This window comes from Bactrocera oleae, chromosome 4 (assembly GCF_042242935.1).
Source record: "Bactrocera oleae isolate idBacOlea1 chromosome 4, idBacOlea1, whole genome shotgun sequence".
Taxonomy (NCBI): domain Eukaryota; kingdom Metazoa; phylum Arthropoda; class Insecta; order Diptera; family Tephritidae; genus Bactrocera; species Bactrocera oleae.
In genome coordinates, this window is record NC_091538.1 from 38,062,173 (window position 1) to 38,177,525 (window position 115,353).

The 115,353-nt window shown below is 33.5% G+C and overlaps 3 protein-coding genes and 1 long non-coding RNA gene across 7 annotated transcripts; 3 read left to right on the forward strand and 1 right to left on the reverse strand.

The window, feature by feature from the left end:
* The first annotated feature begins 10,254 nt into the window (after positions 1–10,254).
* On the forward strand, positions 10,255–75,420 carry wun (wunen). Of its 2 annotated transcripts, none has more exons than XM_070109136.1 (6): positions 10,255–10,649; positions 39,950–40,101; positions 49,841–50,059; positions 69,147–69,326; positions 69,392–69,568; positions 69,846–70,116. In XM_070109136.1, the coding sequence occupies exons 1-6, from the start codon at positions 10,271–10,273 to the stop codon at positions 69,915–69,917; spliced, it is 1,179 nt and encodes a 392-aa protein (XP_069965237.1). In that variant the 5' UTR covers positions 10,255–10,270; the 3' UTR covers positions 69,918–70,116. The 2 variants fall into 2 exon arrangements, with proteins under 2 accessions (XP_069965237.1, XP_069965236.1); XM_070109135.1 differs by lacking the exon at positions 69,846–70,116 and adding an exon at positions 73,936–75,420 and having other exon boundaries at positions 10,256–10,649.
* On the reverse strand, positions 69,154–75,943 carry LOC138857202 (uncharacterized). The gene is made up of 2 exons (XR_011396235.1): positions 75,801–75,943; positions 69,154–69,594 (listed from the first exon to the last, which is right to left on the reverse strand). It is a non-coding gene; the product is annotated as an uncharacterized lncRNA (long non-coding RNA).
* Positions 75,944–76,291: 348 nt separating this feature from the next.
* LOC106621264 (peptidase hillarin) lies at positions 76,292–100,975 on the forward strand. 3 transcript variants are annotated; one of them, XM_014240031.3, is made up of 11 exons: positions 76,292–76,441; positions 86,834–87,479; positions 88,846–88,987; positions 89,312–89,505; positions 96,494–97,045; positions 97,120–97,562; positions 97,620–97,828; positions 97,900–98,174; positions 100,044–100,157; positions 100,346–100,509; positions 100,567–100,975. In XM_014240031.3, the coding sequence occupies exons 2-11, from the start codon at positions 87,291–87,293 to the stop codon at positions 100,715–100,717; spliced, it is 2,433 nt and encodes an 810-aa protein (XP_014095506.2). In that variant the 5' UTR covers positions 76,292–76,441; positions 86,834–87,290; the 3' UTR covers positions 100,718–100,975. The 3 variants fall into 3 exon arrangements, with proteins under 3 accessions (XP_014095506.2, XP_014095507.2, XP_069965235.1); XM_014240032.3 differs by having other exon boundaries at positions 76,361–76,481; XM_070109134.1 differs by lacking the exon at positions 76,292–76,441 and adding an exon at positions 80,904–80,921.
* A 1,425-nt stretch (positions 100,976–102,400) lies between these two features.
* On the forward strand, positions 102,401–106,717 carry LOC138856976 (hillarin-like). Its single transcript, XM_070108147.1, has 7 exons — positions 102,401–102,787; positions 102,862–103,304; positions 103,362–103,570; positions 103,642–103,916; positions 105,786–105,899; positions 106,088–106,251; positions 106,309–106,717. The coding sequence occupies exons 1-7, from the start codon at positions 102,440–102,442 to the stop codon at positions 106,457–106,459; spliced, it is 1,704 nt and encodes a 567-aa protein (XP_069964248.1). The 5' UTR covers positions 102,401–102,439; the 3' UTR covers positions 106,460–106,717.
* Positions 106,718–115,353: the final 8,636 nt, after the last annotated feature.

The window sequence follows — 115,353 nt, forward strand, 5'->3', positions numbered from 1 at the left end:
GGTATAGGAGATATGCACATTAAACCTATTAGGGGGCGGGACCACGCCCACTTAAAAAAAATGTTACCTGCAGCTGCCCCTCCCTAATGTGATCCTGTATACCAAATAAGAGTCTTGCATCTTGTTGCGGAGCTTAGTTATGGCAATTTATTTGTTTTTGATTAATGGCGTTTTGTGGGTGTGGCAGTGGTCTGATTACGTCCATCTGTAAAACCAACCGTCTTACGGTATCAGGAAATATGTGTACCAAGTTTCATAAAAATATCTCAATTTTTACTCAAATTACAGCTTGCACAGACGGACAGAAGGACGGACGGACAGACAGTCACCCGGATTTCAACTCGTCCCTTCATCCTGATCATTTATATATTATATATATAATATAATCCAATATCTAACTCGATTAGCTTTAGATGATACAAACAACCGTTAGGTGAACAAAACTATTATACTCTGTAGCAACAGGTTGCGAGAGTATAAAAAGTAAGGTAGCGCTAAGTTCGGATGCAACCGAACATTTTATACTCTCGCATAATCAACTGATACACTCGTTTGAGGTTTCTTTGTATATTTTATTAATTAGAGCAATCGTTCTTGTGTTTTGTTGTATACGCTTGTAATTTATTTTATATAGAATGAATTACAACTGTATTGAGGAGTATGAAAATAAATCGTTTTTGACAATGAATAACATTTTGTATTTATTTTATCGATATTATTATACATGTTTAGCTTAAAAATAATAAATATTAACAGCTTTAAAAATTATATTATTATATTAATTTGTATATAATATTTACAATATTAAACATAAGTTTTTATATAGATTCTTATACATATATCCAAATTATATTTCTTTTCTCCTTATACTATTTAATTTCTATCATATATTTGTATAATAATGTCTTATATAATAACAAATTATACATATAATTAAAATTTTCTTAATTAGATTATTTACACATTTCTTTTAAAATTGTCTTAAAAACTATTGTCAAAATGTCTATACCATTTCTTAATATATATTTGAAAAAAAAAATGAAGAACTATTGCAATAAGTCTCTAAACTTTAGTTGGAAATAGAGACACAAATACTCTCATGATAGCTGTGTACTATCTCAAAAGTAATTGCATTACATGGAAAGGATCCATGTTTGAAAATGCCCAATCAATTTGTGTACCGGCAGGTGTAGTTGAATATTCTACACCAAGCAGGCAACTAAAGTTTTTTTCTTGGAGCAGATTTCCTATTGAATTCCCTGTATACATTAAACAAATGTTGAAATCTCCAACAATTAGCGCATTTTGATTGCATAACTCAGAAGTAAGGACTTCCTGAAGTTCTACAATTAAATGTCTGACAGAGAAAACTGAATTTCTTTATAGAACCAGAATATTAATATTATAATAATATAAAAATTACATTTAAACAAAACCGCTTTTAAAACTTTGCGGCCTGAATACATTTTCTTTCCAACCTTTGGTTCTATAGAACTAGCAAAGCTATGCTTTGCATATATTATAAAGCCCCGTTTATTTCTGTTGCTTGTTTCCGTGCTATCTATCCTCAGCTCGTTAATTGGAGTAAATCCTGGTATATCCAAACTTTCGCAAGAATAACTCCAAGTTTCTACAAAACATAAAATATCTGAAGATAGCATCGAACAGTCGCTTTTTATATCATTAATGTGAGCGTGAAGACTCTGAACATTATGGAATAAAATTTGATGTCCTGATGTTCGGAAAATCATAAAATTTAAACTTGTTGTCAGAACTTTATTTGTGTTCAATTCCCTCAGTTCCCTAAATACAGGATCCGATTCAGAAAATTTGTTAGGAGGAATAAAATTTTCTATGATGAATAGACCTTCTGCAGAAGTAGCTCGACTACAAGCGACATATGTTGAAGCTCTATGCATTCTGGGTCGAGTAGGAACTACAACTTTATTATATGTGACACCCTGACTTTTATGAATAGTTATTCCAAGGCAGTCATAAGGCAAAGTTTAACTCTTTCCAAAATATTCTTATTCATCACTTATACCAATTCCTTAAACTGAGTCTTTTGGAGTTAAAAGGATAGCTTCAGTTGGGATTCGACTTAAGCTCAGTCATTGAGGGTCAGGGCATTGAAATTATTTGTCTCTTCATTGGACCAAATTAAATGTATGGCATCATTGGGATATTTCTCTAAATTAACTACTTGAGTTTCAATGAGTGGTATGTCCTAATTTGTCATAGTACGAGATGCCATAGGGCCATCTCCAACAGGTGAGATTTGCTTCAAATCACCAAAGACTATGATCGGTATATCACCGAAAATGCTGTCTGTTTTGAAAACTTGTTTTAATCTCGCATCAAAAGAGCTAAACATACTAGCACCTACCATAGATATTTCATCAATTATGCTTAATGTTAAATCGATAAGTCTGGAATACAATAAATTAACTGTGTCATTGCTAAGTGGCCCCAACTTTCTATCCAACTGAATGCCCGTAGGTGCGCAAAAAAGAACTTTTAAGGAACTTGGATTGGATCCAGGTGTACGTTAAGCGCTTGATATATTGCAGATATCAAACGACTCTTTAATACACCTGCACCGCCGCCAATGAACTCATAAAATGGGCTGTTTGTTTTTAGCTGGTGCATCAAATGTGTCAAATTGGTTCTTTGCTTAGTATTTAGACTTTGAACTAAAGAAAATAATTCCTCAACTGGAATTAAAGATTGTAGTTTAATAAGTCTACCATTGCAATCAGATTCAGTTCCATTATCTGTTGAATCCTTACCATGCAACTCCAGCAAATTTATATTTGGGTTTATTTCTGGATGTGCCAACACTCTGAACTCATTTTCCACAACAGGTAGTTCATTTTGAGCACCTTCCTCTAAGTCTATTTCATTATAAATACTTTCGAGAACATTTTCAAGTTCCGCTACCGTCTTTAAGAGGCATGACAACCTCGCTTTCTGGTAAATTATCGTCTTCCCCCTCTTCTTCTTCATGATCATTGTGCTCTTCTACTGGATTTAAAATATTTATACCTAGATGCAAAATCAGATAAACAAAGAGTTTCTAACTGATCGAATCTTTGAACATAGCGGTTTAAAATACCGGCTACGAATATTTCAGTCGAACCTGATGGAAGGTTCAGAAGTTCCGCTCTAGGTTTTACCATTCGAACACGTTCCTCAGGTCGAGAGGTATTTATAAATATTTATGCATTACTTGCTTCCGAAAGATAGACCCCAATGCAGCAATATACTGCTTCTTGTGCAGATATTTCTGTGCCTGATATAAATTTGTAATCAGCATTTACCTCTGCTATAGCTTCATTTAAAAGCCTACAAATTCCGCTGTTAGACTTGTTAATATAATTAGTTATATGTGAACAACAAGCATATGCATCCAGTATATATTGGATATCCATATATGCTCTATGGAGTTCCAAAATCAGAGGATTATAAGCGTTATAAAATATCCTGTAATTTTCTTTTTAGAAAAATTTTGGGGTTTGATAAACTTGATCTAATGTCCAACAAACAGTCATCAAAAGAATGTCAATCAGGGAATGTCTGAGGATCTTGGAGGTTGATCCTCGGAGCATTATTAAGCCAATACATGCCATGTACATGCGGGGAACCTCTCTGTTGAAACTCCACTCTACAGTAAAAATTAGTGACAAAATGCTCTCCAAAAATGCCGGCATTATCTTTAAAAAGCTTAAGAATTTAACCATCATCGTGTTGATTCAAGTTTTGAACAAAGTTTTCGTTTAATAGATTTTGGGCTGTAAGACGGTTGCGACCTGAAACCTTTCTAAGGCAAATGGATGTGATATTCTGAATTTATAGCAGTCCTAATTTTTGTAAACATAACGGCGAATTTTAGAACGTATTATCTTGCTATATGTTTCAGAGCATGTACGTTTCTGCTCAAATAATATTTTGTTCCAAATGACAACTCTTCTGAATTATTATCTTGAATTGTGTCAATTGGTCTTTGTCCTTCACCTGGCACTATACCTAAACGGTTATAGGCCAAGCTTTCTACAGGAATATTGTCCAAAAGAGTTTCTTGACCGCCTGGATTTAGCTCTGAAGGTAAAATACCCGTGGGAATATTATTACCTGAGGGATTATCATGAGAAGTTTGTTTCGAGTGAAAAGATTGAACCAATCGGGAATCCTTTGTAGATGCAACAAACGGAACTTTTTCTTGGTTATTAAATTCTGAAATCCAGTTCTCATTAATATGTATATTATGCTCACGATACAGAGGGGTATTAACTAAGAATTACAAAACTTCCATAATCTTTGCGGGGCGTATGGTATCGATCATGTAATCATGATTGTATTTCAAACGCCTTCTTAAGTGAATTTGTATCACATGAGCCTCTTCAAAGATCTTGGTAGAGATGTCACAATATTGTTAAATTAAAATTGGCATACTTGTATTAACAACAGTACCTTTGACCAAATCTAGCCATTATGAGACGTTCTTCAGTTGGGGTTAAATCTTTCAAACAATCCGGTATTTATGGAATGTCTAAACCGTTAGCCAAACATATTTTTGGAACGCTCTTTTTAACAACCATCTTCCGAAGGAAATTTTTGCATTAAATAAAAGGCGGATGCAGCATTCGGAGGACCTTGCGCAATAGTTTCGAAATTGAATTTGCGAACTTGGTGTGAAAATCATAATCCGCCGCAGCAAATACATATTTCAGTAGGGCCCTTCTTTATATTTTGGAACTAAATGTTTTTGAAATATTGACCGGGTTATCTCTACGAAGGCGAACTTAACTTTGACTAAGACGTATTTGATTCAAAATATCTTCCCTCATGCCCCACCTACTAAGCTGTCGACATTGTTATTTTCTATCACGCTTCTCTCTCCTTATTTCAGGATTTCTTCTTGCATTAGATCACGAATGCACTCTAAATTCCTCACCAGTCCACTCAGGATTTCTTGTGCGAAGTTCTCTATGATCCCTAGTGTTCCTACCTTGCTCATCATAACGTACCTCGGGATTTTCTCTACGAGATCTATGACATCGAGTATTTCTTATTTGCTCTTCAGAGCGAATTTGTGGATCTTGTCGCCTTGTTCTATGTTAAACAGTATTTACAACTTGCTCTACAGATCGAACCTCGGGATTTTCGCACCGAGATCTATGACCTCGAGTATTTCTTATTTGCTCTTCAGAGCGGATTTGGGGATTAAGACGTCTTGCCCTATGTTGAACAGTATTTACAACTTGCTCAACAGATCGAACCTCGGGGTCTTCGCGCCGAGATCTATGGTCTCGAGTATTTCTTATTTGGTATTCAGAGCGGATTTGGGGACTTATACGTCTTGCCCTATGTTGAACAGTATTTAAATTTTGTTCAAAATACTGTACCTCGAGATTTTCCCGCCTGGTTCTAAGTTGATTTGTATTGATAATTTATTCGGACGTACGTCTACATCGGAATCTAATCTACGATTAGCGTGACTTACAGTATCTTGTGACTGCTCACTATCTCTATATAAAGGGTTTGCACGAAGAACTCTCATACGTCTTCTATTCTGAAGACGACTTAGTAATACAGATTTTCTACTTAATCTGAAAAGCTGGATCCTTGGTGCTGCTCTCTTTCACTGTAATTGAATCCTTGCTATGACTCCTTTCCTGTTCGGTGTATATTTACTACTGGTGCAGATATGTATATGTGTTTGCTCGCCACTGTATATAATACGGTTTTGTTTGCCACTGTATATAACAATAGTTTAAACACTATATAACTAATACACTGAAATTAGTTTGAATACAGCACTTTGCTGGTCAAGAAATCTAGTGTAACTGAAACTACAAACACAGTGTACTGGTATTTATTATACTCTTGCAACATGTTGCTACAGAGTATAATAGTTTTATTATGGTATATTTTTGTACACACAGCTTACGTACTTTTGTATACCTATATATTACGTAGATATTCACTAACGTAGTAATACAGATTATTTAGTTATATTTATATTTTAGAAATTAGTAGTTTATTTCATTGTATTGAAATTAAGTGTTCGGAAAACCCCTCCGTAAATTGTTTTTATCTAACGCTTTTTTAAACAGGGATCTATGGTACCTATTTTGAAAGATCTGCTCATGAAGGCTAAATTAACAATAACTTACATATAATTAAGTATATGTAGAGCAGGTATGTAGATTTTCTTCTTTCTGTCTTAATATCTAAATCTTTCATAAGCTGCCAATGGCGCTGAGTAAATCCCGAAAAGTACTTAAATGTAATTTTCTTGAGTTTACAGTTCACATCATGACCTTCATATTAAAATGTGTCGCAAAACTGATAATAAGTCGCAGTTTATCTATTACCACATAAAAAGGATCTTTAGCCCTTCTGATACTACACTACTAATATTTATCTTACGCGATTTTTTCTAGAAAGATATAATATTTTTGCTATATACAAAGTCCAGCACTCTATGAAACTTTTTTACATTGTTGTCTGGTATATTTTGTTATAAGTTCAACATGATGGCTGAGAAAATATACTTATCCACTGATTATCACCAAATATTAGAAGAAATATTTGTATATAGAAGTATATATCTATCTCGATTAGTTTTAGGTGATGCAAACAACCGTTTGGTGAACAAAACTTACTCTGTTACAACATGTTGTGAAAGTAAAAAAATGTTGCGAAAGAATTCATATTCGATTATTATTTCTTCTGTTATTGATCATAGATTTACTATTTTAGGTAAATACTATTTTTTCTCCGAAATGTTAACTTTAACAAAAAGAAGCTATTTAGCTCAAACATGGTATATGTGGTATAAACTGAACCGAAGGGGTTAGATTTAACATGTGGGGTATATGAGGTTGCTGTTGTACGAAAGGAGCGGTAATCAGTATATTAGGGTTATAAGGTTTAAACAATTTCATTCATATGCAGCGATAAACCACATTATTTTTAAGAAAAACTGTCCATTTAATTTCATTAAATTATAAAATTTACGAAATAAATTATACCATAAGATTATATCATAAGTAGTACATGTATGCTGGGGAAATTCGTGGATCGATTTCACACATTTTCGGCATTAAACTGTTGTATATCTAATATTTTACGTGTTTATAAAGCCAAACAGAAGTTTGAATTTTTTACATAAAGTATGTTGGAGCTTGGGTCAATATATACCCGATAATGGGTACTAGGGCGGAACCAAGAATTTTATACTCTTTTAATTCGCAAGAATCAAAGGCCAGGAAATTCCTTCAGGTGTGGCAAAGTTGAGAAAGAATTAAACATCCATTATTAAATGAACTCGTGATTAAATTACAATCAAATTTGGTGTCTTCTTGACTTATATTAAAGGCCATAAACTTAGTCTTAGTTTTATTGCTATATCTTAGTTTGCGTCAGCGAAAATTATATTAAAAAAAAAAACAAAAAACATCTTGAAGTGAGATATACATAAGTATGAATGTGATATTAACTCGACCAAAGTGTCTAAATTTTATATTATAAGCTTGTGTGGAAAACGTCAACCAGAGATTCGGAATTCATTATATGAAGGTGTGAGGTTTAGATCAAGGTATATACTATTCTCATTCTAATTCAGCGTCAAACCACATAATTTTTAAGAAACTTAATTACATTAAAATGTCACATTTTAATAAACCGGAACGGTTTAAAGTCAAGAGGAAAGACGGAAATCATATATAGGTATATTGGGGATAGAGAAAGATATTAATTTTTACATTGCTCAGCTATACTCGAGCATAGAGAACATAATTTAGAAGCAATTTTATATATAAAAAAAATTTTAATACTCACTGACCGACATACGAGAAGTATTATAAGTAGTATATGGAAGTAGAGATAGCATTAACCCGATTTTATCAATTTTTGCCAATACTACATACTACTAACATGCCACAGACTAATAAAATGCTCCCACTGTTTCATTAAGGTACCTCACATACAATCAAAATCATATGGAGTAAAGTAAGACGAATGTTCGAAAATCCTGATATTAGTTACATGGGGCCAGGTAAAATTTTCATTCGATTTCATCCATTTTAGGCACAAAATTACCTTGTTATGAGTAAAACACACTTTCTCATTTTCATAACTCACATATTGGCCGATATATGCGGTATAAAGTCACCCGGAAGTTCAAAAATCTTTATATTAGGTATATGAGGGCTATAGGAAATATTGATTCGATTGAACCCATTTTTGACACAAACATACTATTATCGAGAGTTTTATTTATTTATTTTATTATATGAATTTCAATTAAATGTCTTACACATTAACCGATATTTTCGGTAAAACGGCAACTATAGGAACTGGGGTCAACAAATTCAGTACCTAGGGACTTGCAAAGTCACGCAAAGTTTTACTCCAATACAATCATTGTTGTTTGATTTGCATAGTGGAAAGTGAAAAAATCAGATGGAATTTAAAATGGTGATATATGGGCAATAGGTGTGATTGTAATCCGATTTCGCCCATTTTCGTACTATAATATAGAAATAGGAGAAGAATATTATGTACCGAATTTAGTTGAAATCGGTTAAGCAGATCCTAAGATATGGGTTTTCACCTAAATGTGAGCGGTGCCACGCCCATTGTCTAATTTCGAACGCGGCTCCTATAAAGTCAGCTCATACGATCCCTGTAGATAGAGGTGCTAAAAACATTTGTTCTCAGTGAATTTTGCACATTAAATCTATTAGGGGCGGAACCACGCCCACTTTTTAACAAAATTTTACCCGCAGATGCCCCTCCCTAATGCAATTCTGTGTGCCAAATACCAGCCTTGTATCTTATTGTGGAGTTAAGTTATGACAATTTATTTGTTTTTGATTAATGGCGTTTTGTGGGCGTGGCAGTGGTCCGATTACGCCCATCTGCAATACCAACCGTCTTACGGTATCAAGAAATATGTGTACCAAGTTTCATAAAGATATCTCAATTTTTACTCAAGTTACAGCTTGCACAGACGGACGGACGGACGGACAGAGAGTCACCCGGATTTCAACTCGTCTCTTCATCCTGATCATTTATATATATAGGTATAACCCTATATCTAACTCAATTAGTTTTAGGTGATACAAACAACCGTTAGGTGAACAAAACTAGTATACTCTGTAGCAACATGTTGCGAGAGTATAAAAATAAAATCTGACAAATTAATAATACCGACTTGACGACGCTTATATGGAAGGATTGCTTAAATATCGAATCTATTATATTGTAAAAGTGTCTAAATATTTACACAATATTGGAAATTATATCTTTATATTTTGATAAATGAATATTCATATACATATGTAGGTCAGACCGCCTTTTCAGCCACAAGAAAGGAAATTAAAATATATTGTACATAATTGTGCTTTCCTATAAAATATAAATAATAACTTCATTTTGAAGGTGTATTAACTTTTTTGTGGTACTCTGTTATTGGGGAGAAATTTCATTACAGGTTCTGATTATTTTAGGGATCTGCCTTATCACCTCACGTTGACATTATAATGTATTTATTTTATTATATATATTATTATTCATATAATCTGTAAATTGAGCGAAGTCTTATATAAAGTTTGGTCTCGCTGGAACTCAGTCTACCTCACTTGTATACCTAATAATTAAGACAGCATAATTACATTGAACATATTTAACTCTCTTTGCAGAATATGTATTGGAAAATCGCCTTTGTAATAAAATCGTTATATTCGTTTTAAGTTAAAAATACGGTTCGGTTCGCTAACGCCACATTATCGAGAGGTGATTTCTTAGAGTGTAGAAAGCTTTGATTACTAGAATCTCATCGAAACAAACTAAAAATCTACGTAGGTCCAAATTCGGAGTAAATCTTAGCGCGTAGTAAACCAACAGAATATGCAGTGGAATAAACAACAAGAGCAATCGTTGTCAAAACGAAATTGATAAACATTAAACATAATTATATGTATAAAGTGAAAAACGTGTTCGCTTTCGGATAGCTCATTAGTTTTTAATGTACTCAAGTTTTCCAAAAGACGCGTTCGTTATTGCTCTCGCTCTCTAAATTCGTTTAATGTTTGTATACGATTTGTGTATTGGATAAGAAAACGCAACGCAGACTAGCTCGGAGTGAGCTTTTTCATGGCATATTCTCTCATCGTTAATATAAGCAGAGAGTCAACATCGCGTCGGTAACGTTCAACGTCCATCTTTAGCTATTTTAAAGTACCACAAATCTGCCAACGAAATGAGTAACGAATCAGCTGCTATCGAGGTGACATCGCTGCATCGGCCAGAAAGAAAAAATAGTGCAGACGTGTCGTCGTCATCTTTGTTGTTGGTAAAATCGCGTGACGTGGAAAACCGCTATCGAAATCCGAATCACAATTGTAACGAAATTTGTGGTATAAATTGCAGCTGCAGCAACGGCTATCACAGCAAAACTACTGTTGCCCCATCAACTACAGTGGCAATCGCACATTTAAATAACAACAACGTTGAAGTACGCCTAGGCGCTGGGTGTACGGGGGAATCATCCAACGAGCACGCTTCGAAAACCATCAAAATGGATCACAACAAACGCGTTTTATATCGTGTGGCATTAGATGTGTTCATTCTACTCTGCGGTAAGTCTCCACGAAAGAGTATTTGACCGGCAATTGCTCTGTGATAAATCGGTTTAACCTTACGTAAATGCGGGTGAATCGAAACAATGTGCACAAAAGTAAATTTTATATTAACATGTCAACACACATATCTACAATAGCGTGCGCACACACACATAAATTGTAGGATGTGTTAATTTAGTGTGCGCTCATTGCAAAGTCGCAAAAACAACCTGTTAAAGCAAACAGTACAACAACATATACTTACATGCGTACATACTTATCGATATCAGTAACTCGAACAAATATGTTTATGACTCAATATGCGTCTAATTATAGGTGTGCGGTGATGTGTGGTCATTGCATATGTATGTGCATTGATTTGTTTGTGCATAAATTGGCCGGTTACTTTTAGTTGCATTGCGAAAACCGTGGTAATGGGTGGCACATTGGGAGTACCAAAGGCAGTGTGTACCGAAGTACCTAAATGCTAGACTGCATGAGGTATATGTATGTATGTGGTATATTAAATATAATGTATGGTCCATTCGTACATACTATATATACATATATATGTATATAAAGTTGAAATATTATTCCATCAGACTTTTGCTGACCGAATCAGCTGCCCTTTTTATACAAGTACAAGGTATGTACATACATACATTTTACCATACATATGTATATAGGTACATATGTACTTTGGATGGTCCAATGGGTTTTAAGGAGCTACCTCACTTTATTTAGACACAGCTTATGTATTAGCAATCACAATAATTTTAGTTAATCCGAAAATTTGTTTGTATGAAAATAAATGGAAATACTTGCAGACACTGTATAATCAGCGGTCATCTATATTTTGTTTTTTTTATGAAATCCAATAATTATTTACTTTGATGAAATGAATGTAATTGATTTTTTTACGTAAATATTCCTTTATCTACAGCTTCTAAATATAATAAATTGTAATCAATGTTTGAATATTGATTTAAAAGCAAAAACGTAAAGAACAATATCATACATATGTATGCACATACATATAAGTATAAAAGTCTATGCGAAATGAATAAATCAAAATACAAGTTGTATATACCAGTTATGTGGTGCGACTTGTTTCTTTATAACGCTATATTTTTTATTAAATATTTCATGTTTGAATCGTCTGTAAAAATTTGCAAATAATTTGTTTTTAACCACTTTTTGCGGCCAACAAAACATATTTTTACTACCAATTTTTAGGTTTTTTTTACTTTTATCTTGCACAAACAAATGAATTCTTTCACGTAATTTGTTGTAAACTTACCTTCTTTTGTCCCAAAGACACTATATATATATATTTTGTTTATTTAAAATATTTATTTGTTCCTATATTGACACAATATCGGAAAAAATCCCAATTTTCAATCAAAAGATTTTAAGTAAAATTTCAGAATATATTATACATGTATATTAAAATATTATACATGTATATTAAAATATTATACATGTATATTAAAATATTATACATGTATATTAAAATCTTTACTTTTTGATGTATACAAATTATATACATTACTATGGTATTGGAATATTTACAAAAAGATATGGATTTGTTAGATTAGAAGTGGGCGGTGCCACCTACTGTATAATTTTGAACGCGGTTCCTATAAAGTCATCTAATACCATCCCAGAGATAAAATTGAATGTCTCTGGCGTGCTTGGTGCTTGATTTATTGCGCTTTTAGTAGTTTTAAACAGTACCGTTATATGGGGAATGGGCGGAGTTGTCACCCGATGTTACACTGTCGATAGATGTGCTCAAAACATTTGTTTTCAGTGTTATTATAGCTTTAGCGGTTTAGCAGATATGCACATTAAACCTATTAGGGGCGGGACCACGCCTACTTTAAAAAAAATGTATACCAAATAACAGTCTTGTAAATTATTGTGGAGCTTAGGTTTGGCAATTTATTCGTTTTTGATTATTGGAATTTTGTGGGCGTGGCAGTGGCCCTATAACGCCCATCTGCAATACCAACCGCCTTACGGTACCAAGAAACATGTGTACCAAGTTTCATAAAGATATCTCTTAAGTTACTTAAGTTACAGCTTGCACGGACGGACGGACGGACGGACGGAAAGACAGTCACCCGGATTTCAACTCGTCTCTTCATCCTCATCATTTATTTATATATAACTCTATATCTAACTCGATTAGTTTTAGGTGATACAAACAACCGTTAGGTGAACAAAATTATATATATATTATATTCTGTAGCAACATGTTGTGAGATTATAATAAACAGAAACATAAAATCAAAAACTCAAGCGTTAAAGAAGTCTGTAATTTTCGATTGCTTGGTATTTTTATACACCACAATGAAATCTAAAACGAGTATACCATTTGACTTTGCGAGAGTATAAAATGTTCGGTTACATCCGAACTTAGCCCTTTCTTACTTGTTTTCTCTTAGTTTTTCTATTTCGTTCTCCAAACTGATTGTTGTCAATAATTAAGGAATTAACACTCTAGTCACTTTCATTATTTATAAGCGAAACTTATTCCAATATTTTATCAAAATTACCTCCAATGAATCATTGTTTAATATTTTACTGAAACCGCAAGCACGGAAGCAGTTTTGAATACACAATATGCTTATATTTTTGCACGCTTTATAAGCTATTTGTACAAGTATAGGTGTTAATATTGTGGAATTAAACTTTTTTTCATTAATGCTGTTAACCAAATTAATAACCATTTCCTTGCGGTATAATGATTTAAAGTCTTTTATGATACCCATGTTAAGGGGCTGCAGCTTGGATGTGGTGTTGGGTGACAAAAACTCAATTTTCACGTGGCTAAGAAGAGGGTAACTATTACGCACCGTACAATTGTATATGAATAACAATATCATTCGATTATTAGCTGCCATGGAATCATTTAGTATTTGAACCCATTCCTTAAATAAAGTTGTTGTCATCCACGCTTTCTTATTATGTCGATAATGAACTGCACTTTGCAGTATAAATGTGTTAAAAGTACCTTGGTTTTGCTGAGTTTTGTATTTGCAGTTCATACGTTCTCTGTTCGTTCGTCAAAACTGGTTTTCTGGCATTTTTCATTGTACGGACGGCTACCTTAGCATGTTGACGAGTCACAGTCCTTATATGTATGTAGCTAAAGTAGTCGGCTGACTAACAGTATGCACATACTTACACCAGAGAACGTATAATATGTTCTTTTCCGTTTTCTGATTGCACTACTTTTCCTATTTACAATTAGTTAACGTTCTTTAAATTGACAAACAATACTACATAATATGCTTGAGGTACTCCAGTTAGCAATGTTATCCTTTTTATTTTCAATTGCCCTGCCCTCAATGTTAATATATAAAAATATAATTAAATTTCTTCACTTCTATTATAATAATTTTTTCTGCGTTAACCTTCTACACCTTCTTTTCACAAATACAAAAGTTTCCATACAACAACTTAATTTTGATCGCTCAGTTTGTATGGCAGCTATATACTATAGTGATCCGATATTGTTTCCTTCCTGGGGAGAAAAGACCGTGTGAAAAATTTCAGAACGATATCTCAAAAACTGAAGGGCTAGTTCGCGTATATACAGACGGACGGACATGCCTAAATCGATTAATCTTGTCACGCTGATAATATATTTTTATACTCTCGCAACCTGTTGCTATAGAGTATAATAGTTTTGTTCACCTAACGGTGGTTTGTATCACCTAAAACTAATCGAGTTAGATATAGGGTTATATATATAAGTTAACACAGCAGTTCACACGGTCAGCCAATTCTCACCATCGGTCAATAACTTGAACCGAAACCGACCAATTGCTGACGCTGCATCAGCGATATTAAGTTGACGACTTCACACGCGCGTCCGATCAACTGCTGACGCGGTAACTTTAGGCAACGTGACCCGGCACGGACTTAGGTTTAATTTAGAGTTAAGAAATTAATTATATTTAGTCTGAAAATAACATCAAAATAATAAAGACCGCGGACGCGAGTCCGCTATTTTTAAAAAACAATTCAATAAATAAAAAACTTAACTGGTGCCCGAGCAGGGACCAGCTGAAGTTTGCGTCTAAGTGCGGTGTTAGAATCGTGTTGTGATAATATCTGAATCGCCCGTGGAACGACGGCCGAGAAATAAAGACACCAAGGCACCCGGACCAAACGAGCTGGTTCGTCAACCACGCGTTAGGATCCAGTAGGAAGAAAACGCACCCTCTATACGTGCGCAACGAGGGAACCTTAGTAGTAAAGAAGAACGGGAGGACACCCCATGCGCCAGGAGGCTAGTAATAAGTAAGCACCTAATATTAAGAAATTTTCTAAGCATTTAAATAAAACAAAGTAAGAGAAAAACTGGAAAAGAAAAAATATTTAAAGGAAAAATTTTAAGAATTTAAAAGGTATTCCGTTAAAATTTTCTAAGCATTTAAATAAGACAAACTGAGAAGAAAAAAATATGTAAAGAAAAATTTTTAAGAATTTAAAATGTATGTTTTGCGAATTACTATTAATTAAATTAAAATCTAAAACTTGTATATTTACTAACCCTAATTAATACATATAAATAATAATAGGCTCGTACAGCCAATAAAAAAAAATAATAATAAAAATCGAAGCTGCGATTCACCAGCTTCGGGGGAACCCTCCAGCTTATTAAAATAAAATTCTCTGCGATTCACCACCCAAGGGACCCTCCAGAGAATTATAAATTACAAATCAAAATAAAAAAAAGGCTCGTACAGGAAAAAACTTACAAGAATAAAAAAGAACCGCGACTCACTACCTAACGGGGGACTCTCCGGTTCTAAATAACTAGAGTCCAACTCTGCGACACCTAACCAAAATAAAATAAAATCATTGCAAATATCTAACAAAATATGCCAACCAATCCCAATAGACCTAGTGTGCTGAACGCACCTACTGCAGGCAATGAATCTAGAACAATTGACAAACATTATAAGTGGCGTAGTCACAAATATTTTAAGACAAGAGGGACCCTTAATCCGAATGCAAACTTTTCAAACACAACGGACGTCACCATAGACCACATTAACAAACAACATAAGCGAACTAGACAAAATCCCCGATGTGGTAAGATGCCTTCGCGAACTTTCCGGGAATTCAGGCGAATTCAATTCATGGAAGAAGAGCGTAGACCGAATACTAGAAATATACGAACCTCAAAGAGGATCGCCAAAATACTATGGTATTCTTAACGTTATAAGAAACAAAATGGTGGGCAACGCAGACATTGCTCTTGAATCATATAACACACCTTTGGAGTGGAAGGCTATTTCAAAATGTCTTACTCTCCATTACGCGGATAAAAGGGACATAGGTACCTTAGAGTACCAAATGACATCATTAGTTCAAGGTAGCTATACCATTCAGGAATTCTACCAAAGGGTATATTCCCACCTATCTCTTATTCTTAATAAACTTGGTTGCATGGAAGTCATTGCTGAATCCATGCATTTACTTACACGAACATATCGTGACAAAGCCCTTGACACTTTTATTCGAGGACTTAATGGTGACTTGCCAAGACTCCTTGGCATGAGGTTACCCGTAGACCTCCCTCAAACCCTTCACCTATGCCTTAAGTTGGAAAATCAGAAATTTCGTTCGCATTACGCTATCAATAATAATTCCCATATTAAGAAAGCCCAAGACATTAAGCCACCTCTTCCACCTAGGAAAGTAACCAACGAGTTCTATCCACAATTGGCTTATATTCCTAAACCATATTTACCTAAACAGAACTTCTTGCCGCAGCAACGGCCACAGCATTCTTTTAATCATCGCAATTCTCCAAATTTTCGGCCAACATATAAACCTCCTGCTAGGCCACAGCACCCACGACCTTTCGGACTCCCGCGTCCAGTTTTAGGAATAAAAGTTCTTCGTTACCATATATAGAATTTAGAACGAAGAACGGAAAATTTTTAAAAATACTTATAGATACAGGATCAAGCAAAAATTACATACAACCAGAGCTTGTAGCTAAACCCATTCCGAATGAAGAACCTTTTTTGCAAATTCCATAGCAGGAAAAATCCAAATTACTCATCATACCATACTTAATCTAGCCCACATAGATAATTCGAATTTGAAATTTTTCACTCTACCAGGACTGAAATCTTTTGATGGTATTATCGGAAACGATAGCCTCAAATACCTCAATGCTACTATAAACATTCGCGATGACATAATTAGGTTCGGCAATGGTAAAGAAATAAAAATCAAGCAGAAACTTTCTCCTACGCTAATAAATATTGACATTAGAACAGAACATATGACACGTTCTCAGAAATTTCATATTCATAAACTTACAAATAAATATTCTCAGTTATTTTCCGATCCAAATGAAAGACTGACTTACACTACCACGGTAGTAGGGGAAATCAGAACTTCTTTAAATACACCCCTTTACACTAGATATTACCCATATCCTATTGGCATGAGAGAGTTTGTTACTAAAGAAATCCAAACCTTACTCAAAGATGGGATAATAAGACCATCACGTTCTCCATACAACTCACCTGTGTGGGTTGTCCCAAAAAAACTAGACGCTTCCGGCGAAAAAAAATTTAGACTCGTAATTGATTATAGGAAATTAATTAATGTCACTATTTTCGACAAATACTCCATACCCGAAATAAATGAAATCATTGCGCAATTAGGGAATAATAAATACTTTGCCGTATTGGATCTAAAAAGCAAATTCCACCAAATTCCTTTAAAAGAACCGACATCGAGAAAACAGCATTTTCTGTCAATAATGGCAAATATGAGTTTACACGACTCCCATTTGGGCTGAAAAACGTGCCTTCAAAAGTTCAAAGGGCCTTATATGATATTCTAAGAACCTATATAGATGAAATTTGCTATGTCTACATCGATGACATAATATTATATATAGTTTTCGGTCAAAACGAAGAAAGCCATCTCCAAAATATTGAACAAATATTTCACACTCTCAAAGAAGCAAATATGAAAGTGCAACTTGACAAATGCGAATTCTTCCGAAATGAAGTCGAATTTCTAGGCTTCATCATTTCACCAAATGGTGTAAAAACTAACCCTTCAAAAGTTGAAGCTATACAAAAATTCCCATGTCCGAAAACTTTGAAAGACTTAAGATCTTTCCTTGGCCTTTCCGGCTATTATCGCCACTTCATAAGGGATTATGCTAAGTTAGCAAAACCCCTTACTTCGCTCTTAAAAGGGGAGGATGGACGCATTTTAAAAAATGCATCCAGTAAAAAGCAGATAATACTCAATAACGCAGCACTAGAAGCCTTCAACAAAATAAAATCCTCACTTGTTTCAAAAGAAGTAATACTGGCATATCCTGACTTTAATCAAGACTTCCACTTTACCACCGATGCATCTAATTATGCTCTCGGAGCAGTTTTAGAACAATCAGGCAAACCCATAGCATTCATAACTCGTTCCCTAAGTAAAACCGAAGTAAATTAAGCAGCAAATGAAAAAGAAATGCTGGCGATAATATGGGCACTTAATAGTTTCAGAAGTTATTTGTATGGTTCACCCAAAGTAATAATTTTCACAGATCACCAACCCTTAACCTATGCATTGAGTAATAAAAACTATAACGGAAAAATGAAAAGATGGAAATGCATCCTTGAAGAGTACAATTATGAAATGAAGTACATACCAGGAAAGACAAACGTGGTAGCCGACGCGCTATCGAGACCTCCACAGACTGACGTTAATACTCTAACGACTACTGACCATAGCGACGAAAGTTCCGCACATCGGCTTATCCCAGCCACAGAAGCACCAATAAATGCCTTCAAAAACCGGCTATTCATATTACTTGGTGTCGAAGACAACTATACGTTCGAAATACCATTTCCCAGTTTTCACAGACACACCATTACCAAACGAGACTATTCAACACAGGACATTACAGACATATTCAAACGACACCTTGACCCAGCATTAGTCAATGGACTATACACCACAGAAAGCTTAATGGGGAAAATTCAAGAAATATACCCACTTCACTTTGCAAATATTTTACACAATCTCTACTACAGGATATCGTGTCACACACAGAACAGGAAGAAATAATTATTAGGGAACATCAAAGAGCACATAGAAATAGTCGCGAAAATAAAACACAAATATTACAGAAATTTTACTTTCCAAGTATGCATTCTAAAATTGAAAAAATAGTTAGACAATGTTCCACATGTTGCGAACATAAATATGACAGACATCCTCCAAAACCACAGATACAAAACACTCCCATTCCGAAGTTTCCAGGAGAAAGTGTACATATCGACATTAACTCGACAGAAAAAAGGCTAATACTCACGCCCATTGATAAATTTTCCAAATACAAAAAGTCAAAATTATACAGTCTAAAGCAATAGAACATATTAAAAACCCAATACGAGAATTAATTATCGCTTTCGGTATACCAAAACAAGTTATAGTAGATAACGAAAAATCCCTTAATTCTGCCACAATATCAACCTTACTCAAAGACCAAATGTCTATCATGTTTATACCACACCACCCTACAGTAGCACCAGCAACGGACAAGTTGAAAGATTCCATAGCACACTTTCCGAAATAATGAGATGCTTAAAAGCGAACAACATAGGAATCACATTCGAAAAACTATTATTCAAATCGGTGCAAGAATACAATTCATCAATACACTTAACAACCAAAAATAAACCTTTAGCCACAAAATCCCTAATAAAAACTTGAACTATCTCTTTTCGGAAAAATGGATTCATTAAAATTTATAATTATTTCCACTGCAATTACATCTTTACAAGCAGATGTAAAAATTTTGGATTACAGTAAGGCTCAACTTGTTACAATAGACAACGGAAATGCAAAAATACATTACGGTACCCTAAGACAGATACACCTCATTGGCCTAGACCGTTACGAACATTTCTTAAGACAAACTTATGACGAAATAACGACTCAAATCCCTAAAGATAATTTCCTTTATCCTATCCTACAACACGAAACCACCCAAACATTCGAAATCCTTAACACCCTAAAACCCGTAGAAAACAGCAAAAGAAGAAGATCAATTGACATACTAGGAACGGCATGGAAATATACAGCCGGATCTCCTGATCACAATGATCTTAATATCATAAATGATAATTTGAATAATCTAAACCAAAATAATAATAATCAAATATTTATTAACAATTTATTTGAAAAACGCATAAATAATATAACAAATATTGTCAATAAAATGCTAAATACTATAAAAAAAAGACGAAGACATTATAACAGAAATCATGATAAATCTACAGAATAGAATCAGATTGATAAAAGAGGAATTAATTAATATAAAGTATGCCATTCAATGGGCAAAGAAGAATATAGTAAAGTCAATAATTTTAAGCAATGACGAAATTAAACTTTCCATAAAGAAGCTAAAAGAAGAAAAAATGTCTTTTAAAAATGCCGAAGAAGCATTAAAATTTTCAAAAATAAATGTATTAAGTAAAGAAATGACTATCTTGTACATAATAAAAATTCCATTAACATTATGCGAAACATTTAAAAGAATAATTATAAGACCGGTTAAAAAAGAAAATAATGTTATAATCAAAACCGATTATAAAGAAATTCTAAAAGGAAGAAATAAAATATACGGAATTAAAAATGATTGTGAAAATATTAATGAACTAGCAATTTGTAAAGAAACAAATTTAATAGATTTAAGTAATGATGAATGTATAAGTAGAATAGTAAAAAGTCTAAATTCAACATGTACATTTTCAAACGGGAATCAAGTGCCAACAGTAGAAGAAATCAAAACAGGAATAATACTACTAAATCAATTCAATGGAAAGATAGAAGCAATGGGACAACTAAAGAAGTAAATGGAACCCATGTTGTAATATTCTACAACACAACAATCAAAATTAACAATCAAATATTTGGCAATATTGAAGTAAAATCAATTGAAGCAATTCCCGCAATTTTGCAACCAGCCCCACGGGAAAAAGAACGAATCGAATTACTATCATTGGGAGCTCTAAAAGAGTTACACCTAACTAACATCAAACGAATAAATTTCCTCAAGAAATCTACGTTATCTATTGGCAGTCTGACATCGGTAGCTTTAATTACAACCATTATACTACTAACCTTGGTACGAAGAAGAAATATTAAAATAAACTATATCGAAAAAGAGACAAAAAACCCAAATATTAGTCAAGGAGTTTTCCCGCCGGTAGCAAATAACAATTTTCCAAATCATATAAAATTTACCGATTTACCTTTCTATTGATGATCGAGGATGATCATATTTAAGAGGGGAGGAGTTAACACAGCAGTTCACACGGTCAGCCAATTCTCACCATCGGTCAGTAACTTGAACCGAAACCGCGCGTCCGAGCAACTGCTGACGCGGTAACTTTAGGCAACGTGACCCGGCACGGACTTAGGTTTAATTTAGAGTTAAGAAATTAATTATATTTAGTCTTAAAATAACATCAAAATAATAAAGACCGCGGACGTGAGACGGTTGGTATTGCAGATGGGCGTAATAGGATCACTGCCACGCCCACAAAATGCCATTAATCAAAAACAAATAAATTGCCATAACTAAGCTCCGCAATAAGATACAAGACTGTTATTTGGTACACAGGGGCATCTGCAGTTAAAATTTTTTGTTTAAAGTGGACGTGGTATCGCCCCTAATAGGTTTAATGTGCATATCTCCTAAACCGCTAATGCTATAATAACAAAATTCACTGGAAGCAAATGGTTTTAGAACCTCTACCCACAGTGTGAAAATAGTTGAAATCGGGTGGCAACTCCGCCAACTCCCCATATAACGGTACTGTTAAAAACTACTAAAAGCGCGATAAATCAAGCACTAAACATGCCAGAGACATTAAATTATATTTCTGGGATGGTATGAGATGACTTTATAGGAACCGCGTTCAAAATTAGACAATGGGCGTGGCACCGCCCACTTTTTGGTGAAACCATATATCTTGAGATCTGCTTAAGCGATTTCAACCAAATTCGGTACATAACGTTCTTTTCATATTTCTATATTATAGTGCGAAAATGGGCGAAATTGGACTACAACCACGCCTATTTTCCATATAACACCATTTTCAATTCCATCTGATTCTTTCACTTTCCACTATGCATATCAAGCAACAATGACTGTATCGGGATAAAACTTTGCGTGAATATGCCACCTTGTGGCCAAAAATTGTCTAAATCGAACCAAAACTGTTTAAGCCCCTAAGTACTAAATATGTGGACCCCAGTGCCTATAGTTGACCTTCTAATAATTTGGTTTTTTACTAAATCAAATGAAGGAATGTTACCATAAACTCTCCATTTCCTTGCTGCCGGTAGTCATCAGGAATGCATTTAAAAAGATTCTAACTTTGGACTAAAGCAACCTACGATATCTATGGTTGTTACAAAACCTGCTTTTAAATATTATAAATACCGTATTTGTGCGCTGTGGATAAAATACCAGTGACTGAAGAGGAGCAAAACGCTTCAAAAATGTATATTTACTCAAAAAATATATTTATATTCGTAGCAGATCGTTGTATCGACTCTTCCCGCGGTTCCATAATTTAATTTTAATGTTTCCAAATTGTAGCTTGTCTCGTCCAGTTTTGAGAGCTCAACAAATTTTTGTACATAATAACTGATTAAAATATGGTATGTATGGAAAGTACCATAACTGCTTAAAGCTGCACGCACAAATAAGTGTACGTAAATAAATACGAATGCGAATGCTTCAATTTAGATGTATTTTAAGACTCTCTCAGATATGTTTCACTAAACTTGTGCTGCATGTATTCCAAGAATATTCGTATACTGAGTGTAACACACTGAGTGAATGATTTTTATATATAATAATTAGTCGATAGCCTACGAGCCCCATATTATACGTACTATGTACATACAAAACATCGTGATTAGGTCATCCAGTGTTGCAGTTTAATCCTAAAAACTTCATTTAAGAGAGATAAAAATAGTTTTAAGACAAAAGTAGTTTTCGTAAATAATAAGTTGTATTAAAATCAGACCTTATAGTGAAAACTGCAAACTACGCTATTAGTTGTAAGTGTAAGTCTATTAAATTTGTAGTTATGCGACAACTTCTTTAGAGAAATCGGTGTGTCTAATGCCTAATCCTCAATAATTATCAAATATCGGATTCATGAGATAAAGTAATATTCGATGTCATTAAAGTACTCGTATGTTCAATTTTGTACTCTGCTTGTATTTCAAAATTTCTCTTTCAACAATAAATGAAGAATCTACAGCTGATTATGGCGAAATGCTTGTATGCCAAAATCGATATCGAGCGCAACATAGAACGAAATTTTGCGTCACAAATAACATGGAGGTCGAAACCCCAACATTGAATTAATCATCGATCGTGAATACGTCGCTTTATATAATATTATAATTATACCCTGAAGGAAACTTCGGAGAAGCTATAAAACAAGTACAACAAGTAAGGAAGGGCTAAGTTCGGATGTAACCGAACATTTTATACTCTCGTAAAGTCAAATGGTATACTCGTTTGAGATTTCTTTGTGGATTGGCTGATATTTTCGGTAGAAGGTCAACTATAGGCACTGGGGTCCACATATTTAGTACTTAGGGGCTTAAACAGTTTTGGTTCGATTTAGACAATTTTTGGCCACAAGGTGGCATACTTTAATCGCATTATTCACGCAAAGTTTTATCCCGATACAGTCATTGTTGCTTGATATGCATAGTGGAAAGTGAAAGAATCAGATGGAATTGAAAATGGTGTTATATGGAAAATAGGCGTGGTTGTAGTCCAATTTCGCCCATTTTCGCACTATAACATAGAAATATGAGAAGAATTTTACGTACCGATTATTTGGTTAAAATCGGTTAAGCAGATCTCAAGATATGGGTTTTCACCTAAAAGTGGGCTGTGCCACGCCCACTGTATAATTTTGAACGCGGTTCCTATAAAGTCATCTCATACCATCCCAGAGATAAAATTTAATGTCTCTGGCGTATTTAGTGCTTGATTTATCGCGCTTTTAGTAGTTTTTAACAGTACCGTTATATGGGGAGTGGGCGGAGTTGTCACGCGATTTCAACTATTTTCACACCGTCAATAGAAGTGCTAAAAACATTTGCTTCTAGTGAATTTTGTTATTATAACATTAGCGGTTTAGGAGATATGCACATTAAACCTATTAGAGGCGGTACCACGCCTACTTTTAAAAAAGAATTTTAACTGCAGATGCCACTCCCTAATGTGATCCTGTGCAGCAAATAACAGTCTTATATCTTATTGCGGAGCTTAGTTATGGTAATTTATTTGTTTTTGATTAATGGCGTTTTGTGGGCGTGGCAGTAATCCGATTACGCCCATCTGCAATACCAACCGTCTCACGGTACCCAGAAACATGTCTACCAAGTTTCATAAAGATATCTCAATTTTTACTCAAGTTACAGCTTGCACGGACGGACAGACAGTCACCCGGATTTCTTCATCCTTATCATTTATATATATATAACCCTATATCTAACTCCATTAGTTTTAGGTGATACAAACAACCGTTAGGTGAACAAAACTATTATACTCTGTAGCAACAGGTTGCGAGAGTATAAAAACGCTATTTAGTAGTATTATATAGTTTCAGTGGACAAAACTTAAGTACTATGTTTATATAATAGTTATCTATCTGATTAGAAAATATCAAATATACCCGTATCTGGTATATCAGCATGAAAGATAAGGATTATATTAGCGGATTATTCAACGATCGTTTTAGGTTAGCTCGGTGCAATAGCCGGCAGAAATTTGCTGGGACCTTGATAATTGTGTTGGCGAAATTACACGATTGACTAGCCCGTCCGAATAAATAGTCGTTAATTCAGCACAATAATTTTCGGTGGTATTATAAGACTCTCTAACTTGTAGGTACTCGTTCAACATTGTTTTCCTTAAAAGTGAAGGGAGTGGATATCGTTGACACCTTCAAAATTCAAAAATATCGCCAGAGATATGATAACAGTTGTAAACTATATTATGATGGTAGAGTATTTGTTACAGCTACTCTAATAGAAAATATTACCTTACTATAATTAATTCTGATGTCATTACTTCATTAATTTTATTTTTGTTTCCACTTTATTTCGATTTTATTTATTCAGAGTATACTAGAAATGGCATAAAAAGTATGTGCGCGACTTTATATTTAACCGTTTAACGTCACGTGGCTAAATTTGCCGGACAACTTGATGTATACAAATATAATACATATACATGTACAAGGCGCGGCTTCTAGTGGCACCATCTGTCTGAAATTTTTATCCCTCAATTGTATATTTTTCAATGTTGTCGTATAAAATTTATATAACAGCTGACTTGTATAACAGCTGAGATATCGCGCTACATGTGACATTTCTTTTGTAGTGTTAGTAGTTTTTAGTGTAGTAAGTTTAGTAAGTTTTGTTTTAAACTTGGTAAAACTTTTACCAAAACTCATCAAATGATGAAACAAGTTTATGGCGATGATTGTCTATCCCGTAGCCGTATTCACGAGTGGTTTAAATGTTTTCAAGAGGGACGGAAGGACTTGGAAGACGACGAACGTTCGGGCCGGCCAAAAGATGTTTTGAACGAAAAAACACGGAAATTGTGCGTGAATTCATTAAAAAAGAGCCGAAATCATCGCTCAAATATATGGAATCGGAATTATCAATATCCGCAGCGTCGATTTATCGTATTTTGACAGAAAATTTGGGCCTCAGAAAGGTTTGTGCTCGATTTGTCCCGCACACTTTGAAAAAACGCGAAAAATACCTCAGAATTCAACATTCAATTTGACCAAAAATCGCATTCATATCATCAACCATTCACCCTATTCGCCTGATATGGCACCCTGCGATTTTTATTTCATTCATATATATGTGCATGTATCGGTAGGTATTAAAAGCGTTGCGTACTATTTCTGCCTTTAAGATATAACTTAATCCAGCGATAAAACCACTTCACAAGCACACGCACAAAGTTCTCGTGTACACCGAGTTAGTGTTTTATTAATATCGCGTGTTACTTTAACGTGGCGCACCATTCACATGCAAACTTTCTTGCTTCTATAAAAATTGAGCAAAATTATTGACTAGAAGACTTTTATCAAGGAGCCACAGTTCAAGTAAGCCTCCCTCACCATCTTTTGCCATAATGCGGAAGCCCAAATTTGTTCTAGTTGGAAAAGCCGCATTCTGTTGCTTTAATATATTAATACTTAATTAATACTACTCCTTTAGTTACTGAGATATTAATCTGAAATTTTGTACCCGTCCTTTTCTCACCAAGAAGCTGCTCATTTGTCGTAAACCACCGATATCGGACAACTGTAGCATATACCTGCCATTCAATTTGAACGATCAAAATCAAGTTCTTGTAAATAATCTTTTATATTTGTGAAGGGTATTGTAGCTTCGGTGCAACCAAAGTTAAAATTTGTCCTTGTTTTCACTTCAATAACAATAGCAATAAACATATGTATATGCGTATAAATATATTAAATTGATTTGAAATTTTTTTTTTGAATACAAAATTTTTGTAAGAAAATTATTTATAGCGGATATGTTTAACCCGACTTACATTTGGCCATAACAAAAAATATACATCTTAGTGCCGTTCCGTTTGTATGCGAGAAACCGTATTGCATTTTTTTTAGAAAAGAATTGAAAACCTGAATGTAAACATGGCACGCTAAATCTTCATTAGAGCCGTAATTATAAACTCAATGAAAATTTATGTTCTTTGAGATTGTGCAGTTTTGTTAACTATTTAATGAGTATATTCATTACAAGTATGTGATCCTCACATACATATATTGAAATTTGTTACCCAAATCTTCAAATTAGGACTCTTAATTCGAATATCCGGTTTGCAACCGTTCGTATGAATACTAACCGAATACCATTCGAATAGTTGCTCTGCAGTGAGTATTTGAATAAATGAAATTAGTTTGAAATCCAAGCAGCCTTTAATTTGTGCACAAAATTTAAATATTGAATGTTTTACTTTTCTCAATAAAATTAAGAATATTAATGAATGCTTACTATTCGAATAGTCGACAACGAACGGTTAACCGGATAGTCGAAATGAGCGGTATTCGAATAATGCAAACCGGATATTATTATTCTAATAATACCCTATTCGGTTAATCCGGTTAGTCGATTAGTTGAATACCAACCCCTCTACTTCAAATATAATTAGAGATTTATAAATTTCATCACGAATTTGAAAATTAAATAATTGTGTTGAAGTGAAATATATTCTCAATGGGGATATTAAAGAGCAAAACTAGTCTTTGTAGCACTCCAATTAATTTTTTCTTCAATAAGATTAGCTTTGATAGTAAATCTATAGTTCTGAACCCATTAATTTTTAATGTTGCCAGTACCGCTGTTCAGCTGCATATATTATATGTGAAGGTTTCCGTCACAAAAAAGTCATCCCAATACTTTTCAGGGGCTCCATGTACATATACAATACATATATTTTTTTTCTTGTTTTAATAAATTCCTCGTAGATCTTACTGATGGCCTTCAAGGTTCAATAATTTATAGTTAATACAAGTATATACTTGTAAGCATCACTGAGATGAAAATAAACTAGTTGCAAATTGCCTTCAACTGACCAGCGGTTTATTTCTTTTCTTTTACATGGCGGAATTTCTCCGAGATATACATACATAAGTTGGTAGAATTCAAAGTTTTACAGTCTCATACCGCTCAAGAATGATAGGCAACAATATTGTTGGGCGCTCCGTCATAAATGAGAACGAGGGATATTTTTATTATATTCAATTGAATTAATCGGATCTAGTCATATTTGGAACAGTAGTGTGTTGTATACCCTACAAGAACAGTGACAGTCATCTGACCGGTAATATGATATCCATAGCTGAAAAAATTTTGTCAGCGCGCAGAACAAAGTAAACAAGTGCATTGTGAGTTTGCATCTCTCTATAATACATGGGTATTTGGAATTGATTCACTATATATCTACGCTGCTCACTCTCATGCCTTTTTCTGAGTCATTGCTGACCATAAAACAAAAATTTTTTCAGCTGTGACTGTCATATGACCAGTCAGATGACTGTCACTTGTAGGGCATGTAAGCAATATAAATCGAAGATGTCTCTGTTTAATAATAACAGAGACGGTCAGTTGATAAGTAAACTGTCCGTCAGTACCATCGTAAAGGGGGAGTAGAGAAAGAATCAGCTGATGGATGTAAACAATGCTATAGCTGAGAGGCGTCCATGGAGAAACGTCAAGTCCACCTAGGGGTTGAGTTTCTATTGATAGCCAAGATGGCCGACTTTTAACCGGAAAATGGTTGCATCTTGCTATTTTCTTTTAATTTATGAAAAAGTTGTCCAAAAATATTGATTATATGTAAAACTTTAATATGTTTTCAAAATAAAATAAGTTTATTTTAATATATGTTCTTAAAAAAGTGGCTATTATTGGCAAATTTCAGAATAAATATTCACCACAGAAAAATGTAAGGTGCAATTAAGCAACTATGTCAAATAACGAAATGCAGAAAATGCTTATTCAACGAAACTGCAAATTTGCAACACAAACTTCGTAAAATAGTGAATATTTAATGCTAATTGCTCTTGATAAAACTGCTCACACAATAATTTAAAATATGCAGGTGTGTATTAGGGAATAGAATAATAAATAATAACTAAAATTATTTTTTTTCCAGAGGAAACCTGTAGTAAATAATAAAGATATTTTAACCCGCCCACAATGTGCATGATATTTATATCGTTTTGGAAGGATATAATTTCATTAATAGACGTCCTGATTCTTTAGATTGCGTACTTAAATTCGATTGAGTGATTTAAATTTAGAAACTGATTTATGTATGACAATGATTTGGAAAGTGAAACAAACATTACGTTTTAAATGATACAAAATTGTTTATACATATGTAAATTATCATACTCCTACGATCAAATTGCTTTTATCAGAGTAAATGTTTTAGTGTGCATCTAATTGTTTCCAAAGCTAATATGTGGCCAGTATTATAGTGCTCAACACCAACAAAAGTTAGAATCATGGGCAATTTCTTCATTTGCAACGCCTCTTTTTGCATTCATTGAAACAATTTAAAAATCTTAATATAAATACTTTGTTTAAATAAAAACATGATTTTTTCTGTGACAAATAATATGTTTTATTTCGTTGGATTTTAGTACATTTCCTTATATCTATAATGCATTTTCCACACAACCATGAGGTATGCAAATGGCGCGTTACCGATTTTTTTGGGTGTTCGGTTCCCCAGGAGGCCTATTTTCCCCCATATACCTTAAAACTAAATAACAAAATTATTAATAATAAAAAAACAAAAACATTCAAAAAGTTCATTTTACAATAATTATATAAATACATTTTATATGCATGCATTGCCAACAGTGGAGATCTAACAAAAACCCTGAGAAAATTCAAAATGATGCATGGTGGGGTGGGGTAGGACCTATCAATAAAAAGTGCGAAATGTGCCTAATAACAAGAATATAGGTATGTGCATTCCTATCTTAATAATTAATTGAGCACTTCAAAATGTGAAAATTTCTATCACGTTGTAGTCAGGACAACAAATGAAGATTTTTTTTCAGATAGACACCCGGACAAAGGACTTCAGACAAATTTTACATGTGTGCAACACATAAAAATTTCACATGCTTGAAAGCAGGTGTGCTTGTCTGTTTATTAAAAATTATAATAGAAAAATGCGTTCTTATTCTATTAAAAAGGGATATAAGAACGTCTGGCTGAGAATTCTCACAGCAATAAAACGGCTCTATGTGTTGCATTTTTTCAAATAAAAATTTGGAAAACCCTCGCAAATGACAGCAAGAATTAAAATTGCTGCAAAATATTTCCTCTAATTTTTCGAGGAAGTTTATAAAGTCTGAAGGGGGTTTCACCAGACTGCAGTCGTTTCATTTAAATTAATTTCCGCAATTTCAATATTTCGAAGTGCTTCTAAGAGCGGCAAACCTTTCAAAGTTCATTAATCAAAGCGTCATTGCAAACGCTTTGAAGGGCGCTAGTACTTAAAGATTCCCATTCTTCCCTAGGCAAAGGTTAGCAGTTGCCCTTAGTCACATAATTAACGGTCCTAAGGCCCCAGGACTTTCGGAAAAGACATGAGAACATGTACGGAGTAGTTCTTATGTTATTTCCGCCCCCCTACGAATCTGTCCGAAATAATGCTCAAGTTTGTCTTGACAAAGATTTCTTGTCCTAATATATTCGAATCCTTTGGTGGACAAGATCTTCCAAAAATGTCGTAAACGCTTAATATTTAGAAGCCATCCCTTAATAAAAGAAAATGTATTCGTGATATCACGACCTATGCTATCAGTAATTTTTAAAGATGTAAAAAAATTCTCGGCTTCTAGGAGAAAGGTAATTTTTTCCGTACTACCGAAAAAAGGTTCATTATATTTTCGTAGGGCTCCAAGCCTACTACTATTAAATATATTAAAAATTTTATCAAAAAAAAAGAACAAATTCGGCGGTATTAAGGAAAGTTGATGACTTAGATATATTCAAATTCCCGGCTATATAATGCGAACATTGCACTAGCAACCGTGTTGCTGAAAACCTGTGTAGCTAAATGCACACTCATTTTCTCAAAAGTTGTAGGCCTTAGATGAGCTGAAGTTATCTTAGGCGCACACCTAATACTTTGTTGAGCGTCTTGCTCATTGAAGTGAATTATATCACTCCATTTTGCAAGACGACCATTAAAACTTACTAAATTCTTGGTATTTTGCAAACAATTTCGAGCACTTTTTATAAGATGAGGATAATCGTAAAAAAAATACGATTTCCTCTCCATTAACTATGAAAAATGGCACTCCTACAACCCGGGCAAAATGCACAAAATTTGACCCTTGGTCACATACAAAATGGCAGGGGTGAAGACCTATCCCCTGAAGTTGGGACACAAATTCAAAAACATATTGTTTCAAAACATCTCCTTTGCAAGATTTATGCACAAAAAAATATGCTAACGGTTGAGACCAAGGCTCCCCACCTATGCCTTGAACCATTAGTGTTAAAACACTTGAAGCAATTCTAGAGGTACGATTTTCATCCGCCTAAAAAGTAAAAATAAATAACAAATATGTTATTACATAAAGAATTATTTAAATAAATAGAAAAATTAATATGGTAATTGTTTACATAAAAATTTAAGATATTAAAAGTAAAAAATTATTTGTAAAAGAAAAAAAAAATAAAATAAATCACCGCTCAAATACCAAGCGATTCCAACTGTTCGAAAAAAATTAAATACCGCAAACACATTATTATCGTATCCAGCATTTTTCCACCTATATTTATAAATAAAAAAAATATACATACGGGTACTGATTGTACAAGTAAAACCACAGAGGAGGCAATTAAGAGACGATGCCACTGTATGTCGGTACATTTCTGGAGAAAAGTTACGAAAACACATATACACAATTACAATATATTAATTAATATTTGGCCATTACTGCAATTTTATATTATATTTATCGCTCATAGTGTGTATTTTAAATTTATTTTTTTCAAATTTAAATTTTTATTATTAAGCGCACACCTAGTGTGCAATTTTGAAATTTGATCAAAACCAAAAATTTCATATAATATATATAAATATATGTATGTTATATTTGGCATCCTGGCACCTGGGCATTTCCCGCACTCCCGGAAATTTATTAAGACGTAACGAGCCTTTGCAGCTTCTGATGCACTTGCGTGGCATATTGCTTCTGTAAAAAAGTTCCCATTAGTATTTTCTTTTAATTTGAATTATAGAAAATAATATTATACTAACCTGTTGATCCGAAATAACTTGTTTGTTTCTATGAAAAAAAAAACATAAAATAATTATATTAAAAACATTTAAAAAAAGACAATTTGCCCTTCAAAAAAACTTGTCCGTCCGTTTGACTAAAAGTTGTTAATAAATTCAAGCTAATTTTAAATTACTTTTTCTTTAAAAGAAATATATCTACCGTATTTTATACCCTTATACCATGTTTTATACTATAAAGATATTGCAATTTCAACAAATAATTTATTTTAGGAGTCTATATATTTAAAAACTAAACTTAGAACTATATAACAATATGATAATTTATTTATGTAAAGAGTTGTAGGTAAAATATTGTACATATTATAATCGCTACATGCTGAAATACAGAGACAGCTACCTGATTTGCCTACCGTATTTTATACTATTAAGATATTGCAACTTCAAAAAATAATTTATTTTAGAAGTCTATATATTTAAAAACTAAACTAAGAACTATATAATAATATGGTAAATTTGTATGTCAAAAGTTGTAATAAACTATTGTACATATATCCACCGTTAATTGCTGATATATAAAACGTAAATAAAATAAGTGATTAAATATATATACTTAAATTAGAGAAAACATCGGCACAGTAACTATTTCTTAATATAAGTACAATGATAAATATTGCTTTATTGTTTAAATGAATTATTATCACTTGTATGACAATGATAAGTTTTGCTTTTTTGATTATATAAATTCTTATTACTTATAATATCAAATTCTGTTACAATAGTTATTTCTTCCCGTCCACTCATAGTTAAATTGAATTTTCAGTTTGTCCATTAATAAGTTATTTAAAATGCTTAAAAATATGCCGCATATTTACCTATATCAACATGGTATAATATCATATATTGTTATCATTAAACATCAATTAATAACCAAAATTTTAACCCCGCTTTAACCCCTCGTCACCCTAACTCACCATGGCCACCATGTTGGTTTTGCTGTGAACGTACGCCTCAGAGGTGGCGAAACTACTGTGAATGGGACTTTCGCTACTCCCTCATACCATGGTCAGTACTGACATATCAAATGTGAATGTATTGGTGAACCCATCAGCAGTTTCTTGTAGGGTAGTTCACTATGTGCACTTTCACACAGGGATTCAAAAGAGTCTGAGTTTTTTCAAATTTTCTTTTGGTGTCACTCTGGGCAATCACACGGTCAAAAAGAGTCCAGCAACTCGAGTCTAGTTTTTCTGCATTCCTTTTCACAAAATTTTCGTAAATATTTGTGCGTTTCGACTGCGCAACACTGCGTGCTGCGTATTTCATTTGTATGTTGAGATGATGGTCACACCTGCTTGCAATGAATTACCATGAATATGGTAGAACAATATGCATAATACAAGTACCGCTAAATGGTTTCAAAGAAATACTAAAGACGGGAATTCCCTACTCCACAAGAATGTATTGAATATCCGCTACTAATATTTTCAAGGCCAAATTTATAATAGGAATTTCCTAATCTTTAAGTATTCAAAACTCATAATTTCTTTACTCCGTAATAAAAATTCATAATTTCTCTACTCCATAATCTAAATCTTAATTTTCTCCTTATTTACAATTTTTGAAAATATTTCTATTATTCTATGCATACATTTTTGCATATTACATACAAAAAATAGATAACAGAATTCAAATTTGCGATCGAATTCATTTGAAACCGAGCGCTCTTGCAACCATTCAAAGGATTTGAAAGTGAAAAGGAATGCTGAAAAGGGTAGCAGCGACAGAGAACGTATATCATAGAGAAGGTTCACAGTGCGGCCATTAGCAAAATATTTCATGCTTCGCAGGGGAACTGAATAAGATGAGCGTGTTTCACCACATTTGGAAGGGGTACTGAAAACGATGAGCGTGTTTCACCAAATGTCCACAATTAACATCAGAGGACTGAAAAATAGCAGAATTGAGCATTTTCAATGTTAATTGAGAAAAATAATGCTAATTTCAATGTTAAGAAATTTACGCTTACAGATTCGTATATTTACAATGCGCAAACGACTTTGGATATTATTTGAAGATATTCTTCCTATACAGGGTGGCTAACGAATCGTGCTACAAAATTAAACCGTAATAAGTTTCTTGTTAGTCAATGCATTACATTCAATTCTGTTATTGTATAGAAAATTTTATTTTATTTAAACAATTAATTATTCTTCCATACTCAACCACGCATATGCGACACCAAATTCGGGATTGCCTCAATTATATATTTAATGGACTGCTTCAGTTCAGTCAGATTTCTGGGTTTGATTTTGTACACCTCTTGCTTGACATAACCCCATAAGAAAAGACCAAGCGGTCGCAAATATTCGTATACATTATATATGTATAATTATGTTTGCATGTAAACAAATATGAAAGTACCCATTATAATTGTTAATTTGTCTATATGCAACGTATGTATGTAAATATGTACACTCATTGTTTCATGCGAAATCTCCGTTGCCACGGACAACCAATGGCCGAAGCTCACGTTTTTGTTTTCTTGTCAAAGAGTCACTGTGTCGAAGGATTGACGCGACGACAAAGCGTCACAACATTGTGTTGTTGGTAGAAAATCCGAGCTGTGCCGAAAAAATATTAACGAACGGCCGCCGATTGTCACCGCTTCCCTTGCCGCTCTAACAGCTTTGCCCACAAATCATCGTAAATATATATGTTTATATATGAGCATGCATACATATTGACGCAGATTTTTGTGAGACACGGAAAAATATTTTAAAATTGTAAATTTAAATTGTAAAATATTTTAAATCGACAAAAGCTTTGTTGCCAGTTTTGTCAATTTTTTCTGTGTTTTGTGGGCTTGCGTGGTTGCAACTTTTTCCTTCCAGAGGGAATATCAGAAATTTGTTCAATTTATGATTTTTAGCTTTTGCCATCGTCGCGAAAAGAAGCTTGTAGGCAAACGCATGCTTGGGGAGATGAGAGGGTGTCTGTTTTTATAAATGAAGCGAGGGTGCTTGTTGAAAGTACGCCTGCGTTCATGAATGAAAATGTTGTTGTTGTGTGATTTACTATAAATTTGGGCTTCGCCTATTTGGCTGACATATTGACTTGTGACCATTGTTGTTTTTGTAGAACAATTTTTGTAGTTTTTGCGGGTGACATATTTACATGTGTACGGATATTCATATGTATGTATGTTTGTTTGTGTATGCATTATTTGTTGTATATTATATTGATAAGTGATAAAATTATGATTTGAATTTCTGAATCCGTACATTAAAATGTGCATGTGCAGATATACATACATATGACTATATAAGATTAATTTGATAAAAGATGTATGTATATGTTGTAATAAATTTAATCACTATTAGTAACAATTACAATACAAAATATTTATTAAGAATGTATATTATGTAATAACTAAATAAAATCATCAAATTCCCAAATTGACTATATACATATAATATTTTTAAAATTACATAATTTAATTAGAATGTTACCAGTTTTGCATGTTTTCATAAAAATTCGCAAAATGATATTCATATCAATAAATATGATTGCATATAAGCGTATAAAAATATAAACCAAAAGAGTAACATGCGGCTGTAAAATCAACGCAAGTCCTGAGCATAATTTTTATTCAATGCTCAGCTCTGTTCACTCGCCACTGTTAAAATTTCTCCTTCCGAGCCGACTGTGGTGAAACACGCTCATCGCATTTTGTTAGGTTTTGACAATTCACACGCTGGTCCGTAGTTGGACCTTCTCTATATTTTACGTTCTCTGGCAGCGAGCTGTTACGAACAAGAACACAAAGCGTGCCACCCGAACACGAGTGGCACGGTCCCTTCGTCTTTCCTCGTCGTCCCCTCGCCCACAATAAACTGGTTTGAGACTCAAAAGAGTCCCTGTGTAAAAGTGCACTATGAGGTTTTGTTTGTTTCGAACTCCTTTGCGGTTCGCAACGAGAATTCTACCAAATAAACAAAAAGGCGAGGGTTGATGATGATTATAAATGGATGAATTGGACGACATGACCTGTGGATGCTCGCACACAAGGTTATATTATACCAATCATTTTGTACCTTGCTGAAAAATGTTTTGGTTTGCTGCGAGTGAGTTTCCACAGAACATCGTAGAATGACTGGTTCTATTTTGAATCGAACCTATTTTTATGTCAGTTTACTGGATATACATAGGCCTGTACAAGTGCAAATTATTAAAATACAAATGTATACATACATATATGCATATATGTATACAAGATATGTTGCCAATTAAATACATACAAGTATATTTACATACATACACTATGTACATATGACATAAATAAATAATTGTGGCTTTGCTCATAAAATATTCACTACTCGGAATAATCACCCAACTACAGAGCACATTTATGTAGTCAATATGTGCCATTAGTATTATTAGGGGAGAAAATAATATACATGCATATGTACATATGTATGTATAATTTACTTGATTTCAATGCTTTAATGTGTATATTTCCTGTAATTTTGTAGTGAGGCGACACGGTTAAAATGCGTTACCATACATACATACCTACATATTGTACATATGTTCATATAATATGAATTGTAAATATAAAGGACGCACAGCGTAAATCTCTGTAAATATTCACTAAGCCTCACTGTGCGACGTTGCGCCAGCCTTGCGTAAGATATGTATGTTATGAGCCCTCGTGTCACGCAACACACTAAAACGATTGCAATGCGTTCTACTTACTTACAAACATACTTACATATGCCTGCACAATATACAAACTGTTTATTTACTAGCGCGTTTATCTTTTGCGACTTCAATGGTAAATTATGCTGCTGGGGTCGGGCTCTTCGAATCGGTTACGTCGAGAAGGGTGCATAAAGTGGGAACAGTTGTGCCGTAATTTAGTAGATATTGTTATATGTATGTACTTATATAAAGACAACAGCACTTTATTGCATGAGAATTATTTCATATAATATAATATAATATAACATTAAAACACTACCATATTTGTTTCTACTGGACTAGACTTTCAAGTGCCTATACTCTCAGTTATTGTTTTCTATTCACAAAACAATAATTTATTATAGTTAATCTACATCGGTGAAGAGGGTCCACATTCACACACGTGAAACTACTAGATAATCTTACATTTTATTTTTTATGTACTTATGTTTGTAGGTATGTAAGTAAGTACTTTTATTTGAAAGAGTTACAAGGGAACGATGGGAACAAGGTTTTACATAAGTATGTACAATACTATGTACCTACGAATACATACCAACACCACAAGTATTTTTGGTTGTATGCACATCTAAAGCTCCGATGTGGTAATAAAACATAAAAAAGTTAACAAAAGCGGTACTTTTAAAATAGAAAATATTTGCTGCTGTCTTAGAATTGTTTGTCCAACCGCGTTAGTACAAAAAAATTACTACCGAAAATGTTAATAAAATATCAAATATTTGGAGACAAAACAAAAGCTCTATCAACACAAGTAAGAAAGTAAGTCCATATATAACCGAATTATTCATTATTCGGCGAACTTATATAATATTATAGTTTTATTATTTACATATAAGTATACTGAACAAAAAGAGCTGAACTTAATATATTGGCTATATTAGGAAAATGTCAATCAGAGAACCGGAAACCAAATCGAGAACGTGTAACTGCACTATTTGTACAAAGTTTTATTCCGATAACTTCATTATTCTTTGATTTATACGAGTATACTGATATTTCGATAATATCATTGGTGTTTGATTTATATAAATATGGTATATACTGTGGAGTGAAAGCATCATATGGAATTGAAAATTACAAAATAAGAAAAGTAGGGTGGGTGTAATTCGATTTCGCTCACACTTGGTCGGATAGATCTTGAGATATTGGATTTCATCTAAAAGTGGTGGGTGCCACGCCCATTGTCGAATTTGTACACCATTTCCTATTAAGACATCCCGCTTAATTTTGGTTGTGAAATTAAATGCTTTTAACATATATATTTAGTGTGTTATCGCACGTTTAGGACCTTCAAACATAACAGTTATATGGATAGTGGGTTTTTTTCTCACTGTCTGAGGAAATGCTGGATAGACTTGTCCTCTACAAGTTTCATTAATACAGTTTTGTGGTTTGTGAGATATGTCCTTTAAACCTTTTAGGAGGTTTCAAACCATATATGGCTCTTTCTGCTGCAGTTCCCTGTTACAAATTACAGTTTTGTATCTTAAGTTATCGCTGGCACGTACGGACGGACGGTCAGTCAGAATTCAACTCTTCTCGCCTTCTTTATTAATTATACTTGTACATACCTATATACATACATGTACATATCTATTGTATCTCAATTAGTTTTAGGTGTTATGTGAGCAAAACTATTATACTCTGTTTCAATATATTGCAAGAGTAGAATAAAAATATCAATTAAAGATGTTTAAAGTTGAGACCTCAACGGCTTAGAATTTGAATTAATTGGGTAAATTTTTTATATCAATAGTCAGTTAAAAGGTTTTTTTTTTTAACAGAAATGTGAACAAGTTATTCTAAACTTAATTAACATTTAACAAAATACGCTATATAACAGTTTTTTACTGGAAGTAAAGGTTTAAACGGAACTTTACGGAAAAGTATCGACCCATTCCCCGAAGCTTTTTTTTTATTTTTAGGAAAATTCAGATTTTGTTTCAATATTTTATTAAAATTACGTCAATCCTTCCTGCATTTCAGCATAAAGTTTGGTGACTTTATCACGCATAATATTAAAAGTTTTTTTTTATTGTTTTTACGAAATATTTTAATACCATTTTAAGTGTTGAAGTTAAGCTTACTAATTGTCCACCAAAATTTGTCTAAAAAACTAAAATTTTTCGTTGAGCGTTGGCAGCTCTATGTCGCATAATTTAACTTCAGTTCGGAGGCAGATTTGTTTATGATAATACAAAATTTAAAGATGTTTCCAACATTTGTTTGGTTCCACTTTGATGCCAATCCGGATTGTTTCTACTTCGGAGGTATTGTTGTCATACAGATACATATACATATGTATGTATTCGAATATACCAACAAGTAAGTTAAGTTTCTGTATACATATGTGATGCTTTCCAAACCAGTGGCATTGTATTTCACCTGAAAGAAACAGACACACAAGTGTACAAATATTTTATCCTGTCATGAATACGTATGCAGACAATAAACGGCCTTAACCGAAATAGAGATCACTTTGTACATAGCTTATTTTTATGGTCTACGTGTATACAAATGTAATGTATACATACCATATGTATATTGTAATAAAATAGCTTGTCACAGCAAAAAGAAGTAGCTCGACTTAATAACTCTAATTCTTGCTCAGCTTTGTATAAGCCTATATTTTATATATAGATTTATACAATGCTCATTATCTATGAAGAATGTACGAGTATAATCCCTTATAGTCGATGGTAGATCTTATGGTAGATTCCATGGATAAATTGCGTTCTTATAATCCTCCATACAGCTTACCATATGAACATACGCTCATACATACACCTCTGCACAAAGGAGGCACTTTACGGATAGGCTTCTATGAACGCTGTCGATTATGTGCGCATTTGGTGATTATATACGCATTTGGTTGTCGCGACTTTTGTTATGATATACATTACCTTTGTAACTTTGGCGAATTTGTCGATCCCTTCTGGTTGCCTCAATTATAAGCTGTCATTTATTACACTTAAAATGGGTATTAACGACTCATGAAAACTGTTATGTTATATATTTACGTTTTCTTGAATGCAATCGAACTCAAATTAGAAAATAGAATAAATCAAAAGAGGTCAGATTTAAATGAATAAACCAATAAATGGAGCTTCTCTCAAGTGCCGCCTTCGATAGAAAGATAGAAGATAGAAAATAGAGAAAATTAGAGCAACTTGTAACATCACATCAATGAAAGTCGCAAAGGAACGAAGTTTTCATAAAGGGAAACAACTTAAATGGCTGCTACTTTTGCTAAATTTTGTAGTCAAAGCATAGAGAAGATACAGTGGAAATTTTGTATGGCTCGGTAAATAAATAGTTTAAATCAAGGATTTCAATTTCTTAAAGTTAATCTGTACAAAAACTTTCCGGGAATAAATATGTAGTATGTAATAAGTAGGTAGACATAGTAAAACCAGAGAACGTAAAGCAATTTGTGTAAGTATGTTCTTTAGTAAAACTTTCATTAAATTTGCAGATATCAAGAGCACTGCTACTTTAATCAATCCAATATCTTTAAAATCATAATCTTGAAGATTTTATTATTAGATTTCAAAGATTTGTATATATGTACTTTGTGTTTTTAAATCATAATCACTGTTATAACGGCCGGCTTGTATTTTTATTTCAGTGGGCTTCCCGATCTTATGCTTTTACTTGTGGGGCACTGCATATCAGCGTGGATTTTTTTGTGACGACGAATCGCTGAAACACCCTTTCAAACCCTCAACAATTCGGAATTGGATGCTATATTTTATAGGACTAGTCCTACCGATTGGATTGGTAAGTGAAGGGGATCACAAAGTTTAGTTCGGTAAAACTGAGAATGTTATATCTACGAAAGAAAACTACTACGAAAGGGTGCTTATGTATGAGATTGAAAAAACATTTAGAGCTTAAGCAATTCATCGGAACCGACGTAGTTTCGAGTTGAGTTGAGTTTACATAGAGCTACATATATTGGCAGCCATTCTCAACTAAAAACAGAGTATTTGGATTTATTACGCAACTTTGTTGGTTGCTGAATAGTCAAATAAAGTGCCGAAACTATTTTTGAGGGTAATTAAAATTGTCTTGTTCTACTTTTTTATCGCATTTAAAGCATGAGTTCTGGGAAGCAGATGTTCTGGCACATTTGTTTGTACATTCAGTTAAGTGCCACATTGTTGAGGCGACTACATCCAGTATTTTCAATTTTAATTCGCTCTTACCATTAGTTGACACATATCGCCAAGTGACACCAGCTGTCGATCTGTTACAATTCAAAATTCATTCAAGCAGCATCACAAAAAATCAATCGCCCATTTTACACATTTTCAAAAGTACTATGCACTTGCATATCATTTTTATATACCATAGACATGCAATTTACAAACAGTTTTGTGTTAAAAGTTCTGAGAAGCACATGATGCCATACATAATTCTAGAAATTTTTGATTTTAGTGCTTCATTTAAAACAATTAGGGAAGCGCTAAGTTCAGGTGTAACCAATCTAAAGTCGAAGTCGAGACGCTCTCTGAATTTTATTAAGATGCTCATATACTGGTCGTTTTATGCGGTATAAATTCAACTGGAAATTTGAAAATCTTTATATTAGGTATATGATGGTTAGGGAAAATTATTCCGATTTATTTTTGACAAAAGGGCATATTATTACCAGAAAAAAAGTTTTCTGAATTTCAATAACACATCTCATATATTGATTTACAGATAAAAATTCAGCTGTAGACACTAGGATTCATATATAATATGTATTTGGTATCTGAGGGTTGAAAAGTTATTGTGCGATTTCGACAATTTTTGAACGTGAGATTGCAAGCCATAAAAGCACTATTTGTACAAAGTTTTATTTCGATGACTTCATTTTTGTACTTTAAAGTGAAAGAATCATATGGAATTAAGCTGTGATATGTGTTGTTTACATATTTGATTGAAATTGGTAGTGTAGGTTCTGTGATATAGAGTTTCGCCTAAAGGTGGGCGGCGCCCATTGTCCAATTTTGATAGCGGCTCCTGTATCATGAATGATCTGAAATTGAATGCTTCAGAAGCATTTATTTATATGATTTTTGTAATTTTCAACATAACCGTTATATAGAGAATATGCGGGGGTTATCATACAATTTCATTCATACCCACACAGTATGAGGATGTGCCAATTTAACTCGTTCTCAGCAGGATTGGTCGATTTAGTTTTAGTGGTTCGTGAGGTATATAATTTAAATCTATTTAAGAGCGGTCCAGCCACTTTTTAAAAATTGTCAGCTCTTGTATCAAATCATATGTTTTATCTTAATTTGAAGCTTAATAGTAGCTCTTCATAAGTTTTCAATTAACGGTACTTTGTGGGCGTGGTAAAGATCCTATTCCCGCCATCTGTAATGCCAATCTTCTTATGGTGCCATAGTCTATCAATATATCATAATTTTTACTCAAGTTATAGTTTGCACACGACAGACGGATAGACAGTCACCCAAAATGCAACTAGTCTCGTCATCCTGAATATTTGCACTTAGTCTTGGCATAAACTATATTTCAAAGCTTACAATGCATATAGCGAAGATAAATTCGCAGAAAAAAGTATCGTTATTATACTCTTGCAAAATCTTGCTACAGAGTAAAATAATTTATTCACCTAACGATTGTTTGTATCACCCAAAACTTATCGAGTTAAATATAGGGTTATGTATATATAAATGATCAGGATGAAGAGACGAGTTGAAATCCGGATGACTGTGCTAGCTAGGAGAGTAACCACGCCTATTTCTCATATAATAATATCCAACGATTACCCTCCTCCCGGCCAAACGACACGAGGGGCGCAATCCGCATACGTGCGAATTTAGCCGAGTCAGAAAAGGTAAGAGAGTTTTTTAAGTGTTGAGATCTAAAACTGCTCAGCTACAGAAACAAAAATTTCAACAGCTAAGATTTATATTGTAGTTACAATATAATAAATTGTTACATTTTCATTTATTAAGAGGAAACAATAAAGTCTTTTTAATTTTGAAAAGTGAGTCAGATAAGTCAAATGTGCTGGATTTTGAATTAAAATCATGACATCATGACATGACGACCGAATGGCTCGTTTAGTTCAAAATTTGATCTACAGGATTTTAACAGTAAAGGTCTAAACTGCCTCGAAAAGCGAATCGGGATATTAAATTTAATTTCAGACAGGAGAAAAGAACTGGAAACTGTTCCATTCAAGATTTTCACTAAGAATATTATGCCAAGCATTTCCCTACGACTAGAAAGTGTAGGTAGATTAATAAGTTTTAAACGACTAGTGTATGGAGGTAGACTTACCCTAGCATCCCATCGGAAATGCGCTAAGGCAAAAAGTAAAAATTGTTTTTGAACCGACTCTAACTTGTCAGAATGGATTTGGTAGCTAGGGTTCCATACAACAGAGCCATATTCCAATATAGGTCTAACCAAAGTTATATAATTGTTATTGTCTCTAAATTCTTTAGACCAACGTTTAACAAAACTGAGGACAGCTTTTGCTTTCAAGACCATGGTATCAATATGAAGACTGAAATTAAGCTTAGGGTCCATATTAACTCCCAAATCAACATAGTTTAAAACTTGCTCTAGAATATGGTGTTTTATTACATAAGAAGAGTGGTGCACAGATCTACGGGAAAAGCACATCATTTTACATTTATTGAGATTCAATGGCAAATCATTTCTATCCAAATTGTTTAAGTCTGTTTGCAACAGACACCTTTCCTCAGTTGAAGTGTATGATTTAAAAAGCTTGACGTCGTCAGCGTGTATATAATATCATTCACTTGAAATGATAGATTTGTATTTCATTGTGGATGGAAATTTGGAAATCCTGCGTTTGGAGTTGACGAAATCATAAAACGATTTTGGATTACTTACAATATTCTTTTTTACTTTATTTAATTAATTATTATAACATTTTTTGTTTAGGTCAAAATATTGTCGACGCAATAGAGAATATTTAGAATAGTCGACAAGTGAACCAGTTTTTTTAAAATGTTTAAAGACTCGAGTTTTTCTGTATATATATAACTCTGTATTTATATAACTCTTTCGAAAACCACGGACTTATACTTTTGCTTTTATTAACAATTACTATTGGAAAATACTTTTCAAATAATTTCATAATAATGTTGTTAAAATAAGAGACACTCAATTCAATGTCACCATTATAAGTAGGCCATGTTATTGTAGAAAGTTCTGTATTTAACTTTTTAAAATTAGCTTTTGCAAAGTTAAACCGAGTACAGAAGCACGAAGTTTGATGATTATTATCCCGTACATTGCCTGAGATTTCGACAGATATTTCCAAAGCAGTATGATATGAGTCCTCTGGTAGAACAGGAGGATTACTCTGAATAACGGAACACTTTGAAGAGGTATCAACGTATACTAAATCTAAGCATTTACCAAATTTATTCGGAATCAAATTAATTTGGTTCAGACCCAACTCGGACATTTTTTCGAAAAACTCATTAAAACATGACCGATTGCAAATCGGCACGATATAGTCATCGAAAGGTTTCCACGAAGCACACGGTAAATTGAAATCCCCTAATACAATTATTGAATCTGCATTATTTGCCATCGAGGTAGCACGATTTATTAAAGAAGCATGCTGCATGTATACAGACAAGTCCGAATGGGGTGGTATATAAGATAGGGTTAAATAAATAAAGCAACTATTAACGTAGACTCTAATACATTTAAATTCAAATGAGTCGGTCCCTGAAACAATAATATTTTCAGATGGGATAGAGGAATGCACGGCAAATAGAACACCTTCACCGATTCTGTTCAGTCGATCACATCTAAAAATTTGAAATTCGCTGTTTAAAATCTCATTATCAAAAATGTGAGGTTTTAACCAAGTTTCTGTAAATCCAATTATATGGAAATTAAAGTTGGAACTATTCAAATACAAGTCGGTTAATTTTGTATTAAGACCTCTAACATTTTGATAATAAATGCTTAGCGAATTTCTACCAATCAGTTTTTTATATCGGTGGTTGCTTTTGGTAATTTAGCAATGTTTTCCTCAGTTTGACTTCTAAGTTTAGGTTTAAATTCGCGTACAAAAGCCCCAGGTGACCAGAATGAACTATCTAAGATCTTTTTGAATGTTTCAAGAGTTACGTCTATTTTAAACGATGGTATACTTCTATCATAACTGAAGTTAAATTTACGGATATTGATATCATCAATTTTTAAACGTGACGACTTAATGTCCTCCACCGAGGTATCTTTGGCAAGTCTAGAAATAAATATAGACTTTTTAGGTGGAATAATTACCAAATTTTTAATAGATGTTACTAAGTTATTAGGGGGAGCCTCTGGAATTGTGAGACACTTACTTCTATTAGATAGAGCTTTTGAGGAATTGAGCTCTTTGGAAGTTGATGGCTTATCACCTTGAGGGCATAGAGAAGAGAGATGTATTAGGTCATTGGGCGGAGACGTTTTTTTCTGTACAGAAGAACTAAGTGTTACTTCATCGGAAGAACGTTTACGCTTAGGAGCAGGTTTGGAGGATTCATGAGAATCATTCGGGCACTTAAAAGATTTGAACAATTTTTCGTAGTGCCTAAATTTTTCAGTGAGGATTACAAGATCTCGACCGATTTCGTTAAGCCATTGCGTGTCTCCCTATAAACTTTAAATAGATTGATTTCAATAGATCTACAATTTAAACAGGACCAACACAATCCCTTACAGTCGAGAATATAATCTAAGATTCTACCTGTCAGTCCAGCACATTTAATATGGGCAAGCCCATTACAAAGTCAGCATGAAACATAGCGATCTGACTCGCCTTTAATGTTACAATTGGGGAAGTTACAAGACATAATAAACAACAAGAATGAAGATCAAATAAAAGAGTAAGTAAAAAAAAATTTAATAGATGTAATATAAATTAGTGTGTTAATAAAATATTAATAATAATAAATTCAATTAAGAACAAACGCAAAAATAATAGCAATTTTTTTTTATCAAAGTTCAAAACCAAGACAGTTTGAAAAAGCAATATAGCGAGCAGTTTTAGATGCACTGGAACAAATAAAAAGCTACACGCAACACAGCTGTGAATAAAGTAGTAAATGAGATAAATAAAGAGAGAAAATAGAATAAAATAAAACAAAATGAAACAAAAAGCTGACTCGCCCCCAAAAATTCGAAGATTTCAACTGTTTAATAATGCACAAAACTTAAGAACATTTAATACTTAGATTGCAACTCAGAGTTAAATCACTAAATATTGAATTAAATCACTAAAAAATCAATTAAAGTTTAAGAATTTTTGCAAAATTAAACACAATAGTTCACAGCAAACAAAATTACAGCTTTACAGCTTGAAGTGTTGCCTCCTTGATATATATAATATTTTATTTTAAATTTCATCTGATTCTTTCACTTTCCAGTATGCGAGTCAAGCACCAATAAATGTATCGGGGTAAAACTTTGCGTGAATAATGCGTTTAAAGTATGACATTTGTGATCAAATTGTCTAAATCGAACCGAAACTGTTCAAGTTCCTAGATATTGAATATGTGGACCACAGTGCCTATAGTTGACTTTTTACCGAAAATATCGGTCAATGTATAAGATATATAATTTAAATGCATATAATAAAATAAATAAATGAAATTCTCGATAACAGTATGTCTTTGTGTCAAAAATAGGTTGAATCGCATCAATACTTCCTTTAATATAAAATTTTGTTAACACCTGAAGTAATTTCCCTGGCTTTGATCCTTGAAAGTTGCGAGAGTATAAATTGTTCGGTTACATCCGAACTTAGAACGTCCTTACTGGTTTAATATAAAGTTTTGTCAGCACCTAAATGAATTTCCCGGGCTTTGATTCTTGTTTAAAATGTTTGATTACACCCGAACTTAGCCCATCCTTACTTGTTATACTCTCGCAACCTGTTGCTACAGAGTATAATAGTTTTGTTCACCTAACGGTTGTTTGTATCATCTAAAACTAATCGAGTTAGATATAGGGTTATATATATATAAATGATCAGGATGAAGAGACGAGTTGAAATCCGGGTGACTGTCTGTCCGTCCGTCCGTCCGTCCGTCCGTGCAAGCTCTAACTTGAGTAAAAATTGAGATATCTTTATGAAACTTGGTAGACATGTTTCTTGGTACCGTGAGACGGTTGGTATTGCAGATGGGCGTAATCGGACCACTGCCACGCCCACAAAACGCCATTAATCAAAAACAAATAACTTGCCATAACTAAGCTCCGCAATAAGATACAAGACTGTTATTTGGTACACAGGATCACATTAGGGAGGGGCATCTGCAGTTAAAACTTTTTTTTTTTTAAGTGGGCGTGGTCCCGCCTCTAATAGGTTTAATGTGCATATCTCCTAAACCGCTAATGCTATAATAACAAAATTCACTAGAAGCAAATGTTTTTAGCACTTCTATTGACGGTGTGAAAATAGTTGAAATCGGGTGACAACTCCGCCCACTCCCCATATAACGGTACTGTTAAAAACTACTAAAAGCGCGATAAATCAAGCACTAAACACGCCAGAGACATTAAATTTTATCTCTAAGATGGTATAAATTGGCTTTATAGGAACCGCGTTCAAAATTAGACAGTGGGCACAGCCCACTTTTAGGTGAAAATCCATATCTTGAGATCTGCTCAACCGATTTCAACCAAATTCGGTGCATAACGTTCTTTTCATGTTTCTATGTCATAGTGCGAAAATGGGCGAAATCGGACTACAACCACGCTTACTTCCCATGTAACACCATTTTTAATTCCATCTGATTCTTTCACTTTCCACTATGCATATCAAGCAACAATGATTATATCGGGGTAAAACTTTGCGTGAATAATGCAATTAAAGTATGCCACCTTGCGGCCAAAAATTGTCTAAATCGAACCAAAACTGTTCAAACCCCTAAGTACTAAATATGTGGACCCCAGTGCCTATAGTTGACCTTCTACCGAAAATATCTGTCAATCCAAAAAGAAATCTCAAACGAGTATACCATTTGACTTTGCGAGAGTATAAAATGTTCGGTTACATCCGAACTTAGCCCTTCCTTACTTGTTTTTTATTGCAATTTGTATGCAGTGTGGAAAAAATACAAGTGAAATTTATGAGCTTCTCTAAAAATTTACTATTTAATAACCCAACGATTACCCTCCTCCCGCCCAACCGACGCGAGGGGCGCAATCCGCATACGTGCGGAATTAGCCGAGTTAGAAAAGGCAAGAGAGTTTTTTAAGTGTTGAGATCTAAAACTGCTCAGCTACAGAAACAAAAATTTCAAAAGCTAAGATCTAAAGTTACAATATAATAAATTGTTACATTTTCATTTGTTAAGAGAAAACAATAAAGTCTTTTTAATTTTGAAAAGTGAGTCAGATAAGTCAAATGTGCTGGATTTTGAATTAAAATCATGACATCATGACATGACGACCGAATGGCTCGTTTAGTTCAAAATTTGATCTACAGGATTTTAACAGTAAAGGTCTAAACTGCCTCGAAAAGCGAACCGGGATATTAAATTTAATTTCAGACAGGAGAAAAGAACTGCAAACAGTTCCATTCAAAAGTTTCACTAAGAATGTTTTGCCAAGCATTTCTCTACGACTAGAAAGTGTAGGTAGATTAATAAGTTTTAAACGACTAGTGTATGGAGGTAGACTTACCCTAGCATCCCATCGGAAATGCGCTAAGGTGAAAAGTAAAAATTGTTTTTGAACCGACTCTAACTTGTCAAAATGGATTTGGTAGCTAGGGTTCCATACCACAGAGTCATATTCCAATATAGGTCTAACCAAAGTTGTATAAAGTGTTTAAGTAATATACGGATCTCTAAATTCTTTAGACCAACGTTTAACAAAACTGAGGACAGCTTTTGCTTTCAAGACCATGGTATCAATATGAAGACTGAAATTAAGCTTAGGGTCCATATTAACTCCCAAATCAACATAGTTTAAAACTTGCTCTAGAATATGGTGTTTTATTAGATAAGAAGAGGGGTGCACAGATCTACGGGAATAGCACATCGTCTTACATTTATTGAGATTCAATGGCAAATCATTTCTATCACACCATGCAACCAAATTGTTTAAGTCTGTTTGCAACAGACACCTTTCCTCAGTTGAAGTGTATGATTTAAAAAGCTTTACATCGTCAGCGTGTAATAAAAATTTACTTTATCGAAAGCTTTGCTAAAGTCTGTGTATATAACATCCGTATGCTTATGTTCCCTAAAATCCAATGATACATGGTTTACAAATTCAAGCAGGTTTGTTAGAGTCGATTTCCCTTTACGAAATCCATGCTGAGATGAGGATATTATCGGAGAAATCGAAAAGGTTATATGGTCAGTGATGATAGCTTCAAAAAGTTTAGGTATAACTGATAGTTTTGCGATACCTCTATAGTTTTCAATGTTGGATCTAAATCCACTTTTATGCAAAGGGATTATAAATGACTGTTTCCATATTGAAGGAAATATACCCTGTTTAAGAGAGGAATTAAATATCCTTGTCAAAGGCAAATAAATATATTTGGCACTATTTTTTAGGAAGCATGAGGGTATCATGTCTGGGCCATAACTAAAAGATGGTTTTAACTTATTTAAATTAAAAAGTACGTCTTCTTCAGAAATAATTGGAGCGTTAATTAAATTATTCGAACACAGCACTTGCTGATAAGAAAAAGTTTTGGAAGAATTATTACAGTAGTTTGACTTGAAAAATTCTGCAAACATATTGGATATAATATCATTGTCACTTGAAATGATAGATTTGTATTTCATTGCGGACGGAAATTTGGAAATCCTGCGTTTGGAGTTGACGAAATCATAAAACGATTTTGGATTATTTACAATATTTTTTTTTTACTTTATTTAAGTAATTATTATAACATTTTTTGTTTAGGTCAAAATATTGTCGACGCAATAAAGAATATTTAGAATAGTCGACAAGTGAACCGGTTTTTTTAAAATGTTTAAAGGCTCGAGTTTTTCTGTTTTTCAATTTATATAACTCTTTCGAAAACCACGGACTTATACTTTTGCTTTTATTAACAATTACTATTGGAACATACTTTTCAAATAATTTTATAATAATGTTATTAAAATGAGAGACACTCAATTCAATGTCACCATTATAATTAGGCCATGTTATTGTAGAAAGTTCTGTATTTAATTTTTTTAAATTAGCTTTTGTAAAGTTAAACCGAGTACAGAAGCACGAAGTTTGATGATTATTATCCCGTACAATGCCTGAGATTTCGACAGATATTTCCAAAGCAGGATGATATGAGTCCTCTGGTATGGTACTATGTCCAAAATGTTTGTTTGTTGCCCTCCAAATCTATAGTAATTAAGACTAAGTTGTTGGCATAGTAGATCTTGCAATACAGTTAGATTTACCTTCGGAAAGACTTTACATTATTTGCATTCCTAATATTTATTATGATTTTCAGAAATTCATTTTATAAGAAACTTTCCTATTATTTTTTCAGATCCTTATAGTTGAAATTGTGAAGGTGAACAATGCCAAGCCTTCAAACGAGGATATCATTACACGACGTCAGTATATCTTCATGGACTACGAAATTCCTGTTTGGATGGTGCATTGCTATAAAAGTATTGGAGTTTTCGGATTCGGAGCAGCAGTTTGTCAGCTAATGACAGACATTGCTAAATACTCTATAGGACGACTGAGACCACACTTTTTCGCCGTAAGTAGAAGCTCCCTTTTCGTCGTGTGTAAGTGTAGCGTTTTAATGAAAATGGGAAAACTGTGAGCAATTTTAGGGGCAATCAAAACTGTCATCCTCAAATCATACGACAGTGGTAAAATATGGGCCAATTAACATGCATACTTATCTATAAGAATGTACATGTATACGAGAATAAGTCTATATGGGTTTCCATTTGTACCCATAAAACATGTGCAAATACGAACAAATGAACATACGAATGATGGTTTGGTTTTATATGTAGAAATGTACTCATTTGACTTTATGTTTCCAATGTTGAAAGGGGAGTTTAAATGTGCATGTGGCCTTTAAAATACTCATCATAATCATTACCATAATTCATATAAAGATTGAGTGTAGATTTTTTACTCTTGCAACATGTTTTTACTTGCAATATAATAGTTTTGTTCACGTAACGGTTGTATATATCACCTTAAAATAATCGAGTTAGATATAGGGTTATATATATGTGTATATATAAATGATTAGGATGATGAGAAGAGTTGAAAAACGAGTGACTGTCTGTCCGTCTTTGCAAGCGGTAAGATATCTTAATGAAGCTTGGTCCACGTGTTCCTTGATAAAAAAGTAGGGACGAGTGCGTAATTAATCGAAAACCTATAAAATTCTATAACTAAGCAATGAATTAAGATATAAAACTGTAATTTGGTTCAGGGAATTGCAGTAACAAGGCCCCAGTGGTGCGTGACCCCGCCCTCTAATAATCTCCTAAGCCACTAAAGCTACAATAACTAAATTCGCTTACGACAATTCCTGTAAGAACTCCTACCAACAGTGTGAAAATGGATAAAATCGGATTATAATCCGGCCCTGTCCCCATATAACGGTTTTGTTAAAAACTACTAAAAACGCGATAAATCAATAAATAAATGCTCCAGAGACATTAAATTTTACTCCAAGGATGACATAAGAGGGCTTTATAGGAGCCAGGATTAAAATTGGACGATGGGTGTGGCACCACCCATATTTAGGAGAAATCACATATCTCCGGATCTCCTCGACCAAATTCGGTGCAAAATATTATCCTGATGATCCTATATTACACTATGCAATCAGACAACAACCACTCCTACTTGCCATATAGCACAACTTTAAATTCCATTAATTCTTTCATTTTCCAGTACACAAATCAAGCACCAATGAATATAGTTCGATAAAATTTTGCATAAATAGTGCCTTTGAGGTATGCCATCTCGAGCCTACAAATTGACAAAATCGTACCATAACTGTTCAAGCCTTCACTTACCGAAGTGCGTATTGCTGACTTTTCAGTCAAACTGTGTATATTATTGAAATTCGAGGAAAATATTTTCTTTGATAATAGTATACCCTTTTGTCAAAAAAAGGTTGAATAGGATCAATACTTCTCTTAGCCCCCATATATCTAATATAAAGGTATTTAGCCGGCTTTATAGTCGTAGTATAAAATATACCTAATAGTTGCTTGTAACCCTTTAGATATTGCCAATGAAAGGACCGACCAATAAATGGTGTCAAATAGTCATAACTAACTAAATTATAAAAGAAAAGTTTAATAGTGATGCTTTAGAAATTTAAATGAGGCTTCTCAGCAAACTTTGCGAAAACAATCCATATCACTATCTTATGTTACGGTGCTATGGGCAATGAAATGGAATAATTGGTAATAACCACGTCCACTTCGCACAAATAACTTACATGTGTCCATACATATATACTATACAAAAGTTTTAACGATTTTATATTATTGAATAAAAGCACACATTTTTTTACTTCCTTATACAATAAACTTCGGTTGAACCGAAGCTGTAATACCCTTCACAAATACAAAATAGTCCTTACACGAACATGATTTTTATCGGTCAGTTTATATGGCAGCTATTGCTTTAGACATTAACCCATCCCAAATTTCCCTTTCCATACAAGTAATTTTTTCCGATAATTCAGTTTGTATGACAGCGATATCTCAAAACTAAGGGATTAGTTCGCGTATATACAGACGGACATGGCTCCTCATGTTGATCATTTATATATGTATGTATAAATTCTTTACATTGAGTACCTTAAATAACAAACAACGGTGATTTGTCAGTACTCGGTTTATAGAAGAACATGAAGATTATGTCTTCTGATTATGATGATATGCCTATTTCATCATTAATTCAAGATTAAAATATCTTGGCAATAAGGAATGGAGTTATTTCCAAATGTAAATAACGATAAATTATATGCTTAGAGCATTTCAAATATATATACATATATTTTTTAACATTTGCGACTTCAAATCTCAGTCAGATTTGAACAAAATATCAGACAGGATTCTGATGAGGTTAATGATCGTATACCCAAAAATTAAACATAAAGGCGCAGAAAAATTTCGATTTCATACAACTTATTGTATTGACTGAATTCAGGAAGAAGCCATATAATGTAATCTTAGTCTTCCAACAAAACAAATAACGTTTAATAAATATTTTAAATTCTTATAGAAACTTATATTACTGATATAAAAACTTTTTAATCTTATTTTTTTTAAGCACAATACTTCCTTTAAGGTCACAGGCATAAGCACTTTGAATTGTTTCTTTTTCGTTTTTTTTATTTTTTAACAAATAATTCAATAAACAATGTAACTACAATTTTCGAATTCTTTACACATTTTTATTAAAAACAAGTAAGAAAGGGCTAAGTTCGGATGTAACCAAACATTTTATACTCTCGCAAAGTCAAATGATATACTCGTCTGAGATTTCTTTATAAATTTTAATAGTTAGAAATAGGAACTGTAGCCTCAGTTATTTAGACAATTTTTGGTCACAAGGTGGCATACTTTAAACGCATTATTCACGCAAAGTTTTATCCCGATACAATCATTGTTGCTTGATTAACATAGTGGAAGGTGAAAAAATCAGATGGAATTTAAAATGGTGTTATATGCCTACTTTCGCACTATAACATAATAATTTGGTTGAAATCGGCTAAGCAGATCCCAAGGGTTTTCACCTAAAAGTGGGCGGTGCCACGCCTATTGTATAATTTTGAAGTCGGTTCCTATAAAGTCATCTCATAAGCAGATCCCAAGGGTTTTCACCTAAAAGTGGGCGGTGCCACGCCTATTGTATAATTTTGAAGTCGGTTCCTATAAAGTCATCTCATAACATCCCAGAGATAATATTTAATGTCTCTGGCGTGTTTAGTGCTTGATTTATCGCGCTTTTAGTAGTCATGTCTACCAAGTTTCATAAATATATCTAAATTTTTACTCAAGTTACAGCTTGTACAGGCAGACGGACGGACGGATTTCAACTCGTCTCTTCATCGTGATCATTTACATGTATATAACCCTATATCTGACTCGATTAGTTTTAGGTGATACAAACAACCGTTAGGTGAACAAAACTATTATACACTGTAGCAACATGTTGCGAGAGTATAATAATCACGAAAATACATACGTACAACTACTACTATAATAATACATATATATATATAATATTTATGATGGGTTCACCAATGCCGATGGGTTCACCAATCCACTCACATTTATTATGTCAGTACTGACAGTCAAATGACTGTCAATGTTTATACGTTGAAAGGAAACAGCATACATTTCCATAAAAGTTTCGAGAAATTGTGAAATACTATATAAGTATTGTGTGTGTATGTTATTTCGTGCGATAAACCAAAAGTGTTGCGTGCTCCTGTGCAATAACTCTTTTGTGTGTAAAAAAATAAAAATATACCGAGGGAGTTTTCAAATATAATATACGTAAGTTATTATTAAGTTTAAAATAAAATTTATCCTTCTTTAAAATTGATCTAAATACGACGCTATGAAAACGCAGACCAACGGTAATCATATTATTTCAAAAGAGCATAAGTCAATTTTCAATAGCAAAGCACTGCAAAACGCGACAACATTACCGACTGACATTGTTGATTCAAACAAATTTTGTCAACTCCGCGACGATGCGATAAATTCGCCGTCAATAGTATGCGAGCTCGTATGCATGTACTTATGTTTGTCGTCAAATTGTCATTTGTTTTTTTTCAACGATTTGTCAGAACTCAATTTTTTGCTCCGCCTCAGGGATATAGAACTTCCAACTGAGGATTTATATTATATTATTATATCGCTTAATTTGTAAAGAGAAATACTGATATCTTAGGGCTTATTTATATAATACTATAATATTTACGTAAAAAAAATATAAATGCACATATAGGCAATTCACAAGCTTCGCCTTATGTCTAATGTCGTATTTCAATAGTCTTAAAAAATACGACACTTGTGAGCACCCCTTAATTGTTGTGTCATATTGTGTACTATTTCTTCACTTCACCAGCTGGTCGTGAAAAATTAAGAATACTAAAGTGCCACGAGAAAGTGACAAAAATAAAATAAGAAATTGATGAAATTTATTTATTTTAGACACTTAAAAGTCAGCGATAAAAAAGTAAACAGATACAGCTAATAGGACAGTAAAAAAAATTTGAACAATAAAATTCATTTGAGTAATAAAAAAATATCTGAAATAATTATGTGGCAGTGCACCCCTCGACCCCTCCTCGATCGCTGGAATCGTTTAACTTGCTTCGTTCTAGTTGTCCTCGCAAAAAGAAAAAAATTAATAGTTCAAACAGTCACCAACACAAAGCCGTGAACGAATCAGCTGATACGACCTATCATATGAGAACGCAATGTAAATGAACACTCACCTTCATTGACATCATCTTCATTGTCTTCTTTAGACAAAACTCCATCTGACACATCACGGTCGGCATAGAAGTCAATTGTGCTTTCACGTCAATTCAATTGCACTGTACCGCGACCAGTTGCTACAATATAATTGCTTCCAGTTAAAACAATTTTCTCAGTATGCCGTTCGAATTTTATGAAACTCGATTTATCACACAAATGTGCTGTTGCACCACTATCCAAGCACCAAACGTGTTTTGCAAAAGCACCGTTACAACATCCAAACACAGAGTACGATTTTTTTCGACCTTTGTTGTCATTGACGCTCGCGTTTTTTTCATTAACTTTTGCTCGACAAATCTTGGAACTGACGGTCCACACGACCAGCAACTTATGTTTTTTCTTTGTTCATCCCTGTCCTTTACGCTCTCTCGATTTTCGCCTCGCGAAGAGAACATTTTTTGCTCTCCGTGTTTTTCACTTTGTTCATTACGCCTTCCGCTCTCTTCGAGCAATTTAATTTTCAACGCACTAGCTGACGTTTTGCAATTCTTCACATTATTTATCTGTAAAGACTTAATGCATAGCATAATGCTGGCTAATGCTTTTTCGTCTTTTGCACCAAACGCAGCTTTTACATCTACAGTGTCATCTTCGTTCTTTACGACACGACCACAAATCATGCCCCATAGCTCTGCATGTATGAGCACGATTTTCATTTGAACGATCCAAGCGCTGTGATTGTGGTCATCCATGCCCAAGAAAAGTCAGAATGAACACAATCACCTTCTCCAAGAAGATTTCTATCCTTTGCTTATTAGATATTGTTCATGCAACGCACAAAAATGTGTTGAAGAATTTATCTATTATTTACTTATTTTATTGTAAATTCTCGGACTTCAACCAATATAATTTGAAGAATTATTTTAAATTACAAAAATTATGATTTTTTGGTAATATGCAAATGTAAATCAGCATGCGCATAATTCATGTAAAAACATTACTTGTGTCTATATATAGCTTTTTCCCCGTTTCGATCGTTGCATGGTGTATTTCTAAAGTTTCGGAGTTGTATTTTTTGATGTTCCCTCTTGTGAAAATCTCAAATTAGCTTAACATTTGCGCCTTCTCCATGTATTAACATTCTCTGGTTTGGAGTTTCGACTTACCAGACTAATTATATAGCTCATTATATAGATTAAGTGAAATTTTTTATTTTATAAAAAATTGTTGGTAAGTCTAGATAAAGCATAAACCATCGATAGTCAAAATAAACTATCGAAAATAAAACTATCGATAGTCCCATCGATTGTTTTGCAGCTCTAGTGTTGCCACTAATATGTGAAATGTAAAATTATTTAAAGTCTAACAAGTCTTTTGTTATTTTACCAACAAAAGTATAAAATAGCACTGTTATATTATTTGTAATAACAATTAATCATTTAAAACAAATAAATCGATATATTTACTTTTTTTTTGGACAAAAGATTTCACAAAACATTTAAATTTCATTTATGTAAAGGTTTTAGTACGTCAAAAACGAAATTGTGTACATCAACTGTTTAATATGTTGCTGCCATCTTCAAGACGATACTTGCCAACCAGAAAATTCTACTATTAAATATATTTGTGTTATTTTATTCTTGAAAAGCTTAAAATATTCATTCAGTCATTTTTTTTATTATCAATTGATAAGAATTTGTATCAAAGATGTTATGAATTGGATTTGAAAATGTCTGATGCCGTTTCTACGTGTATCAAAATCAATTTTTCGACATTTTTAAATTAATATTAGGGGTGTGAATAGGTGTAGTAAAAAGAAATCCATAATTTTCCAATAGATGGCGTCATTTATCTGTATTTCGCGTTGTATAAGTCCGATCGGGTTAAAAAGATGACATTTCAAACTAAAAAAAGCTATTCTGACAGTTTTGAGATTGGTTAATTCAGTTTTTTTTTCGATAAGGACGAGAATAAAAAAAAAAAAAGCCAGGCGGCTGAAAATGTAAATAAAATCATGGACATTGTAGAGTCCGACCGTCATGTAAGCACTGTTTCGATTGCTAAAGAGCTAAAGATTGCCCAAAAACCGTTTGGAACCATTTGAATAAGGCTGGATACGGAAAGAAGTTCGAAGTATGGGTGCCACACGAGTTAACGTAAAAAAACATCATGGATCGAATTTCCATCTGCGAATCGCTCCTGAATCGCAACAAAATCGACGCATTTCTGAAGCGCTGGGTGACTGCCGATGAAAAGTGGCCAAAACGGTCGTGGTCGAGAGGCGGTGAGCTGGCGGAAATGGTGGCCAAGCCAGGATTGACGGCCAGGAAGGTTTTATTGAGTGTTTGGTGGGATTGACAGGGAATTATCTACTATGAGCTGCTCCCATACGGCAAAACTCCTAACTTGGAACTGTACTGTCAACAATTGGACCGTCTGAAGGAAGCAATCGTCCCGAGGTGGCCAGCTGTAGCCAAAAGGAAAGGAATTGTAATCCATCAGGACAATGCCAGGCCACACACATCGATAGTGACTCGCCAGAAGCTCCGCGAGCTTGGTTGGGAGGTTCTTATGCATCCACCTTATAGACCGGACCTAGCACCAAGTAATTACCATCTGTTCCTGTCCATGGCAAACAATTTGGCTGGTAAAGAATTCGCTTCAAGAGAGGCTTGTGAAAATCGACTGTCTCAATTTTTTCCAATAGAATCGAAGGCTTCTATGAGAAAGGCATAATGAAATTACCGTTAAAATGAACACAAGTAATCGAACTAACATTCCTTGAGATTTTCCAAAAATGGGGATTTAAAAATGCTTTGGATTATCTTTTGTGACGCGGAGGTTAGTCAAAACTTAAGAGTTTGTTCAATCATGTTAAATGCATGATGTATTTATTGAATTTTTTGGCATTTACAAAAATAAGTGCGAATTCTTAATGAATATTTTAGTAAGTTAGGTATATCAAATAACTCGAATTCGACGGTCTAGAGTATTTGGTAGGATACATTTGTAAACGATTAAAAATTGAAGTGGTCGAATTTGAGAAAAATCTGAAGTATAAATGAGTTAACATTTAAGCGAGGGCAGGTTAATGAAACCAACTGAGAAAATAATGGAGGTGATGTCTCAATGAAGAAAAATATTTAAAACTATAAATGTGCAAACCATTTTAATATTAAAAAATCAAACCCAAAAACATTGAACTGACGAAACTATACTTTTGTTTTTTAGATCTCGAATATATTTTCTAATTGGATAGAGATATATCAGATAATTGTTTAAACAAAAAAACCCCAAAAAAAAAAGGATAACATAAATAATAAAATTTTCAAATTCGTCACACTTAAGAATGACGATGACGACAATTTTGGTCACAAGGTGGCTACTTTAAACGCATTATTCACTCGAAAGTTTTACCCCGATACAATCATTGTTCCTTGATTAGCATAGTTGAAAGTGAAAGAATCAGATGGAATTTAAAATGGTGTTACTTGTATATAGAAAGTAGGCGTGGTTGTAATCCGATATCGCCCATTTTCGCACTATCACATAGAAATATGAGAAAAATGTTATGTACCGAATTTGGATGAAATCGGTTAAGCAGGTCCTAAGTTATGGGGTTTCACCTAAAAGTGGGCGGTGCCACGCCTATTGTATAATTTTGAAGTTGGTTTCTACAAAGTCATCTCATATCATTATAGAGATAATATTTAATGTCTCTGGCGTGTTTAGTGCTTGATTTATCGCGCTTTTAGTAGTTTTTAACAGTACCGTTATATGAGGAGTGGGCGGAGTTGCCACCCGATTTCAGCCATTTTTACACTACCGATAGAAGTGTTAAAACCATTTGTTCTCACTGAATTTTGTTATTATAGCTAAAGCGCTTTAGGATATGGTAGATATGCACATTAAACTTTATAGGGTGCGGGACAACGCCCACTTCTAAAAAAATTGTTCACTGCAGATGCCCCTCCCTAATGTGATCCTGTATACCAAATAACTTGTCTTGTATCTTATTGTGGAGCTTAAATATGGCAATTTATTTTTTTTGTGGGCGTGGCAGTGGTCCGATTACGCACGTCTTACGGTACCAAGAAACATGTGTACCAAGTTTTATAATGATATCTTAATTTTTACTCAAGTTACAGCTTGCAGAGACGGACCTGATCATATATACATATATACCATATATCTAACTTCATTAGTTTTAGGTGGTACAAACAACCTATTTATAAATAATTGTATTCGACTGTGATGTTGAGTTAATTTAAGAACATTTTAAATATATACAATTTATTTTTTATTTACATCAAAATATCTAGACAGGCAGCCCAACGTTGTAAGAGAACAATCAGATGACTCGTTTTTACGCGAAAATATCAATTTTCACGGATATCCTCTTGTTACGAACGGTAGAAGCGGTGGTGAGTGTTCATTTACATTCCGCTCCCATAAGGATCATCATCCGCTGTTAACCGAAACTTGGTTAAACAATGGTGATAATGTTAGCATGTCAAACTTTTTTGTGTGGTCAAATATAAACGACTGACCATTCGAGCAGGAGTTGTTGCGAACTATTATAATGAATGTGTTTAACTGAATACAATTACTCTTAAATCTTACCGCGGGTGAGGGATTGAAAAGATGTGTAGTTGAGTGAGAAATCTTTCATTCTAATGTAATATCAAATTTGCTTGTCCTTACATACTATTTACAAATCTTATTTATCTAATTAAATGTGTATATGTGTGTATGTTTTTATTAGGTGTTTTTAGGTATAAAACTCAATACATGTGTGTGTGTGTGTTTTATGCTATCTTTATGTTTTAGTATAATATATATTCGTATGATAGTTGAGATTATGGTACATATTTTTACTAATATTTAAACTTATAAATATAACTTATGCTGCGGGGCCGATTGGCATCAACGTACATTTTCATATTTGAACATACTCCCGGGCGACAAAAGTGAGTACTGGAAAGGTGCCCGCAGCATGTAGTCGTGTCCTGTTCGTCACATAAGTTACGTCGTAGCTGGTGGCTGTACATTTCTGTATAACAATTCACGATGACCATGAGCTGTTGTATTAGTAATAATTTACTCTTAACTATTTCTTCATATTCGTCGCAGAGGTATTCTTTTGGTTTTCTCTCTCACTACACGGACGGCGGTGTACCCTTACTTTTACGCTTCTTTATTCGTGACTTAGTATTCTCTTCTTCACTGCTTCATGGATGACAGAACGTCAAAACCTACTGAACTCAGCCAACTGTCAGTCAGTTGCCGTGTTGAAGATCACTTACCAAAATTGGAAAACAATGAAAATTAAAGAAAACGCCGAATTGAAATGTATGTGATGAAATCTTTTGTGAGGCCATGCTTCGTAGTTTTAATTTTCAATTGAAAATTATAAAAAACATTTAATAATTGAGAGCTAATACATTTATTCTTTTAATTTAGTACTGAAAGTTCAAAACTCAATTTTTTTAATATATAACAAATCACAAAAAATGGCTTGAATAGTTTCTGCATATGTTTAACGGATACATGTTTAATAATATTTAATCTTAATAAATGTTGGGTATTTTAATTTAAATGCCCAAAAATTATAACCCCAATTTTGAGGCGCTGGAATAGGTTGGACGTCCCTTTATACCTGAAGGATACGAAACTCTTTGCAGAGAACGCAAAATATAGAGAAGGTCCAACTACGGACCAGCGTGTGAATTGTCAAAACCTAACAAAATGCGATGAGCGTGTTTCACCACAGTCGGCTCGGAAGGAGAAATTTTAACAGTGGCGAGTGAACAGAGCTGAGCATTGAATAAAAATTATGCTCAGGACCTGCGTTGATTTTACAGCCGCATGTTACTCTTTTGGTTTATATTTTTATACGCTTATATGCAATCATATTTATTGATATGAATATCATTTTGCGAAATTTTATGAAAACATGCAAAACTGGTAACATTCTAATTAAATTATGTAATTTTAAAAATATTATATGTATATAGTCAATTTGGGAATTTGATGATTTTATTTAGTTATTACATAATATACATTCTTAATAAATATTTTGTATTATAATTGTTACTAATAGTGATTAAATTTATTACAACATATACATACATCTTTTATCAAATTAATCTTATATAGTCATATGTATGTATATCTGCACATGCACATTTTAATGTACGGATTCAGAAATTCAAATCATAATTTTATCACTTATCAATATAATATACAACAAATAATGCATACACAAACAAACATACATACATATGAATATCCGTACACATGTAAATATGTCACCCGCAAAAACTACAAAAATTGTTCTACAAAAACAACAATGGTCACAAGTCAATATGTCAGCCAAATAGGCGAAGCCCAAATTTATAGTAAATCACACAACAACAACATTTTCATTCATGAACGCAGGCGTACTTTCAACAAGCACCCTCGCTTCATTTATAAAAACAGACACCCTCTCATCTCCCCAAGCATGCGTTTGCCTACAAGCTTCTTTTCGCGACGATGGCAAAAGCTAAAAATCATAAATTGAACAAATTTCTGATATTCCCTCTGGAAGGAAAAAGTTGCAACCACGCAAGCCCACAAAACACAGAAAAAATTGACAAAACTGGCAACAAAGCTTTTGTCGATTTAAAATATTTTACAATTTAAATTTACAATTTTAAAATATTTTTCCGTGTCTCACAAAAATCTGCGTCAATATGTATGCATGCTCATATATAAACATATATATTTACGATGATTTGTGGGCAAAGCTGTTAGAGCGGCAAGGGAAGCGGTGACAATCGGCGGCCGTTCGTTAATATTTTTTCGGCACAGCTCGGATTTTCTACCAACAACACAATGTTGTGACGCTTTGTCGTCGCGTCAGTCCTTCGACACAGTGACTCTTTGACAAGAAAACAAAAAACGTGAGCTTCGGCCATTGGTTGTCCGTGGCAACGGAGATTTCGCATGAAACAATGAGTGTACATATTTACATACATACGTTGCATATAGACAAATTAACAATTATAATGGGTACTTTCATATTTGTTTACATGCAAACATAATTATACATATATAATGTATACGAATATTTGCGACCGCTTGGTCTTTTCTTATGGGGTTATGTCAAGCAAGAGGTGTACAAAATCAAACCCAGAAATCTGACTGAACTGAAGCAGTCCATTAAATATATAATTGAGGCAATCCCGAATTTCGTGTCGCATATGCGTGGTTGAGTATGGAAGAATAATTAATTTTTTAAATAAAATAAAATTTTCTATACAATAACAGAATTGAATGTAATGCATTGACTAAAAAGAAACTTATTACGGTTTAATTTTGTAGCACGATTCGTTAGCCACCCTGTATAGGAAGAATATCTTCAAATAATATCCAAAGTCGTTTGCGCATTGTAAATATACGAATCTGTAAGCGTACATTTCTTAACATTGAAATTAGCATTATTTTTCTCAATTAACATTGAAAATGCTCAATTCTGCTATTTTTCAGTCCCCTGATGTTAATTGTGGACATTTGGTGAAACACGCTCATCGTTTTCAGTACCCCTTCCAAATGTGGTGAAACACGCTCATCTTTTTCAGTTCCCCTGCGAAGCATGAAATATTTTGCTAATGGCCGCACTGTGAACCTTCTCTATGATATACGTTCTCTGTTATAGAGAAGGTTCGCAGTGTGGCCATTATTAAAATATTTAACTTTTCGCAGAGGAACTGAAATCGATCAGCGTGTTTCACCACTTTTGTTTATGTTTATGTATGAGCATGGATACCAGAGATAAAGAGATGCCCAACATAGATAACTCCTCTCTTTGCCTTCTGAGAGAGCTCATGAACTTTCAGTGCTGCCAGGAAAAACCACGAGTTCATGAGCTACTGAACAGATGACAACCAAAACAATGAACTACCACTAAGAATCCCGCAGAAATAAATTGCGAAATCAGTGGGTAATTTGTGAGATCAGATTTTTTGTTGACTTTTACGTATATTTGCAATCTTTATTTAAAGAGTTTTAATATAGTTTTGTTTTTAAGAAAGAGCGGGTATTTTCTCGCAGAGTATTGTTTTGCTTAGCAGTACCAATTGAATAAATTATCAAAAGATATTTGTTAATTGAGTATATAAAAAAGAAATAAGGATCATGTTTAGGTTATTTAAAACTTGTGTGTTTTAAAATATTAAAATATTTTGTTAAATTTAGTTTTAAAAGTAAATTTTGAAAATCTTGTGATTAAAATATACACGTACATATATTTAGACGTCATATAGGATATCTAGCTTGTTAAACTAATTTTAACTATGTATATTTTTCTGGAAAATGGAAAACGAAAAATACCCAAGAAATACATTAAAAAATCTCAAAACTTATTTCTTTCTTTAGTGGTACCACTGTCAAATGTTATAAAAAATGTGTACTTTTACAGCGCTCTCTCGAATCAAAGAGTTTCGGATCATTTTATCCATGATGGCCAACTCGCCTTTCACTCGCAATTGCTAAACGTCAAAACCTAATGAACTCAAGCAACTGTCAAAGTTCAGGAGGTCTGACGTTTAGCAATTGAAAAAAGCGGGACGGCCAGACTGAAATCCTACAGAAAAATATGTAAACAGAGAAATTTGTTGCCGCTGTTAAAGATCCCTAACAAAAATTGAAAAACAATGAAAATGAAAGAAAACGTGAAATTGAAATATATGTGATGAAATCTTTTGTGATACCATGCTTAGTAGTATTGATTTTCAACTAAAAATTATAAAAAACATTTATTAATTGAGAGCTAATACATTTATTCTTTTGATTAAATATTGAACGTTCAAAAATCAAAGGTTTTAATATATTACAAAATCACAAAAAAGGGTTTAAATAGTTTCTGCATATGTTTAACGGATACATGTATAATAATATTTAATTTTAATAAATGTTGGGTATTTTAATTTAAATGCACAAAAATTATTATTTTGACTGATCTGGCTACAATGCGAAATGTTATAAAAAACGTTAATTTTGAGGCGCTCTCACACTGGAAAGAGTTGGGCATCCCATTATCCTTGATGGATACATATCGACGGAGATTTTTGCTAGCCATGGAAAAATATTTTAGAATTGTAAAATATTATAAGTCGTCAAAAGCTGTGTTGCCACTTTTGTCACTTTTTAAGCTATTGCATAGCTTCTATCGCGGGCTTTGAGCGCGGGGACTGAATCAAGAAATTCCGTAACGGAAATAAACCTAACACGATCAGAAAGTATGCGCAAAATGGTTGCATACTTGTAGGCGTATTTTCGCATATATCAAGCGGAACAAATCAATTGAAGAGCAGGGTGATTCAAGAATAATATACAATTACAATTTTTTTAATGGCTAATATAAATATGGAATTAAAAAATAATTTAATTATTTTGAAATTGTAATGTATGTGTTGAAATCTTTTGTGATGTGATTTATTAATTGGAGCTTATACATTTATTCTTTTGATTAAGTATTGAAAGTTCGAAAATAAATTGTTTTAATATATTAAAAAATCACAAAAAAGGGTTTAAATAGTTTCTGCATATGTTTAACGGAAACATGTATAATAATATTTAATCTTAATAAATGTTGGGTATTTTAATTTAAATAATATAATATATATAATGCATAAGAAATAAATAAATAATTATAATTGCATAAGTTGATAAAAAATGCTATGCAATAGCTTTACCGCGGCAGTCCCCAAGTGCCACACGTATCTTTTTTCTGTGTTTTGTGGGCTTGCGGTGTTGTCACTTTTCCTTTCTAGAGGGAGCATCAGGAAATTGTTCAATTTATGATTTTTAACTTTTGCCATCGTCGCGAAAAAACGCTTGTAGGCACACACATGCTCGGGGAGATTTTATGGTGTCTGCCATGGATAATATGATCCGAAACACTTTGAATCGAGATAGCGCTGTAAAAGTCCACATTTTTTATAACATTTGACAGTGGTGCCACTGTGGAAAGAAATAAGTTAGGGAATTTTTATTACATATTTTGGGAATTTGTAATTTCGACACCACCGCTGAGGTATACAAAAGGCGAGTTACCGAAGTTAGTTTTGGGTGCTCGGTTCCCCCGTAGGCCTAAATCACCCATATAGGTACAAAATAAAATCACAATAATTTCCAAAATTCACAAATAATATAAAAATATACAAAATTCATCATATAAGAAAAAACTTAAAACTTTTTGTAGAACAATGTTTGTAGTTTTTGCTTATGACATAGTTACATGTGTACGCATATACATATGAATGTAGGTTTGTGTATGCATTATTTGTGTTGCAATATTATACGCACATATGAATGTACGTATAGAATATATTACTGATAAGTAATAATATCTTGACTTGAATTTGAAGTCTACTTTCATACATACATATGTATGTACCTGATAGATGTGAATGTAAGATTCAAATGATGAAAGGCGTGACTTACATATTTTACTATTTTAATATATTAAGATTTTTAGGATATTATGATAGTACGTTATATACTTGTACTAATGTATATAGAGGGGTGGCACACTTATTAGCACACCCTCCCATGTGCATTAAATAAAATTAAAAGAAAATTGAAGAAAAAATAAAAATACCGAGAAGGTAATCAGTAATATTTATTAAATAATGTTGATTGGAAACAAATTAGTAATTAAAAAACACATAATAGAACCATAAAAAAATCGTATTATTATTAAGCAGTTCGGTCAAGAGATCAACACATCTAAAAACAAGTAAAAAAATTTATAAAATTTTTAAAGTAATTTGAAAAAAAGAAACGTATGAGTTTATATTTACTCAATATTTAGTTGGGGATCCATTTTGGGAAATTTCGGATGTACATCTTCCTGGCATAGATAACACCAAATCCATAAATAGTGCACTGTCTTCGGTTTCAGTGCCATGAGTCGCCTTTTTATTATTGCTCACAGATTTTCTGGACTCTGCGCAGTCCAATTCAGCAATGGAACTGCCTGGTTTTGAAGCCACTGAATCACAGACCTTGACTTATGGCAGGGCGCATTGTCCTGTTGGACTTTATTCCGCAAATGGTACGAGATAATTTTCAAGCAACTTCTGGTATGCTACAGAATCTAGCGAGCGCGTTATCTGAACAATAGGATCAACACGATGCTTCGTAAAGCCACCCCACACCATAACACTTCCCCCACCGAACCAGTTTTACTTCGCGCCTAATTCTTTCTTTGGGGGCATCGCACATAACTTCTTCCATCAGACCCGTGTTAGTTGAATTTAGATTTGTCGCTCCAAACTACAGAATTCCAGAAGGAAAGAGGAGAATCCTTATGCGGTCTGACAAATTTCAATTTCGATTATTGTGTGTAACTTTTAGATTTTCTAAACTTTGGCATCCCCGAAGTTTGATTTCCAAAAGCCGCTGTCTAACAGTCCTGCTGGCAATGTTTACGCCATATTCATCCTGCGTTGTAGCTCGTATTTGCGAGGAAGTTGAAAAACCTGCCTGCCGAACAATGAGTGAATCTTCTCTTTTTATGGTCTTTTTGCGTTTAGATCTCTTTTTATTTACAAATGTTTTATTTTACGATAATATCTGAAAGCATTTTCAATCTTCTTCTGCGAACTTCTAATGCAACGAGTAATTTCACTTTTTTTTTTCCTCCTGCAACATATTCCATCTTAAGCGCCTATCCTCTTCACTGGAGCTCTTGGAACATCCCATTTTTAATATTTCACACTGATGTCTATTAAAAAATTTATTTACAACTAATCTTAGACAAAAATTACAACATTAAACGCAAACGACGCAAAATTACGAAAAAGTTTTCTGATGGCACGGTGTGCTAATTAAAATGCCAGTCTGAGTCAAAAGCCTTTATGAAATAAAGGTATACTTCTTTGATAGCGACCCCAAAGTTTTCAGTACTGCGTGATTTATAGCGGCAAAATAACAACTTATTAATATACAAAAAAAGAATTTCCTAAAATACCGTTGTCTGCAGTTTTTAAGCAGTACTATTGGAATATGTAAGGGTGTGCTAATTGGTGTGCCACCGGTGTATTGTAGACATATCTACTTATATGAAAGCATATTATATTATCTAACATAAGCAATTTTAATTAAAATGTAATCAATTATGCATTATATTCTAGATATTCAAAAAATTTCATTTCATATAAATAAATATGATTGCATATAAATATGATTGCGTATAAAAATATAAACCAATAGGCTAACAGCTCAAACAGTCCCCGCAATTCCTCCCTTCCGTACGTCAGCTGATACGACCTATCTTATGAAAGCGCAATGTAAACGAACACTCACCACCGCTTCTACCGTCCGCTCCAAAAGACCGTACTGTAGGATATCCGCGAAAATTTGATTCCGTAGAAATGAGTGAGCTGAGAGTTAGAGAGCAATCTCTTGCAATGCAGGGTTGTCAACCTCGATATTTTGTAGTAATTAAAAAATAAACTTGATGACAACTATATTTGAAATATTCTTAAAATAACTCAAAATCACAATCGAATACATTTATTAATAAATAGATAGAGACTATTATATTTAGATATATTTGGACTTGAGCTTCGAGCTTTTACATTATGAAATATTATAACAAAATAACTAAATGTGTGAAAAATCGTGTATACAAATAGAACAATGGCAATATTGGGGAAATGAAAACAAAAGAGAACAACTGATTTCTGCGTTGCAACTACGGGCATAACTTTTGACAGATTTGGTTTAATACGGGCGGTAAGTACGGAAGAGAGGAATGTCGGTGACTGTTTGGGCTATAACATGCGGCTGCAATATCAATGCAAACTTCTGATGAATGCGATACATTAAACATTGACACTCCACATTTTCATATTAGCGCAATAAATTCCACTGCACATACAGTAAGCTTGATATCAGCTTGAGTAAATGTAAAAAATCAAATTGTAAAATATTGCCATCACAGCGATCTACATATACAAGGTTGTTGTAGCATCTGACAGCTGTCGGAATCAGAATTGAAACCGATAAAAAAATGTAGTAGGTGTCATGAATTCAGATATTATTGGTTTAACGTTCGAAACAGAAATTGTATCGGTTTTGGGTGTCATGGAAATCAATTTTTTCGGTTTTATTATTAAAAACAAAGCAAGAGGATAGTCGCTGACAGATTTGAAATGTAAGTTAAGAAAATAGTAATTATATAATTGTTACGATTTAATTTATCATTATTTCTATAGGTAAAAACATAAAAATAAAACAAAAAATGCCAGAGGATTTACAAAACGTAATTTAACACCCAAAATCGTCTTTATTCCGTCGATAATGTGATATAAATCTGTAAAATAAGAATGTATACAAACATACAAGTAAATGCAAACTAAATATCCCATGCGATTTCCTTGGTGCATCAAGTGGATTACTGTGATCTCTTAATTTCTTCCTTTTAATTTTTTCGTTGCTTTTTTTCTATAAAATAAAAGCTAAAATAGCGCAACTCATTATAAACTTTAGTAGATTTATTCAATATTTTAAATTTATCAAACGCTTCCACATTTATTCATTTGCAAGTTTTGTCCCAATAGTAAACAGCTGATTCGAATTTTGGTTTTGCGTATGTTCGAAAAGACGAAAATATAATCAGATTCTGTGAATTGAAAATCTGATAACTACGCAATTGGATTTTACAACAACCCTGATATACACATGTACATATCTCCTAACCAAAGAAAACTTGTATCATGTATTTCAAACAGAGTTATGTATCCGCTCATGGCGGTGCTGCTCACCTTGGCATGATGATCACATACCATTGATTCTCGGTGGGGACTTTAATGTAAATTACTTTACTTTCTTCGTGAAAAAATTTGGTATACTTGAATATGAGTAAGAACCGCAAAATTGCCATGACTAAATGAGGAACAACGATTGATGCTCTATTACGTAAAATCTACACTATTTTGAATCAGATTTCCTACTTCAGTTACCATAAAGCCATAGTATCCGCTATATCTATACGTGCTCCGAAGGAAGATAATGTACAAATTGAAGAAATAAATTAAATATTAAATTTGTATCATTTTATTATTTCGATTATCCCTCTCTCTTTTTCTCTTTATTTTACCCTCACTCTCAATGAATCGGTAAAGAAGTATTCACTTCTATCACGTGTACTGTGCTGCACTCATTGTTTTTTTTTATAAAACTAGTTTATTAAATGACATTTCAATTAAATTTTCATTATTATTTACATTTTGTTGTCATATGTTGATTTTAATTAGGATTAAAATAAAAAATGTAATTTCTCTAAACATTATACATTATGTAAAATAGGTCTGCCAGCCTATCATATCCGACGGCACCACTTGCGACGATGCTATTAATGTGGGAAGGTATATTGAGGATTTCACCTGTAGAGGTGATGATTCTTCAAAGCGCATGCTGAAAGAAGTACGTCTCTCTTTCCCCAGTGGGCATTCAAGCTTTACATTCTACACAATGGTTTATACCGCGGTAATTACAAAATTTTATTACATTTTATCATATCTGAGAAATGAATAAAAAATGTCTTTTTACAGTTATACTTACAATCGCGCATGAATTGGCATGGATCGAAGCTGTTGCGACACTTTCTGCAATTCCTTTTTATTATGATCGCGTGGTATACGGCCTTGAGTAGGGTATCCGATTACAAACACCATTGGTCTGATGTGCTGACTGGTTCCACAATAGGGGCCGTCACTGCCGTCATTGTGGTAAGTTTTTCTTAGTCTCATTTCTCCTTAAAAAAACAACGAATTGTGAAACAAATATGTAAAATATGTATACTTCTTAAAATTTGCACTTCTTTTATTTCTAAAGAGGAAAATGTTCAATGCATTAATTTCAGTTTGCACAAGTTTATCTTAATATCATTTACTAGATATTTATATGTGTTTAGAAAATGTAAATTTATGTGCTTAAACATTTGTTTGTATGTACTTATAAAAACCCAGCATATTCATTGACGCCATATCTCCTTAACTCTTCTAGCGTTACTTTGCTCCGAAGGATTGGTTCAATTGGAATACATTGACGCCCATTAAGTACTTAAAAAAAAACTGATAAAAACTGTGTATAGATACATACATAAAATATACGAAAATATGTATATTCGCAAACATACTGTAACCAACATTTATACATTTTGTCAACATGATATGGGATAATTGTGACGAGTAAACGAAAAGCTAAAACTTTTAAGTCGAAGCTGAAAAGTTGAGACATAAAATAAAATACACGAGAACTATAAAGTTCAATTAAATTTCGAGTCGTTTTATTTTACTTGCCTCCACTGTATTTCCTACGAGTCATTTCTTATTGAAATCCGAAATTTTAAATTGTCTAGCTTAACAATAATTTGAAACTGAGTTCCACCCTTTATTAACAATAGGATAAAAAATTGATAATATTTAATAATTTTTATATTGTGTTTTGCTTTTAATTCAAACAAAGTCTATCACTTACTTCTTTAACTAAAACATTTAAAAAATATCTTAATATAAAAAAATTTAGTATCGGTGTGTATGTTTCGAATGAACTCAAAAACGAGTCAACTGATTTTCATTAATGTTGGCATACAAGGTACAATTCAAAAGTTCCAGGACTTTTTAAACAACGCGGCTTCTAGTGGCTTCAGTGTTGTCATATAAAATTTATATAACAGATGACTTGTATAACAGCTGAGATATCGCGCTACATGTGACATTATATTTGTAGTGTCGGTCGGAAAATAAGCATCGAACAAAAAGCCAACATTAAGTTTTGTTTTAAACTTGATAAAACTCTTACAAAAACTCATCAAATGATGAAACAAGTTTATGGCGATGATTGTCTATCCCGTATTCGCGAGTGGTTTAAACGTTTTCAAAGTGGTCGTAAGGACATAAATGAGAAAATGAGAGCCATCCTCAACGCTATACCGACAAATGACCTAAAAAAGTCATTCGATAACCTTCTTGAACGTGCAAAACGTTGTATTCAGGCGGAAGGAGACTATTTTGAAGGCGACCAATAAATTTTTCAAAAAAACAAATAATATTCGTTTTTTAATAAAAGTCCTGAAACTTTTGAATTGCACCTTGTATATATGTAATTTGGTCCAACTTAAAGGATAGGATAGTTATTATTTAAATTAATGGTCTCAATAATTAAAAATAAACTGATCACCAACGTTGATTGTTGTTATATATGTATAAAAGAGAATGTTTGTACGTATGTTCCTTATAAACTCCGAAACCAACTTAAATGATAGGATAGTTATTATTTAAATTAATGGTCTCAATAATTAATAATAAACTTATCACCAACGTTGATTGTTGTTATATATATAAACTTATAAACTCCGAAACGGCTGGACCGATTTCAATGACATTTTTAGGGAGAGCTTCAGGTTGGACAGCGAGTGATCCTGTAAGGTTTGGTGGCGATCGGAAATTAAAAAAGCTTTATTTTTTAATGTCAATGACATTTTCTTTTACAGCTGATATGTTATTGTTTTTATTACACAATTCTGTTGATATGTGCGTCGTGTATATTTATGTTATTTAATTGCACATATTGGAGTATAATAAAGTATAATGAATGATATGGAAGTATAAACAATATGACCATTTAATTTATCTCAAATTATCGCGAAGAGTGAGCAATTACTAACAGATGAACAAAATACTATTCAAAATCGGATTAGGCTAATTGCCAGATAATTGCAGCACTTTGTGGCTGGCTGTGTAATCGGGCTATCTTGACAGCAAAAAATTCCGAGATTAATTTCTATAATAATATTTTTACTATATTAAACAGCTTACTCAAAAATAATTTAATTATACCTTAGCCACGGCAAGGCGTGGCCTGGGTCTTCCATATACATATAAAGTTTTACATAATAAGTACTAGTCCATGATTCAATTAGATTTTTATGTATACTTTTAGTTAGGATTTAAGAAAAACAATTTACCTCTTTTAGTACAATACAAAATTCTAATGGATAGAGATGGATCGATATCAAATAAATATTGAAATAGCATGCATGACTGGTTTTTCTTTTATTTGTAATGCTGGCATTCTCTTGACCTTTGCGGTGAAGCTGGTTGCGTTTATAAACTGTTTTCTGCTTAAAGTACAGTAGAGTAATACGCTGGCCTGCACACCGCCAACAATTCAAGTGTTTAATGTAAGCCAATTCAATTATTTACCTAATCTCCTGAGTTCAATTTTATTCAACAACAGAAGTCGACGATCATAGTTGACCTAAAGATGATCGTAAATAGTGCATTAACGTAACAGCACACCATTTTTATACTCTTCCAGCATGTTGCGAAAGAGTATAATAGTTTTGTTGTTTGTATCACCTAAAACTAATCGAGATAGATATAGGGTTATATATAAATGATCAGGATGACGTGACGAGTTGAATTCCGAGTGAATGTCTGAATGTCCGTTCGTGCAACCGATAGTTTGATTTGATATTTTGATGAAACTTGGTACACATGTACCTCGGCGTTGCAGATGGCTGAATTGGACCATTGCCACGACCACAAAACTCTATTAATCGAAAACCTATAAAGGGCTCCAAAATAAGATACAGGCTGTTATTAAGTACAATGAATTGTATTGAAGAGGGGCATATAGATCTCTAATAAATTTAATGTACATATTTCCTAACCCTTTCAAAGTACCATATAATAACAAAATTCGCTCAGGGTAAATCTGTTTTGCATCCCTACTGTGAAAATGAGTGAATTCGCCCACTACCCATATAACGGTTTAGTTAAAAACTACTAAATTTATCGCACATATAAATAAATCTGTTAGAGGCATAAAATTTTACACCAGTGATGGTAATAGAGGCGTTTATAGGAGCCGGGGTCAAAATGAGGTTATGGGCGTGGCACTGCTGCCAACATTTAGGTGAAATCACGTATCTCGGGACCTACTAAACCGATTTCAACCAAAATGAGTATGTAATGTTATCCTGGCATTACTTCATTACAGTGTGAAAATAGGTGAAATCACACAAAAACCACGTCTACTTCTCTTATGACACAATTTTAAATTTAATCTGACTCTTTAACTTTTCAGTAATCAGTAAATCAAGAACCAATCAATGTATTCGGATAAAACTTTGAGGTGTGTCAACTTAAGACCAAAACTATTCAAGCCCCCATATACCGAATATGTGTACCCAGTTCCTATTGTGAATTTTTATCGAAAATATCGGTAAATCTGTGAGATATATTACAGAATTTCGGAGAGAATTCTTTTCGAATAATAGTATGCCATATACCTAATAGAAATATTTTGGAACTTCTGGCTGACTTTATATCGCAGTTATCGGTAAGTTGAGATATCTCAATAAAATTGAGAAAGCGTGTTTTTCTAATTACGGTTCATCTTTGTTCCTAAAATGGATAAAATCGGGTAAAAATTTACCCAGACCCATATAAGTAATATCAGGTTTTTTAAACATCTAGTTGATTTTACTCTTTATATATTGTTAATGGTATGTGTGGTACCTTAAAGAAGCTCTGAAGGCATCTTTTTCTGTTATTAATATATAGTAATGCCGAAAATAGATAAAATCAATATACTCTATATAGTTATTTCCGACTTCCCACCTGTCTTAAACCGTTTAGGTTGGTCAAAATGTGTGATATATTAGGTAAAATAAGTGGACAAAATTTAGCCGCTTCGATTGAGTTAAAATTAGATATGTCTTATTTGAGAATGATTTTACTATGATTTTCGCTGACGGGAATGAAATATATTATTAAAACTACTTTAGTCTATGACCTATAAAATATGTAAGTTAAAAAGATATAAATCCATCCACGATTTCGTCGAACAATCAATACATAAATTATTTTGCAATAAGTGCAAGGTATTTTCCCGGCTTTGATCCTGGCAAGTAGCAAGAGTATAAAATGTTCGGTTCCACCCGAACTTAGCCCTTCCTTAATTGTCAATTTTGATTTTAATATATAAGTTACTAGTCAACAGTTGCATCAACAGTTTCCAAAATAAAAAGAAATGTAACAAACCCAATTTCATGTATAATTAATTTTAATTTTTCTCTTCTTTGCAGGCGAAATACGTGTCTGATTTGTTTCAGCGAAGATCCTCTCAACAATATCTGCTACCTCATACTTGTACATCGCAGGACGCACAACCACAGACGGTAGCTAATAACGGGCTTTAATTTTGAATAAAACAGTATTTCGCCTTTTACCCACAAACGTGTTTTAAACAATATTATTAAATTATGTGTGTATGTGATGCAAGTGATGTAAGCGCCAAGTCTTAGTACTATTTATGTTATCTAATACGTTATAATAAGGAACAGCAATAAATTTAAGTGTACCATATACATATGTGAACATAAGTATGCTAAATACATATGTAATAATGTGAAGTAGTACATTTAAGAACTTGCGATTATAAGTAGGAGATACAAAATAAAATACATATATATTATGTAACGATGCTTCAATAATGTATATGTACTATACCTACATATGAACAACTACTAAAATTACCAATAATGCTGCACGAATCCCGAATTCTCGAAGAACTCTGGGTTTTTCTCGAGTGAAGAATTAGTTAATGTGTGTCTTAAAATAATTTTACAATAGCGATCAGGTGTTGAAGTACAAAAGTAACTTTGTTAGAATTTCGAAATTTTATTTAACAATTAGAAATAAAAAAATATAAGTATTAATATAGTACTAAAAATTTGAATGTTATTCTTTAAAATATTATGAACATTAAGTAGAATGTTTTAGTGTGGGGCTCCACTCAGATCCGAACTATTTTTAGATATGTGCTGAGGAAGGCTGTACTACGAAGCAGTAAAATTACAACTAGGAAAAAACTGGTGTCAGCAAAGGTTGCCGTAATTTCAAAATAGGAGGCACATCCGTTCTTCGCACATGTTTGTCTCGTTTTGTAAAATAAAATACGAATTTTTCCTTATCTAAAAAAATATCTCATAAATTCACAACAAACATCAACAAGCAATTGTCATTTCAAGTTTTACATACTTGTTGCTTGGAATTTTCAATTCAACTGGACCCAGATATAAACTATATAAAATAATAAATAAAATGTTTCCTTCTCCTTTTTTGATAGAAAAATAATAAAAAAAACAAGAAATACACGTTAACGTCTCCTGCAGCGAATCTATAACGGCATATATACAGACGGGCAGACATACGCATATATACAGACATCCTTCTGGGTGTTGTGTTTCTATAAGCTATATTTTAAGAGGCTAAGCAGCATTCTTTCTAGCATTTGTACCGGGCTTAACCAAAGTTGAGGAAGAGACCTTGTTTTAAGTTAATTATTCCACACTTGTTTTTCAAATGACGTCATTTGAAAAGCTTTGTTGTTTGTTTTTGTCTTCTTTACAAAAAGCATTGGTGCTAACTTCATCACGAAACCCCTAGTACTAGTAGTAGTTTTGACTCCTCACTGTGGTATCTATACGATTCAATGACTTTTTACTCTAAATACGTGACAAAATATATACATATATGGTATAATAAAATTATTTTTTATTAAAATTGAACATACTCTTTAGATAAATATGTACATGCGAGGGTGAGGGACCGGTAAGTACTCTGCCTACAAAAGAAAAACGAAAATTTTGGATGAGTGGTGATTTATTTCTCAATAGTCTCCTTTTATTGTAGATCTACACACTTAACGTAGCGATGCCACAACTTTTATGACCTGTCTGAAGAATAAGTTTTTTGGAGCTCTGAAAAGTAAGTAGGTCGACGAAAACTTTCTCATACAAGTAGATAGATATATGTATGTATGTATGCACATGTATATCTAAGGTATGGAAGAAGCCAAATTCAGAATTTAAAAAAATGTACACAACAAATCCGATGCTAGAGCCAAAGGACAAGGAATTATTATTATTATTATCGTCTTATTACGTACTTAAATTCACAAAATTGTTGAAATATTTTCTTCAAAACAAATAACGACGTCAACGAACGAAGCGACGATAACAATGACAACAACTTGGAAACGGCAATTAAAACGGCAATGGAAATAGGGCCGAATATTGATATGACTTTTTCATGGATGTCACTGTAGTCTTACATATTCATAAGAGCAGAGAATATTAATGAATAGAGAAGGCACAAATGTTAAATGCAATCTTTTTGAGTACTTATTTGTTATTCCAGATGAAGGAACATCGAAAAATATAACTTCGAAAACTCATTAACATTCTCTGCTCTGACACAGCAATATGGCCAGTAAATTCCTATGGGCACATACTCACGCATACAAACATGCAAATGGATATATACATACATACATGTTGAAAAAACTGTTGGGAGAGCGGATGATCTCACCAAATTCATTCGGCGATGGCAATGCCATTATTGACCATGGCTCAAACGCTGCGCCGCCTCATCAAATCAAACCGTAGTTTCGATTGACCAAATTGAGAGTTGGAGCAGGTTTCGTGTTTGCTTTGAGCACGGAAAAGATAGTTTCATTTGGGAAGTGGCGGTGTAAACGTCGCGAAGCGGACTGATCCGAATTCGAAAAAAAAACAAACGAAATTTGTGGTGTGTACATTGCTGTTATTATTGCAAATATTTCTACAAAGTAATTATTTCAATAACCGTTTGAGCAATCAATTTATTTACGGTGTGTTTATATTACTCTATTTGGTCGTTCGGTGACTGTGCCCACGAGTGGTAAATGTGCAAAGACTCTCCAACCCATTGATAATCTCCACATTAACACAACTGAGAGTTCATGCACGAATACATGGACGAAATGCACTTGTGCAGCAAAGAGAGAAAGAAAACAAATGTCGTAGATAATAATTAACGAAACTAGGCAAAAAATCATAAGCCGAAATGAACAGAAAACTCGACAAATCAGTACAACACAATATGCAACACAAACAAACCCTTACATGTACTTATGTACATAAGAAAGTACACCCGCCAGTAATAAATTACGTCGGCCCAATTACTGACTAGTACAAAATGAATGGTATCAGACTTTAAGTCCTGGCTTGATCACGGTTTCTAGGATTTGTATGTTCTGGGTTAAAATAGGTATCTTCGGGTAGGCTCTCCATAGTTGCCGCAGACTGTTGCTTTTGAGATATTTGCATTTAAAGTTTATTATGATTTTACACTTATATTTATTTATAATGATTTTACACTTATATTTTTAACTTTTATTTTTACTAACACTTCACTTATTCGTTTCTACACATTTATTTTATATTAAATAATGCAAAAATAACTTTAATTCAATATTTAACTTTTGTTAAATTCTTTTTATTCTCACAATAGCAAAAGGGTTGCATTCTAACAAATAACATACCAGTGTTACCTTATCTACATATTTTGCAAAAGAAATAAAGAAAACAGATAACACTCCAATGTGTTTGCGGCCTTTGGCTGCTATTCAAAAATAATAACCCTAGTCGTTCCAACGCCGGGATTTATCAAGAGAAATGAGATTCTGAAACATTTTACGTTACTCATCACACGATTATGAATTTTGTATTGACGGTATAATCTTTCTTTTTTATTTATTTTTATTCGTTTGCAAAATATGAAAATATTTTCTTTCCTTTTCTATTGAATGAATAAATGGATAACAAAACAAAAAGTTAAATATTGAATCAAAGTTACTCTTGTATTATCTAATATAAAATAAATGTGTAGAAACGAATTAGTGAAGTGTTAATGGATATAAAAGTAAAAAATATTTGTGTAAAATTCATTAATAATTAAAAAAATTAAAAGGAAAGAAACACTTTAAATAGTTTAATTTTTAAACTTTAAATGCAAATATCTCAAAAACCATAAGTCAACGCCAACTATATATATATACATATTTTCATAATTTGTAGAACTTCCTCTATTCGTACATACCCATTTTAATCCCGAATTCAGGGGATGCTACTCTAAATCCCAGCCATATTCGGAGACTCAAGGAATATTCTTGTGTATAAACATCTACCGCATATTCACTTTAACTAGTTGTCATGAGTACAAGTCTGGGACAGTACAATCTGCTTGGTGCATAAAAATAGAAGAAAATACTCATACAAACCGTACATAGATGTTGCACTGGTTTTATATTATTGTCATATTATTCATATATATTCTCGCTTATTATTTGTGAAGAAACTCAAATTTCAACAAAAAAAACGGAAAAATTATACAACTGATAAGCCGCATAGAGTTGCAATTATAATTGAGGAACTTGCTTCACAAAAGCTGTCCTATATAATGCTATTTACCTGTCAAGAGATCTACATTTGCGGAAGGGTAATGGTGAATAAAATGAAGACAGAAAAACAAAAAAATTTACAATTCATGAAAATTTGTACGCTAACATATGAAAACATTAATTTATATTTATGCTGTACACAAGAACACAGATGTTGGACTCAAGACCCAAGTTAATACCGGACCTGTCCAAATTAAAGATATCGCTTAACGCGTTTTGATAAAACAAAATTTTCTGAGGAATGCTGCTGAGTGTTGATTTTTCGAAACAGTTATTCTTTTAGTACTATTTATTGCTCAAGTCCATTTCAAATACATCTTTGAAAAATCTGTCACAATCCTGAAGTAAATTCAAATAGTTACAAACTACTTCAAAAATAGTATGACTCGGAAGCCCATTTTAAATAGCTGACTGTCTCTTTCCCATATAAACAACGAGTATTTTTATCTGTGTTAAAGTCGTGACAGACAATCAGTCTCACACCAATGTTTAAGTCGATTAACGAGCGAAACTAGCGAACTCCAAATAAAGGAAATCGTTCTTTAGTTGTTACAGACCTTTTTTCTGTTTAGTTAGATTTTAAACTGGAATTTATAGTTATAAAGTAGTGAATTTCCTCCCTAATTATCGGATTTGAATGGGAAAAAACCTCGTAACCAATATTGGAAATGCATTTCGAAAATAATCCTCATTTTCCAGATCACATATTGCTATTGGCAATTTTTTAACTTTACCTACATCCATATGTATATGTATATGCTCATATGAGTTTAGAAATGTGTGAATATCCAACAATTTCGAATTTTCGAACATAACATATACGAGTACTAGACCCAAAGCAAAAGCAAACATTTTCCCAAAACCGGGGCATGCCATTAATTTATAATTACAACCAAACTCTGCAGAGGTTATTGTAATTTCTCTTGATTAGCGGAGTCATCACATCATCTTACTGCTGCCTGTTTTTAGAGGCATGAAAGCGCATACATACAAAACGCACACTTAAAAATTCAAGTCGTTTTTCAACACATTTACGTAGCAAAAGTGGAAAGCGTAGCATATTCACAACTCCGTGTACACATACCCATATCTTTCCATATGTACATATTTATATGTATGGTATATGCGCATGCGTTTGCTATTGTTCTGTGAAGTGAGTACGAGTGTGCGCAAGACGATTTAGTTTGCGAATAAATATCGTACACCCAAGCGTACACACACACACGTACAAATGTGTTAAAATAATATGTTATAAAATAAATAAACTTGAGATAAAACAAGTAAGGAAGGGCTCAGTTCGGTTGTAACCGAACATTTTATACTCTCGTAAAGTCAAAAGATATACTCGTTTGAGATTTCTTTATATATTTTGCTTGATTTGTTTAGTGGAAAGTGAAAGAATCAGATGGAATTTAAAATGGTGTTATATGAGAAATAGCGTGGTTGTAATCCGATTTCGCCCATTTTCGCACTATTACATTAAAATTTGTTATGTACCGAATTTGGTTGAAATCGGTTAAGCAGATCCCAAGATATGGGGTTTCGCCTAAAAGTGGGCGGTGCCACGCCCACTGTCTAATTTTGAACGCGGTTTCTATAAAGTCATTTCATACCATCCTTGAGATAATATTTAATGTCTGACGTATTTAATGCTTGATTTATCGCGCATTTTGTAGTTTTTAGCAGTACCGTTATATGGGGAGTGGGCGGGGTTGTCACCCATTTTCACATTATCGATAGAGGTGCTAAAAACATTTGTTTTTAGTGTTATTATAGCTTTAGCGGCTTAGGAGATATGCACATTAAACCTATTAGTGGGCAGGACCACTCCCAATTAAAAAAAAAAATTATTTTATTTTGGAGATCAGTCTATTTATCTATTTGTTTTTGATTAATGGCGTTTTGTGGGCGTGGCAGTGGTCCGATTGCACCCATCTGCAATACGAACCGTTTTACGGTACTAAGAAACATGTGTACCAAGAAACATGTATCTCAATTTTTACTCAAGTTACAGCTTGCACAGACATACGGACGGACGGACATACAGTCACCAGGATTTCAACTCGTCTCTTCATCCTGGTCATTTATATATACATAATCCTATATCTAACTAGATTAGTTTTAGGTGATACAAAGAACCGTTAGGTGAACAAAACTATTATACTCTGTAGCAAAATGTTACGAGAGTAAAATAAACGCGAAAATACATACGTACACTGAGATTTTAAAGTTGCTCCTCCTGTGTCAATTATCAATGCCTTGCCACTGTCTACTGTGCTTACATAAAGTCAGCCATACATACATAGGTACATACATATGTATGTTCACAAGCGAAAAGAAAATTTAAGAAAACTGAACGGTTAAGGTTGAATTCAGGATTGTCGCGGCTGTTGCTCCCACAGCTGAGGCAAGAGGTAATGCCTTGTGCGGTTGGGATGCCACTTCTCAGAGCTTCAAGAACACAGTATTCTCATAACCGTATTGACTCCAGAATTCATTCACTTCCATATGCACGTAGACATGACTGTGTACGTGCACTGTTACAGATAAATGAGCACACAAAAGTGAAAGATCGCCCGGAATGTTGTTGCACTTGTTGCTGTTATTATATTATTATTATAGCTATTTCGGATTGCCTCGGTTGATTTTGCAGTGGTTGTTGCACCTGGAGTTGTTGATATGATTATTATTAAAAATAAATGTGAAATTCGTCATTGTCTTTAACATCGGCTTGCTCTATACGGGTTTTCACAAATCAGTCAGTCTCATAGATAATTTTAAATGAAAGTAAGTAAATGACCAATAGCTAACAGTTTGATGTAATATTTGTGAGAAGTTTTTGGAATTTGTGTGAGTGATACTCCTAAAAATTTTAAGTCATGTTGGACAAACTCTTTAAGCAATATCAATGAAAAGTTATAATGCCCTTCACAAATACAAAGGCTTCTTACAAGAACTTGATTCCGATCGTTCAATTTGAGCTATATGATATCTGATATGATTGTTGCCTTAAACAATAACCCGTGCCTAATTTCGTGAAGATAACTCGTCAAAGGAAAAAGTTTTCCATGCAAGCACTTTACTCCGATCGTTCAGTTAATATGGCAGCTATATGCTTTAGTTTTCTGATCTATCCAATTTCTTCAGAGATTGGCTTATTGCCCTAAATAATAATAGATGCCAAATTTCGTGAAGATACCTGGTCAAATGAAAGAGTTTTTCATACAAGCACTTGATTCCGATCGTTCAGTTTGTATGGCAGGTATATGCTTAGTGGTCTGATATCGGCTGTTCCGACAAATGTGCAGCGTCTTAGTGAGAAAAGGACAGATGCAAAATTTCAGATCGATAGCTTAAAAACTGAGTGACTAGTTTGTATATATACAGACAGACGGACGGACAGAGAGACGGACATGGCTAAATCAACTAAGCTCATTTTGCTGATCATTTATGTATATATTTTATAGGGTCTCCGACGTTTTCTTCTATTTGGTACAAACTTCATGGCAAACTTAATATACCCTGTTCAGGATATAAATATCAAAATAAAAATATATATATAAAACAACACGAAACAAAAAAGTAAGCAAAATATGCTATGTTATTTGATATGAAAAATAGAAGCAATCGGTCCAAAACTGCGCCCAATAACAAAAGTAAGTTTTAGGGGCATAAAGGATACCTAATTGAGTTCTGAAAAGATCTAAGTTGGTTTTGTTTACTTAAATAAGACGAATCTTCAAAATTCCATATAATTATTTCATATATATTTGGGAGTTTCGCTCTTTAATAGCATTATATTTCCTAAAGATGCCATAATTTATTATTTATGGCCCCAGGTGACTTTAATGTAAACACATTTTACTTTTATTTTTGCTAATAAACATATTTATATACATAAGTATATTAGGGTGAAGCGGAAAAAAACTTTGTACTGGTCATTATTGGAGTTTTAAAAAAAGTCTTAAAATATGATAAAAATAAATTTTGAGTCAAAAACAGTCACATTCGGTAATTTTTATATAAATGTAAAGAGTTTAAACCAATAATAATTTTTTCTTGCCCAAAAAAACTATTTACTCGAAATTTACTTTTAAACTGAGTGCGCCGCCTCTAGATGTTAAATTTTCTTTTTTTATAATCTACAGATTTTACCCCACAGCTAAGCAAAAAAAAAAAATTTCGCTCCACCCAAATGTATGTAAATAAATACGTAAGCATGTTCAAATTGAAAAGCAAAGCATAAATTGTTTTTGCCAATATCGATAACTTTCGTTTGGCGCTTTCATTAAGCTTCTCTTTGGCACCGATAATAGCACACTGAGTCGAGACGCCGTCAAACTTTAAACGCGCATTCTTTCATTTATTTCTCGTTTGAAACACATTCACTTCATAAATATGTATTGTCATTTTCAACTTGTCAGATTTCAAAATTTGCATACGGATTTTTGTCGAAATTCAGGTGAGCAATCTCGATCCAAAGACGAATGGATTACTAATACATACTCGTACATGCATAATATATCCGTTATCATACTTGCAAGTAGTTATAAAATATGTGATTGGAGACTGTATTTAAAGGCAACGAACGTAAGGGCAATGTGCATCTATCGATCAATTGGATAATCCAACTGTTGTTTTAGTTTATATGGAGATCTTAACCTATAACATACCTTAAAATACTTCACTTCTATACAAGTGCTGAGGATCTTCATAACCGATTTTTATATTCATACATTTCACAAACTTGTATTAAGAGTCAGTATTAGTACTGACTACCATAAATACAAAATTTGAAGACAATAAATTTGTCTATTTGGCAAGCACTACTTATATTATTTTGTAAAAAAGTCTTTCTTGGATATGTCTTTTTTCTTTAAACTATGCTATTTACTTATATGTACTAAATTTTTGTGCTTTAAAAACTGACAAAACTGCCCACTATTGTTTAGTAAACATTTTCAGTTGCGAATATTGAAAGTTGTATAACTTACTAAAAGAAATTGGGAAGTGGATGATAGAAGAACATTGAAAACTAAGCTGTCTTACACACATATAAATAAGAATGATAGACCAATAGGCCATGAAAACCAAATATTCAATTTTTTTTGGAATTCGAAAGAAGCTGGAAGATTCGTTAGCATCGCATTCTTTCTACGAAACATTTTTAACTAACTTGAAACCTGTTTTTATTGCTAAATACAACCGCCCCAGTAGCGAAACCGGCACTAGTAGTCACTATAACAAAATTAGGAGTAACAACAACAGCAGCAGCATTAGCAATAACAATAACAACAGCAAAAACACAGCTGTAGTGCGAGCATTTGGGCTTCATATTGTAGCATAAATGATTCTGTGATGTCATATTGCGAGACAAAGCAGTGCGGTAATGACCTCCGAATATGTGCCCATTCATTCACACATGAGAAGCATGACTTACTCGCCAATCAAACAAACTATGTACATTCCTACGTATCCACGTCGGTGGCTATGTAGGTCTGCAAACGTTGCTGTTTGGTTGGATACTTTCGTATACCGCGCGACTCCATATTTACAATAATAATAATCGCCTCTTGCTTGCTATGAATGTTTCCTAGACGACAAATACGAGAATCTGGGCTCATACAAACCCATTCGTTGTTCTGCAAAAACTGTGAGAATGTGTGTGAAGGAATCCCTCTTTGTCTTGCCCTCATTTGAAATGGTTACCTATCACTTTTCAATTTGGAACTTTTTACGGGTTATCTTTCTGCAGCTTAAAAAACGTTCAATTTTAACTCTTCACCAACTTCAGTTGTAAAATGTAGCGAATACTCTGCAAGTTTGCTTCTTAAGTCTTTTGTTTATTCCGTATATTTCAATACCTCACCACGGCTTTTTGATGAACAAAAAAAAACTGACAAAGAACTTAATATTTTTCTGGATTCTCTAAAAATATAACCGGAAAAAGTATTTCAAGTGTATATCAGTATCAAGTTGGTAGGTTGGTTATCTGAAACTTTGGATACTATAAAGAAGGACATTTGAACGAAGTTTATTATATCAGTAATTGTTAGAAGAATTCAAGAATATTAAACTCCATTAAATTGTCGGTAGTGTTATGGACTTAACTATATTAAAAACATAACCAGTATAGTATCAGTATGGAGAAAATACAGCAGATTTACAATTTACTTTATAGAATCTTATGCCTTGTATGTAAACATTTTAAATTAGCGGTGCCTTTTCGACCTTAAAAAGTTAAGGTTTAAATCTGTAGCAATTGTTTCAGTCATTCAAAGAATGTTAACCACCAAAGTTTACCGAAACAGACAATTATGATAGATCTGAAAACTGAAAAACTAGACAACGTTTTTTGTTTTTGATTTATCGATAGGAAAATATTTCCATGACTGCTATCTGTAATATACCGATCTAAAAAAAACCTAATAGTAAACTATTTTGTGGGATACAAAACGAACTTTGACGGATAAATAAGTCTATTGGAAATTATCTATTTTAACAATCTCAATCTTCCATCTCTTAATAATGTGTTAATATTAATACAATAAGTACATATAACAGCTGTCAGGTTAGCTTTGAAGGCTTGAGACTGCTTGCTCAGAAATTAAAAAACCTGTTTTATGCAGAATTTTGCTCATATTGAAAATGTTTTTATAGGTTTAAAATTACAATTTGAATCTGAAATGCATATAGTTTTGTGCTTTTTTTTCAATTTGCCTTTAGAATATATTATATATATTTTACTTAATGAGGTTTAGCCAACTAACTACAAAACTAATTTAGGAATAGAAATATTTATTGTTATTGTATTTTAGCATAATATGACTTTCAGTGCAATTTACGTCATCCAGGTGATATCTAATAAGACTAGTACCTACAAAAGCTCATACAAGAGCTTTTTACTCACACTCAAGTAACAGTTTTTATTTAATGAAGAAAATATATGTGCGATTTTATGTGGCCTTCAGAATCACTACTTTAAGGAACCGCTTTTTCAGGACTGTTGTCACCAATATATTCATATTTGAAAACTTATATGAAAAGAAGATGATGCCTAGAGGCCGTTAGCCAATCGATATTGCTTTTTATAGACAGATGAAAAAATATATAATTAAAATTTATATATTTATATGCCAGTGTGAACGTGTATACTCAAATTTCAATTTAACTATTTGACATACCACGCATTTGAGTAATATATGGTAAGAATGGTCAAAGACATGGATATATAATATCATTATGCAAAATACATATGTAATATTTACTTCGAACAAGCTTGACATCGACATTTATAGCCATAAAAGGGCTGAAGAGACGTGAATAGAAATATATATTGTAAAAGTGATTATTTGTTTACTTTAGTTTTAGCCTTCTCAAAACTAACCTCGTGGACATATGAAAATTCTTTCTTATCCAAAATAACTTAGAGTATTCGCATTGAATATATATAATTTTAATTCACTTTGAGAAATGAGTATATTTGATTGTAATTTTTCTATTTCGAACCAATTCGAATTTAAAAATTTGGAAACTACATTTCGATAGAGAATATAAACCATATTGATTGGGAGCAGCAGCTGGTATTTACCCCTATGATATCATCTCCATATAACAAGCAGGATAATGTGATCTTCTGGGTAGGCAATAAGAAGTTTCCAGAAGATCCAATTCATAAAAATTTGCTATCGGATTGATATCAATGAAGCAGCATTTTCTTTTTTATTTAAAACGGGCGTGTTTTTCGGTAATTTATTCCTTCAAATTTTCCAAAAACACCATAAATAGTCACCGTTGACGGTTACTTCCTTTCAATATAGTTGAAGACTATTTCATGCACATTCACAAATACTACAAATACAACTTTACCTGCTGACTGTTGCGTCTTGTCACGCTTTGGATTTGGTTCCTTGCGTGCAGACCATTGCTCTCGATTCGACTCCGAAGCGTAACTATCGAAAGAAACGAACTTTTGAACTTAAAAATGGTCGATCTCAGAGCTGATGTATTACTCTTGTTGAAAGTGCAATCCTTACTTCAATGAACTCGCTAGGGCGCCACATCACTATTATACAAAATTTCAAAATCAGAAAATTATCATTGCATTCGACATTGATTCTATGGAAAGGTGTAATATCTTTGAACAAATTAAATAGAAATTGTTAAATATTGTTTTCAAAACAGTAACAGAACAAGTCAATGTCTTTATTAGCTAATGTGATATCAAAATTGGATGACTACGTTTACCCATCGTTATTTTTCATCATTCATTCCAATAGTAATCGGTTATAAAAAACAGAATTAAACTAAATTGGGTTTTAAAGCTTAGAAAATTATGAGATATTCTGACATTAAAAAGAAAAATCCGGTTGACATCCGGCTGTGACAAATACGCCCCTTGAAGATATTTGAACCTACGCAAAATAGTAGAAATACCAAAAAAAGCTGTACTAGCAAAAATAATAAAACAGCACTCGCCAAGTTAACGCCATCGGGCATATTACAATTCCTAGGCGAATACTCCTCAGATAAGCCTTTTGAGCATTTAAGACAAAAGTCAAATTCGGCCCAAATAACACACAATCTCACAATTTACATACATACTAATGAATTAGTAAATATTTCATTTGAAGATACATTAAAACAGTTAAATACAAACTAAGCAACTACTTAACATTTACTACTTTGAATCTTGGCAGTTGTGGCACATCACGTTTCATGAATAAACAGCGTTGTAAAACAAATCCCGCCCAACCACACCAACTGAACTGATACGGCGTGTACATCTTTACACAAGGGAAAAGCGTGAAGTGGAATGCAAGTCCCCAGCATAGCAGTCAAATGCATTCAATGAATCCGTCATATTACACGCTGGCGCTAGCTAAGTCAATCAAACAAAGAAAAACACTGATGACACCTATGACACTGACTAAGAGCAGCTGAAGTGTGAGGGCAGCATTTCAACGAAATTCTAGTGAGAAGAAACCAACGCCAAAATCTCCAACCAGTGGAAGTCGCAATCACAGTCGAATACTTTTATTACAAATACATAACATTGCCACAGACGTATCGATTTGAGGTCGATGTCCTTTATTTATGAATGTGTGTATGTACGTATGAAACTGTCTTCTATTACCACACAAACTCGCCAGAAAAATGTACCGCGCAAACTTCTATGAATCCACATGCCTGCGGTGCAACGAAATCGTCTATCAAGTGGATCGAGTGGGACCTCTCAAAGACTTCACATTCTTCCATTCTGGCTGTTTTAAGTGTGTCCATTGTGGCACAAAGTTAACACTTAAAACTTATTTCAACAATCAGCACAAGCAGGACGACAAGGAGGTGAGTATGAAGGTAGACGGATCAGTCAGGGGGAAGAGCTAAATTTCCATTTTCAGTCTTTAGAATATTAAAAAAATGCCAATTGCTCCACAGGAGATGTTCGAAATTCTAAGCAAGTTTTTGAAATCGAAGTGCGTTTTGTAAGTAAAACCCACTTTTGGCGCTCGTTAACAAAATATTTACTGTTTTACGAAATTGCTGAGCCGAAGAACTGCTTTGACTAAATGCCATAGCAGAAAAATGTTGTTGAAAGCAAACTAAAATTAGTATCCGGCATCTGTCTTTGCCTGCATATATTGTTGCTACGTGTGTTAGTTTTCCATGTTAGCCTACGATGGACTGCGATTTTGCGAGTGCTTATGCCTCCTCACAGACAGGTACTCTCAAATCATATACATAGCTACGCATATGCATGTATGAGTGCATGCATTTATCTGCTCACCTAGATATTATGCACGCTTCCACACACACACTCATTGCTCTACAGATATGGCACATAACGTTCGCCGTGGCCAGCTACCTTGTAGGGAAAACCTGAACAAGCAAAATGAATTTCTGGTTTGCATTAGCTATACACATACGTATGTACTTATGTAGGTAAAAAACTTTTAACATAGGTTTACTTTTTCTACTGGTGAGAACTGCTCACTTGCGAACTAGCTCAAATCTGGCGATATACTTTGCTATATGCAACTGTTATGTGTGTTAGATTACGACAATACGGAATAAAGAGCTTATTTTCATCAAAACTTAAGTTGTTGAACTATTAGAATTGGCCGTTAGCAAACCATAGGTTAGATTAGCAAAAGTCACTACTTGTCAGACTTTAAAACTCCCATAGTTAGAACCTAACTCAACTCTGCTTAGGCGTTTTATTTCTGTACCCGCTAGTTCAATGATACCTGAAGGAGTGAGATTCAAGGCAAATTTTACCTCCTCTACTTCCATACAACTTTTATTACTGACATCTAAAATATTGTTATTCTCTCCTTCTCCACGGCGATTGTACGTTACTCCGTGCGAAAAAGAATTAATTTCCTGATGTATGTTACCAAGTTTGCAGTTTCTAGCAACGTTTCATAATTTTTTAAAAAATAACATAAGATAAAGTTTTAGTGACGAAAAACGACGAAAATCAACTTTGCATGCTTCTGTTGGCTTTTAAGGGACAATGTGCTAACTACTTGCTGGAAGGAGCATAACTTATAAATTAAAGAACTCTCAGACATAGTGCTATAATGCATGTCGTCAAAACTCAAACTCAAGGTCGTTACATATTTTATAAGCAATCCGAATAAATATTGTATTATTGTCTCAGTTGAGAAGGAGTAATGTGAATAATGTGAACTGTAATTACTTCATTTAGGTTTACTGTAGTTCACATGTACCAAAGAGTGGTCCTGGTCATTTAGATCAAACGTCGGTGGGCATAAGGCAGGCTTTGAATGCGCCCCGCACCAACAAATACGTCAATGACCAAATCCGCGGAACACGCGCCGAAGTTGACGGTAAGTATTGAATACCACATGCCAATAATTACTACTCATTTCTTAGAAATATGATAATGCATCAATCTAAGAAACCGTTGCCACTAAACAGCCCACGCCACCATTCATTACTCTCAATGCAGGCGAATAATTAAACATTATATTTACAGAGTGCATGCACATTAATACCTCTGCGCACTCTTAATTAGATATATAACCACACATGCTTATGAAGATAAGTATTTAAGATTAAGTACACCCTGCAAATTTGAAATGTTGAATTTGTGCTAGTGTTGTAGAAATTAAATAAAATTTTCCAATTCATTTTCCTTTGCATGTATTCAGGTGGACTGAGTTCACGTCAATCGACGCCAAATGGTTACGGCAGCCGTGATGTCAGTTCCCCGTCACAAAATGATTCCGATTATAAATACGGCCGATTCGACGCCAGCGCATTGCACATTGCTCATGCGCTTAAGCAAACGGAAATACAGAAAGCCTACAACAAGATGAGAGAAAAACCGATAGATTTCTATCTAGTGAGTAAAGCCAACGCCAATTATTTATTAGCAATAAATTAAAACCCGTTAAAAATTAACGCTACATAAGTAAGTAAGTGCTTATTTGTACGCAATTTGGTGTTCACATGCTGCATTCACTAGTAGAGAAAGTAAATTCGCGCTTTTAATAATGCACATTAAAACATACAATTCAATAAATATTCACTCGGAGCAAATTAAAAAAATTAATTTTTGTGGGCTCATACAAACTAAAGACTTAGGAAGCATACTTGCAAAATGGAATTCTTTCACTTTGTAGAGACTTGTTTGATACCCCCTGCAGTGTGTGTGACAAGCAATGCGAAAGGCTAAGCACTCTCTTATCAAAGAGAACACCAATCAAATGCTGTACACAAATGTTAAATAAGACCAAAACTAAACCCCAATACCTAACGTCATACAGTTCATGAAAGAACTCATTGTTTTGTGAATATTGTTCTGGTCCCTTCTATACTTATGCTATTTCAACTACTAACAGAAGTACACTTTTCCGCAGGTTCATGAATATGTGCTGTTTTATTGCCGTTTGACATTTTGGGTTTAAAGGACACTTCTAAATCTATTAAAATTAAGAGTTGAACACAATTTAAATTTGAATTTTAATAATTTATATGCATATCTTTCGAAACGGGACGAAATGAGTGCTAGCTATGATATTTTAAATTTTTATTGTGAAAATGTTGATTTAATTTTGTTAAGTGGGTATTCTAGTCTAGAAATAAAAAAAAAACGATTTTTTTCTATATTTTCAAAGGTTTACCATTGAAAAATATGTATACAAGAGGATTTTTTAGAATTCAAATTATTTTCGGAGATATAGGTATTATGCTGACCTGGCATCCAAACTGGTTAGGCCGTAACTGAAACTTTAAACGCGTTTTTCTCGAAACTGTCTTTTTCAAACTTTAGCCACTATTTCTTAGGTTCTACTGGACCAATTTACCTGAAATTTTTAGGGAGTCTTATTAAATTTAAATTTTTAGTATTTTCAAAAAAAACCAAACCAGTCCAAAAAATTGTACAGCCATTTATTTTTATTAGTTGCTAGGGGGGTGCAATCGTGGATATGATCGCGTGAAAAATTTTTAAGACCCTTTACATCAATGGCTGCTAATTTTTGAAAATTTTAACTCTTTTTATTTGGCGAATTTCCCGTATTCTTGTTATAAATATTAATATATAACTAATAGAAAAATTGTCAGTAAAAATATAAATTTTTTTTTACGAAACTTCAAAAATTTCCTGAAATTCATGCCTCTAGACTAGAATACCCTCTTAAGGACATGTGTCCACATTTTAAAATTTTTCGTAACCTAGCAGCAAGGATACAACGAACTCGGAGAAAATTTCGATTTCGAATCTTATATCTGCCACATGGAACAAGAAACCAAAGAACGAAACAAACAGGAAGAAGTTTCGGTAGAAATTTTTGATTATGTGAATTCTTGGTAATTTTAGCAAGTATTTTAACATACCTAATGACACAAACTCTCATTTACTATATCTCACTTTTTTACTTTAAAAACTTTTGATTCAAGTGGGATATTGTTTCATGTACACATGTTCAACTTATTGACTGCTCAGTCTCTGTTGTTGTTTTGCATGTGCTTTAAAATTTAATCCACAGTTTTTAGCATGCCCACATTCTTAAATCTCTTAAACTTCTCTTTAATGAGTACAAATTAACACAAAATTTGATTTCTTTACGGGAAACAATAAATTAATTTTCTGCTTGAGAAGTTTCAAAAACTGAGAAACAAGTATTTTAGTCTACGAATTCAAACGTATATACTCATGTTATGTGCACTTTATTAATGAGCCAATTTAGTATGTGTATTTATGTAGCTGAAGCAAATTACTTCAGCTACTTCATGCTGTTGATTACGTTGGTGAAAGGCTGTAGACACGAATGTAGGTGTAACTAAGTAGTTCACACAAAATATTCTCTCAACTGGGCAGAGTACGATGTATTCAGATTTTGGCATTATCTCCAGGAGAAGTTAGCAAGTAGGTCCCTAAGACTTTGTGAAATTACGTTTTATACAAAAAAAAAAGACTAAGTAATTTGAGTGTTTTATCGCCATATCGTAAAAAGTCCAAATGATGTTTAGAGATGGATCACAGATCGTAGTGTCCTCTGGCCTTTGGATCTAAGGTGTAAGTGCCAATTCGTAACACTAAGCAATACAGTTTGGGTCTGTTGATGCGGACAATATGCAGTAAAGATGATATTTTATGTGTGACATTGTTTAAAGAAATTAAATGCATATGCACATATGTATGTACTTACATGTGATCATGCTCATATGCAAGAGTGAAAGTGTGAGCAACTCAAGCGATCGGTGCCACAAAGTGTTGGCGCGTGTGGCAAGTGGCCACTAGCTGTGGTTTACGAGTCGTTGCAACTGCATTTATACACAAATCATTGTAGTTATCGCTGTGTATGCCTTTGCTCCTCCTTCGTCAGACAATGCCCGCTTAATGCATTCGTTTTGCTCGCTTAATATTTATTTTCGTTTTTTGATACTTTCTACAATACATCACTTCATTTTCATTCATTTAAGTATTTCATCATTATTTTTAGCAGTATTCTACCGAAGAGTGTTTATTTTATTATCTGTTGCTTTGTCCATTTTAGTGATCTCGGCGTTTTTATTTTTGCGCACAATTCGACCAATCGCGATGCAGCATATAAAAATTATTTCGAGGCTTACAAAATATCCACCCCAAAATATAAGTATAAAAGAAGTGAAAATATATCGATAGAATATTGCCATCACTCTTGAATAGAAAGTTAAATCTCCATGCGTACCCTGTAATAAATCCAACTACTAAACACAAAGATAGAAATTACTCTAAAGAGGTTGTACTGATTCTCAATCTACTCCAAGTCACCACTCACATGTGTCTCTTTCAACAAGTGGCAATTATCTTCTCCAGGACTGTACAACTCATACCTATCTGGTTCTATGTTTCATAATTGAGAGATGTTTCAAAAGTATAAACTTTAAAGCTAGTGTAAACATGAAAGTTATGAACTAAAATATTTATAATACTATTTCTAATCATTTTAAAAAACCATTGAAAAAATTGTATTTGGTATAACAGACACAGCTCGATTATTTTTGATAGACAAATTAAAAATCATTATTGAAAAGTTTTATTGCAATTCAATAAGCACACCACTGAATTGGCTTATTTAAATATTCAACTGAAAACAATGATTAATTTGGGATCTAATGGTTTTGGAAATGCAGAGTTTTTATTTGCAAGGTCTTATTCGAAATCAGATATAATGTACTATAGTTAATATCAAATAAATATTTTTTTTAGTGAGAGTTGTAAACTATTTTGATTATTGAAATAATATAACAGGATTAAATCAGTTTACACACCAAATTTGCAAAATAATAATTTCCTTTATTCTTATTGATATATCTTGATCATACATATCGCTCAATATGTTAGTACCTTTTATACTTTTTTGTAGGTCCCAGAAATCAAGCTGGTATAATGTCTCTCTTAGTCTATATAACCGAAATTAATCAGTTTTTCGCACAAATAAAATAGAGACATAGCATCGGCATTTGTTTGTTTTAAATTTATAGAACTCAAATCGACTCCAGTATATGAAAGCACTACATTTAACAGCACGATTAAAACCAGCCGCTCTCAATTTGCATCAACTGAGACAAAAGGCTATCAAAGAAATGGCTGATGAAGTAAATCAGCTGGAAATAAAGAACCGGAGATTCGTTTGATTATTGTCCCAACCATAAACGAAAGGTCCAGACTAAATATCTTACTCTTCGCATTGTCCGCGCAATACCTGACTCCTGACAACTGAGCTATCAATAGTAGGGTCGAAATTTATATTTCAAATTATTTAGGCAGCTCTCTCAAATTTCAAAGTTTTATAATATTTATTTAATAATTATAAAAATAATTTAGTTTTTACATATTTAATAATTCTGAAGTATTTGCAATTTTTGCTTTAGTTATATTTATGATTTACTTTATTAAACCTTAATATATCGAAAATCTTTGATTCTGTATTTTAAAACTAAAATTTTTTTTCCAAATAAGAAATATCATTGGTCAAAACAATATGGGTTTTTAATAACCTGTATATTTTCCGTGGTTTGCCATAAGTTTTCTAATTCTATTGGACATCAATTGAAATAATTTTTGGCAGATTTCCATCATTTAGCAAAAAAACAGCATCAGCTAAACGCACACCTTTATTTTCCATTAGTGTATGTGTTCATATGTATGGGTACGTGGGCTGTTCCCATATTTGATAATGTTGAATAGCGTATAGACCAGTGCAGAAGCCTTTGAATATGATTAAAATAAGAAGAAATTAATAGTAGGATGAAACCCATGGGAAACGAAAGATAAAATAACAAACATTAAGGGAAAAATAATTTACGTGCGATCTAAGGTCGCGAAAAGGATGGGGAGGGGCGTGGTTAAATTTTTATACTCTTGCAACATGTTGCGACAGAATATAATAGCTTTGTTCATCCAACGGTTATTCGAGATAGATATAGGGTTATATACATTCGAGTATATATAAATGATCAGGATGATGAGACGAGCTGAAATCAGACATTAAACCTATTAGCGGCCAAGCCCATTTTTTCAAAATTCTTAGTTCACAGGTGCCCCTTGTTACTGCAATCTCCAAATAACATTGTATCCTAATTTAGTGCTTAGTTATGGCAATTTATAGGTTTTCGATTAATGGTGTTTTGTGTACGTGGCAGTAGTCTGATTACGCCCATCTACAAACTCGTACTCCCTTTTTGCCAAGAAACATGTGTACTAAGTTTCATTAAGATATCTTAATCTTCACTTAAATTATCGCTTCCACAAACGGACGGATGAACAGACGGACGGATGGACAGACAGACAGTTACTCGGAGTTCAACTCGTCTCGTCATTCTGATTATTTATATATAAAACAACCATGGTCGAGCGTAATACACCTACTGTAGTAAATGTCGATGATTATTGTTTTTACATTGTTCATTTCCATTATTTCTCGATAAAATTAAGCGCTTAATAAAGTCTGATTTGATTTTTAACTTCTTTTCTATTTTATTTGGTTAGTAAAATTTTTTCATCTCATATAGTTAATCTCTACAGCTCGATAGATCCATTTATTATAGGCTTATGCTAGACTTTCGCTTTGTTTTACTGACTGTCTGAAATACAAACTAATATGGCAGCAGAGGCAACAGCAGGAACAATGGCTACTATTGTTCTATTTAGAGTTTTATTAACAGTTATTTTTCTACAAAGGCAATTCGTATGTAAACAATTGTCCAACAAAACCGTACATGCGGATTTCTAGATTATTTAATTGCTGGCATAAGCAAGCGCACAGTTCACATTCGGAACAGTTACCCGATAGCTGGTCTCATTGGATATCGCTGGCCGATGCAAAGTAGTTTGGACGAACTTAAAATTGTAGTTGAAGAGTCTGAATGCCCTAAGCAAACCGTTGCAGTTTCTCTACTGCAACTCACTCAAGCAAGAAATTATAATTAACAAAGTTAACAATGCGAATCAACAAAAGCACTACCGAAGGCCAAAAACCATGTTATGGCAAAAGATGGGGGGATGAGCAGGAGTAATCTAAAACAACATATGTTTAACCCTTGCTGGAAAGGAACCACTTAAAATCCATTTACTATTGCAAAATTAATATGCAGTACTAATTGTAGACATTTATATACCGATTTTTTACTTATATATTTCGAATGTTTTCTTTTTCTTGTTAAAAAAGAAAAAAATAGCATTGTCGATACCTACATATGTACAAGTATACACTCGCCAGGAAAATTATCCGTACACCTCGACATGAAAACAATAAACTGAGAAATTTGTGATCAAATAATTTATTATGTATAAAAATAGTATACAAAAGTTTTATTTAATATTTTTACTGCACTTTCCATACGTTTTTTACGTTTAGACAAACACTTTAAAAAAATTCCCAGAACAAAAACTAAGCACAGTTACTTAAATTCAACGGAAAAAGTATCCGTACATATCAAAACCGGATATTTCCCTTGTAATATGGTGACAAATACATTCCCTTAAGCGCTTATATTGTATTGTATAATTGATCTCGATCTTGACGGTTGACCTTAAAGTTATTATAATTTTTCATTGTGCAAAAATCGCGATGACCCCTAAAATTAAAGAAATTAGTGCTGGCGAAAGAAAAATTATTCTTAAACTCAGAAAAGAAGGCAAATCATTCCGAGAAATAGGTAAAATGATAGGAAGGACACATTCTTCTGTGCAGTATGTGGTGGAAGCATTCAAAAAAACTAAGTCGATTGTGCCAAAGCCACGCTCTGGTTGACCAAGTATATTAACTGTTCGAGAAAAACGAAAATATTACAGTCAGTAAAAGCAAATCCTCAACTTGCTGCCTCGAAAATATGTGAAAATATTAAAAATTTGTTCGACAAGGATCTCCATGAAGATACTGTACGAAAATTTTTATATTCTTGCTTTCATCCAGCAGCTCATCCCCTTTTCTTTTGGTTAACCTCAAGGATTTTCGCACTCTTGTCTCTATTATTCGTATTCAAAACCATAAATCTTATGAAGTTTGAGATTAAATAAAGGCGTGTTAAAGGTTGTACTCATCACCTTAAAATCTTCAAATCAATGTGAGCCTAGATAAGCATAGAAACTTGGACTATTAAAAATAAATTACCCTATACATAGGTCCGCATATACTCAAAGTGTACAAGGTACTTAAAATTAATTCGTATATATTCATTATATCGTATACTCCAACGAATGAACTAAAATCAATACGTAGTTCTCTTATTTTGTCTTTATATGAATTTTTTAAGTATACTTACATACATATGTTTGTTTGATGTTAGCCCTTTGTTCATCTTCTATTGCTTACATTGACATGATTAATATATTAAAATAGGCTCGGGAGGAGCAAGCACACCTTGAGATGAAACATCGTAAAGAGGAAGATGATTTGTATCGCAAATTTGCCCGCAAACGAGAGGAAGAAGATCGCAAAATACAATCTGAATTCCAAGACGAATGGGAACGCGAACTGCAACGCCTCACACACAAATTCGAAAAAGAGCTAGCAACTTCTCGGCGCAATCGAGACGACCACAATATGCTCACGCTGCGGCATGAGCAGCAGAAGGAAGATCTGGAAAAGAACATGACACTGCGGCGCAGCAAAAAAAAGGAAAGCATCACACGTAAAATGCTAGAGCATGAGCGATACGAAACAGCCGCTTTAGTAGATCGCCAGTCGAGTGAAATGTTGGAATTGATTAGTGCGCGCCGCTCGGAATACATGCAAAACGAGAGTATCTTTTTAGATGATGATTTCGATGAAGGAGCGGTTCCACTAGAATATCCGATGATAGCTCCAATACCAGCTCCTCCAGCCGTTAGCAAATTCCAAATATACACTGATCCTATTGAATTCGAAGATGTCGATCGTATTGCAATATCGGTGAGTTGATAAAATAGTAAATGATAAAGGAATGCATTATTTTCAATAATGATACAATATTATTAAAAATAAAGGTGGCTCAAGAGGATCAGAAGACCTTCACGGACTTAGTGCGGCAGTTGGTCGGTCGTTGTACCACAGATATAGAAAAGGCTCGAACGATCTTCCGTTGGATAACTGTTAAAAATTTAAATGCAATGCACTTCGATGATGACTTGCGGGGTGACACACCAATGGGTTTACTGCGGGGCATCAAATACGGTACAGAGAGCTACCATGTACTATTCAAGCGACTTTGCAGCTATGCCGGCCTTCACTGTGTAGTAATTAAAGGTTATTCAAAGAGTGCTGGTTACCAGCCAGGAGTCAAATTCCAAGACTCTCGGTTCCGCAACTCTTGGAATGCAGTGTATGTTGCGGGAGCCTGGCGTTTTGTACAATGCAATTGGGGCGCGCGCCATTTGGTCAATGCAAAGGAAGCACCAAAAACCGGACGCGGCAAAAATGACAGTTTAAGGTAATCCGTGTACACATAGACAAAATTCAGAATTATTAACATAAAAAATCCTAGCAGATATGAATATGACGATCACTATTTCCTTACTGATCCTCGGGAGTTCATTTATGAATTTTACCCTTTACAAGAGGAGTGGCAACTGCTTAAAAGACCTATAACTCTACGGGAATTCGAAAATTTACCTTTTGTGCGATCGCTTTTCTTCCGTTATGGGCTACATTTCGCAGATGAAGGTTATGGCGCGGTAGTATTCACAGATGACACTGGTGAGTTATATATATTACTTGTACCCCACACTATTTACATAATTACTAACTTGTATGTCATTAATGCATAGGTGCTGCCACTGTTCGTATTGCCATGCCAACAGACATGCAAAGTTGCCTGATTTTCCACTATAATCTTAAATTTTACGATAGCGACGAAGACTCTTACGACAGCGTCTCTCTGAAGCGTTTCGTTATGCAATCAGTTATTGGAAACATTGTAGCTTTTCGTGTACATGCTCCGTGCTCTGGAGCCTTTCTTCTGGACATATTTGCCAATGCAGTAACCCCACAGGAATACCTTACTGGCGAGCCAATGAAGTTTAAGTCCGTCTGCAAATTTAAGGTTCGTCATCCATTGCAATTTTTTTTAAGGTTTTGTTATTTCTAAGGTTTTGTTTTGCAGTTACTGACAAAAAAATGGAATCAAAATTTTATTTACAAATATTTGCAAAAACAAAGTTTTACCACAGTGCTTAGGAGGAAACATTTATTTTTTATAGTTATTAAAATTTATTTCAAACATTTCAAAAGCAACAATAACTCAATTTAAATTTAAATATTATCAGCAAACAACTTTTGGAGGAACTGTCAGGAACTTCGATTGGCAATAAAATAGAATCATGAAACCAAAACTCGTAAATAGTAGACTATTATAACTGAAAAATGCATATAAGTTAGAATTTACTTGCAAATGTTTTCGGCGTAGATTCAACTAGAGCCTTACAGATTGAATTGGCCTCTTGGACATTTTCTCATATTTCCTCCTTATTTTGTTGTTTAATGTTCGAAAGATTTTGTCGTATATCGGAGAATCATATCAGCCGTCTTCGGACATCGAACTCAAACTTTTCCATCTCTACCTATCATATTTATTTTAAATTCATCGGACCAAAAGAGCATTCCGGAACAACCTTCCAAAGCGATTCTTTTTTCAAGGCGATGTGTAACAGTTCTCGAAATAATGTCTCCACCCAATTCCTTTTGGATAGCTACAGAGGACTTGAAAGGATCGGGTTTTGATAAAATCTCTATGTAATTGTCATCCTGAAATGGCGTTTTTCGTGACCGTCCCGTCAATTCTCATTCTTTTGGATGTTTCAAAGCATTAAACCCAAATTTTGGGATCTTTTTATAATTTTTGCAATTTCTCTTCGGGTGTAACCACCATTTTGCAAATTTTTTATTGGCTAACACTCTGCCGCTGTGCAGTGCTTTCCTCGGCCCATTTCTCCTACAAACAGTATGTGTAACATTCAAACAATCGTTTGTTAAAATGTCTGCTATTAATTGTGTCTATCAACAAGTATCCACTCAGTGTGTCCAATCATACTCAAAATTGAAATATTGAAGTTGGGTATAGCTGTCTCTTCAAAAAGGAAATCGACAACGTTTCAACGAACGAAAATTTCATCATTACTTCGCTTTTTGCAACGAGACGACTTAACAGCTGAGTCTGTTTACAAGTTTTTAAACAAAATATAACATGTGGTTCTATGCCAACCTCTGTAGTCATAAGTTTTCGTATCTGCTAATTTTGGTTATTTGAAATTTCTCTGTAACTCATTTTAATTGATAAATGCAATATTTTTGATAATCAATAAACCATATTTAGCGTTATCGAACATAAAATTCCATTGCTCGAACGTTGTTATTACTTCATATGGCCTCGTTTCCTTAGATCTATCACTTGATACGTATGTACTTGCGGTCCTGAATCCATTTATTTAGTATTACGTCTTTGAGGGCCTATGGAAAAGTACCGCAATACAGAACAAACGACTGGTTCTAAATATATATTATGTTAAAAGCTTCACTATGGTCCTTTCGGAAAGAGTTTCATGATTCCATGACTAGCTAAAAATAGAGAAAAAACTTTTGCCTTGTGCTAGTTGTAGGTTCCATGGTTATTGCGCCGTGCTAATATATAAATCAGTAAATAATAACTTCCTTAGAATACGGCAAATAATTAACTGTTGGCTTTAAACTGAAGTTTACGTCAGAGAGAATATATTTTCAAAAAACTACAGCAGTATCACAAAACAAAAAAAAAGTATTTATAGTCTCACTGTGTATTTTAATATTAATGTGTGTTGTTGGTGAAAATTAATTTGTCAGGGTAATCGTGTAGTTCAAAATTGTGTTATTGCTATATAGAAAAAACATATGACTTTACTCTAAATAATATCTTTTTATAACTTTTCATAATATTTAGATATGTTGCGAAGAGCTACAAACAGTTATGGTACCGTTGCCGGATTGCGCAAGCGGTGAATGGGGTCCTACAAAAGCGACTAGACTTTTCGGATTAATACCCATAACGCACCAGGTAAGTACTTAAAAATCATTGCTGAAGTAGTAAAGGTCAGTTCTTGAAATCGTATGGTACTTTAGAAGAGAATCATTCACAACGATCACCTATTTTTATCTGCAATATAGACATTGTCTTTAGAATAATATTATAAGTAATCATCAATAATTGTGGAACCATTATATGTAAATTTCTGACAATATCAGGATCCACTTATATTTGCTGGACGAAGTTTAGACCTTCAATTTCGCATGTCAAAACTTTTGACAGACTTTATGGCCACGCTGCACAAGAACGGTGTTGAAGAAAAGAAACTTTCCAAATATGTGACGCATAACACGTTAGACGACATTGTGACATTCATAATAAAGTAAGTGGTATACTTGTAAAATGTTAAATGTCAACATGCCCAATAACACTTTTACAGTTTTCCCGAGGAGGGTCAATACGGTTTAGACATATATACTCGTGAAGCTGGAACCATAGCTTCGCACCATAGTCACTCTGCGTCAACGGGTGAGAAACATCTGCTCACCCACTGCTGTAAATACTTAATCAATTCATCGAAGCGGAATTAAATAGGCAGAAATGTATAAGAGATACGACTGTATGCAATTGTTACAATATTTTTAGTGAAATGCAATAATTACCAATTAGTTGTAAAAGTTTTTTATGAATAATACCGATTATGTTTAAAAAGTAATTTCATGCATATTAATACATTTTACTTATTAAAATGCAAATAATATTGAACTGTGTACAATTTTACAAATGCATATGAACATAAAATATGCATATATACTATAAATATAATTAATTGAAATATTGACATTGAATCATTGACCCTAGGGGGGGAGTGGTTATTTTGTTCTAAAATTATTACGAAAAGTTCCACGTAAGTAAACAACAACTTTCTGATTCTACAGAGATTGATTCAAGGAAAACCGGTGATATAATTCTTTAGATATTACGCATAGTCGGCGAAATTGGACATCCAGACGACCTATTTCTTATATGACGCTATTTCAAATATACACTGTTACAGATACATTTAAGTAGTCATCGAATCATAATCTAACACTTACAATGTACAAATAGTATTCGAAAATGAATAAAATACATATGTATGTATAACCATTTTCCAATAAAAGGATTTCCGTTCCCCTTTTAAATTTGTTTCGCACCAAGACACATTACAAGAGGCAGGCGTGGTTAAAATCCGATTTTTACCATTTTTACATTATGGGATGATATGGTGAAACCTATTATTCGCCATAAAAAAAGAAAACCGGTGTAAGGTACTGGCCAGAGTATACCGCACCGCAGCCCTCAGAGTTGCATCAGCTTACCGAACAGTGTCAGGCGATGCAATACTAGTTATAAGTGGTAATATCCCAATTGACCTCCTACCATATGAATGGAAAAAGCTGTGGGAGCTAAAGCTAACTGATAATAATAAGATGCAATCGAACAAATAAAGAAAGATACGATGTCAGCATGGCAATGAAGATGGGAGAATGAGAATCGCGGCAGATGGACGGCGAGAAAAGCCGAAGATTTGGAGAAGTCGATTTCTACACGACACAGCCGATATCCGGTGACGGATACTTCAAAAATTATCTCCACAGAATGGGAAAAGTCAAAGAGCCGTCACGCCCATAAAATGACGCGACAGAAGACGACGCTGAACACACATTCTTTGAATGTGCGCGATGGCACCAGGAACGCAGCGCCGTAGAAGACCGGGTTGGTCCAATAAACGCGAACAATTAAATCGGCGTCATACTGGAGAGCGAAGCAAACTTGGAGATCATCCAGAAATTCACAGCAATTTTGCTACGCAGTAAAAAGCGGAACCTCGACGCAGGTGGGCAGATGTAAATCCCTCAATGAGAAAAATGGAACGCCACCCTTAAGTAATGAAAACGTGGTTCCAGGTAGGCGACGGTTCCTTAGAGGGGGGCTTTCAGTGACCTGCAAGCGGCACATAACTTTGCTATTGATGATGCCGAAAGCATTTTCCACTCCCGCAAAAAAAACCATTGTCATTGTCATTGTGATAATTGTATGTAATAAATGAAGAATGCTGTTTTGATGAGGAGATCGACGTTCTTGATACTGCAATTTAGTTGAACATCTATTGACATACATATATGCCTTTGTCTTTAACATCAGACTTGTCGTTGATGAGATTTGAAATTCCGCGTGATCGTCTACTACAAGCGACGTTCATTATTAGTATTTGGACTGTATCTACATCATGGAGATTTTCAGATGTGGTATGTCTGAGGTTCCACAATATGCTCACGCTGCGGCATGAGCAGCAGAAGGAAGATCTGGAAAAGAACATGACACTGCGGCGCAGCAAAAAAAAGGAAAGCATCACACGTAAAATGCTAGAGCATGAGCGATACGAAACAGCCGCTTTAGTAGATCGCCAGTCGAGTGAAATGTTGGAATTGATTAGTGCGCGCCGCTCGGAATACATGCAAAACGAGAGTATCTTTTTAGATGATGATTTCGATGAAGGAGCGGTTCCACTAGAATATCCGATGATAGCTCCAATACCAGCTCCTCCAGCCGTTAGCAAATTCCAAATATACACTGATCCTATTGAATTCGAAGATGTCGATCGTATTGCAATATCGGTGAGTTGATAAAATAGTAAATGATAAAGGAATGCATTATTTTCAATAATGATACAATATTATTAAAAATAAAGGTGGCTCAAGAGGATCAGAAGACCTTCACGGACTTAGTGCGGCAGTTGGTCGGTCGTTGTACCACAGATATAGAAAAGGCTCGAACGATCTTCCGTTGGATAACTGTTAAAAATTTAAATGCAATGCACTTCGATGATGACTTGCGGGGTGACACACCAATGGGTTTACTGCGGGGCATCAAATACGGTACAGAGAGCTACCATGTACTATTCAAGCGACTTTGCAGCTATGCCGGCCTTCACTGTGTAGTAATTAAAGGTTATTCAAAGAGTGCTGGTTACCAGCCAGGAGTCAAATTCCAAGACTCTCGGTTCCGCAACTCTTGGAATGCAGTGTATGTTGCGGGAGCCTGGCGTTTTGTACAATGCAATTGGGGCGCGCGCCATTTGGTCAATGCAAAGGAAGCACCAAAAACCGGACGCGGCAAAAATGACAGTTTAAGGTAATCCGTGTACACATAGACAAAATTCAGAATTATTAACATAAAAAATCCTAGCAGATATGAATATGACGATCACTATTTCCTTACTGATCCTCGGGAGTTCATTTATGAATTTTACCCTTTACAAGAGGAGTGGCAACTGCTTAAAAGACCTATAACTCTACGGGAATTCGAAAATTTACCTTTTGTGCGATCGCTTTTCTTCCGTTATGGGCTACATTTCGCAGATGAAGGTTATGGCGCGGTAGTATTCACAGATGACACTGGTGAGTTATATATATTACTTGTACCCCACACTATTTACATAATTACTAACTTGTATGTCATTAATGCATAGGTGCTGCCACTGTTCGTATTGCCATGCCAACAGACATGCAAAGTTGCCTGATTTTCCACTATAATCTTAAATTTTACGATAGCGACGAAGACTCTTACGACAGCGTCTCTCTGAAGCGTTTCGTTATGCAATCAGTTATTGGAAACATTGTAGCTTTTCGTGTACATGCTCCGTGCTCTGGAGCCTTTCTTCTGGACATATTTGCCAATGCAGTAACCCCACAGGAATACCTTACTGGCGAGCCAATGAAGTTTAAGTCCGTCTGCAAATTTAAGGTTCGTCATCCATTGCAATTTTTTTTAAGGTTTTGTTATTTCTAAGGTTTTGTTTTGCAGTTACTGACAAAAAAATGGAATCAAAATTTTATTTACAAATATTTGCAAAAACAAAGTTTTACCACAGTGCTTAGGAGGAAACATTTATTTTTTATAGTTATTAAAATTTATTTCAAACATTTCAAAAGCAACAATAACTCAATTTAAATTTAAATATTATCAGCAAACAACTTTTGGAGGAACTGTCAGGAACTTCGATTGGCAATAAAATAGAATCATGAAACCAAAACTCGTAAATAGTAGACTATTATAACTGAAAAATGCATATAAGTTAGAATTTACTTGCAAATGTTTTCGGCGTAGATTCAACTAGAGCCTTACAGATTGAATTGGCCTCTTGGACATTTTCTCATATTTCCTCCTTATTTTGTTGTTTAATGTTCGAAAGATTTTGTCGTATATCGGAGAATCATATCAGCCGTCTTCGGACATCGAACTCAAACTTTTCCATCTCTACCTATCATATTTATTTTAAATTCATCGGACCAAAAGAGCATTCCGGAACAACCTTCCAAAGCGATTCTTTTTTCAAGGCGATGTGTAACAGTTCTCGAAATAATGTCTCCACCCAATTCCTTTTGGATAGCTACAGAGGACTTGAAAGGATCGGGTTTTGATAAAATCTCTATGTAATTGTCATCCTGAAATGGCGTTTTTCGTGACCGTCCCGTCAATTCTCATTCTTTTGGATGTTTCAAAGCATTAAACCCAAATTTTGGGATCTTTTTATAATTTTTGCAATTTCTCTTCGGGTGTAACCACCATTTTGCAAATTTTTTATTGGCTAACACTCTGCCGCTGTGCAGTGCTTTCCTCGGCCCATTTCTCCTACAAACAGTATGTGTAACATTCAAACAATCGTTTGTTAAAATGTCTGCTATTAATTGTGTCTATCAACAAGTATCCACTCAGTGTGTCCAATCATACTCAAAATTGAAATATTGAAGTTGGGTATAGCTGTCTCTTCAAAAAGGAAATCGACAACGTTTCAACGAACGAAAATTTCATCATTACTTCGCTTTTTGCAACGAGACGACTTAACAGCTGAGTCTGTTTACAAGTTTTTAAACAAAATATAACATGTGGTTCTATGCCAACCTCTGTAGTCATAAGTTTTCGTATCTGCTAATTTTGGTTATTTGAAATTTCTCTGTAACTCATTTTAATTGATAAATGCAATATTTTTGATAATCAATAAACCATATTTAGCGTTATCGAACATAAAATTCCATTGCTCGAACGTTGTTATTACTTCATATGGCCTCGTTTCCTTAGATCTATCACTTGATACGTATGTACTTGCGGTCCTGAATCCATTTATTTAGTATTACGTCTTTGAGGGCCTATGGAAAAGTACCGCAATACAGAACAAACGACTGGTTCTAAATATATATTATGTTAAAAGCTTCACTATGGTCCTTTCGGAAAGAGTTTCATGATTCCATGACTAGCTAAAAATAGAGAAAAAACTTTTGCCTTGTGCTAGTTGTAGGTTCCATGGTTATTGCGCCGTGCTAATATATAAATCAGTAAATAATAACTTCCTTAGAATACGGCAAATAATTAACTGTTGGCTTTAAACTGAAGTTTACGTCAGAGAGAATATATTTTCAAAAAACTACAGCAGTATCACAAAACAAAAAAAAAGTATTTATAGTCTCACTGTGTATTTTAATATTAATGTGTGTTGTTGGTGAAAATTAATTTGTCAGGGTAATCGTGTAGTTCAAAATTGTGTTATTGCTATATAGAAAAAACATATGACTTTACTCTAAATAATATCTTTTTATAACTTTTCATAATATTTAGATATGTTGCGAAGAGCTACAAACAGTTATGGTACCGTTGCCGGATTGCGCAAGCGGTGAATGGGGTCCTACAAAAGCGACTAGACTTTTCGGATTAATACCCATAACGCACCAGGTAAGTACTTAAAAATCATTGCTGAAGTAGTAAAGGTCAGTTCTTGAAATCGTATGGTACTTTAGAAGAGAATCATTCACAACGATCACCTATTTTTATCTGCAATATAGACATTGTCTTTAGAATAATATTATAAGTAATCATCAATAATTGTGGAACCATTATATGTAAATTTCTGACAATATCAGGATCCACTTATATTTGCTGGACGAAGTTTAGACCTTCAATTTCGCATGTCAAAACTTTTGACAGACTTTATGGCCACGCTGCACAAGAACGGTGTTGAAGAAAAGAAACTTTCCAAATATGTGACGCATAACACGTTAGACGACATTGTGACATTCATAATAAAGTAAGTGGTATACTTGTAAAATGTTAAATGTCAACATGCCCAATAACACTTTTACAGTTTTCCCGAGGAGGGTCAATACGGTTTAGACATATATACTCGTGAAGCTGGAACCATAGCTTCGCACCATAGTCACTCTGCGTCAACGGGTGAGAAACATCTGCTCACCCACTGCTGTAAATACTTAATCAATTCATCGAAGCGGAATTAAATAGGCAGAAATGTATAAGAGATACGACTGTATGCAATTGTTACAATATTTTTAGTGAAATGCAATAATTACCAATTAGTTGTAAAAGTTTTTTATGAATAATACCGATTATGTTTAAAAAGTAATTTCATGCATATTAATACATTTTACTTATTAAAATGCAAATAATATTGAACTGTGTACAATTTTACAAATGCATATGAACATAAAATATGCATATATACTATAAATATAATTAATTGAAATATTGACATTGAATCATTGACCCTAGGGGGGGAGTGGTTATTTTGTTCTAAAATTATTACGAAAAGTTCCACGTAAGTAAACAACAACTTTCTGATTCTACAGAGATTGATTCAAGGAAAACCGGTGATATAATTCTTTAGATATTACGCATAGTCGGCGAAATTGGACATCCAGACGACCTATTTCTTATATGACGCTATTTCAAATATACACTGTTACAGATACATTTAAGTAGTCATCGAATCATAATCTAACACTTACAATGTACAAATAGTATTCGAAAATGAATAAAATACATATGTATGTATAACCATTTTCCAATAAAAGGATTTCCGTTCCCCTTTTAAATTTGTTTCGCACCAAGACACATTACAAGAGGCAGGCGTGGTTAAAATCCGATTTTTACCATTTTTACATTATGGGATGATATGGTGAAACCTATTATTCGCCATAAAAAAAGAAAACCGGCGTAAGGTACTGGCCAGAGTATACCGCACCGCAGCCCTCAGAGTTGCATCAGCTTACCGAACAGTGTCAGGTCAATTGACCTCCTACCATATGAATGGAAAAAGCTGTGGGAGCTAAAGCTAACTGATAATAATAAGATGCAATCGAACAAATAAAGAAAGATACGATGTCAGCATGGCAATGAAGATGGGAGAATGAGAATCGCGGCAGATGGACGGCGAGAAAAGCCGAAGATTTGGAGAAGTCGATTTCTACACGACACAGCCGATATCCGGTGACGGATACTTCAAAAATTATCTCCACAGAATGGGAAAAGTCAAAGAGCCGTCACGCCCATAAAATGACGCGACAGAAGACGACGCTGAACACACATTCTTTGAATGTGCGCGATGGCACCAGGAACGCAGCGCCGTAGAAGACCGGGTTGGTCCAATAAACGCGAACAATTAAATCGGCGTCATACTGGAGAGCGAAGCAAACTTGGAGATCATCCAGAAATTCACAGCAATTTTGCTACGCAGTAAAAAGCGGAACCTCGACGCAGGTGGGCAGATGTAAATCCCTCAATGAGAAAAATGGAACGCCACCCTTAAGTAATGAAAACGTGGTTCCAGGTAGGCGACGGTTCCTTAGAGGGGGGCTTTCAGTGACCTGCAAGCGGCACATAACTTTGCTATTGATGATGCCGAAAGCATTTTCCACTCCCGCAAAAAAAACCATTGTCATTGTCATTGTGATAATTGTATGTAATAAATGAAGAATGCTGTTTTGATGAGGAGATCGACGTTCTTGATACTGCAATTTAGTTGAACATCTATTGACATACATATATGCCTTTGTCTTTAACATCAGACTTGTCGTTGATGAGATTTGAAATTCCGCGTGATCGTCTACTACAAGCGACGTTCATTATTAGTATTTGGACTGTATCTACATCATGGAGATTTTCAGATGTGGTATGTCTGAGGTTCATACCGAAAATATGACTTTGAGATTAATATTTTGTTGTTGTAAGTGAACTTAAAGTCCAAAACGCTTGAGGTTTTGTTAATGACTTTTAAACCTTTATTTTTGTTCAAAAATGAACATGTGCGTTAGGACCACAATGGCCCCACTTAGACGGCGTGCAGCAATAAATTTAGTTTTATTATTTTACATATTAAGATAAGAAACATGTTAGAATATACAGTCCACTAATCCTAAATATGTATGCTCAAATATATTTAACAGGCATACATACATACATAAGCAAACACATAAACAAATATAAACTCATATGATAACTTGTAGACCTAAGATATATATTTAGGCAATTGATTACAAGTGCACCTGTGCACTTGAATAAAACCAATTTCACAATTTCTAATTTGCTTAAAGAGATATTATTTACCATTGGTAATAGTTATACTTATACCACAATAAAATTACTGATTTATATTATAAGATTATTATAAAGACATGTTCTTAAAACAAAAGTCTAAATTAGGAATTTAGTCTATCCACAAAAATTTTATAATTTTGCCTGTGCAACGCCTTCAGTTCATTATAATTGCCCAGTTTCTTTGAGAATTGTTCTTCTAAAGTAAGACCCCACTGAACGCTTAGGATACGTTCCATCAAAGCAGAGCGTAATGCGAAACAGGGCTAAACGTGGTTATCTTAACATGTAAATACTTGTAAGATGGATAGAAAATTGTTTAGGTATTAAATAAAATAATTATGTTTAAAAAATATATAAAACCAAACAATTATTTTTTACAAAAATTAAATCAATATAAACGAATATACTAATAAAAAATTAAATTCTAATTAAGCCAGATTATTCTGCCGTTTTTGCCATGAGTTTTCTTTTGCGTTCTGTTAGAAGTTGTTGATAAGTGGATAAAGCATCTATAATAACTCGTCTTGCTTCTGAACTCCTGTCAAATTTAACTCATTTTCAATAAATTTGTCCACAATTTCAAGTATAGTGATCAAACTCTTTTTTACAATTGCCATCGAAAGCTCTTTTTGCTTTTCTTCGAAATCATTATTGTCAATATTTTTGTTTTCTTCTTGCTTAGCTAATTCCTTGACCTCTTTATTAGGAAGACTAGCTGCTGGTTTTTGAGCTATTTCTTCGACGTCTTCCACATTTACCTCATCTAAACTGGTTTGTTTTGCTAATTCCCAATTTTATCCATACCGACAGTGTCCAATGTCTTCGCTCTTACTTAAATCTGGCCAAATGTTCTTTCATACTCCTTTCACAGAACTTACTGTTATTTCATTCCAATAAAGGTTTATGTTTTCTACAGCATTCATGCTATTGTAGTTTTTCCGATCTTCTCTTATTGATCACTTCTCTTCTCCGTCTATTTTTTCAAACATCTGCTTTAATGTTTGCCGCAAGTAAAAGGCCTTAAAATACGAAAAACGAAACAATTCCTTTAGCGCTGCGATCTCATTTCTAATGCGAAGTAAGTAATATCGCCGATGCTCTTCCTTAACGTAACCATCGATACTTGCGCCTTATACAAGTAATCTTATTTTCAATGTGTTCATAGCAAAGCTGGATTTTGCTTTTCGTATTTTATTATCAATGGCGATATGTATATTGCCATCCTCCGATAATATCAGTGCCGGCCCGAGAAAATTTATCGCCATAGACAAATCTCAAATTCTGCGCCCCTCTAAGTCTATTTTACCTTAACAACAAAATGTATAGCTTTTAAAAATTATTCAGGTCATTTTAATAAAAAAAAGCACTCATATTCCAAAAGTTAAACATTATTATTAAAAACTTATTATAAGTAGTAGTATAATAAAAAAAGTTTATTTTTTAAATATTTTCGTGCCTTTAAATTGGAAAATCATACACAACTGTAATAGGAGTTTGTGCCACTTCATTTTCATTTGATAATGTTGCCAAGCCTGTCAATCTTTCTTCACACATTGCCGTAAATAAATTTTGAACGATATTAATTTCTAATTTTTTACAATGTTCTAGAATGGCGGTGTATATAAAATTTACAGCTGATCAATATTAAATAATAAATTATAGTTTAAAAGAACTAAAAAAACACGCTTTAAAGAATTTTCAAACCTCCTCCTATAAAGCTCTTCCCTACCATCTTATTTGTGAAATTTAATGCTTATGGCGCATTTATTTCGTCAGTTATCGCACTTTTAGTATATTTTAACATAACTGTTATATGGGGAGTGGGCGTATGAAAAAGTGCTAAAAGGACTTCCTCTCAGCAAAATTTGGTTGAGTTAGCTTTAGCGGTTTGGAAGATATATACTTTAAACCATTTAGGGGCGGGGTTACGCTTTACCTTTAAAGTAATGGGAAACTGTTATCAAATTACTGCATTGTCATCGGTGCTTGACACGTTTGCAAAGTTTCAAGTTGATCAGACTTCTGGAAAGCAGTGGAAATTGAGCTCTAAGATTCTATTATACACATACAACCCAAGATAATAAAAGCGTATTAAAAATCCAAAAGTTTTAGTAAATGGTTTCAACAGATCCCATATTTTATCGATTGAAGATAATGCAATATCAATAATGGTAAAATATAAATTAATTTTAAAATTTTGCTCAGCATTGCGAATTGGCTCATCTTCCCCTCATAATCTCACCGTTTTTTCTGTTTTCTCAAGCGAACTGGTATCGTCTCTGATTAGAATGTATGGTACAGATATACAATCAAATACTCGCAATCAACGCGTAGCAACTAATAAATGTAATAAAATAAAATAATAATACTCCCGTTGATGTATATAATTTGTATTAGAATGCGAAAATATGAAACTATGATTTTTGTATCTTATATTTAAATGAAATAAACAAAGTAATTTTATAAACTATTTTTTATTTTATTGAAGTACAATAAAATATGTAAAGAAAGTTAGCTAAAATGCAATTTTTTTTTATAATTCTTGCGACCTAACTTGTTTATATGAATAATATGCTACCCAGGTACTCAAATTGTGAAACATTCTCGATTGTCAATCCATTAATATCAAAAAAAGAAAGTTTTACTGGCATTTATTCTTAATGCGTTTGTCTTTGACACATGGATTTTCAGGCCCTCTTTGTAAGATTCATTTACTAAGATAGAAAGTTTTAATTATATATTATATCTTTTTAGCTTATTGCCAACAAAACATGATACTGTTGTCAAGGTTTGCTAGTTAACATTGAAAATTAAGATTTATGCCAGTTTTATGCAGTTGAACAATATCCATAATTTTATCCAAAGCCGTACTGAATAATAACGGCGACAAGACCCACCCCAGTCTCACTCCACTCCATGTAAAAAATCAATTTCTGAGCATAGTCTTATGGATGATCTTGCACGTTGCGTTTTCATAAATGTTTTGTATGATATTATTTAGCTTTCAATATACCTCTATATATATAGTATACCTCTCGCTTCTATAGCTCCCCAAATATGTGGTCTTTTAACTACATAGAAAGCTTTTTCATAGTCCACAAAGCAGATATACAGTGGAAGATGCCATTGAATAGATTGTTCCAAAATCAGTCTCAGTATATTAATATTGTCAATAGTTGATTGTTTAGGACAGAATTCAACCTAATTATTGCGAATTAGAAATTGTTTTACCACCGGAAGTAAAGTCAAATTTTATAGCAGCCTATTATAGGACATGTATAATTAAACTTAGCTAACGCAACTAAACCATGTACAAGGTATATCGTCTTTTTATTCCCTCGATTGTCATTTACTTCATTTGTATGAGAATATTCTCAACTCCAATCCCGAACATGATAGTGAAAAAGTATTTTAATCCACAATGTCAAAATCAGCTTTTTTTTGTTTTTCCCATGATATTATTGTTTACATTTTCATGATTTTGTGTGATTTACAATATATTCGTATTAAGTTATCATTCAAAAAACGCATTTTCATTGGTGGAAATCTTTGAAAAATTTATTTTTGAAACTTAAAAAAAAAATAATACAACACAAAACGGCTGATTTTAACATTATGGATTCAAACACTTTTGACAAATTGTTGTTTTTGGGCTATCTACACAACCTTATATAATTTATCATGCCGGTATACTTGCACTTTGTATTTTCGTCGTGAAATTAAGATTTCTAATAAATTATTTACTAGCAACAGCAGCGATAATTATAAGTACATATAAGTTTAATTATATTAATAAATAATCAATAGACAATGTAAATTCTTAAAAAATATGACAAAACAAAAAGTTATGAAAGTAAATATTATTTGAAAAAAAATTACCAAGTATTTAAACAGCATATTGGTTGAAGTTTTGAAATCCGGTATTATCGATATCAACTTAACCCGTCAAAAAAAATGTCGGTTGAATTGTTGTCACACATCAACTTTTTCGTATTACAGTGTTTAACTCTGTACCAGTAAGTTTAACTAGAATATCAAAAATCTACAACTGTCACCAAGTTGTTTAATTATCTGTCAAATCTACACTTTCTAGACTCGCAACACCAATAAGACTTCGACTGAAAATACTTGAAATTCGTAATACCAAAAAAGTGTTTGATTTGTAGTTGAATTGCTTTAACTTCAATTCAACTGAGTGGAGTTATAAATGGTGTGTTTTCTAGAGGTATAGAACTTTAAATTGCAATAAAACAACGATGGATTATTCGATTGACATGAATTTTATTTATCCGAAAGATAATCTTGTGACATTACATTTTAAATATGATTTCTGGCATATGACAGCCACGCCTGGCTCGGATGTAGTCCAATCTGGAAGTCCAATTTCCAACATTTGTGGCCGTATATCAGCAATAACACGGCGAATGAACAACATTTCAAGGAACGACACAAATACTTTTGAATAACGTGCAACTTAAGTTTTTTGCTAATTTATTTAAAACGTTAATCATAAAACCAAGATATTTTTTATGACTTGTATTGTTTCTTTGTTATAGTTTTTTTTCTATATTATTTTTTTTATTTTATGTGATGTCTTCAAATATATAATATGAATACACGTATTCAAGGATATAGGCCTACTCGGGAACCGAGCACCTAAAAATATTATCGAAATGCAAAATACCCAATCCATTTTCTTTCGACAGTAGCATGATTGACAAATGTTATAAAAAATGTGGGTTTTGATAGCTCTTTCTCGAATCAAAAGGTTTCGTATCATGTCATCCTTGCTGTAGGTCTTTAAAATTTGTTTCTTTAAGGTCACATATCTATGTATTGTATATACTTAATTGTAAATTAATAAAAATTTACTCTCTCTTGGGCTGGGTAATATTCTGACGCTTGTAATCACCATGAAGATGTCAAAATTTAACTTTAATTCGTCGAAATTCTCAATTTTCACCAATTAGCATACAACATACATACTTGTACGTGGAAATCCCTAAGTTGAATGTCTTAATGGTGGCAAGTTGCAATTCTCTCAAAAGACACGTTCACTGTCAAAAGTTTCCGAGTTTGAAACTGTTATAAGAATATGTTTTCTCACTAGCTAGTCATGGAAAAGCGTTATTTAACTTTAGCTTTTAAAAGTAGCTTTTTCTTTGGAGCTTCAGGCAATTGGAAAAGACGGACGGCCAGATTGAAATCCTACCAAAGAAGAGAGATGTGTTGCTGATGTTGAAGATCACTTTCTCACAAAAATTTGAAAACAATAAAAATCAAAGAAAACGCCAAATTGAAGTGTATTTGGTGAAACTTTTGTGATGCCATGCTTCGTATTATTAAATTGAAAATTATAAAAAAACATTTATTAATTGAGAGCTAATACATTAACTTTATTAAGTATTGAAAGTTCAAAAATCAGTTGTTTTAATATATCACAAAATCACCAAAAAAAGATTTAAACAGTTTCTCCACATGTTTAACGGATAGGCGCTCTCACACTGGAATAAGTTGGACATCCCTTTATCCCTGGTTCATACTGAAACAACGAAGCGCAGAAAACAGAGGGTATGCCACAATGAACCTTTGCTTTCAGTGTTTATCTCTACTAAAAATGGCGACCGTTGCTTGGCAAATCGTAATAAGATGACAGTTGTCCAACATTGTGCTTGGCTTCGCGTAGAAAACTTTTTATGTGAACGTACTTATACAAAAGCGTACATCGAACTTTTCTGTCAAATTATATCTGCCGCAAAGCGAAGCAAAAATTTCTACGTAAATTGGCCATAAGGAGAGCTGTTGGTTTCTGCTAGCAGAAAATAGCTATGTACTTCCATATGAAGAAACAGCTGTAAAGTCATAGCACACATGAATTTGCTCATTTTATTAGTTTTGAATTGTAAAAATAAAAATTCTTGTTATTAATTTTCAAGTTTTTATATCATGAGATTATTCAAAACATTTCGAGGTTCCCTTGCTATTTTCTGCTTCAATTTTCGCATTCTTCTTCTTCCTGATAGTTAGCTGATACTAGCAGTTCTGAAACAAACTTATTATTATGGCATAGTTATTATGTGTTTATTATTTGGTTGATGATGTTTTTTTGAGTACTGTTTGCCATGGGAACTATATTTGCATTGATGATTTCATTATGGTTTTATTTCACAAATGATGGTAAGTATCCATTTTTAAACACAAATCTATCGCAATAGTAAATGAAGGGGATGTTTGAGTCCCAATCACTGCGGCAAAGATTCATATTCGACATAAAAATTTTGCAACATTTGAAAATGTCAAGCGTTTGAGCATTTCAAGTTTTGACATTTGATGAGCGCAAAACTAACAAAATCGGCATCAGGAAAATTTATGATGGAAGAAGACAGTTAAGCGAAATCACTGTTTATTTTCGTTTATGATTAATTAATATCATTCATTCTGTTTTAAGTACATATACTGACATATAATATATTATCTGATCTTCTATAATCAATTCAATTATGTTGTTGTTTTCATCATAAAAGCAACAAATGCAAAATTCATTTAATTTCAACACCAAACTGATTCACACACTAATCAAAATAATTTTAAAAAGTTTACTTATTGATGTTTGTATCTTTATTATATGATTTTACAATCTTACAGAATTCGCTTTATGCGTATAGAATTTAAATTCTATATACTTAATAAAATAGCCATAAGAAGAATAGCGGACCAAAGTGTTACAAATAATATTTTATAATATTGTTAGTAAACTGTTGGTTTAACGCACACGTTTCGACAAATGAAACTGCCAATA

Coding starts and splice junctions, on each gene's coding strand:
- wun (XM_070109135.1), top strand. CDS start 10,271: ATGAGTAACGAATCAGCTGCTATCGAGGTGACATCGCTGCATCGGCCA. Junction 50,060..69,146: donor TGAGACCACACTTTTTCGCC/GTAAGTAGAAGC, acceptor TATGTAAAATAG/GTCTGCCAGCCTATCATATC. Junction 69,327..69,391: donor ACACAATGGTTTATACCGCG/GTAATTACAAAA, acceptor GTCTTTTTACAG/TTATACTTACAATCGCGCAT.
- LOC106621264 (XM_014240031.3), top strand. CDS start 87,291: ATGTACCGCGCAAACTTCTATGAATCCACATGCCTGCGGTGCAACGAA. Junction 87,480..88,845: donor ACAAGCAGGACGACAAGGAG/GTGAGTATGAAG, acceptor TACTTCATTTAG/GTTTACTGTAGTTCACATGT. Junction 98,175..100,043: donor AGTCCGTCTGCAAATTTAAG/GTTCGTCATCCA, acceptor CATAATATTTAG/ATATGTTGCGAAGAGCTACA.
- LOC138856976 (XM_070108147.1), top strand. CDS start 102,440: ATGCTCACGCTGCGGCATGAGCAGCAGAAGGAAGATCTGGAAAAGAAC. Junction 103,571..103,641: donor AGTATTCACAGATGACACTG/GTGAGTTATATA, acceptor ATTAATGCATAG/GTGCTGCCACTGTTCGTATT. Junction 106,252..106,308: donor ATTGTGACATTCATAATAAA/GTAAGTGGTATA, acceptor ACACTTTTACAG/TTTTCCCGAGGAGGGTCAAT.